This window comes from Saimiri boliviensis, chromosome 20 (genome assembly GCF_048565385.1).
Source record: "Saimiri boliviensis isolate mSaiBol1 chromosome 20, mSaiBol1.pri, whole genome shotgun sequence".
Lineage (NCBI taxonomy): Eukaryota > Metazoa > Chordata > Mammalia > Primates > Cebidae > Saimiri > Saimiri boliviensis.
In genome coordinates this window covers 8,470,777-8,614,955 of record NC_133468.1, presented here as the reverse complement: position 1 = coordinate 8,614,955, position 144,179 = coordinate 8,470,777, and the positions used below count along the sequence as shown (strand labels likewise).

At 42.4% G+C, this 144,179-nt stretch overlaps 2 protein-coding genes and 2 non-coding genes across 7 annotated transcripts; 1 reads left to right on the top strand and 3 right to left on the bottom strand.

The window, feature by feature from the left end:
- Positions 1–43,570: 43,570 nt before the first annotated feature.
- Positions 43,571–48,517, bottom strand: DRD1 (dopamine receptor D1). 2 transcript variants are annotated; one of them, XM_074390342.1, is made up of 3 exons: positions 48,396–48,517; positions 46,992–47,350; positions 43,571–46,895 (listed from the first exon to the last, which is right to left on the bottom strand). In XM_074390342.1, the coding sequence occupies exons 2-3, from the start codon at positions 47,000–47,002 to the stop codon at positions 45,509–45,511; spliced, it is 1,398 nt and encodes a 465-aa protein (XP_074246443.1). In that variant the 5' UTR covers positions 47,003–47,350; positions 48,396–48,517; the 3' UTR covers positions 43,571–45,508. The 2 variants fall into 2 exon arrangements, with proteins under 2 accessions (XP_074246443.1, XP_074246442.1); XM_074390341.1 differs by lacking the exon at positions 48,396–48,517 and adding an exon at positions 47,468–48,137.
- A 6,193-nt stretch (positions 48,518–54,710) lies between these two features.
- Positions 54,711–54,812, bottom strand: LOC120360449 (small nucleolar RNA U13). Its single transcript, XR_005576945.1, has one exon. It is a non-coding gene; the product is annotated as a small nucleolar RNA U13 (small nucleolar RNA).
- Positions 54,813–77,850: 23,038 nt separating this feature from the next.
- On the top strand, positions 77,851–121,757 carry SFXN1 (sideroflexin 1). Of its 3 annotated transcripts, none has more exons than XM_039460565.2 (11): positions 77,851–77,960; positions 86,527–86,699; positions 99,519–99,689; positions 100,563–100,661; positions 102,192–102,267; positions 102,853–102,938; positions 104,202–104,329; positions 107,383–107,432; positions 113,240–113,289; positions 114,023–114,070; positions 118,964–121,757. In XM_039460565.2, exons 2-11 carry the CDS (start codon positions 86,536–86,538, stop codon positions 119,058–119,060), a joined length of 969 nt encoding a protein of 322 aa, XP_039316499.1. In that variant the 5' UTR covers positions 77,851–77,960; positions 86,527–86,535; the 3' UTR covers positions 119,061–121,757. The 3 variants fall into 3 exon arrangements, with proteins under 3 accessions (XP_039316499.1, XP_074246639.1, XP_074246640.1); XM_074390538.1 differs by lacking the exon at positions 77,851–77,960 and adding an exon at positions 78,392–79,237; XM_074390539.1 differs by lacking the exon at positions 77,851–77,960 and having other exon boundaries at positions 86,606–86,699; positions 99,548–99,689.
- Positions 80,806–80,944, bottom strand: LOC120360472 (U4 spliceosomal RNA). The gene has a single exon (XR_005576961.1). It is a non-coding gene; the product is annotated as a U4 spliceosomal RNA (small nuclear RNA).
- Positions 121,758–144,179: the final 22,422 nt, after the last annotated feature.

The following is a 144,179-nucleotide window of genomic DNA, read 5'->3' as shown; positions in this document are numbered from 1 at the left end:
ACGGAACAGTGAGACCAAAGAGGACAGGGGACTCCTCAAGCTCACAGAGCAGGACTGACTAGCATCCTCACAGTCAGTTCAGGGCCGGAACTTTGCACTCCAGGATGACACATCTTCAGAAACATGCCTTTTTTAATCTTGAAAGCAGCATTTATAAGAAAACGGATCTAGCTATTAACTGTGGAGCTTTAATGTCTAATGGATTCTTCCTGTCTCTCAGTTATAAATAATCAGAGAATGAATATACTCCCCACACCTTTTTCTTAAGTCCCAGTTGCATGAAATTATTCTTATCTTTCAAACAGAAAGATTGGCTTTGGAGTTTAATTAGCTAATCCTTGATATCTTACATCAAAACTAGTTGTCATTCCAATGTAGCGGTATCATCATCCGAATGTTTACCAGGGAGTGTCTTTCATCCAGTTTTCAAGCCACTTTTCTCTTATTTTGAGTATTTGAAGTAGAAAGAGCTTCTTAATCCTTTTGCTGCTTCTTTTTTAGTCCCTGCTGAGGCTGGAGAAGGAAATAAAATTGACTGAGAACCTGGAATCTACTCTGTTGTGAGCATCTTATAGACATGATCTCATTTAATCCTCATTGCAGACCTTTGAGGATTTTATTTTTGTTTTACTGATTAAGAAATACTGGGAGGGATGAATTTGATTTTTTTCAAGGTCAAGGAAGAAAAATGAACACAGGATTTAGAACCAGATAGACTAAGTTCAAATTTCAGCCCCAGACCTGTCTAGCTACGTGACTCTGGGCACATCACTCAACTTCTCCAATCTCCAGACCAGTGCTGTCCAGCAGAACTTTCTGTGACGATGGACATGTGCTACCTCTGTGTGTCCTGTACGAAAGCCAAGAGCCACATATGCTGTGGAGCTCTTGGAATGTGGCTAATGCAACTGAGGAAGTGAATTGTAAATTTTATTTAATTTTAATTAATTTCAAGGCATATAGCTATGTGCAGTTAATGGTTACCATATTGATGAGTGCAGCTCCAAGTAGTACTCTCTTAGACTCTTGCAAGAGGAGCCCGTGCCTACCCTGGGCCCTGCACTTAAGAAGCCTATTTGGCTTTACTTTTGCCATGGTCCTCCCTATGGGGTAAGGAGGCCACATGCCTAGCTGACCACACCTCTTCTGTATTTCTACACCATGCCCTGCGTATCTAAAACCATAATCTGGAATTCCTGCACAAACAGCTTGAGTCAATTTCCAGGGCTTCCAGGGCCTCTTTCCTACTTCCATGCTTCCAAGTGGGATCTATACCTGTGGTATGCATACCCCTAGCACAAGGGATATCCAAGAAGTGGCCATTGATGGAAAGTGTAAACAGCATAGACATATTGGCTGGTTTATCCATGGAAGTGTGCAAAGCCCCTTGGGAGACTAGATGGGGCCATATGTGGGAAGAGAAGGGAGGAGAGCTCAGACTGGGTTCCAACTTTCCCTGAAATACCAACAGCCAGTGTTGGTGGAAAATCCCTAGGAGCCTCCCAGTACATTCCTTTTGGCCTAAGCTTTGGAGTATAATGGGCCAATCCTTGGTATCTCACACTGAAATCTGTTACCCCTCCATGGTAAGTGTATAATTATTGCTACACTTTGCAACCAAAGAATACTATTATACCACCCTTACCTCCCAGCCAAAGCTCCCAGCCCAGAAGATTCTTACGTGGGAAGTCATCGTGCCTCCTGCTTCTTAGTTTTCAGAAATCCTTGCATTCTGTCTGCTTCCAAGCCTTCTTCTCCAGCCTGCCATCACTGGTCTCTGGGGAATGGGTTCCACGGTCCTGTGAACAGCCTCATGCCCTCTCCAACACGCTATCATGTGAGACTGGAAGTCATCCTGGGCCCTCCTCCATTATCTGTCACTTGCGGTCATTCCCGGAGTTCTGTCCATCCATCCCTGTAACTGGATCTTGGATTGATCCTTTGTCTCTGGGGGAGATGTGGGTTTGGTTTTTGGCTCTGCCATTCCTGTGGTGGTGGCAGCTGCTATGTCATAGAAGAACAAGTGGTTCTTGCAATTGCTGCACACCCCAAACGCTGAACCTCAGTAAAAGCCACCTCCAAGACCCATGAATATTTTTTTCAGGACCAAAAAATGTCTTTTTCTATAGCAAGGTTACCATAAAAACTAAGTAGAAGTTAACTTGGAAAACCTATGTTACATTTTCCTAAAATGTTCCCTTCTGAAAGTTCATCAAATATTAGTTTAAGCACAGCCTTCTGCCTAAACTGTAATTGCTTGACCACCAGCTCCCAGGGAGAGAGATAAATAAAATTTTCGTTATAAATCATCCACCTTAGTAGTTTCTTTTCTATAAAATTCAAGGGCAAAGATCATTTTTGAATGAAATGGAACCCAGAAAGAAATCAAACAAGAACATAATTGCCTGGAGCACCTCTAAATATGTATTCTGTTGCCTAACCTGTGCCCTCCTGCTAGCAAGCACTTTCTCCCTTAGCTACTGACAAACTCCTCTTCATCCTTCAAAACCCTGCTCTAATGCCATGCCTGTGTGACGACCATTCACACACACACATCCACTGAGGCAGGTGCTCCTTTCTGTTACTTCCTGAAGCTTCTTATACAGACCTCTCTTACTGCACTTTGCATGGTACTTTGGAATTTATTCATTTACGTACACCAGACGGTGATTTCCTGCAGGGTAGAAGTGGGAGGAAGTGAGGGAAGGACACAGTTCTCATAGTCAGTTAAATAGTATTTAAGAAACAATTTCTCTGTCAGTTTTGCTGAGTCCCCCAGTGCTTGGGTCATGGGGAAGAGGAAGAAGAGAAGGAGGAGGGTGAGAATGAGATGGAAAGCAGGACCATCATGGAAGGAATTCACGACTGTAGCATTCAAAGCCAGGAGGAGGCAAGAGTAGGAGGGGCTAAAGCAGCTAGGGCTCTGGGGACCAGCAAGAGGCTCTTTGGTCACCTGAGCTGGGAACCAGGGGCATAGGAAGCAGCATCCAGGACCCAGAATGAGGACGCTGATGAGGATCAGGCCAAGCATCCAGGCCGTTTCTAAAAACTTTAGTAAGCATCACTCTGTTTCTGGTTTTGTGCCAGGCTTAGAGAAACAGAATGAGTCGGACATAGTCTTCCTCAAGATTGGAGTGACTCCTCCAAAACTGACCAGGCACATTAAAATGGCAGAGACAGTGAGGCGTGGTCAGTTTGCGAAGGTGGCGTGGACAAGACACAGCAAGAGCAGAACTCTCCCTCTTTGCAAAGGTGCAGATTAGCACTTCCATGGGGAAGCTGAGAAAGCAGCCAATTCCTACACGCCTGGTCCTTTCCCTCCCAGGACTCTGGGTTGTGCTTCTCAGAGGCAGCATCCTGAGGAAGGGCTGCACAGAAAAGTTGCGGTGGATAAAATCACAGGAGTTATCCATCCCCAGGGGCTGAGTGGAATGGCAGGATGGTGGACACATGTTCACTGAATAGGGATGAGGAAAGCCAATAAGAGCATGAAGTCCCCAAAATAAAAGAATTTTTTTTTTGACAGAGTCTCACTCTGTCATCTGGGCTGGAGTGCAATGACACAATCTTGGATCACTGCAACCTCTGCCTCCCAGGTTCAAGAAATTCTCCTGCCTCAGCCTCTTAAGCAGCTGGGATTACAGGCCCCCCGCCACCCGGATGATTTTTTGTATTTTTAGTACAGACAGGGTCTCGCCATGTTGGCCAGGCTGGTCTCAAACTGCTGACCTCAGGTGATCTACCTGCCTCAATCTCCCAAAGTGATAGAATTATAGGTGTGAGACACCGCACCCAGCCAGTCGTCCCATTTGGTACCCACATGAAGTGAGTTTATAGGTTTTGTATGTGTCCAAGACCACTTCATTCTGTCCCTCCTTCTAGGCATCCCATGTTCCTATCATCCTTCTTTGACAGCCCTGAGTACAATAGCTAATATTTGTTTGTGTGCATTAGTCTCCCTGACTAGCCTGGGGAACAGGGGCCTGTCTGTGTCATCTTTACATTCCCAATTCATGGCACAAGGTCTGGCACACAACAAAAAAAAACATGCAAACTTGTTGGGGGAGTGAGGGAATGACTGAAATGTAGCCACAGCTGTGCTCTGACTTGAAGAGATTTTGATTCATGTCTTCTCTGTGTCATAGGTTGACAGTTGGCTGCTTGCGTTTTAAGCTGCATTTAGAAGTTCCTTATCCTTCCCCTAAAGAAAAAAAAATCAGTTGCAAGAAATTAACATATTCAATTTACTTGCATGTCCCTTGAATAAAACCATTCATCCTCAACAGAAAATTCTGTTGAGTTGGTCAGATGATTTATTCCTGACTAGAGGGCAAAATGTTGAGAAAATCTACTCCATTGATTGATTGCCACTCTGGTCCTGGAGAAGGTCTGAACCACCATGACTTCTTTCCAGGTGATTATATGCTAGGCATTAATCCTTATAAGGATTACATTACATTATCACAAAACCAGTAATGTACATTAGCATGTAATGTAATCCTAATATGAAAAAAAGTTTTGCTCCAAGACTGAACTCAGGAGAAAATATTTGCAAACCCCTCATCTATCTGGTAAGGGGTTAATATCCAAAATAAATAAGAGTCTCCTACAACTCTGTAACACAAAAACAAATAGCCCAATTTAAAAATGGGCAAAGAACTTGAATAGACATTTCACCAAAGAAGACAAACAAACATCCACAGTTATATGAGAGTGCTCAATGTCACTAATTGTCAGTAAAATGAAGATCAAAACTACAATGAGATATCACCTCATATATGTTAGTATGGCTAGTATCCAAAATATTTAAAAATAAGTATTGGCAAGGATGTGGAAAAATTGGAACACTTGTGCCTCGTTGGTAGTAATGTAAAATTGTGCAGCTGCTATGAAACCCACTAAGGAAGTTCCCGAGAGTTAAAAATAGAACTATCATATGATCCAGTAATCCCACTTCTAAGTACGTACCTTAAAAAGTTGAGATCAGAATCTTGAAGAGATATCTGCACCTCCATATTTATTGTAGCATTATTTATAGTAGCTGAGATGTGGAAACAACCCAAATGTCCATCAGCAGATGAATGAATAAAAAATATGTAGCATGTATCTGCAATTGGGATACTATCTGGCCTTCAAAAGGAAGGAAATCCTACCATGTGCAACAACATGGATGAACCTAAAGGACACCATGCTAAGTGAAATAAGCCAAGCCAATAAGAAGGCAAGTGCTTCATAACTCTACTCATACGTAGCATCTGAAGCAGCCACACTCTCAAAGGGAGAAAATAAAATGGTGGTTGCCAGGAGCTGGGGAAAGGAGGGAGTGGCGAATAGTTACTCAATGGGTATAAAGTTTCAGTTTTGCAAGACAAAAAACTTCTAGAGATTTGCTGTACAGCATAGTACTGATAGTTAATACGATTTTGTGCACTTCAAAATATATTAAGAGAATAAATAGATTTCATGTTAAGTGTTCTTACCACAAAAAAATTCACCAAAAAAAAAAAAACACACACACACACACAAAGAAATTTTGGAGGTGATGGATATGCTTAGTGCCTTGATTGTGGTGAGAGTATAACATGGTACCATTCTTACGTTGCTGTAAGGCAATTCCTGAGGCCAGGTAATTTAAAAAGAAAAGAGGTGTAATTGGCACATGGTTCTGCAGACCTTACAGAAGCATGGCACCGGTATCTGCTTCTCATGAAGCCTCAGGAAGCTTCCACTCATGGCAGAAGGCAAAGCAAGAGTTGCATGGTGTGAGAGGGATCAAGAGGGAGAGAGGAGAGGTCCCAGGCTCTTTCAAACAACGAGATCTGATGTGAAATAACTGAGCAAGGACTCACTCATTACTACAAGGATGGCACTAAACCACTCAGGAGGGATCCACTCCCATGATGTAATGCCTTCCACTATACCCCACTTCCAACATTGGAGGTCACATTTCAACATGAGATTTGGAGGGGACAAATGATCAAACCATATCACATGGATATGTACATATATCCAAATCCATCAAAATGTATACATTAAGCATGTGTAACTGTTACACATCAATTGTATTTCAATAAAGCTTAAAAACAAATAATTTTTTTAAAAGACTGACTCCAGTAATGAAGATAAATTCTCTAATCACTCAATTTCTCACCCTGAGTGCAAAATTAAAGACATTCATTGCATCCCAAGACAGGGCTTCAAGATCAACTCTAAGAGGAGATAAAATGGTGTAAATATCTGACATTCATGTTGAGAAGATGTGGCCAAAAACTCAAGGAAATGTTTTTGGACAGGACAGCCCTAATCACTGCAGGCCGAAGAAGGCTGTCATTTAACTCTCTCGCTAAACAAAGCCCAATGCCCTTTTTATCCACTTTCAACAGCTCCTCACCCTTGAGGCCCGCCTTAAAACTTGTGTCTGATGACTACACCGTTCCTCCAAACAGGCTCACTTAGAGCCATTCCTTATTGTGCTGAGAATGTTTGCATCTGTTTCCCCCACAGGAGAGGAAATGGGGTCTTAGTCCTTTGGAAGCTTCCCCAGTACTTAGCATATATAAGTAATAATGACAACAGCAGCTTACAGTTGCCGTATCCTGCAGTACTCCAGGTACCTTTTCTATAGACGTTACAAGCACTCCATATCACGTCACTCCACGTCCATTACAAATGTTTATATCATCTAATCCTGAAAACAAACCCACAAGGGTCAAAGGAATTGTTTTCTGCTTTTCTCCCAATATTTTATTATAAAACTTTCAAACATACGAAAGTTGAAAGAATTGTACACTAAGCACTCATATGTCCCCTACCTAGATACTCCAATTAACATTTTTACTTACTTTATTATCTATCTCTCCGTCTGTTCTTCCCTTTTACATCTATCAATTCATCTTATTTGGGGATGCATTTTATTTTTTAATGCAAGAAGTTTTTTGTTTTTTGTTTGTTTGTTTGTTTCTTTGTTTGTTTTGAGACGGAGTTTCGCTCTTGTTACCCAGGCTGGAGTGCAATGGTGCGATCTCGGCTCACCGCAACCTCCGCCTCCTGGGTTCAGGCAATTCTCCTGCCTCAGCCTCCTGAGTAGCTGGGATTACAGGCACGTGCCACCATGCCCAGATAATGTTTTGTATCTTTAGTGGAGATGGACTTTCACCATGTTGACCAGGATGGTCTCGATCTCTTGACCTCGTGATCCGCCCGCCTTGGCCTCCCAAAGTGCTGGGATTACAGGCATGAGCCACCGCACCCGGCCCAATGCAAGAAGTTTTTAATTTTTAAATCCTTTTTTAAACTTAATCTCAGGGGTACATGTGAAAGTTTGTTGTATAGGTAAACATACATCACAGGAGTTTTTTGTACAGATTCTTTTGCTAGTTTGTTAAGTTTTTGTACAGATTATTTTGTTAATTTGTTAAGGATAATTACCTCCATCTCCATCCATGTTCCTGCAAAGAACATGATCTCATTCTTTTTATGGCTGCATAGTATTCCATGGTGAACCACATTTTCTTTGTCTAATCAACCATTTATGGGCATTTAGGTTAATTCCATGTATTTGTTTTTGTGAACAGTGCTGCAGTGAACATGCATGTGTTTCCATTGCAGAACAATTTATATTCCCCTGGGTATATACCAAGTACTGTAATGGGATTGCTGGGTCAGATAGTAATTCTGTTTTTAGTTTTTTGAGGAATGGCCACCTTGCTTGACACAGTGTTTGATGTAATTTACACTCTTACCAACAGTGTATAAGAATTCCCCTTTTTCTGCAACCTAACCAGCATCTGTTATTTTTTGACATTTTATTAATAGCCATTCTGACTAGTGTGAGATGGTATCTCATTGTGGTTTTGATTTGCATTTCTCTAACAATCGCTGATGTTGAGCTTTTTTTATATGCTTGTTGGCTACATGTATGTATTCTTTTGAAAAGTGTCTGTTCGTGTCCTTTGCCCACTTTTTAGTGGGGTTATTTTGTTTTTTTCTTGCAAATTTGTTTACCTTCCTTATAGATGCTGGATATTAGACCTTTCTAAGATGCATAGTATGCATAGTTTACAAATATTTTCTCCCATTCTGTAGGTTGTCTGTTTACTCTGTTGATAGTTTCTTGTGCTGTGCAGAAGCTCTTAAGTTTAATTAGATCCCAAATTGTCAGTTTTTGCTTTTGTTATGATTGCTTTTGGCATCTTTATCATGAAATCCTTGCCAGTTACTATGTCCCAAATGTTACTGCCTAGGTTGTCTTCCAGGGTTTTCATAGTTTTGGGTTTTACATTTAAGTCCTCAATCCATCTGGAATTTGTTTTTTTTATATGGTGTAGGGAAGGGGTCCAGTTCTAATCTTCTGCTTATCGCTAGTCGGTTATCCCAGCATTGGGATGTATTTTAAAGTAAGTGCAAGTGTGTATTTAATTCCTAATTACAGATTCACAGTTTCAGAAAGGTTAAACATTTTTGCAAAAGGTCATACAGCAAATAAGTGGTAGAGCCAGTATTTAACTCCCCATCTGTTTCCTGAAGAATCCATTTTCTTCCCGTTCTACTATTCTGCATCCAATTAACATTTGGTGAAAGAATAAAGAAGCAATGTCATTTGTGAACAGCATAGGTACAGAGATGTTAATTTATTGGCAAATGAAAAGCTGCATTCAAGTGTGTTATGTCCATATTTTGAAGAGGGTTTCATTCAGTAACTTAATAAACATTGTTTAAGGGGCTATGATTTATATTAGGCTTTACATTATTGTGGGAGAAACAAACACTGAAAATAAATTGAAAAAAAATGCATATAGTGATTGGCACGAAAGAAATAAAAAAGGATGAGAGTGTAGGAAGTGTCTGGGTCCCAGAGTTGATGCTGGCTGGGAAGTAAAGAGAGAGGAGCACCAAGGAAGGTAAAAGTCACTCTGGTGATGAATCCAAATGATGAAAAGAAATCAGTCCTGCAGAAGATGTAAAGAAAACATGTTGCTGGGCGCGGTGGCTCACGCCTGTAATCCCAGCACTTTGGGAGGCTGAAGCGGGTGGATCACGAGGTCAAGAGATCGAGACCATCCTGGTCAACATGGTGAAATCCCATCTCTACTAAAAATACAAAAAAAAAAAATAGCTGGGCATGGTGGCGAGTGCTTGTAATCTCAGCTACTCAGGAGGCTGAGGCAGGAGAGTTGCCTGAACCCAGGAGGCAGAGGTTGCAGTGAGCCAAGATTGCGCCATTGCACTCCAGCCTGGTTAACAAGAGTGAAACTCCGTCTCAAAAAAAAAAAAAGAAAGAAAGAAAGAAAGAAAAGAAAAGAAAACATGTTTCACCCAAAAGGAACAGCAGGTGCAAAGTCACTGATGTGGGAAAAATCTTGACACGTCTGTGGACTAGAAAGACAAGGAGGCTGAGCAAACAAGAAAAATCATAACAGATGAGGTTAGAGAGAGGTATAGGGGTGACCTCAAAGGGCAAGGTAGAAATCTTAACTGTAAACTGTAGGTGCAACGGGAAGCAATCAGAGGATTTTAAAAAGGCAGGAGTGACAAAATCTGATGCACCATATTTAAAGATATCTCTGACTAAATATGCAAACTAGACTTTAGGAGGCAAGATTGAAAGCAGTGAGACCAGTGTTATGGGCCAAATTGTGATATCCCAAAATTCATATGTTGAAGCTCTAACTGCCAATGCCACAGAATGTGGCAACGTTTGAAGATAGGGCCTTGAAACAGGCAGTTTTTAAAAATTTAAATAGCTTTAGGGATCAAGGTGGTTTTCAGGTATATGGATGAATTGTGTAGTGGTGAAGTCTGGGATTTTAGTGTACCCATCACCTGACTAGTGTACAGTGTACCTAGTAGGTAGTTTTCATTCCTCACTTCGCCTCCCATTCTCCCTCATTCTGAGTCTTCAGTGTCCCTCATACCACTCTGTATGCCTTTGCATACCTATCACTTAGTTCTCACGTGTAAGTGAGAACATGTGGTATTTGATTTTTCATTCCTGAGTTGCTCCACTTAAAATAACGGCCTTCAGTTCCATCTAAGTTGCTGCAAAAGACATTATTTCATTCTTTTTTATAGCTGAGTAGTATTCCACGGTGTTTATATAAAATGCACTTTCTTTATCCACTCAACAATTGGTGAGCACTTAGGTTGATTTTATGTCTTTGCAATAGTGAGTTAAACACTTAATTTAAACTATGGTCATTAGGGTGGGCCTTAATGCAATGTGACTGGTGTCCTTATAAGAAGAAAAAACTTAAACTCAGACACATGCAAGGGGAAGATTATGTGACGACTTAGGGAAAAGACAGCTATCTACAAGCCAACAAGAGAGGACTCAGGAGAAACCAACTCTGCCTGCACATCAATCTCAAATTTCCAGCTTCCAGAATTTGGCAAAATTAATTTCTGTTGTTTAAGCCACCCACTCTGTGGTATTTCGTAAAACAGCCTTAGCAAACAAATACAACCAGTTTAGAGACTGTCGCCATGGTCTGTTTGAAGGAAGTTGATGTCTTGAATAGAAGTGGCAACATTAGGATGTATTTTGAAAGTAAAGCCACCAGGATTTGCTGATGAATCGGATGCAAGAGAGAAAGAGAGCAAAGAGTCAAAGTCAGAAAGGACTCTAAGAACTGGGCTTGAGCTATTGGATGAATGGAGGTGAGGACAATCTGAAGAAGAACTCATTAGTGGTGGAAGTCTAGAGTTCTGTTTTGGACAAGCTAAGTTGAGCAATGAAGCAGCCAATGAAGTGTGAGCTATGTTGAGCCCACACAGTAACCATGGAAATATCTAATTCCACTGAGCATCTGATGTGTACCAAGCACCATGCTTGGCACTTTTGCAAAGAGATAGGAATAAAATTTAGATCTGAAAGAACTTATGATCCAAAAATTCATTAACTAATTTTAAAGCCTTCATGATCTATGTCCCATAAGACCATATGTCCCATAGCAGTCAAAATCGAAGACAAATTCTTGGACAGAACTGCAATGATGTAATAAATTTCTAGGGCATCTCTGGGGCCAGGTGCATGTGACATTTCAGTAAGAGTCAAGGATGTACAGCTGCCTACATAGTCGTGTTAAATGATCAAAAATTAACATAACCTGGTTTTGTGAAGACGATTTCATTTGTCTGGGAAGCTGCATTCTTAGAACAAAGAGAGTCAAGGACAGAAATGTATTATGAGATAAGTTCCACCTTCAGACTCAACCCACGCAAGTCAAAAAAAGTTAGATTAGCCTTGAGTTCATGAGTAAGCGCTGCTTGACATCCAAAGAAATGGCTGGAGTAGGTGATGTTGCCCTCTTTCTTATTTCTTTGGAACAGAGAAGCAGAAATCTATATTACTTCCCATCTGGCTCCATGTTTCAGAGACATGTCTACTTCCTGAAATGGAACAGGGAACCTGTCCCTAACCCAGTCTAACCGCTGATGGCAACACTGGAGCTTAGGTCCATTTTTTCCCTCTTGGTCCCCCATTCTAACATTTGGAAAACTTTCCCCAAATGTATCTTCTGGTGTCTTTTTTGTTAGGTCAGGCTGAATATAGAATTTTTACACTGACTTATTCAGCTAACACTGTGTTGTGAACATTCTTCAGGTTATTAAATATCATTTGACATTACGAGTCCATGGTCCTATGATATTCCATCATCTGGACACATATTCATCTAGGCAAGTCCTTTGAGTTAACATTCAGATGGTTATAAATAGTTTCCTTTCAGAGATAATGGTGCAATTAATGATTGCAATGCTAATTTGGATATTCTTCTGCTCTTCTAAAGATCACTATTTTTAAGACATAGCCGTATCTTTCGGTCCTGTGTATGAATTTCTGTTCACCATTGTTGGCTCTGCATATAAGTCTTCCCTCCTTTGACCCTCCCCCTGTGTCTGATAACCTCACTTGGACCACCCTGCAGATCCTCTTAAGCACTCGGGATCTACAACTGCCCTCACACCCCCCATACTTTAAAATATAAGTGCTAGTGTGGACCAGGCCTGAGGAGGCTTTGGAGGAAGTCTCTGAAGTTATAGAAGGGGAGATTTGAAACCTGGGGGAAACCTACTGCTCTAGGTAGAGAAGAAGAGAATTCAAACTTGCTAACAACCCAGAACCTTCGCTCAGAAGTGATTTTCCTGAAAGCTCAATTCAGAAGAGCAAACCCTGCAGGAAGGCACAGAAGCCCAGTAGGGGAGCTATGTCAGTGTCTGCAGTGAGGAGGATTGATCCAGAAGGCATCAGAGCCACTGTCAGCTGATGACTTCAATTAGAATGATAGTGGCCAGGCACAGTGGCTCAGGCCTGTAATCCCAGCACTTTGGGAGGCCAAGGCAGGTAGATCACCTGAAGTCAGGAGATTGAGACCAGCCTGGCCAACATGGTAAAACCCCGTCTCTATTGAAAATACAAAAATTAGCTGGTGTGCCTGTAATTCCAACTACTTGGGTGGCTGGGGTGGGAGAATTGCTTGAACCCTGGAGGCAGAGGTTGCAGTGAGCAAAGATTGCACCACTGCACTCAAGCCTGGGTGACAGAGAGAGACTGTCTCAAAAAAAAAATTAGAATGATAGTGGATGTATTTTTATAGATGTTTTTGCTCTGTGTTTTAAGCTGTGAATAAATTTTTGTTGAATTGTAGCAAATATCTTTTATTGTTTGTTCATTTTTACTTATTTTATTGAATGCCAAACACTAAAATAATTTTCTTTTAATTATTAATTAAATTAATAAAATGATATTATATGGCATTACATGAAATATAGAAATACTAGTGTTTTTATTTTATGACAGTATTAAGATGACTAGCTGCATTGAACATCTTGACATACAAATTTTTCCGCAAAATTACATGAAGTTCCATGTCCCAGTGTCAGGAGTCATGCCTAGAAAGCTATATGCACATTTTGCAAGCAGTCCTAATACTAAGGGACTGTGTTAACTTCTCTTCCCAAGTCCGCAAGGGTTGTGATTTCAAAGGCAGAAATTTCCCAGCGACCTGCCCCACCTGCCTTCATTCATGTCCCTATCTAGGAACTAGAGTTCTTTGTCTAACTTTCACGTACTCAAGCTTGGTAGAAAGTCCAGGTGAGCTACCTTTGTTTAAAAAGACCACCAAAAGCCTTGGAAGGAGGAGCTCTATTGCAAGCCAGGCAGCCAATCCAGCATCAGAGTCAAAGATCAATCACTCCAGAGAAAGTCTGGAAGAATTCCTCTCACTGGACGAGAGCTTGAATGGAGCAGGAGTAACTGTAGGTTTAAATTCCCCCTAATCCCTTACCTATACGAGTTTCCCTCTCTGGGATCCCCTCTGACAGCAGCATGGGAGCCTTTCTCTCTCTCTCTCTCTCTCTCTCTCTCTCTCTCTCTCTCTCTCTCTCTTGTTCTCACTCTCACTCTCTATCTACCTGTGCGGACTCCATCTCTGGATCCCCTCCCATGACAGCATGGGAGCTCTCTCTCTATTTCTTTCTCTCTCTCTCTCTCTCTCTCTCTCTCTCTCTCTCTGCCTAATAAATGACTTTTATGCAAAACTCTCTGAGTCTGATACTTACTTAAACAAGCTCCCCACACCACCAGAGCTCTCTCCCCATTCTTGGGTAAGTGAGGCCCAAGGACCTGGGAAAACATATCCGATTGGGGAACAGGGAGCATCTTTGGAACACCCCTGCAACCTGCTCCTGTCCCCAGCTTATAATACTATGCTTCAGAAGTAGCAGTGAAAACTTCACAGTAGTCAAATCAGCTATTGGACACTGAGTCACCCCCCACAGTCTTCACTCTTGCTGTCCTGTCTCCTGGTGACTGGTTCTTCCTATATCCTTCCGGTCTCTATGAAGTGGAAGCCAACATTGCTGGCTGGGGTCTGTCCTTCTCTCTTGCTCTTTTTTTGGGGATTTGGCATGTACACCACTTCATACATCTAAGAACCTCCCTCAATTCTTCCCCCATCCAACATGTCCTTATGTCCAAGCTTTTACCCATTCATAATCCTAAAACTTGTAACACACAACCCATCCCCCGACAAAGGAATCAAAACCCAAAACCCAAATCCCAAAAAACCGCAGCCTAGAAGAGAAGGGAAAATAGCCTCTCTGCAACTTTCCTGGACTTCTCCATCTGTTGTCCTCTTCTTTTAATCTTCCCACAGAAATCACGGGAAGTAAGAAAGAGAGGAAAACATCTCATCTGTCATGAAGTGACAAACAAAATCAACATATTATCTCCTTCTGTCCCAAAGTTTAGCCAACAGCACAGCAAAATGTAGTAGAAAGAGAGTAGGCAAACATATAACCCTGGCTTACAAGCAGGATGGACTGGGAAGTTACTTCATGGCATTCCCCTTTCTTGCACAATAAAATAGTGCAGTAATACCTATTGCATAGAAGTTTGTGCAGATTCAATATATATAAAGCACCTGGAGCATACTACACATTTAAGTAATGATAATTATTATTAACTCACACACCTTATTCATGGCTCCCATTTATACGGAGTTGCAGAAGTGACTTGGCTGTGCTAGACAAGAGAGCACTGTTTTCAGCCCCAGGAAAGCATGCTGAGCACTGCAAAGAAAAAACCTTTTGACACAGTGCCATTACCAGGACTAACAAACATTCACAGGAAATTCTCCTGGTGCCCATAAGCCATTACAAACCTACCACCCTTGAGTTTGTGTAAGCACATGTTGAAGCAATTTCTGTTTTCAGCTCATAAAACCTCTTGGGATAACAATTTCCACTGATTAGTCAGAGTCCGTAAATCACCTCTTCACTAACAAAACAGCATTCAGGGGAGGCAATGAGACTGGGGGGAAGAAGATGAGGTTCTGTTTTCAGATGTGGATTGAGTCTTCCTTTTTCTACTTGTGAGGTCTTGACTAAGTGGTTTACCTCTATGATCTTCAGGTTCCTCGCTATGAAGTAAGGAAAATGGTACCTAAGCCAAACCTTCTTCAACCTCATAGCCTTTGACACTATTTGCCCTCCCTGCTAGATTGCTCTCCCAAGCACATCCACATAGCTTGCATGCTCATTTTATTAGTCATTGCTCAAACTCACCTATAATAAATTTCACATGTCTGTACCATAAATACCTTTAAAAGGCAGGACAAAATGTTTAAAAAAAAAAAAAAAAAAAACTTTGGGAGGCTGAGAGGGCAGATCACAAGGTCAAGAAATCGAGACCATCCTGGCCAACATGGTTAAATCCTGACTCTACTAAAAATACAAAAATTAGCCAGGCGTGGTGATGCACCCTTGCAGTCCCAGTTACTTGAGAGGCTGATGCAGAAGAATCGCTTGAACCAGGGAGATGGAGGTTGCAGTGAGCCTAGGTCGTGCCACTGCACTCCAGCCTGGGTCACAAGAGTGAGACTCCATCTCAAAAGAAAAAAAAAATTATTTTCAGACATTGGACAATGGGAAAAGACTCTCACTTACCTTAGAGTAGAGAAGCAAATGAGATGAGTTTTATTAATGAATTAGTTTTACATCTGTAGTTAATATCTGCACATCAGCATAGAGAGAAGCCCAAACAGAGACTGAAAATCTTGTTGAGTTGAATACTAGAGGACGGAGATGACTGGAGTTTGTGGGAAAGAATACCAGAAAGGAGGGAGCTAAGCAGAGAAAATTCTCCAAAAATCTGTGTAAGTCTTCTCTACCTATCTTTGAATAAATGCTAATTTGCATGTGCATGACATAAAACTCTACAGGACTGTGCAAAGAACAACTGCTGGGGACCTACCAGCTGAACAAATCCCATTGCTTCCACATGGCTGGCAAACATTTGAGTACCTGCCAGCCAGACTGGAGAGAACATGGTAAAAACTGAGACCAGAAATGATACCCACCAACTGTAAAATAACCATTTTGGTCAAACCGTGTTAGAACAAATCTTAATAAATGTTAAAGGACTGAAAAAACATGGATATATTCTCTCACCACTATAGAACTAAATAGTAAATCAATAATAAGAGGACATCCAAAAAGCAATAAATGTTTATAAATTAAACAACATACATCTAAATAATCCATTGGTCAAATAAGAAAAAACAAAAAAATATAAAGTATTTTAAACTGAAGTAAAAACCAAGTGTAACAATTGGGTGCAGCTAAATCAGTACTTAGAGGAAAATGTATAGCTGTAAATACTTCAAGTTGTTTTAAAAAAGAATGACTAAAACCTGTTACCTTAGAGTTTACCTTTAAATGTTAAAACAGAAGAGAAAATTAAGCTCAAGTTAAAGAGTAAATAGAAAATAATAAAGATGAGTGCAGAAATTAATGAAATAGAAAATATCAAACAATAAAAAAGAGGAGAAAACTAAAATTCTTTTAGTTTTAATCTTACAGTTTCAGCATAGTAATTCATCAGACAAAGAACTATAATTTTTCTGTTCTAGTTGAAGAAACTGAAATAAAGAGAGGGAATGCCATTCCATTCCATTTCCTCATTAGTCACAACTAATAAATAGAAACCGAGTTTAACCTAGGTGGTGGGATTTATTGGTTCTGGTATTTGGAAATGCAGGGAGTATCTTAGCCTCAGGAATAGCTGGATCTAGGTATCTCTCTCCACTTCTCAGCTCTGTTTTCCTCTAGGCTGGCTTTATTCAGATTCAGGTTTTTGTTATTGATGCTTCTAGAAGCTCCAGTGGACAAAAGAGAAGTTTTCTAACAGCTGCAACAAAAGTCCCAGAACTAAGTCCTGTGGCTTTCTTAGGTCATGTCTCCATCCATGAACTACTCATTATAGACGGAGGCTGACCAGACAGGCCTGGACTTAGCCCTGGAGTTTCAGACAGCATCAGAGCCACCCAGACACCCTGGATAAGCACCAGAGAGCTACAGCTCTCCAAAAGCACACACCATGCTGTCACCAGAGCAGGCAACAGTGGCAGAGCAGCATGTGATCAAAGCAAAGTGGTGATAGAGCCAAGAGTGGAATTGATGGCTTTCTGTGAGCCAGAACTTGCAAAGCACTTGAGGTGGTGGAGGAGAGAGGCCAGGTTTCCAGCCTGAGGTTGGTCAGAAGCAGCAAGAATTGAAGGAAGAGAGAGAGTTGGAGGATGACCAGGAGGGACCTGGGAGAAACAGAGCAGTGGTCAGGCTATGAGCAGTAAGGAGGAAGGATAGAGGGGGAAGCAAACAAGATGGCCAATTGCCATAAAGACAGGACAGGTGGCGTGAAGAGCAGCTTTTGAGTGCGACTCTCATGCATGAGGCACTACCCTAAAAGCCAATTTGTTTCCTTCTTAGTTCATTAAAATCCTAGAATCACATCCCCTAGATTAAGGAACCTTCCTTATTCTCTTTGTTCATTCTAAAAGAGCCTGGTTTATAGAACCCATCTCCTAACAGCCAACTAGTTTTATTTTATTAATATGATTAATCTCCTCATTGAGTAGAAAGAACAGACAATTTGTGGTCCATCAGATCTTGTCAAATCCCTGCCCCACTACTTGGCAGTCATGTTAACCTGAGCAAATCACTTCCCTCTCAGCCTCAGAATTTTTGTAATGCATGTAAGTTGCTGTCCAGGAACCTGAATACAGAAAGTGCCTAACTCCTGTTAGGAGCTATGACTGCAATTTTTGGTGCTGTAAATTTTTATAGGTCTAACAAAGCACAATAATTAGTTCGTCATAGCAAAGTCATAATTAAATCAAGCCAGACAGGCCCCAGATGAGTGTGCAACACGTGGAATTTTTCATTATGAAGCAAACGCTTCCCCTTTCTGAGGCTCAGCGGTAAACCAGGGGTTTTATTTTCCTCACCACCATTCCTCACTTGACTGTGCTCAAGATTCCCAAAGGAGAGTAGCACTTAGAGAATTTATTTTTAATCATCTGAGCCACACAAGAAAGGATTCTGTCTTATTCGAAGAGGGCAGGAGCAGAAGGAAAGTAAATCCCCACTAATTCCAAAGGACTAAAATTATTCTGAGTATATTCTCTAACCACAGTGACATTAAGCTAGCTATCAACAACAACAAGAATTTTTACGAGAATGTTTGGACATTAAGCAACATGCTTTTAAAAAACCCATTGGTCAAGTAATAAATCAAAAAGAAACATTAGAAATTATCTTGGGCTGAATGGTAATGAAAATATTACATGATGATACTTAGAGTCACGGCTAAAACTGTGCTTACAGGGAAATGTGGAACTTTATATTAACTTTTATTTTAACTTCAGACATACACGTGCAGGTTTGATACATAGGTAAACTTGTGTCATGGGGATTTGTTCTACAAATTATTTCATCACCTAGTACCCATTAATTATTTTTCCTTATCCTTCCCTCCTCCCACCCTCCACCCTCCGATAGGCCCCAATATGTTGTTCCCATCTATGCGTCCATGTGTTCTCATCATTTAGCTCCCACTTATACGTGAGAACATGTGTTATTTGGTTTTCCGTTCCTGTGTTAGTTTGCTAAGGATGATGGCCTCCAGCTCCATCTATGTCCCTGAAAAGGACATTATCTCATTCTTTTTATGGCTGCATAGTATTCCATGTTGTATATGTACCACATTTTCTTTATCCAGTCTATCATTGATAGACATTTAGGTTGATTCCATGTCTTAGCTATTGTGAATAGCGTTGCAATGAACATACATGTGCATTTTAATACAATGATTTGGGATTGCTAAGTCAAATGGTATTTTTGTCTTCAGGTCCTTGAGAAATCACCACACTGTCTCCCACAGTGGTTGAACAATTTATACTCCCACCAACACTGTATCAGCGTTCCTTTTTCTCCACAACCTTGCCAGCATCTGTTACGTATGACTTTTTAGGAACAGCCATTTTGAATGGTGTGAGATGGTATCTCATCATTGTGGTTTTGACTTATATTTCTTTAATAAGCAATGATGTTGAGTTGTTTTTTGTTGTTGTTGCTTTTTGTTTTGTTTTGTTTTGTTTTTTGTTTTTTGATAGTCTCACTGTGTCACCCAGGCCAGAGCGCAGTGGAGTGATCTCAGCTGACTGCAACATTTGCCTCCTGGGTTGGAGGAATTCTCATGCCTCAGCCTTGCAAGTAACTGGAATTACAGGTGCACACCACCACGCCCAGCTAATTTTTTGTAGTGTTAGTAGAGATAGTGTTTTGCTATGTGAGCCAGGCTGGTCTCAAACTCTTGTTCTCAAGTGATCCACCTGCCTCAGGAGCTTTTTTTTTTTTTTTTTCTCATATTTGTTGGCTGCACATATGTCTTCTTTTGAAAAGTGTTTGATCATGTCCTTTGCCCACTTGTTTATGGAGTTGTTTTTCTTTCTTGTAAATTTGTTTAAGTTTATTATAGAAGCTGAATATTAGACCTTTGTCGGATTCAAAGTTTGCAGAAATTTTCTCCCATTCTATAGGCAATCTGTTTACTTCATTCATGGTTTCTTTTGCTGTGCTGCACTTTTTCTTTCTTTTTTTTTTTTTCTTTTGAGATGGAGTCTCACTCTGTCACCCAGCTGGAGTGAAGTGTCATGATCTTGGCTCACTGAAACTTCTGCCTCTCAGGTTCAAGCTATTCTCCTGCCTCAGCCTCCTGAGTAGCTGGGACTACAGGCACAGGCCACAATGCCTGGCTAATTTTTGTATTTTTAGTAGAGACGGGGTTTCAGCATGTTGGCCAGGCTGGTCTCAAACTCCTGACTTCAACTGATCCACCTGCCTTGGCCTCCCAAATTGCTGGGGTTACAGGCATGATTTTTAGAATTTTCTGTTGATATTCATAAGTGATAGTGGTCTGTACTTTTCTGTTCATCTCTATCTTTGTCAGGTTTTATTAAAGTTATTATTATATAAAAGAAATTGGAAAAATATGTTCCTTTTCTTTTGCTCCAGATAAATTTAAACAAAATTGGAATTATCAGTTGTTTATTACTTAACATTTTGTTTTGAGGAATTACAGATTTTCAGAAAAAAGATATTTTAAAAGCACAAAAATTGCTATATACTTAAATTCCCTGGAGGTATACATGTTTTTTTCTGAAGTGCTTGAGAGTAAATTGTAGATATATTTTTTAACCCTGAATTCATTAGTATGTATTTCCTAAAAACAAGGACATCACCTTATATAACCACAATACAATGATCAAAATCAGGAAATTAACAGATACAACACTACCATCTTATCCGTAGACCTTATCCAATTTTATTAGTTTTCCCAATAATATCTTTTCTAGAAAAATTTTTCTGGTTCAGAATCCAATACAGCATCACACATGCATTTAGTTGCCATGTTCCCCTAGTATCTTTTAATCTGGAGCAATTTATCTGTCTTTTTCTTTCTTAACCCTGATATTTTTGAAGCATGTAGGCTATTCATTTTGTGTAAAATCCCTCAATTGTATTTGGCCATGACTAGATTCAGACCATGTATTTTTGGTCAGAAATACCACAGAAGCAATGTTCTGTCCTTCTCAGTGCATTGTATCAGGAGGCACATGTGTTTGTCCCATTACAAGTGATGTTAACATTGATCATTTGATTGTGTTGTCTGCCAGGCTGTCCACTGTAAAGAATTTCTGTCCCTTAGTAGTTTGATAAAATTCCCCTAGAAACCTCATAGCATTTTTTCTAATGGATGGAATGATAGCTCTTTCAAAACTTCCATTACTCCCTGAACTTCCTTAAACTGTCCCTTTGTAGTCATTCCATTTTCCAATTCCTAACCCCTGACAATCACTGATCTATTCTCTGTTCCTACAGTTTTGCTTCTTCAGAATGCCATATAAATGGGAATAATAAATTATGTAGCATTTTGAGACTGGCTACTTTTACTCTGTCTAATGCCTTTGTGATTTGTCTATGTTGTTGCCTGAATCAATAGTCTGTCCCTTTTAATGGCAGAATAATATTCTATTTGATAGCTGTACCAAATTGTTTGTCTATTCACCTGTTAAAGATCATTTGGGTGGTTTCCAGTTTGAGGTGATTATGAGAGAGCTGCTATAAAGATCTGTGTAAAGAGTTTTGTGTGAACACAGTATTTATATCTAGGGTAAACACCCTGGGAGTGAATTGCTTGGTTTTATTGATAGTGTATGTTTTACTTTATAAGAAACTGACAAACTATTTTTCCGTGGCTGTACCATTTTATCCCACCAGGAAGTAGGAGAGTCCCAGTTACTCCACATACTTGCCAGTGTTTGGTATTGTCAGATTTTTTCTGTTTTTAACTTTAGTAATTCCAGTGGGCATGTCAGTGTATCTCATTACAGTTTTAATTTACATTTTCTTAATGGCTAATGATGTTGAACATCTTTTCATGTGCTTATTGCCATGTCTATATGTGTGTTAAAGAAGTGTGTGTTCAAATGTTTTGTCCATGTTTTTATTGGGTTATTTGTTTCCTTCCACTGAGTTTAGAATGTCCTTTGTATATCCTGGATACAAGTTGTTTGTCAAACATATGTCTTGAAAATGTTTTCCCAAGTCTATGGCTTATTTTCTCATTCTCATAACAGTGTATTTCAAAACATTTTAAATTTTGATTAAGATCAACTTATTATTTTGTTTCATAGATTATGCTTTTGATGTCATATCTAAAAGTTATTTGCTTGACCTAAGGTCATATAGATTTTCTCCTATGTTTTCTTTGAAAGTTGTTAGAGTTTTATATTTTACATTTATATCTGCAATTTATTTTGAGATAATTTGTGAATGAGGTATGAGGTTTAGATCAAGCTTCATTTTACTGCAAATGAATATTCAATGGTTCTGATGCCATTTGCTGAAAAACTATCCTCCATTGAATTGCTTTTGCATTTTTATCAAAAATTAATTGGTCATATTGATTGGCTTTTAAATCTCTATTCTGAACACTGTTTCTGAAATTTCTACTCTGTTCCATTTATCTATGCAAGTATGCTTTCACCAATACTATACTGTTTATTATAGTTTTATAGTTAATCTTAAAATGCAATTTCGTTCTTCTTTGTCAAAATTGTTCTGGCTATTCTAGATTCTTTTTCTTGCCATATACATTTTATAATAAGCATGTTTATATCTATTAAAAAAACCTGTTGCAATATTGATTAAACTAGCATTAAATTCACAGATCAATATACAGATCTGTCATGATTAACTCTATTAAAGGTTCCAATCCAGGAGCAGGAAATGTCTCTCCATTTTTTTTCTGTCTTTTTGAATTTTGCATTATCATTGCTCATTGCTAGTATATAAAAATATAAATGGTTTTGCACTGACTTTGAATCTACAAACTTGCTAAGTCACTTACATAGTTCCAGCAGGTTTTATTTCTTCCTTTCTAATCTATATGTTTTTATTTCTCTATCTTACTTTAATCCACTATTAAAGGAGAGAATGAGAATGGACATTCTTGCCTTATTCCTAATCTTAGAGGAAAGTATTCAGTCATTAAGTATGATGTTAGCTACCCCTTATCAGGAGAAGGAAGCTCCTTTCTATTCCTACCTCACTAAGAGTTTTTATCACAAACAATGCTGAATTTCGTCAAATGGTTTTTCTGCATTAATTGAATAATCATATGTTTTGTTGTTGTTGTTGTTGTTACTCAGTTGATATGGTGAATTACATTGATCGGGTTGAACTATTGACCCAGTCTTTCATCACAGCAATAAACCCCACTGACTCATGGTATATTATTCATCCTATATGTTGCTGAGTTCCATTTTTTACATTTTCTTGAGAACGTTTACATCAATGCTTATAAACTATATTGGCCCATAGTTTTCTTTTCCCCATATTATTTTTGTCTGGTTTTGGAATCTGGATGATGTAAAACTCATAAAGTGGGTTGGGAAGTGTTCCTTCCTCTTTTCTTTTCTGGAAGAAGTTACATAAAATTGGCATTATTTGTTTTGTTAATGCTTTGTAGGACTCACCAGTGAGATCATCTGGACCTGAAATTTTCTTTCTTGGAAGGATTTTAACTGCAAATTCAGTTCTTAAAATAGATGTAGGTCAATTCGGGTTATCTACTTTCTTCTTTGGTGACTTTTGGTAGTTTGTGTCTTTCAACAAATTTTTTATATAAATTGCCAAATGTATGTACATACAATTGTTCCTAGTATTCTCTTACTACCTTTTAATCTCTACGAAATCTATAGTAATATCTTACCCCCCCCACTTTTGCGATCTTAATTTTGCTCCATTTTCTTTTTTAAAAATTTCTGTTGTAACTTCTTAGGAGGATTGCTTCATTTGTGTTTAGCCCTTCTTACTTATTAACATGTCTTTTAAGCCATGAATTTCCCCCTTAACACCATTGATAAGTTCTGATATATAGAAATTATTTATCATTTCCTTCATATGATCTAATTTTGGTTGAAATTTTTTTCTTTGCCCTGACTTAAAAGAGTTTTGTTTGTTTGTTTACTTTGAAGATGTGAGGTTTTTTTCTGATTTTATCTTAAATTCCTAGTTTTACTACATTAAAATTAGGAAATTTTCCTGTACCATATCTACCTTTGGAAATGTATTGGGACTTTCTTTGTGGACTAATATGTGGTCAAATTTCGCACTTCTTTCATAGGTCCATGTTTTTAAAAGAACCCTATTCTTTATTTTCAAGGTAAAAAGTTTTCTTTATGCTAACTATATCTACATTAATAATTGATTATGTGTTTAGATCTACTTGTTTTGTAATTGACTAAGAAAGTTGAATTAAAGTTCTTAATATTACTATATATCTGTTATGTATCTTTTTTCTTTAGGTAATTCTTGTAGTTTTTACTTTAATCCGAGCTAATAACTTTATTTAGTTATTCAGTGAGAATTACACTCTGTCCATCTCATCTTACTGAATCCCTCAATTTCATACATGTGTCTTATAAGTATCATAATATTTGTTTTCATTGGTGATCCATCCTGAATTTATGCTGAATTTCATTCATAGGTAAGTGTATTAATGTTCTATTGCTTCTGTAAAAACTATCACAGATTTAATGGCTTAAAACAACATGTACTATCTTACTTTTCCAGAGTTCAGAAGTCTGAAATGTGTCTCACTAGGCTAAAACCAAAATGCTGACGTGGCTGTATTCCTTCTGGAGCTTCTAGGGCAGAATCTGTTTTCTTATTTTTTTCCAGCTTCCAGAGGCTGTCTACATTTTTTAACTTATAGTCCCTTTCTCCTTCTTCAAAGCCAGCAATGATGGGTTGAGACCTCCTCAGATTGCATCATTATGACCTCTTCTAGAGTCAAATCTTCCCTCTGCCTCTTTAAGAACTTTTGTGATGGTGTCAGGCCCACAGATAATCCAGGGTAACCTCCTATTTAAGATTGACAGATTAGCAACCTCAAGTCCATCTGCAACCCTCAGCCCGTAACATAACAAATTCACAGCTACCAGGGAACAATCCTCTATTTTCTTAGTCCTCTATGTTTTTACGTATTTATTATTTCTTTATTAGCAAATTTTCCTTAACATTATATTTTTTTTAAGAAATTTTTATAGTAATAAATACAGTGCTGCCATTTGCCATGGTCAGTTTTATATGTCACATTAATCAGTCAGAGTGTTCAGATATTTCATCAAACATTATCTCTGTGTTTCTGTAAGGGTGTTTTTGGATGAGATTAATATCTAAATTGATGGACTTTTTTTTTTAGTAAAGCACATTGCCTTCCTTAATGTGGGTGGGCCTCATTCAATCAGTTGAAGGTCTGAATAGAACAGAAAGCCAGCCACCTCTGAGCAAGAGATAACTCTTCAGTGGATTGCCTTCAGACTTCATCTATAACATTGGTTCTTCCTGTGTCTACAGCAGACAGCCTTCAGACTCAAACGTGAAAATCAGCTGTTCTAGATCTCCAGTCTGCTGCCCTGCAGATTTACATATTTTTTAAAAGTATTGCCCAAAATCTGTGTGCAATTTTTAGTTAAACTTGACTTGTTACTTAAGAATATAATCTGTTTATGAATTGTAATTTTCTAAACTCAATATTACACAATGACAGTTTTTTTTTCTTTTTTTTTTAATTGCATTTTAGGTTTTGGGGTACATGTGATGAACATGCAAGATTGTTGCATAGGTACACACATGGCAGTGTGGTTTGCTGCCTTCCGTCCCCTCACCTGTATCTGTCATTTCTCCCCATGCTATCTCTTCCCGAACATTATATTTTTTAATATTTATATTTGTACTTTAAATATACCATGGTAGGTTAGATTATTGTCTTAAATTCCTCACTTTAGAGTAATATATTATTTGCACACCATTGATGATGGGCTTAGACATGTGACTTGCTTCAACCAGTAGAATTTTTGCAGATGCAGCATGAGCAGAAGCGTGACATGTGCTTTACTGCTTGGCTTGTGGTGTGCTATGAGAAGATTCCCTCTGGGTATCTGCTGCTCTTTCACCTGGGTCCAGAGCTGATACAGGTGGATATCTAAACGCAGCCCATGGCCTGAAGCCAAGCCCAGATGGCCCGCAGCCTTAGGCAGGGCTTCCTGACAATATCATTTCTGATCAGCCCAAACTTCAATCGAAGGACAAGTCGACTATGATGTTGTGATGTTACTGTAAACCACTAACTTTCTGAGGTTGGTACCAACCTGGCTATGATCATTTGTATTGCTACTACTTAGTCAATTTTAAATATGTTTTTACTCTCACCCATTATGTGAAATCTTCAATATATTTTCTTCTCCATCTATTTCTTTATACCTTTTCTTCCCCCAGTTTGAGTAATGTCTGTCATTTCTATAATGTTTTACAATATATAACATTCACCTTCCATCCTGCCAATTGAATAATCACATTAATATTAGTCTTTGTTCTTCTATCAGATATGTATAATGCTCACTGCCAGTCCTTGTATACCATTTCTCGAAAAATGATTGGTTTTTTAAAGTTTGTCATTTTTGTTTTCCTCAAGGAGGGCTCATGGGAACACATTTTCTGAGCTCTTGTGTTTTTAAAACTGTATTTTTTTAGCCTTTCTATTTAAAGAACTTTGTGACTGGGTATAAAATCATTGATTCATGCTCTCTTTCCTAAATATTAAGTGTTGTTCTACTGTAATCTGGAGTTCAATGTTGTTCTGGAGAAATGTGAAGTCAGCTGGGGACAAAGGAAATAAAGTCCTATATAAGGTCTAATACTAGGAATCTTTATATTCGCAGTCCACTAATTTTTCTAGGAAATGTCTCAGCATTGACCATTCAGAGTCATCTTTCTTGGCACACAATGTGTCCTTGGCAATGTGTAGATTCAAGTGTTATTTTATTTTAGGAATGTTACCTTGATTTATACCTTTAATATTTGTTCTGTTTTGTGTTTTGTTTTCTTCTTTGGGAATGCATATATTTAATGTCCTTTGCCTGTGCCCTAAATCTATCACAATCTATTCCCCTTTAACTCTTTCTATTTACATTTTGTTTTGTTCATGCTTCTCATTTCTATTTTCTATGTCATTTATTATCTTTGGGTAGTGTTTATTAGCACTTATGCTCTTTTAAATTTTGTCTTGATTTTTATCATGGTTCTATTTTTTCTTCCCCTTCTTCTCTGAGTTTTGCCAGATCACATTTTATCTTCTACTGCTCTGCAATCTCATCTCTGAGGTATTGCATAACGGTTATTTTTAGGGATTATTTCTCTATTATGATGTTTAATTCATAGTAGAGTGTTTGTTGACAATTCTAATCTGTTCCAAGGCCATTTTACTACTGACTATTTTTATTCATAAATTTTGCTGTTCCCTTCCTCCTTTCTTTCATACTATCTTCTTTAAAATACACCACTAGTTTATTTTTTATCACTTATTGTTAAGTGCATTAGAATTTCACAAGCCATGTATTTGCTATAGATGGAGAGAGGCCAGGATGGAATTATAATCAAGTCAGGTTTCACAACTCAGAGGCTCTCTTCTCCTCACTTCTGAAGTTAGGCTGCTTCTCTTAAACATGGACTGTCTAACATGCTTCTACATGTAACCTAGTATGGAGGATTAAATTCCTATTCTCCCTTCTTTTCTCCCTGTAGTAACATCATATATCTACATCCTTGCCACCCCTTCTGGTGGATGGATTGTACTTGTCTATCCTTTGATTTTGGACTTGACCATGCAACTTGCTTTGGCTAATGAGCTATTAGTGAGTATTCCATGAACAAAGGCATGACAGTTGGCTAAGGAGCCATTAGGGAGTATGCCGTGATCAAAAGCATGAAATGTGTTCATGCATTTGAGTTTATCCTCTTGACTCTTGTCTTTCATTATGAGAAGAACATGCCTCAGGTAGCCATTGATTTAAGGAGGTTGAGATGCATATGGAAAAGACCAGCACTCAACCATCAAACTGGGGTCAAACCTAACTTAGAACAGCCTAGATACATTAGCCCCAGCCACCTTGAAGACACATGAGCAAGAACAAATGTTTGAGTTTGGGTGTGTTTGTTATATGGTGAAAGCTGACTGATACACCCAGCCTCCTCACTTCTCTGAACCTAATCACGTTCAGGGGGACTTCTTCCACCTCTCAGTGTACTCTACTTTTTCACTCTCTTTTTAAATTAAATCATATGGCTTTTTCTCTTCATAGTGGTTCCCTCAGCTTCAAGAAATTTTAATAATTATTTTAGTCCAATGCTTTACTGAGCTCTCTCCTCTGCTGTTGGCTCTTTTCTCTTGCACAGCTCCTGGGTGCTCTTGGCAGCTCTTCCCAAATTTTTTTCAGTCTGTCTCCCAGCTTCACTAAAAAAAGGAGTTTGAATTTTTGTTTTCTGTTTTCCTTATTGCTTTGGGTGATTTCCAGGAAGAAAAGAAGAAATTATGAAGTGTGGACATCCATTTCAAATGGAAGTCTGCCTTGCTTCTAGAATAAGAAGGTAGCATGGAGTCTTGGATCAAATGTGGGCTTTAGAATCAGACAGACCTGAATCAAATCCTAGATCTGCCATTAATTTCTGTGTGAATTTGAAAAACTTACACTGACCTCTCTGAGCTCCTGTTTGCTTCTTCAATCTATAAAGAGGATTTAGTAACACTTACCTCAGAGTTATTAAAATGAATATCTTCAGAGAATAAAAACTAAAATATGAACAGCATCTAGCAATGCAAATAGTAGGCACACCAAAAAATGAAAATAAAATTTTTTTGAGACAAGAGTCTCACTCTATCACCCAGGCTGGAGTGCAATGGTACAATCTTGGCTCATTACAACCTCCACCTCCCAGGTTCAAGTGATTCTCCTGCCTCAGCCTCCTGAATAGCTGCAATTACAGGCGTGTGCCACCACAACCAGTTAATTGTTTTGTATTTTTAGTAGAGACAGGGTTTTACCATGTTGGCCAGGCTGGTCTCAAACTCATGACCTCAGGTGATCCTTGCACCTCAGCCTCCCAAAGTGCTGGGATTACAAGTGTGAAACCCTGCATCCAGCTGAAAACATAATTATTATAATTCTTTCATTGGTGACTAGAGAATAAAAGATGTAAGAATGCAGTTTTTAAAACACCTAGATGAAAAGGCAATAAAAGTACAGCGACATGTCTTCCATTCTGTGAAATCTTCACATGAACAATGAGAGTTGCTTATTCTTCCAGAAACTCAGAAAATAGTTTAATTCCTTGCATCCTGTCCCTCCTCTCCACACTTGGGTTTTCTTTCCCCACCTCTACAGAACACATGTCTTGGTTCTGGGGATGGGGCCAATGGCTCAGGCCAAGCCAATTTGCATAACCTTATTCCCTGGCCATAATCCATTTGTGCATTGATGGTATGTGATTAGGTCAGAACCAATAAGATTGTAAAAGACGTTAGCCGATGGTTTTAGGAAAGCAAGTTTTTGCTCTTCTGAGGGAGTTTCTAGGAGCAACCTTGTCCCTCTCCCTTGTGATGGTCATCAAATCCCAGAAGTGTTGAACAGTGAGAACACATGGACACAGGGAGGGGAGCATCACACACTGGGGTCTGTTGAGTGGGGGTCAAGGGAGAGACAGCAGCGGGGTGCGGAGGTCAGGGAGGGATAACATGGGGAGAAATGCCAGATGTAGGTGAAGGGGTGATGGAGACAGCAAACCACATTGCCATGTGTGTACCTATGCAACAATCCTGCATGATCTGCATATGTACCCCAGATCCTAAAGTACAATTTAAAAAATGTATAAAAGAAAAGAAAAGAACTAGGATTAAAGCATCAAAAGAAAAGTCTTTGTTGAAGGACTTTGTGTGGCCGGCCAAGGGTGAATTCACCAGCTATCTCTCCAGTCTCCTATCAGCTCTGTCCACGGGGGACAGGCCACCATTGCCAGATCAGGGCAACGAAAGAACCTAGAGGAAAGGAACTGCCCCTTTACTGAAGGCCCACCACATGCCAGGGGCATACCATTTGGCAAGCACTCTATACAGTCAAGAGATGCATAGCTAAAGGGCTAAATTCACACACCCTGGAAACAGTCTGTCTGGGTTTGAAGCCCAGATCTGTGCTATTGACTGGAGGCCTTAGTCAACTCTTTTAACCTCTCCGTGCCTCAGTTTCTCCTCTGAACAATGAGGGCTGTAACAGTAGCTTCCTCATTGTTTTGTTGTGAATTGGGATATACAGAGAGCATAAACTAATTCCTGGTACACAGTAAGAGTCCTCTCTCTTTAAATATTAACCATAATTATTACTACAGTCTTTTTCAATTCTTACACCCACTCTTTGAGATAGTGGGTCTCATTCTCTTCTGGTAGATGAGGAAACTGCAGCTCAGAGCAACAAGGCAACAGTGGCTGGGAGAGTGACCGGAAGGGCTGAATTTAGCCCTGGTCAGGCAAAGTGCAGGCCTGTGGTCTATACTCCCTCACCTCCAGCTGGTAGGCACTATACCAATATTTTCAAGTTTCATAATCAGTAAGTAATACTCCAAAAGGATAAACCCACAAGGTAGAAGTGATACCAGCACAGGACAATATAAATAGGTTTCTGGCAACCAGACACACACAATAGTCTGGTTGCGTCTGGTTCTGCTACTTACACTCAGTTTCAGAAATTTTAATGACACTATCTTCTGTACATCTATCCTTTCATCTACCCAAACACCCACCCATCCATCCCTTCATCCACCCATCCATCTATCCATCTACCCTTCCATCCACCCACACACTCATCCAACCATCCTTCCATTCACCCATACATCCACCCATCCACCTCTTCATTCACCCACCCACCTATCCATCCATTCTTCCATACATTCACAAATCCATCACTTCATCCTTCCATTCCCCTACATACCCAACCTCCCATCCACATACCCTCACCCATCCATCCCTTCATCCACCTTCAAATCCACCCCTCCATCCTTCCATTTACCCACATATCCATCCTTCCATCCACCAACATGCCCATCCATTTCTCTACCTATACTCCCATTCATCCATGTATCATCAAATATTTAAAGAGATTATACTCCTTGTCCTTCCTGGAAAAAAAAACTGCCAAAAATCTTTAAAATAATTCCAAGTTGAACTGCTGACTAAATTATGTGTTAGGTGCTATAGCAACATAAAAAGACTGTCTGACGGGTCTCAACCACAAATGTACATCCTTCAACGCTGGCACCCAGAATATATTTAGCAATTACCTTCTGTGCCCACCACCACCCTCCAACAGGAAAAGAATTACTCATGAGACACTTCCTGATTTGCATCCAAGGCAAAGGGCCTGGTTATTTGGACAGCCGATATATCCAACTACGGTAGCTTAAGATACATATTTTTCTAAATATTCAAATGGAACAGTTTCAATATCCCATCTTGCCTGCTATGGTCTGAATATTTTGTCTTCTCCAAAAATTTGCATGTTTAAACCTAATCACCAATGTGATGGCATCAGGTGGTGGGATATTTGGGGTGATTAGATTATGAGAGCCCATGAGATTAGTGCCCTTATAAAAGAAGTTCCAGAGAGCTGCTTTCTCCTTCAGGCATGAGGACACAGCTGGGAGGAAACAGGGAGAAAATACCATCTATGAACCAGGAAATGTGCCCTCAACAGACATTGAGTCTGCTTGGCCTTGTGCTTCCTAGCCTCCAGAACTGTGAGAAATAAGTTTATACTGTTTAAGAGATACTCAATCTATGATATTTTATTGCAGCAGTCCAAACTGACTAAGACACTACCTATCAGGAGCAGGTCTGTCTTCCCATCTGTACTGGAGGTATAGGTAATCCCAAGTACCTGCTGGGTGTCTATTCTGTCTAAGGAAGCAGGTCTCATAGCCACGATCCAAAGATCAGAACACAAAGAGCGCTGCTTGGCTCAATTGTTGCTTAGGCAACTTGGGCTAATGAGTTTTTGTGACTGATAGGGACACACTACTGTATCTCTAAGGAGGCATAACATAAAGGCCATGTCTACCTGGGACATACATCCCCATGGCCAAATGATATAGGTACGATTTTCTCCAGATGCAGAAGGAAGAGGGCAAGGGGAATAGGGTACACACAATCTCCTCTTCACAAGTGTTTTGCTTAGCTGTAGTTGCTGCACCAAACCTCTACCTCTATAGTGAAGCTCTCCGGGGACTCAACGCTCTCAACACATGCCACACACACACATAGTTCTATGCATCATTTATAATCCAGGGAGTCTATACTAGAACAAACTTAGTTCTCACTAGTTTTGCCTAGAACTAGTCCTCCCTTACATTTTGGAGAGCTTATACAAAGAAGATTGGTCAGAGTATTGGGTCCAATGGTGCCTTACAGGCCAAGGAGATCATCCCACCATCAGAACCTCAGCGCGGCCCCCACACACTGCAGTCCAGTCAAGGGGAAGTCCTACCCTCCAGCATCCCAGGGCCCACTGACTCCCTGACCCATGATGATTGGCAGCTGAATGCCCATTCTCTTGCCTCGTGTTTCCCTAAAGACTGGTATCAGCAAGTTTCCCTCAGTTCAAAATCCTCAGTTACCATCCTATATTTCTTTCCAAATTTTCCACCATTTTGTTTTCTGGGATCCTCCTCTTTTTCCCTGAGAAGCATCACTACATTGTGGGCTGAGGATGGGAGGGAGAATCCATGAGCTGTGGGAACATTTTCATAGGCTTGCTCTGGGCATTAAATGAGGAAATGAATGCAAAAGTGCCCAGCACAGTGCCTGACACATAAAACCACCAGTAAACTTCAGCTGTCTTCTCCTTTCTTCAAACTACTTAATTTTCTCTGAAACTAACACTTCTTTTCTAATTGCCCTTGACTTCAAATTCTTTAGCCCATACTTCATTACTAATCCATTCTTGCCTTGTTCCTCCTACATTCCTATTGTTCATGTTAAAGATGACTTTTCTATTCACCTGTATAAGTCTTGCTGCCTCCTACGCTGATTAATTTAGCTAGATTGAAAAGGAGGACTAGCGCTTCCCCCATAAAACTCCAATTAATCAATCATTTCAGAACTTGAGGTACTTCTTGTAATGGTATTTGTGGAAAGAGCAGGAATGTTGCTGTCATGCCTGAGAGGTGGCATTTACTGGCAGAAAGACCTCAGACAAGTAATTTTACTCCCATAAGCCTGAATTTGTTGGTAGTACCCTAAGTCATAAGATTGGTGAGAAGTTTCCAAATAACCTAAGAGAAGTTTCCTGGGCAAAGCCTGATTTACAGGTGCAAGGTAACATGAAATTACTGCACTGAGACAGATTTGGTTCTGAGTATGTTTATGTCACTTAGCCTATTTTTGTGTATAAAATGTACAGAATACTTGATCAAACAAGAATATACATTCTTTTTAAGCTCATACAGTACATTCACCAAGATAGACCTCATTCTGGGCCATAGGATACACCTTAACACATTTAAACAGATAAAAGCATGCAAAGTATGTTCTCAGACCACAACAAAATTAAACTGAAAATCAGTAACAGAAAGATAACCCCAATTTGTAAGTTAAACAACACATTTCTGAATGTCACATGGGTCAAAGAAGACATCTCAAAGTTAACAAATGTTTCAAACTAAATAAAAATATGATTGTCAAAATATGTGTGATACAATAAAAACAGTTTTTCAATGGAAATTTATAACATTAAAATATATAAGAAAAAGATCCCAAATCAGTAAGCTAAGTGTCCACCTTAGGAAACTACAAAAGCAAGAGTAACTTAAGCCTAAAGCAAACAAAAGAAAAGTAATACTAATTTTAAAAACTAGAGTATAAATCAATGAAATTGAAAACAGAAAAAACAGTAAAATCAACAAGCTGGTTCTTTGAAAGGGTCAATAAAATTGATTGAAAAATTGACAAATTAAGAAAACAGGAGAGAAGACACAAATTAAAATATCAGAAGTGAGAGAGCAAAAGGACTTTACAACTGATTTCATGGACATTAAGAGGATAAGAAAAGAATACTGTTAGCAACTCTATGACCAAAAATTTGATAACTTAGATGAAATGAAAGGCAATTCTTAAAAAGATACAAACTACCAAACTCGCACAAAAAAAGATGACCTGAATATCCCTATATCTATTTAAAAATCAGATCAATAATGTTGCTGTCAACCTTCCAAAAAAAGAAAACAACAGGTTTAGAGAGTTTCACAGTGAATTCTACCAAACATTTAAGGATTTAGGGAAGAAATAATATCAACTCTCAATGGTCTCTTCTGGGAAATAGAAGCAGAGGGAACAATTTATAACTCATTCTATTAATATGTACCAAAGTCGAGTACCAAAACCAGATCAAGACATTACAAAAAAAGAAACACTGTAGACTAAAGTCTCTTATGAACACAAGCACAAGAATCCTCAACAAAATATTATCAAATCAAATCCAGCAGTGTTTAGAAAGAATTTCATATGATGACTATATTGGATTTATTCCAGATATGCAAGACCATTTCAACATTCAAATATCAATCAACAGTCTGAAGTCTTACATTTATATCTTTAATCCATCTTGAGTTACTTTTTGTATATGGTGAGAAATAGGATTTCAGTGTTATTCTTCTGCATATGATTAGCCAGTTTTCCCAGCACCGTTTATTGGTAGGGTGTCCTTTCTTCATTGTTTATTTTTCAAAGAGTTTATTATAAAGAGTCCAAGAGCAAATGCAGCACAATCAAAAGTTTAAACTAAAGAGCTTCTGTATAGTAAAAGAAACCCTCAACAGAGCAGACAGCCTACAGAATGGGAGAAAATTTTTGCAAATTATGCATTCAACAAAGAACTAATATTCAGAATCTATAAGGAACTTAAATGAATCAACAAGAAAATAACAAATAACCTTATTAAAAGTGGGCAAAGGACATGAACAGACACTTCTCAAAAGAAGACATACAAGCAGCCAACAAACATGAAAAAATGCTCAACGTCACTAATCATCAGAGATGCAAATCAAAACCTCAATGAGATACTCTCTCACACCAGTCAGAATGGCTGTTATAAAAATCCAAAAAATAACAGATGTTGGTGAGGTTGTGGAGAAATGAGAATACTCATACACTGTTGGGGGAAATGTAAATTAGCTCGGCCCCTGTGAAAAGCAGTTTGGAGATTTCTCAAAGAACTAAAAACAGAACTACTATTTGACCCAGAAATCTCATTACTGTGTATATAACCAAAGAAAAATAAGTAATTCTACTGAGAAGATAAGTCAATAAGTCATTCTAATGCACTCATACGTTCACTGCAGCACTGTTCAAAGCAGCAAAGGCATAGAATCAACCTAGATGCCTATCAGCAGTAAATTAGATGAAGAAAACATGGTACATATACACCATAGTTTAATAACTGTCAGGGAGAAAAACAAGAAAAATTGAGCTGACTGTTGATTCTTTACTGCTCATTCCTGTGAATGTAGAGGGAATATGAGCAGAGGTCTCATGACATGCAACCTAAGTCTTGCCAAAGCAGTCAGCCACTCATGAACTGATGCTCTAAAAAGAGATCCCCAAAGACCTTCTTCTATACAAACTTGTGTTTAAAATCACTTAACCTCATTTACCAGTCTCTGTCTACAACTGGCTACATCTTAGCAATGCTTCCTGATTACGTATCTCACCTCTGAAACCCCTCTGCATTTGGATAATACTTCTGATCTTTTACAGCGTATACAATCTGATGCTTCACACTTAAATTTCTTCCTCCTTTTAGAATAAAAGATTAGATGAGGGAGCCTGTCTTTTCCCTCAATACTGCCCTAAATGATTTTATCCTCAAACCTTGGATTTAGAACTTGAAGACTTCATTGCTCTTCTCTGGAAGCATCTATAATTAAGAGCCTGTGGGAACATTTAACATAAAAGTATCACTAAGCCGGGCGCGGTGGCTCAAGCCTGTAATCCCAGCACTTTGGGAGGCCGAGGCGGGTGGATCACAAGGTCGAGAGATCAAGACCAACCTGGTCAACATGGTGAAACCCCGTCTCTACTAAAAATACAAAAAATTAGCTGGGCATGGTGGTGCGTGCCTATAATCCCAGCTACTCAGGAGGCTGAGGCAAGAGAATTGCCTGAACCCAGGAGGCGGAGGTTGCGGTAAGCCGAGATCGTGCCATTGCACTCCAGCCTGGGTAACAAGAGTGAAACTCCGTCTCAAAAAAAAAAAAAAAAAAAAAAAAAAAAAAAAAAAAAAAAAAAAAAAGTATCACTAAAACATTTAATATCTATGACAATGATGAGAAAAATAGAATTTGAAAACCTCCCAAAAGGTTAAACCTAAGAACAAACACTGGAGTGTTTTCAACTTCAAAATAATCAGGAGTGGTTTATGTCACACTGTATACTGCTTTTTCTAAGAGGCTTTTATGCACTTGAGCAATCGTAATAGAACTAGAAAACAGAAAGAATTCAATAGGGGAAATGGCAATGGTCACTTCTGCTGTGCCCAACAGCACCTGACATCTTTGCTCTCGAAACTTGGAGAAAATTCTTGCTGTGATTTGTCCAGAGCCAGGGTACTAGAAGTCTCTAGGGCTCTGAGCTTTTACTATTAATAAAATATCCAAAACTGGCCTGAGGGGGGCAATGCATTGGCTCCGAAATGTGAAAAAATGACTGCAAAATGAAAATTAAGAACAATTTCGCAAAGGACTTTTTTCACCCAAAAAATCCATATACATAGGCTGCAAAAAAGGATTTGGGAGGTGGAAGCATTTTAATATATTTGATCTGATTTGCACTGGGACACCAGAAGTAAGCATAGGTAAGGTCTCTGAAAGTCTTAAAACAAGGCAGGCCCCTGAGAAGGGCCGCTTTGTGACAACTCTGAGGACTTCAGACCTGCTCTCACTGATGACCCCCAACCTGGAGTCCCCAATAACCCCCTTGTGGGTATGTTTCATCATTTCCCAAAAGCTGAAGAGAGAAAATGATTAAACCTATAAGAAGGCCACACAGTGAACTATTTTCTAAATGAGATGCATTTCATCAACAACATTATTCCAAATATGGGCTCTGAGGAAGCTCAGTAAAAGGGTCCCTTTGTGTAAGACTCTCACATAGTGGGAAAGTCCTGTCCAGCGGGAAAGGGGAAGGACTGGGAGCAGGACAGGCCCCGTGACCCTGTGATCTTCACTGGTCAGCTGAGCCTCGACAAGCCAGGCCCCGACCCAGCCAGACTCAGCCAAACCAGGTACTGATGATCAAGCCAGAGATGTGCACAGGTGAGCTCAGCAACACGTAAGGTGCTCAAGACCGTACCTTCCTTCAAGGTCATGCCTCAGCACCCATGTCCCAACCTCGCCAGCAAGGCAACCACAGCTGAAGCTCTTCCTGCCTAACACCCCGTCCAGCACACTTCTCCAATCATTTTATTTTAATTAAACCTATGATATGCATAAACACAAGAGTCTTGTAAAAAAGCAAGAAATATACAAAGTAAAATGTTAAGGCCTCGCCTCATTGGTTCTCCCCAATGCTCATTCTTCTCCCAGGAGGTATCACAGAGGTGCACAGTCACAGGGCGGAGCTTACACCTGAGGACTGGGACTTACCTACCTAAAGTATTTGGAATTCTTCTGCATGAGAGATCTGCCTATGCACCCACATTTGTTTATTTGTTTGTTTCAATTTTTCGGGTGGGTAGGCACTTTTATACATCCTTTTCTATGTAATTACATTAAGAAATATATACTTCTTACACTTTTTTAAATAAAAGGAACTTGCTGGGTGCAGTGGCTCGTGCCTATAATCCCAGCACTTTGGGAGACCAAGGTGGGTGGATCACCTGAGGCTGGGGGTTCAAGACCAGCCTGGCTAACATGGAGAAACCCTATCACACACACAAAAAAAGGAACTATATTGTTTGACAACTTGTTTTTTCACTTTGTAGTATGTTCTGAAAGTTCTTTCTTTTAAACTACCACGTACTAGGAACATTGTACATTTTAGCCATTTATTCCCCTCCTTCTGTACACTTCAGTTGTCTTGAGTTGGTTTTTACAAGCAAGGTTGCAGCATGCATCCTTTACACATACGTCCCTGAGCCCACAGGTAGGAGGCGTGTAAAACAGACTCATGGAAGTGGGATTGCTGGGTCAAGTTGTTTGCATGCTTTAAAACTTAGTTGTCCCAGCCAAATCCCCCTTCCACTTAGCCATATCCATTTATACTGCTATGAATGGGGCAGGAAATTGTCTGTTCCTTGTCCTAACCCAGAAGTTATGCTATCCAATGGAACCCCTTCCAAGTGTGACATTTTAAATGTCATGGCCCTACGAGCAAACAGTATTATTAGTTCCGATGAATGCTTTCTAAAAATGACATGCTAATCTGCTTTTGCCTTGAAGATATGATGACCAGGCTTTTGAAACAAACTAGAACCCTCACTTTATTGCCCCTGGACCAGATCCTCTTTAATCCTCTCCTTTGCCAGTCAGGAACATACTGTTTTGCAGCAAGTAAAAACCTACAGCTGTTTTGGCAGAATTAGCGTGGAGCACCCATCTCCCCTGCCCCCATTTAACAGTAAAACAGCAGTGTGCATTAAAGAAGCATCTTACAAATGGGACTGACCATTATCTTAATTACAGTCAACATGTTTATAATGCTAAATACATCTGTCCTAAAAACTCAATCTCAAAACAGTGTGCATGTGGCTAGATAAGCTGGGAGCACATTTGTGACATTTGGTTAACATTTCCTCTCTCTCCCGGGTAAAAGGGCTGATTGCTATCCAGGCACATCCACATGAGAGAGAGTCCTAGTTTGCCATTTAAATACTATTTCAATTATTTTTCCTGTGATTGTGTCAGTGATGGAGAAACCTAATTTAGCAGAAAAGATCAGCCCTTATAAACTGAGCAGAGTCAATCCCACAACAAAAATTAAGGTATGTGTATAAGCACCTACCCTAAACCTTCTATAACGTCATCAATTCACTTATTCATCTAACCAATTAAAATGTTAATTTGGGTGCCTCTTGCATGCCAGGCCATGCTGGGTGCCAGGAATACAGTGCTGAGAAGGACACACAGTCCTCCAAGGGCTGCCTCACTCACTGGAGAAAACGGAAACCAAACAGCACACAGGACAAGACGAATGTCCTACAGGGAGCTGCAGTCCGGAGGGAAGGATTCCAGCTCTGAGGTCCACACTTGAGATGAGTCTCAAACAGATAAGGATGACAGGGAGGAAGGGCATCCCAATTAGAAGAAAAGCAAAGAGGTGCTGCCAGCTTGCCTTTGAGAGCAGTGGGCAGGTAAGCACAGCTGGAGAGGGTGTGCAGAAGGAAAGGGCATGCTCACACTCAGGGGCAATCAGGAGATGATCTGGTTAATCATTCAGGTGAATGAGAAGAGGCTTCTGCAGAGGGTAGAGATCATCCCAAAGCTATTAATTTGGCAGCCTGTAAGTCCCCATTTGGACCAAACCTTCTAATTTAAATTCATCTCCACTTCACGGCTTATATCCAGAAAATTGATCTGACGCCCACTTCCCAGTCCCACATTTTCAGGCACTGGAGTTCCACCCCAGCTCTCCTCACTCCCTGTCTCCTTCCACCTGTCAAAGGTCTGTCCATCCTTCAAGCCCACCTCCAGTGCCACTTCCTTACCAGCCCTGTGCTCGGTTCCCAGGCTCTGCCAGCAACTGTCCCGCCTTCCCCATCCTGCCTTGTCCTCTCACGTCCCTCTCCCACAGCCCCAGGCAAGTGTAGGTAAATGTTTGCTGGAATAAATAAAGGTGCGTTGATTGAACTGATCTGCACACACAGGAAGGTTTCAGCCCTTGAGTAAGCATCTCCATATTGTGTTATCTTTGAACTCCACAGATCACGTTTTTTACATTTTAATGTCTTAAACGTTGTCTTACATTCTACCCAAAGACACAAACCTCCTGCTGTCATTGCTCACTTAACTCTTTCAAAGACCATCAACCTCAGTGTTGCTAATGTTTGGAGCTGGGTAATGGGATGAGTACACAGGAGTTTATAAAAACATTCTCTTCGCCTTTTGTATATCCTTGAAAAATGCCAATAAGAAGAATTTTTTTAATGCACAGTATTCGAGGTATTTGGAACCCTCTTAGGAAGCCCTTGTTTGGTTAGGGCTGTTTCCTGGTAAATGGAAGAGATTCTTGATTTTAAAAATAAGCTTTGAAGTCAGAGAGCCTAAATTCAAACCTGGACCCATCATTGACCAGCTATGTGACTTCGAATACGTTACAATATGCCCTCTCTCAATATTAATTACAATCTGTAAGAAAGCAGTGATGATAATTGTGCCCCCACCTGGTAGGAGGAGTATAAGAATAGAATGAGATAAAGAATGCATAGTGCTTGACACAATGCAGGGCATGTGGTTATCAAGGCTCAATAAAATTGATATCCTCCTCCTTACATCATACTTTCAAAACATTTTTCAGTGATGGTTTATTTGCGTATGTCTTTCTCCTCTAAGACTAGAATAGTGTCTAATCCATTTCTGTGTCCCTAGCATCCAGCACGGGGTCTGAATCATAAAAAGTGTTCCTAAAAGGATATTAACTTCAAATTTTATTGAATTATATATGTACCCATATACACACATATGTATGTGTATGCGTATATGTCTGTGTATGCATATATGCGTCTAAGTACATATGCGCACATATATATATATATATATATATATATATATATATATATATGTACAAGCAGTTACCTCTACACAACCAAGTCACTCTAGGAAATTTCAAGCCTCAGAAATCATTTGGAAGTTTTACCCGAAGACTTTAGAGAAAGCCTAGCAGACTCATACAAATACATCAAGCACCCAAAAATAAACTTCACTGAAATTGTGACTTCAGCATTTCTTATTTTGACTTGTTCATTCTTTCATTCATTTAACAAAGATTTAATAAGCAACTCCTATAAGCCATGTAGTGTGTCAGAGGCTAGGAATATACAAAGAGAGGAGAGAAAAAATAAAATAGCTTTTGCTCTCATATGTACATAATTCAGGGAAAACAATAAGGAAGTAAGATCACTTCATGACAGCCTGGTAAGCCTTGGGAATAAATAAGGGATTAGAGGTGGGAAGAAGGCATCAAGGGAGAACTCTGACAACGGTGCCTGACTGAGTATCAGTGGACAGACAGAGGCAACAGGGAAGGGTGCCCCAGGTCAGGGAACAGCATGCACAGAGGCATAAAAACAAGAAAGGACTCCACAAACTGGAGGAAGCTCACAATGCCTTCAGGGTGGGGCTGCTGCAGCCACAGCAATAGATGAGGCTGCAGAGGCCACCAGAGGCAGGATCATGAAAGGCTCTGAATGAAACTAATTTTTTCACTGAAAGTAACTGGGAGCCATCGAAGAATGTTAAGCAATGGCATACCTATCAAATTTGCATTTTATAAATATTCCTCTGTTAGCTTTCTGAAAGCAAAGAGAATGGGGACTTGAGAAACCCATCAGGGAGAACCTGCCAGAGTCGTCTTTTGCCTATAATGGATCTCATATCTCATGTTTCCAAGCCAGAAAATATCTTAGAGAGCATCTTATCTAACCCCCTTATTGTAGAGACCAACTCCACCCCACCTTATTTTCAAGGGATGTAAAGCAGCCTGTCCATTATTTATTTATTTATTTTTTTAATGAAATGAAACATCTTGCCCTACAATTCAGCCTTCCTAGGTCCCACTACCACTGCCATTTTGCTAGCATTTCTTCCAGTGGAAGTATGAGACGTGGTATCACTTCTGAGTACACAGCTCAGGACAGATCCTTTCCAATGGCTAAAAACATTTATCAATTTTGAAAGCTGGTAGAGTCTGTATTCTATGAGCATGAGAAAAACTCCAACTGGCTTTGTGTATTTTGTCATAGTGATTAGAAAGTTAAACCCTTTTAAATCAGAGATTATTCTTGAGCTTCTAATACTATTTAAATTACAACTCCCAAATCTTGAATGATGTAACAGACTAAAGTCCAAATGCTGCTTTTTAAATTCTGTGCATCAGACGGAAGTTACTTAACGTGACAGGAGGCAATGTAGATTGGCTGGGTAACAAAATCTTAGAGGTTTTGTCTGTGCTAGAATGCTCACCATCCTCTCAATCCTCCACAAAATAAACAGGTGGATTTGTCATCGTTTATATCCAGGGAGTCTCAAACATATCCATAGAGATGCATCTAATCTATATAGTACTCCAATCTCATAGCCCAGAGGCTCATTCCTTCTCGAGACCAAAGTAACCAAATCGTTCAAAGCAGTAGGTCCTAAATTTAACCTTTGACAGGCCATTAACTCATTTATTACTCCTGAAACAAATTCTATAAGATAAAGACATTTTAAGAATAAGATGCTATGGACAGGTTTATTCAATCAGTATCTGGCAGTAACTTAACGCAATTTTTTTAACTATGCAGATGTAAAAAGCCACTTGCTTTTGGAATACCAGATAACCACAGCAAAAGACAATACTGTCTGGGAAAATCCCAGACCACCTGTGCTCTGAAAGTCATTTCCATTTGCTTTAAGCAAACACGCAACAAGTCAAGTATATAGCAAATCCATTATTATTAATGCAACAAGTATTGTGATTAACCCCTTCGAAATAGAGATCTTGCCAAGAATTAATGAGCACAACATCTCAGTGCTCAGAGCTCTTACAGACATTAGCTTTGCTTGAACCCTCCCAAGAACCGGCATATTTACTTCCATTTCACAAATGGGCAAACAGGCTGAGAGACAAAGACAGAGGGCTATGGTCACACAGGTAGCTGCAATTCCTCTCTGAAATGTCAGCCCTTCTCTTGTCTGAAACAAAGCCTAGGCTTTTTTGTATTCCAGGCCGTCAACTGTGAGCTGGCTCTGGGGGAAAGAGTGGCTGAAATGCTGCTGGTGTAGGCTTAGAGATAAATCATGATGGAGCCGCCAGAGAATGGAGAGTTCAGAAAGTCAACGGAGGTAGACTATATATCAATTTTCTTTCGGGGGTAACACCCCCTCCGAAAAAGTTAATGCAAAAGTTTTGCTCCTCCCATTTAATGGATCAGGATAGCTAAGACTCAGAAAGCGCAATTTGCTTAGATGCCAAGAGAAACCAGTGGCTTTCCTGAATAAAGCCTACCTTCCCCATTGCAGCCCAGTGCTCAGTTCCCACTTCCACACATCTTCCTGCTGTGTCCGTTACCAATAGGAGCTGTGTATCTAGTTGATTAGAAAAGATGTCTTCTTGGACAGAGAGGAGAAAAAAAAGCACCTCTTTCATGTTGTCTTAATCTTAGTAAAGCGTTTCACATGTATTTAACGTTATTAAGGCTCACCAATACAACTAAAAATGAAATGAAAGTCATCTGGTAATTTCCCTTTTATCATTGTAAATCAAATTATCTGAAAGATTCTTTGAGTAAAATTAAATTTCCTAAGATGCCCTTTATCAATCTAATATGGCAGGAACCCAAATTACAGTCTCATTGAAGGGGTATTGAATTTTATACATTTAATAGAATTTCTCAGCATATCATTCAGTTTCACTCTTTTGCCAATGAGATAAATGGTAAAGGCTCATGTGTCATTGATTTGACAATTCTGCCTGAGCATTGTAGCTTGTGTTGCTGAGCTTCTAATTTAAGAACAAAATTAGACTTCAAAGAATAAAAGATATTCGTAAAGTTATGAAACAGAGAGAAAGGCATCCTGCTTTATGGGTGCTCATTCTAGATATGTTCATTACATGCCAGAGCCCAGAGAAGGCAAATGCGGAATTTAAAAAGACACCATCTGTTGTGTGATGTTTCAAATTATAAACTTAACCCTTAATTTTTGTATCACCTGCTGTTCAGCTGTTTTCTTTCCTCAGAACAGGAAAAAAAAAATTGCTTAGCACATTAACTAAGTAGATTTGGCAGGACCTATAGATGTGCCTCATAAGATATTTTGGTAAGCTCAGCATCGCAACCTGTATATTATCTCCAGAAAAAAAAAATTGTGATATTTTACTTTTAAAACAAACATCACACTTACAAAGGTTGCTATCAGCTGAGGGATTACAACAGTCCAATAGCAAGCCATGGTCTTTTCTGAAATTTTTATTTTATTTAAAATAGGCTTTTTGGAAGAGAAAGCAGAGATTTTAGAAAGTTTTAAAATCTGTGAAATGAAAAGTAAAATAATTCCTCAAGTAATTCCTCTTCTCCAAAAAAATTATTAAGACAGAAGAAAAAGAGTATATAGCCCAAATCAGAAAACGTTTTCACTTTAAATATTCAAAGGCAACACATGCCATACGCAATAGAAGAAAATTCCATTAAAGAAAAAAAGTAATATATACTTGAAAATGCATGTGTTTCCTTCCTTGTAGATCTGAAATGTTCTAGTTTTAAAAACACGTTTAGCAAATGCAACACAGCTCATTCAGGGTTGATTTGAGTTCACAAAATATGTTTATTATATGTAAGAAAGCATACAGCCAATAAAATTAAGAAAACATTCACAATACATAAATAACACAGACCTGATGCAGGAGATATTTTTCAGATTTTTTTTTCTTTTCACTGATTGCATCTAAATGTTAAGTTAATCGCTTATGAAGAAGAAAACTTTGTAAACATTTCAAAGAAACTCTGTTGAAATGCTCCACAAGTTAGCATCTGGCGAGGGAGGCTTACGATACTTTTTACAGTTCAGCTGATGACACAGGAGCTTGATTCCAAAGCACAGAGTAAGGACTAGCATTTGTCAAAAGAGATGCCGATGGCTTTGGGGGGCTCAACACACCCAAAGAAAGGGTCCTTCTGTTTCTCCCATCAACAGAAGTATCTGACTCAAGGATGAGAATGAGGCACTATTCGTTAGTTAGTATACCATTAACATTTAAAGACTTCTTTTAAAATCAGCTCTAAGTTCAGATTAAAGCACTACACAGAGTAGCCCCACTGAGTGGCTTGGTTTGACCTGGTAAGATGGAAATGCAGGGGTTGAGTTTTTGCCCACCGTTGGGACTGCTGTAACCCACTGTCTGCGCTACACATCTCTCTCCAGGAAAGCCATTTGTTTGGTTCAGAAAAACTACTTAACACATGAAATGAGAAAAGATGGAGAGGGCCAATTATTTTACATAAATACAAAGCAGCATATACTTTTCATTACACCTAAGATCATAAATTTAAGCCTGGGTTCTTCTTTAGCTGGCTTTTATTTAAGATATTTACAGAACTGGAAATTCCCCTGGGAAAGTCTTTCGTCATTTAAAATGTTTTTAACACAATAGTAGCTATACTTTTTTAAATTTTTCAAAATCTTTTCAGAAAAACAAAAAGCATTCATAGCATTTGTCAATTCTCACCTTGCGTTTATTTGTGTCCATGAACTTTAAGGAATCATTTCAACTTTATTCCTTTATCTAAGAAGTTTTTGCTGTGTTTCTAGAAGTTATATATGAACATTTAGAATCTCACCGAGTCTGTGTGTTTGTTTCATTGGCTTATAAAGTGCTAGTTCAATGGCCAGAAATGTGGTTGTAAGGTCTTGGATAAAACTCATTAATTTATCCTATTAAATATGATAAATATAGATTTACTATATAATAAATTTAAAATATCCATATAATACAATAAATAAATAGAACCAATATCAACAAAACATCTCTCAATTCTGGAAAGAAAAATTCTCATTCCTACTGTAAGCCTCAATTAATGTTTTAGAAATAATTTATGAAGGCATGCACCTACCTTTACAATCTGAAACCTTTGCTCGGAACAGTGTTAGCACCTGTTTGTACACAGCAAACTCAACCTATCTAATTTCCTTCCTGGAAAGATTTGATTTTTAAGTGAAGCTGTTCACTGTTGATTCTTTGCCCTATTTTGCAAGTCCTAAGATAAGAATAAATTTCTAAAAACTATTTTGAAGCCAAATATATGTCCCTTGTGGCTCCCCATGTTCATAGTGTCCCCGTTTGATTGACTATGAACAACACAGAAAAAAACACTGGAATGTATTTGAAAATATAGTTAGTTGTGTGTTGGAGAGCAGCAGAGGGCTCTCCTGACACTCCAGAGTCTCACCGTACCTTAGTTTCTTAACAGCAAGCCCCAGAGAAATCTCCTCTAGCTTTTGGGATGAGCATGTGTGGCAGGGTTCATCCCGGACTTCAGGTTGGGTGCTGTCCATTTTGTGTAATGGGTTGGATCTTCTCCAGAGATACATCAGTGTCATAGTCCAGTATGACCGATAGGGCTGGGGACAGCTTCTCCAAGGGTCTGGCTATTCCAGCTGCCTCCTCCTTTTTCAGGTCCTCAGAGGAGCCCACAGCATGTGGGATCAGGTAAACCAGATTGCACTCCTTGGAGATGGAGCCTCGTGGCTCGTGATGGCTGGAAAACATCGCGGCCCCATTGTTATTGATACTCACCGTCTCTACGGCATTACTCGTCGCAGGGCAAAGTCTGTAGCATCCTAAGAGGGTTGAAAATGCCTTCCGAAAATCAGCATTAAAGGCATAAATGATGGGGTTCAGGGATGAATTAGCCCACCCAAACCACACAAACACATCAAAGGTGATGGAATCAATGCAGAAGGGCTGCGTCTCCCCAGACCCACAGAAGGGCAAAATGCAGTTCAAGATGAAGAAAGGTAGCCAACAGCACACAAACACACCCATGATCACCGACAGAGTCTTCAGGACTTTAGTTTCTCTTTTGAAGGACATCTTAAAAGAACTTTCTGGTTGAGAACATTCGACAGGCTTTCCATTACCTGTGGTAGTCTGGCAATTCTTGGCATGGACTGCTGCCCTCTCCAAGGCCGCAATGCGCCGTATTTGTTTCTGGGCAATCCTGTAGATCCTGGTGTAGGTGACAATCATGATGGCCACGGGGATGTAAAAGCTTATTACAGAGGATGAGATGGCATATGTCCTGCTCAGGCTGGAATCACAGTTGTCTATGGTCTCACCCAGGGAAGTGGCATTCCCATCAGAGGGGCTTGTGGGTTTTGCCTTGTGCCAGCTGAGCTGCACTGGGATGAAGGAGATGAGTACAGACAAGGTCCATGCCACACTGATCAGGATGAAGGCTGCCTTGGGGGTCATCTTTCTCTCATACCGGAAAGGGCTGGAGATAGCCCAATACCTGTCCACGCTGATCACACAGAGATTGAGGATGGACGCGGTGGAGCACATGATGTCAAAGGCCACCCAGATGTTACAGAAGGACCCGAAGGGCCAGAAGCCAGCAATCTCAGCCACTGCTTTCCAGGGCATGACCAAGACAGCCACCAAGAGATCTGACACAGCCAAGGAGATGACAAAGAAGTTGGTCACCTTGGACCGCAGGTGTCGGAACCTGATCACGGCAGCACAGACCAGCGTGTTCCCCAGGAGCGTGGACAGGATGAGCAGCGACAGGAAACAGGCTGTGAGGATTCGAACAGAGAAGTCCCTCTCCACCACCAGCCCAGTCCCATCCATGGTGGAGGTGTTCAGGGTCCTCATCTTCCTGCGAGAAAGCACATCAGGGGCTCTGCCACCCCTTGAGTTCCTAAACAGGGAATAGGGCTCAGTCAGACTTCCAGGGGTCCTCCCCACCAGGCAGTCCCTTGCACACCCCGATTGCTTCCCGGGCAGAGGACCTCACCAACATTCCATCAGAGGGCCGCTTTGAGTGGCAATCCAAGTCAATCCCGTGGACGGTAACTCTTGATTTCTACATCTGCCTTCTGACTCCCTTGCTGTAGGTCAACTGTCTTGGGCACCTGCCACCCCGAAAACTCCCCAAAGAAAGCACTGGGGTGGTTTTTTTTTTTTTTTTAGCATATTCTTAAATCATCAATCCAGTGACTCCTGGGCCTCAGCTCTGCTAGTCAGTTGCAATCACATTTCGGTACTGTTGCTTCTCTGGTGGTGACAGGAAATTCTCCCCTTCTGAGACACAGCTGAAAATACATGTCTTCTCGCTCCTCCAAGCCCCTGGCTCCTCAGCAGCTCTCCAAACGCCTTAAAAAGCAAAGGAAAAACGCACGGTCTTTCTCCAAGACTTGAGCAGATCGCATCTTTACTCACGTCAAGCCCAACCTAATAATCCCCAGAGCAAGCCCGTCAGGGTCCACCTACCTTGCCTTGGTGTCGTCTCTGTCAAAGCCCCTGCAGCTTGGAATCTGGACTTCGCCTGGCGCAGCGGCTCCGAAGCGTTGAGGAGGCGCGCCTGAGCCCAACCAGCTACAAACAGCAGGGGTTCGGCTGCTGGTGCGCAAAAATCGCCAGGGTGGGTTTGGGGAAGAGGACCCCAGGCCAGGCCCCCAGAGAGGCGGCGCCGTCCCACTGCCTAGAACAGCTAGAGATTCTTCCAAGGGCACTGGACCCAGGCTAAGGGCTTCTGGGCGCTCGGAGCTTCCTTGGGAGAGAGCACTCCCAGGACTGGTCACCTGGGCACCTTCTTTTCTTGGCTTCTTTTCGGGAGCCCTGAGCCTGGGCGCCCCTCGGGCGGCCTCCAGCCCTACAGGGCAGGGCCCTGCGCCTGCCCGCAGGCACTGCCCGCGACTTCTCAGCAGCCTGTGGCAATGCGAGGCAGCGAGCCGAGCTGGCACCAGCGGGCGCATCGGCTGGCGGGGTTCCCGCGGGGCACAGCCCACTCCGCCCGCGCGTCCCCTCCCCGGCCCTGGGGGCGGTCCCCGCTTGACAGGCAGAGTCGCGGGCGACAGCCGCACGTGGTCCCCCTGGATGGTTCTGAGGGCGCGGTGGGCGGAGGACGCCCCGGTGAGTGCTTGCCCCCCGTGGTTACCCGCCAGTCTCCGCAGCCCCGTGCCCGCGAGACATATCCGTTGTCAGCTCAAGTAAGCTGGAGTCTCCCGAAAGCAAAGCTCGGCCCCGGCATCCAGCGCCTCTTGGGGTCAACCCCTAGCCCGACCCAAAGCCCTAAGCGAGGGGAGCCCTCCCACTCTCGGCACACCAACTCCTAGAACAGCCGGCCGACGTCCGACCTGCGCCGTCTCCAAGTGCCCCCTAACTAGGGTGAGAGGTGCCCACCGGCTCCTGTACTCACCGCTCGCGGGGCACCGCTGCGTCCCGAGGGCACTCACTCCTTCTCCGCCGGGGTGGCGGGCGCGTCCCGGCTGCGGTCAACGCCGGACTGCAGCCGGTGCCCCGCGCCCCCCGGGCGCCCAGCCCGAGCGCCGCGCTCTCCGTGAGCCCGGGGCGCCCTCTGTCGGCGACTGTGGCTTCCCGCGCGCCAGCTGCGTCCTCGCAGGTCAGAAGGGTTCCAGCCACCGCCGGGGACCCGCGCCCGGACTCGCTTTTCCCGGTCCTTGACTGACAGAATCTGAGAACTGGGAAGCGGAATCTTCTTCACTCAGGACTCCTCCGCTTGAAATACCCCGAAAAACGGACAAGGGTGAAAAATTGGACTTTGCTGGCCTGGCATTCGTGAACCAGCGTTTCCTCCTGTGCGCCCACTGCGTTCCGAACCTGGGGCGATAGAGCAGGCAGGACGCAAGCCTTACTCTCAACGAGAACGGCAGAGCGGGCACTGACCCAGCAGCAGCCGCGTTCCCGGAGCACGCCTTACATTGTTCCCCCCTTAAAACGATTCTCCCCCCCAGGCCGGCTCTTCCCGCTTCCCCCGGGGGGCAATGAGGCATAGAAAGGTGGTGGGGCCTGCTCGAAATCACGCAACTAACGCAGGAGTCGCGCTGCTGCCTGCCTGTTCTTTTAACTCACCACATATGGTACAGGAGCCCACAAACTGGAAAATTACCCACAGCGTTAAAATACAAGGAAGAATCAGATAGAGGCAGCGGGGCCTGGTGGAAAAGGAGCCCCCAGCCTCTCCCGGTTGCCCCAGCCAAGCTCACAAGTGAGACTTTGCACTAACTGTGCATAAATGGCGACATGTGGTGCCTTCCTGTACCTTCCGAAAGGTGGGAGGAGAATAAGCGTGGAGCCCCCAAGACACACTGCCTGACTTCCTGGTCCTGCCATGGCACTGTCGGCGGCATGTGCACCTCTCCTCTCTGAGCTCGGGTTCTTCCTCTGTGAAACGGTGATGACATAACAGGATTGTCGAAAGTATTAACTGAAACGGTGTTTGCAGAGGGCTTGGCAACAAACCTACGGCCCAGTCAGCCCTCCATGGGTAGGAACCCCTGGTATTCATTAAAAAAAACAATAGTCCAGTCTCCAAGAGAGCCATGCACCACGTCAGAAGCAAGAATTTTCTCTGTAAAACACCCTGAACCAAAGTAATAATTCCATCTAATTCGCCAGTACAAACTGCACCTTGGTTATTTATTTATTTAGAGACAGAGTCTCGCTCTGTCTGTCACCCAGGCTGGAGTGCAATGGCACCATCTCGGCTTACTGCAACCTCCACCTCCTGGGTTCAAGTGCTTCTCATGCCTCACCCTCCCAAGTAGCTGGGATTACAAGTGCCCACCACCATGCCCAGCTAATTTTTGTATTTTCAGTAGAGAATTTTTGTATTTTCCCCATGTTGCCCAGGCTGGTCTCAAACTCCTGACCTCAGGTGATCCACCTGCCTTGGCCTCCCAAAGTGCTGGGATTACCGGCGTGAGCCACCATGCCGGGGATTTGCACCTTGGCTTTAGATGAAAGGACCATATTGCTGGCACAGACCCTCCTGTGCCTGTGCTCACAGCTCTCTCCCACCCATAGCCTCACCGTCACACACAGGGTCCAACAGACTAGGGGTCCGAGACATACACATTCCCCAAGAACTGCATTTCTGAGGAGCCCTAAGTCACGCCTAATGTAACACTTTCCCCAGGGCAGTCATTCTCCAAGCTTCTTGACCTTGTTTCATTTTCTTTCTTTCTCTTTTACTAATAAACACGAATTAAAGGATATGTTTCTGGTTCAAGGCTGTCACTTAAGCCTGAGCACCTAACTCCTGACATTCTACCCTGGCACCTGCAATTTTCCACTGAAACTACCCAGAAATAAAATAGGTAGGGGAAATTCAGCATTAACCTTGGAAAGCAGGAAAGGGTGGGATCCTGATCTGCAGGATAAAGAGCCAGTGGGATTGAACTAGGGGAGGCAGGACTCTGGAGGTATATTCCATATGGTGAGAGAAAGTGCTTCTCCAGCACTGGAGGCAGTAACATCAAAAGAACATCAAAGATCGAGGTAGCAGACGCTGGAGGTGAGGATAAGACCAGTTTGAGCAGGAAATTTTCTGTCTAATGACTACCTTTCACAAATACCCCCAGCTGGGCAAGGTGGCTCACGCCTGTAATCCCAGCACTTTGGGAGGCCAGGGATCACAAGGTCAGGAATTCGAGACCAGCCTGGCCAACATGGTGAAACTCTGTCTCTACCAAAAATACAAAAAATTAGCTGGGCGTGGTGGCACACACCTGTAATCTCAGCTACTCGGGAGATTGAGGCAGGAGAATCACTTGGACCCAGGAGGCAGAGGTTGCAGTGAGCAGAGATTGAACCACTGCACTCCGTCTTAGGCAACAGAAATGAAACTCCATCTCAAAAAAAAAAAAAAATGTGCTCCCAATTCCCATGTCTTCCCAGAGCCAACAACAATGCCACCACTCTTGTAATTAAAACAAAACCCCTGGGCTTCAGATGGCATCACACTCAAGAAAACTGCAGTTTAACAATGGAAAGATATTGACATGACATTTAAATATTTTGAACAAAACTTTGTTCAAAGGAACATTCATAACATACTTCATATTCTCATTTCTCTCAAGCCTGCCAGCTGCTCAAAAGAACTCTCGCTAAATTCTTTCAACCTAGCCCATACTGACCTTTATCTTTTTCTCTCAACCCATTTATCTGACAACACCAGGTGATCAAATCAACATATATCACTTTGGTAGTAGTTGAGAGCTATTTCTTGACTACAAGCGAATTACTGTCATTTTCAATGTCAAACATTAAATCTCCTCCCTACCCATATGCTATGGTTCGAATGTCTCTGCCAAAACTCACATTGAAATTTAATTGCTATTGTGACAGGATTAAGTTGGGACCTTTAAGAGGTGATTAGGCCAAAGGTTTCTGCCCTCCTGAATGGACTAATGCCGTTATCTCATTATCTCTGGAGTGGGTTAGTTACCGCTGGCTCAAGCTCCTGATGAAAGGATAAATTCAGCCTCCATTCCCTCCCTGCCTCTTGTTTACTTACTTCTTCTGCCAAGTTATGATGTCACCCCAAAATCTGGGACTTCCCAGCCTCCAGGAACTCTGAGCCAAATAAACTTACGTTGTTTATAGTTTACCCAGTCGGTGGTATTCTGTTACAGTAGCAGAAAACAGACTAGACATCATAACATACCAAAAAAGGCACAGAAACCCAGCCAGCAAAGCAAAAACTGCTAAACAGGTAGAGCAGGAGAGAACCTGAGAATAACCAAGGGGTGATTTTGTTTCAGATCACCAGGAAAACCAGCGTGTTGGACCAGTTTATCATTCTATAACTCGATGCCTGAGATCCCTTCCTAACAGACGTAGGTCACTGGCTTTTGAACATCATTGCTGAGGAAACACGAAAGAGTAAAATGTAGCTTAAATCTCCGTGTTTCACTTTGCACGGAGTGTGATTTTCAAAGGAACTTACAGTTTTGCTTCATGTTTGGAGTTTTTCCTATTTTCTTAGTTGAAGCTAAGGTGAAACAAAGCCTTCCACTTTGTTCTATAAAAATCTCCCGCAAACATCAAGAACACAAAAATAAATGCAATCAGGTTTAGATCATGTTGAGAATGTAAACCTGAACACAAAAGCACCTTTGTTTCCCAAATTAGCATGTCATTTAAGCTCTGCTGTGTGTGATTTATGCAATGTGAAGAGGGGGAGGTCAAAATGATGCTTTTCAACACATTTTTATTTGGAGTATATAAAAGTCAGTGAATACAGAAGGCACACTATCAAAGGGGAGCTTCATCTCATAAAAGAATAAATAAAACAATTGAATTGTCAAGTATAACAAATGATGTAATTAAGAGTCTTTAAGATTGTTAAAGCTGTCTTTTTTTTTTTTTTTTTTTTTTTTTTGAGACAGAGTCTCATTCTGTCCCCAGGTTGGAATGCAGCGGCATGATGTCAGCTCACTTCAACCTCTGGCTCCCTGGTTCAAGCAATTCTCCTGCCTCAGCCTCCAGAGTAGCTGGAACTACAGGTGTGCACCACCACACCCAGCTAATTTTTGTATTTTTTTTAGTAGAGACAGGGTTTCACCATGTTGACCAGGATGATCTCCATCTCTTGACCTTTTGATCCACCCACCTTGGCCTCCCAAAGTGCTGAGATTACAGGTGTGAGCCATCGCACCTGGCCTAAAGCTGACTTTATACACAAAATGATTGCTTATGATGTTAGTGAAAAGAGAAAAAGTTTGGCTGACCTTGGCTAAGTAACTAGAATGTTTGTTTCAGACAATAAATGTAACTTCTCTGAAATTCCTAATCCCGTGTTATATTTTCCTCTCCTATAGTTATACAGTTCAAACATCAACACTTTAAAATATAAAAGGTAATGTAGTGTAACAGGCATAATGTGTTTTCTATTGTTGCAACTGCTCTTTCCTCCCTTTTTTCCCTCTTTTCTGACTTTTATAGGCTTAGCTGAGTAGTTGTTATAGTTCCATTTTATCTTTTTTATTAGCTAATTTTCTATTTTTTTGTTATTTTCATGGTTGCTTTAGAGTTTATGTCATCTCTCTTTGTGTATATATATATATGTATATATATATACGCACACACAAATATACACATATATTTTATAATATACAAATATAATATTTTTCAAAGCCTACATTCAATTGATTTATATCATTCTATGTATAGTTAAGAACATTACAGTAGTATTCTTCTATGTCTTCTTAAATGGTCAGTTATCTTTTAAAGAACTTTAAGTAATAAGAAATAAATACTGTATGTTTGCCAGGTACCATTTCTGATGTTCTTCCTTTTTTACGTAGATCCGTATTTCCATCTGGGATCATCTTTCTGCTAGAAGGACTACCTTTAACATTTCTTAAAGTGCAGGGCTGCTGGTGGTTGATTTTCTTCAGCTTTTATATCTCTAAAAAGTATCCATTTTGCTTTCATTCTTGAAAGACATTTTGGCTAGATATAGAATTCTAGATAGAATTTTCATTTTAATGGTTTCAGATGTTGATCTATCATTTTATTTATATTGTTTCTAACAAAATATCGGCTATCACCCTTCTATTTGTCCCTCTCTACATAACATGTCTTTCTTTCCTCTGGCTATTAAGATTTTTTTTTTTCTGTATCACTGGTTTTGAGTAATTTGATCAAGATCAACCTCAGAGTAGTTTTCTTCAAATCTTTAGCGCATTCGGGATTTGTTGAGTTTCTCCAGTCTGAAGGCTTATAGTTTTTGTCAAATTTGGAAAACTGTGGCCATTATTACTCAATTTTTTTTTCTTTTTTTTTGACAGAGTCTCACTCTGTCACCCAGGCTAGAGTGCAATGGCATGATCTCTGCTCACTACAACTTCAGCCTCCCGGGCTCAAGTGATTCTCCTGCCCCAGTCTCCTGACTAGCTGGGACTACAGGTGCCTGCCATCATGCCCAGCTAATTTTTGTATTTTTAGTAAAGATGGGGTTTCAGCATGTTGGCCAAGATGGTGTTGAACTCCTGACCTTAAGTGATCTGCCCACCTCGGCCTCCCAAATTGCTGGGATTACAGGCATAAGCCACCACACCTGCCCTAAATTTTTTTTAATCTTTCCCCTTTTCTTCTCTTCTTTGGGTTCTTTAAATGTATGGACTGCTTACAGCTGGCCTCCAAATCACTGATACAGGTGCTCTTTTCTTTACTCTTTTCCCTTTGTATTTCATTTTGGATACTTTCTATTGTTATATCTTTGAGTCAACTAAGATTTTTCTTCTGCAAGGTCTAATGTGTTGTCAAATCTCATTCTGTGTATTTTTTATCTCACATTTTGTAGTTTTCTTCTCTCAAAATTCATGTTGTGTCTTTTTTACATTTCCTGTGTATCTACTTAACTTTCTGAATATATGAAATACGGTAACTATTTTAATGTCATTCTTTGCTAATTCTAACCTCTGTGTCCATTCAATTGATTTTCCTCTTCCTTATGTGTCATATTTGTCTAATTCTTTTCATGCCTGCTAATGTTTTTGGATATCATACATAGTAAATTTTATCTAGTTGGTGCTAGCCTTTTTTATATTCTTTCAGATATTTTTGAGCTTTGCTCTAGAACATATTTAAGTTATTTGGAAACAGTGTGATCCTTCAGTTCTTGCTTTTTTTATTTTTCTTTTTTTCTTTTCTTCTTTTATTTCCTCTTTTTTCTTTTGTTCCTTTTTTCCCTTTTTTTCCCTCACATCAGATGAGTGATGTGCTGACACCATAACACAGTTTAAGGCAGCGTATCTCACGCTAGAGCACGAAAACCCAAGCATCCTGCTATGAACCACAAAAGGACTCAGGTCTTGCTCTTAAGATTTGCTAGGTCAAACCAGAGCAGCATTTAATCTGGGGTTATTTATTTTGTGTGGCCGAAGCAAGACTCTTTTTCAGTGTATCTGACTGATGGTGGCAAACACTGTTCATGGCCCTGCGTCAGTGCCAGGCACTGGCATACTATTCTTTATAATTTCCACACTTACACTTCTGCACACTCATATACCGGTTAGTCCTCTTCTGAACACTCAGACGGGACTCCCTGAAGATCTCTAGAGTCCTTTCTCTCTTTCTTTATCTCTCTCTAAAGGTCTCTCCTTCGTAATACTCTGGTCTGTGACCTCTGGCTGTCTTGATGTCCCTGGACTACTAGTTCTGTTCACTCAACTCAGGGAGTCTGCCAGACTCCACCTGTGTTCCCCTTCCCTGCACCACGGCTTGGAACATCTCTTGAGGCTGTAAGCTGGGTGACAGTAAGGCTCACTTCTTTTTTTCCCGTCTTTCAGAGATCGCTGTCTTTTGTTTCCGGTATCTGGAGAGACATTGTTCCACGTATTTTGTTCAATTTATTGGTTGTTTCTGGTGGGAGGACAAATCCAATCCCTGTTATTCCATCTTATCTGGAAACAGAGATCAAGAAAATCACAACTTTTAGACTTAGGTGTCAACTTTTTAGATTTTAAATCTAAGGAAGGCAAAGGAATCTAATCAGGCAGGAAAAATGAGGTTGGAAAGGGAGACTAATCCAGCAATACTTTGCTGTAGGATCAAATCTAGCCCTGGCTCCACCTGTCATTACGGCTCCAGCATTGTCACCTCCCCCCATCTAAATCATTCACTCTTAGGAGATCTAGAGGGTCCATTTGGCTCAGCCTGATCTTTTGGGAGCATGGGGAGTACAAATGCTTTGAGAAGGGTTGGAATGGTTATGAATACCACTGTGCCTTCCCAAGTATTTTTTGAGTGCCTATTATTGTCCATGTACTATGCTGGGATTATAGCAGTGGGCAAAACAAATCTCCCTGTCCTCAGAGATTTTATTCCCCAGTAATAAATGATAAATACCTTCAGCACAACACAATATAGAACTGCTATAAGCTTTGGGATTTTGCTGAAAAAGAAAAATGTGCTTGCTAGCAAGATCATAACCTAAGCTGAGATGAAAGACAGGCTAATCCACAAAAATTGTTTATCCTGTGTAAACACAGAATCTATTTAAGTCACCTTAGAGAGTCTTCTTTAGGCCATTTATAGAAAACATGAATGAAGCCCAGGGGAGAGTCTTTGCGGCAACAAAATGCTGAAGTAGGCTCTTGAGGCTGGAGATTAACGTTTTGTGAAAAAAACAAAAGCTGCTAATTTGTCTGCTGGCCCCATGAGATTATATATCATTGGAGGAGCCCAGAGAGTACCCTTCAGTTCACAAAAGGCTTTCCTCTCAGCCTGTCTCTGCATTGTTTAGTTACCTCCCCTCCCTAGAATATAAGCACTGGTCACTCTCATCCCCAGCTTCAGGTATCCCAATTCAGGATACCAGCTTGGGGCTGCAGTGGAAGGACACTGCGGGAGACAGACCCAGGTTTGAATTTTGGCTCTATTCCTATCAAGCTGTGGGGCCTTGGTCAGGTTTCTTCACCTAGATGCCCTCCTTTGTCCACCCCTGAAAATGTAGATACAGCTGTGAAGAAGTTTACATGAGGCTGAGCGTGGTGGCTCACGCCTGTAATCCCAACACTTTGGAAGGCCAAGGCAAGTGGATCATCTTAGGTAGGGAGTTTGAGACCAGCTTGGCCAACATGGAAAAACCCTGTCTCTACTGAAAACACAAAAATTAGCTGGGCATGGTGGCATGTGCCTATAATCCCAGCTGCTTAGGAGGCTGAGGCAGGAGAATCACTCAAACCTGAGAGGCAGAGGTTGCAGTGAGCCGAGATCACACCATTGCACTCCAGCCTGGGTGACAGAGCAAAACTCTATCTCAAAAAAAAAGGAAAGAAAGAAAGAAAGAAAGAAAAGAAAAAGAAAAAGCTTACATGAAATTCCTTCTGAAATATCAAGCAGGTAGGCACAGATCAGGAAATCTTTCCTTGCATTGCATTTTGTCTTGGCAAAGGCTGTATGTAAAGCGTACATTTCATTGGCTTTTGCCAGTCCAGCATCCATTTCACCTCTGAAAAAAAAAAAAAAAAAAAATCCCAGATTCTTTTGGGGGAATTATCTGTTCTTTACTGAATACATTCTAGTGGTCTGATAGGGCCTGCCCCTCCCTAGCTAAGGGAGTAGACACATGACCTGAAATAGGCTGACCAGATGCTTCCTCCATGAGATTTTTATCTTCAGCAGAAGGATAGAGAAACTAAATGCATGTGAACGAAATAGCATCAGCCTCATCTGCATCTCTCTGCCCAGAGTGCTTCTGCTGCGAGACTATTCTTGTGACTCGTACTTCCAGAAGCCCTGGGTGCTTTGTTCCCTGTCCTTTCCCAACCCTGGTGCTGCAGCCTCCCCTCCACTCAGCGTTACCTTTCCGGTGAATTTCCATTTGATTAGGTTAGCCATAGTACATTTCTGTGACTTACAATCAGAGAGCTCTATTTGATCAGCTGAAGAAGAGGAAGAAGAGGAGGAGGGAGAGGAGAAACAGAGAAGAGAGAAGAAGGAAAGAGGAGGAGGAAGAAAGGAGAGAAAGAATAGGGAAGAAAACATATTTTATGTCTTATTTGGATTTAACACAGCTTGAGCCAACATTTTTGCTTACCTGGCCAGCAAAGAGAAGAATTAAACACAAGGAGCCTCAGGCTTTTTCCTAATTCACAGATAACTGATGACCTACATAATCTATACAATGATGGATCTTCTCAATAATTTATTTCATGTACAAGCTTCATTCCCTATAATAAACATATTTAACAGGTTAAATAAATGACGTGTATTACCTGCTTTCAGTGGGCAATCCCCTGCTATCTCACCTGGAATCCTCAGAGCCAGCAGGCACCAAATATCCCAGTTTTGGACACTGAGATTTGTCCTGGTTCTCTGTACCTTCAGAGGTACAGCTAATGGAGGTGCCTATCCCAGCTTTGGGAGGGTGGACAGGAGGACCAAAAGAGACTTTACGGAGGATGCAACACCGAATCTGATCTTAAAGGAATATCTCAGTGGACATGCTTAGATGAAGAAGAAGGGATGTTTGCAGAAGGAACAATGTATGCAAACACAGAGATGGGGGTGCTGTGGGGAGGGGAGAAGAGCAGGGATAGGGAGAGATCTGGTTACAAGATTGGAAAATAAATATAAAGAGGGTCCTTTTAAAATCAAAGCCTTTTGAGGTCAATGTACTTTTATCCAGAGATTTATATAGGGTCTTAAGAATACCCAAGAGGCCCTGTTATATTCATGAGGTAAAGAAACTGGAAGAAGTCCACATATTTTAGTGGTTTTGTTACCAGAAAAGGGTCCCAATCTAGACCCCCAAGAAAGGGTTCCTGGATCTTGTGCAAGAAAGAATTCAGGGCAAGTCCACAGAGTAAAGTGAAAGCAAATGTATTAGGAAAGTAAAGGAATAGAGAATGGCTACTCCGTAGACAGAGCAGCTTGAGGGCTGCTGGTTGCCCATTTTTATGGTTATCTATTTATTATATGCTAAATAAGGTGTGGATTAATTATTCATGCCTCCCCTCTCTAGACCATATAAGGTAACTTCCTGCCATTTCCATGGCATTTGTAAACTGTCATGGCCGTGGATGGGAGTGCAGCAGTGAGGATGTCCAGAGGTCACTCTCATCACCATCTTGGTTTTGGTGGGTTTTGGCTGGCTTTTCTTTACTGCAACCTGTTTTATCAGCAAGGTCTTTATGACCTGTATTGTGTACCAACCTCCCATCTCATCCTGTGACTTAGAATGCCTTAACCATCTTGGAATGCAGCTCTGTAGGTCTCAACCTCATTTTACCCAGCTTCTATTAAAGACAGAGTTGCTCTGGTTCAATACCTCTGATAGCTTTAATTTAGAAAAGATGGAAAACTTTGAGGAGGGCCCAGAGAGCGGCCAACAACCTTACAGACAGAATCCTGGGCGCCTTTTCCTCTCCATACCACCCACAAGACACTGTGGGTCTTCAGCCCTCCACCTCCCTGGAATTTTTCTATTGTACCATCTGTCCACTCAACATCTCCCCTAGATTTTACTTGTGTTTTTTATCAAACTTACCATCTTCCTCCAAAACTCATGGCTCCCCTTTTAATTCCTCCTTTAGTGAAAAACAGTCTGTCTTCTCCGTACACAACAATGGAGGTATAAGCATTATGTAATGCTTCCCCTGCCTACACCACATTCAAAGTCATACACTCCTGCTCATTCTCCCAGGATTCAGGGAGACATCTGCTTCCTTCACCTGATTTTAACACCTAGTGTTCTAATCCAGGTCTCAATGTCTCTTACATGGATTGCCTCCCCATCATTATCTCAGCCTCCCCAAGGGCATACACCATGGACCTGAGTTGTTAGGTCATGGGCTATGTGTCTCTAGCTTTCTGAACTACTCTGTAAAATAAGATAAGCAGCACCTCTAATTGATCCTTCCGTGTTTCTCCTTGAGGCAACCGGATATGGTAACAAATATTATACACTATTTATCCCTTTCTTTAAAATCTATTGCTTCCAGCTGGGCACGGTGGCTCACGCCTGTAATCTCAGCACATTGAGAGGCTGAGGTGGGTGGATCATGAGGTCAGGAGCTCAAGACCAGCTTGTCCAAGATGGTGAAACCCCATCTCTACTAAAGACACACAAAAACCAGCAGAGCATGGTGACAGGCACCTGTAATTCCAGGTACTCGGGGGGCTGAGGCAGAGAATTGCTTGAACCCAGGAGACAGAGTTTACAGTGAGCCAAGATCATGCCACTGCACTCCAGCATGAGTGACAGAGCTAGATTCCATATATATATATATATATATATATATATACATATATATATGTATATATATATATATATATATATATATATATATACAGAGAGAGAGAGAAAGATTGAGAGCTTCCTAATATAACCTTTTACTAGGTCTTAGATTTCTTTAGGCCTTGCCATATTGGAAGAAATTCTATGTGCAGTCTTGCTGAAGAAGTCCTCCTAAATGTAGGTAAAGGAAGGAAAAAAGTTGGTGTGGCTGCACTTGGAGATGAAATCCTGAACAGTACAGCCTTTTAGGGAAAGAATGATAACATTGGAATAAAACTCCCAGGGTAAGTTTAGAAGGGGGCTGAGGTATACAAGACTATACACATTGAGTGCAGTGTACACTGCTGAGGTGATCGGTGCACCAAAATCTCAGAAATCACAGCTGAAGAATTTATCCATGTAACCAAACACCACCTGTTCCCCAAAAACTATTTAACTAAAAATGAAAAATAAAACTCCATTCCCTGATTAGAAACCACAAAAGGAGGCTTAAGAGGTTGTCTGTAAAGGTCTCTTTGGAGACACCTGGGCTCAGGACCTGCCCTGTGGAATGTACCTTTAATCTCTCAAGGTCTTTCATGCTGATTGACCATCACAGAGAATGGTACTCACATCAGCATCTATCATTTTTGGAAGGTTTATAAACTGACATTTTTCTTCGCCAGAAATAGGAGACTCAGGATCCAATCTTATTTGTCTCCTCTCTCGTGTTACAGAGGCAAATGAACTGACGAGCCTGGCGATTCCCCATCTTCAAACGATGCCTGTTCATGCTGACATTTTGTCTCCCTGGCTGCAAAGGGTACCTCTTTTTTTGTTCACCTGGCGTCTTCCTCTCCCAGACCACATGGCTCTGGCGGGCTGTCCATCAGAGGACTCAACTCCTCTGACCACGTGGGACAGGAACAGGTCCCACAATACTCTGTTCAGACTCTCTCTCAGGCATGAAATTCCCATGGAGACAGAGAGACAGAAGGAGGACAGGGCTGTCTTTTCAAAGAATGATGCTGGGCAAACTGGATATCCACTTGCCGAAGAATGAAGTCATACCTTCATCTCACACTATCTACACAAACTGGCTTAAATTAGACTAAAAAGCTAAATGGAAAAGTTAAAATTATAAACCATAAGGAGAAAGCTTCATGGCAATGGAATTGGCAGTGATTTCTTCATTATGACACTAAAAGCACAGGTGACAAAAGAAGAAGGAGGAAAATTGGACCTCAAAACGAAGAACTTTTGCACATCAAAGGGTACTGAAAACAGAGTAAAAAGACAACCTACAGAATGGGAGAAATGTTTGTAAATCAACTTCCTCATAAAAACATTAATATCCAGAGCATATAAAGAATTTCCATAACTCAACAACAACCGTTAAAAACTAAGCAAAGGATTTCAATAGACATTTCTCCAAAGAAGATATACAAATGGCCAATGAGCCACAGGAAGAGATGCTCAGCTTCACCAGCCGTTAGGGAAGTGGAATTCAAAACCACAGTGAGATCCCACCTCACACCCAGTAGGATGGCCACTGTCAAACAAGCAGAGAACGGCAAGTGTTGGTGAGGATGTAGAGATGGGAAGAAATTCCTGTGCGTTGCTGGTGGGAAGGTAAAATGGTGTAGCCACTGTGGAAAACAGCACTGGAAGTTCCCCAAAAACTTAAAAATAGAATGATCATATGACCCAGCAATTTTGTTTCCAGGTGCATAACCAAAGGAATTGAAAGCAGAAACTCAAAGAGTTACTTGAGTTTTACAAAATTACAAAACACCTATGTTTGGAACAGTGTTATTTACAATAGTGTGGAAAGATCATCGTGGGCATGTGAAAATTTTAAAGCGTTTATTTGAGCAGACAATGATTCATGAATCGGGTAGCACCAAACTGCAAGTCGTGTGGGCTCCACCAAGAGGATGTGAGAGGAAAATTGTCAAAAGGTGTTCATGAAAGCAAGGCCAAAAAAAAGTATTTGATTGCCTAAGGCAGGAAGTCTCCAGTTGGAGTTTAGTTGGAGATTTCTGCTTGGTAAAGTTTCTAGTGAGAGATTAGTCAGCAGTTTCTGAATGGTTAAAATGGAGTTTTCTTTTCCTAGGCTGTGGTCATTCACATTGAATGGGGCTTCAGTTTGCTTATGTAGAAACCCAAGGTGCTGGATTCTCAGCCAAATGGACTCCAAATTATTATTTTTTTAACAATAGCCAAAATGTTAAATCAACTCAAATGTCTGTCAATGGAATGAGTCCGTGAATTTGTTTACTCGTTGATGAATAAGTAAACAAAATGTGGTACATACATACAATAAAATATTATTCAGCCTTAAAAAGGAAGAAAATTCTGACCCCTGCTACGGTGTGGATGAACTTTGAAGACATTACGCCAAGTAAAATAAGCCAGTCCCAAAAACAACAAACTCTGTATGATTCCCCTCATATGGGGTCCGTAGAGTGGTCAAATTCATAGAAACAGAATCGTGGTTGCAGGGGCTGGGTAGAGGGATAGTCATTGTCTAATTCGGACTATAAAATTAAGCTTAGCCTAAAGTTGCCTGCTTACATATTTTAAGTTTAGCCTAAAGATCCCTCCATTCATGGTGAACTGTCCCCTAACTGGATGTATGAATGGACTGTAACCTACTCTGGTACCAGTCACTGAGTTTCTGCAAAGCAAAGGTGGCCAGACCCTGTTTAAATAAAGCAGTTTCTGCACCTCACTTCCGCTTTCTGTACATTACTTTCCTTTTTCTGTCCAGCAATCTTTGACCACAGTGCAGCAACAAGGTCTCTCCGAACCTATTTTGGCTTAGGAGACTGCCCAATTCACAAATCTTTCTTTGTTCATTTAAACTCTGTTAAATCTAATTTATCTGAAGTCTTTATTTTAACAATTGCAGAGTTTCCATTTTGCAAAATATAGAGTTCTGTGGATGGATGGTGGTGATGGTTTCACAACAATGTGATTGTACTTAATGGCACTGATCCACACCAGTGGATCAGTGAAAATGGTTAATTTTATATTATTTTATCACAATAAAAAGAAAAGGAGGTCGGGCACAGTGGCTCATGCCTGTAATCCCAGCACTTTGGGAGGCTGAGGTGGGCAGATCATGAGCTCAGGAGATCAAGACCATCCTGGCCAACATGGTGAAACCCCATCTCTACTAAAAATAAAAAAATTAGCTGGGCATGGTAGTGTGTGACTGTAGTCCCAGTTTCTAAGGGGACTGAGGCAGAAAAATTGTTTGAACCTGGGAGGCAGAGGTTGCAGTGAGATGAGATTGCGCCACTTCACTCCAGCCTGGCAACACAGCAAGACTCTGTCTCAAAAAAGAAAAAAGGAAGCCAGAGCTGAGCCATCAGGTGACAGCCCGGGTCGTGCTCTGCCCTTTTGTGCTGTTGAAGACCCCTGTGCTTCCCTAACCCCTCTATGGCAGGCCTGAAGGATCAGTGTTTTTTTTTAGCCTGTGAGTACCCTATTATGTTTACCATCAAGTCCTCTTTCGGACTAAGTCACCCACCAGAAGAACATTCACTGAAATGCCAGCATTCCACACAAAGTGGCTGCAACTATCTGCCTACCAGAAAGCATCCCCAAGTCGTTCTATGGAACAAAGAATGCCTGCCATTTGCCTGCCACCCCTTATGTACTCTGCTGCCAACTCTTCCCAGGGTCACCTGTCTGTCCAGGCTCTCCAGAATGAAGATTTATCTGGCAGAACATTCATGTTTTTCTTTTGGCTCCTCTCTGATATTCTTTCCTAGTTTCATTCCTATAGATGACATGTGCCACACATCATGGGCCAGTAAAAGCCAAAAGTCTTTGGCTTTGGGATTTGCCCAAAGTCTCAGAATGAATAAGATAACAAAGCCAGTGTCTTACCCAAGCCTGTCGAACTTCAAAGACCATAATCTCTATCCATTGGAGAAAGCGTGGCTGATGTTCTATATAGCGGAGTAGCTCTTGGATCAAATGCAAAAGGGCCAGAGATAACTCTCCAAATCACACGGATTGACTTGAGATGAAAACTCATTATTACTTAAAAAATAGATTTTTAAAACTGCTTATGGCCTGAAAAACAAATTCACAAATTGAAACAAGGCAGTCAATATATCAACGATGTCATTTTTTAAAGCCAAATTTAACACATTGGTTAGAGCTTAGGAGACTCAGTGGCAGAGCAAGAGATCATGAAATTAAATTAATTTACTTTAACTAATGTGTAAGTTTAAAATTTAGTTAATTGGGTTAAATTACTGCAAAATACAACCAATCTCAAATGGAGGGGTTTATGAATCAAAGCCAGTGAAAAAATGTTGTTCTAATGAGAACACATGGACACAGGGAAGGGAACATCACACACTGGGGCCTGCCAGGAGGTGGGGGCAAGGGGGTGGACAGCATTAGGACAAATACCTAATGCATGTGGGGCTTAAAACCTAGATGCTGAGTTGATAGGTGCAGCAAACCACCATGGCCCATGTATACCTATGTAACAAACCTGCAAGTTCAGCTCATGTATCTCAGAACTTAAAGTAAAATTTTTTTTTAATGTCATTGTATATTTGCTGCAACAAAATCAGTGTCATGTTATTACTCATATATGCTGCAGTGAACCACACACCCAAAAAATAACGATGACTACAAAAGCAACACAGGGAGAAAGAAACTAGTGTTTCGTTGCTGCCCCCTATGGGCCGACTCTGACGAAAGTTTCATCATCTTTGTTTTGAACATGAAGAAACGACAGCATAGAAATACTTGTTAACTAGCCTGAGGTCATATGCTCATAAGAGGCAAAGCTGAGATTCACGCTTGATTCTGTCTGATTCCAAAGCCTGGCCTTTTCCCATGATCTTTCAAGTTTACGTACTCATTCATCCAATGACGTATTTATACACACAACATACACACCGATCCTAAATAACCGTGGATTTATTAACAATTTTATTGTAATTTATTAAGAGAAAATACAGACTGGGTGTGACCTTTCTGGTAAATTGTTGTTCATAATATTTGCTGCCTTTCTTTGGGAGAATATTCTACTTGCCCAGCTCATTGACTTCAGGCTTAGTCATGGGACTTTACACATCTCTAAGGGACATATGCTTTATGCTTTCTATGGGAATATTATAGGTCCTCACCCTGGGGAACTTTGGAGTGTCCATGTGACTTGATTTGGCCAATGAAATGTGGCTAGAGAGATGTGTATTATTGTCAGACAGAAGCTTGGTTTTAAGCTTATGGCTCACATCTGTCTTTGTGCCCCCCCCCCTCCCCAAGTCCAGCAATGTCCCAGTGAAGGCTGTTCATCAGCCTGTGTCCCAGAGTGAAGCCTTTGTGAACAGGAGCTGCAGCTGGCCCTCAATAGAATCGTCATGGTTGGATCAGGCACAGTGGCTCATGCCTGTAATTCTAGCACTTTGGGAGGCCGAAGCGGGAGGATCACTTGAGGCCAGGAGTTTGACAGCAGCCTGGCCAAAATGGCAAAACCATGTCTCTACTAAAAACACAAAAATTAGCTGGGCATGGTGGCACATGACTGAATTACAGCTGTGTGGGAGGCTGGGGCATCAGAATCGCTTGAACCCAGGAGTGATCAAGATGGCACCTTTGCACTCCACCCTGGGCAATAGAGCAAGACTCTGCCTCAAAGACAGAATGAAACAAAACAAAACATAATTGTCATTGTTATAAGTCACTGAGATTAGAGGATCATTTGTTAGCACAGCATCGTTTGAACTATCCTGATAGATGAGCCTTCTTAACTTGGCAGGGGTCAGTGAAGATCCCTTGGAAGAAGTGACTTTTGAGCTGAGACCTGAATGAAGAAAGGGATTCTACCTGTGAGAGAGCCAGGAGGGGAGAGATTGCCAGACAGATCCAAACAGCCAGTGCAGGTGCCCCGGGGTGGGAAAGAACTCAGCACACTGGAGGAAAGGTGGCCTGAGTCCCTGAGCTGACATACATGGTGAGGGATGAAGCTAGAGACGTGTCCAAGCCTGAGCACAAGGATACCACAAGCCCCCTGAGGAGGCTGGGCTGTATTCCACGTGTGATAGGAGGACACGGAAGGAGCCAAGCAGTGGAAGGACGTGGTCAGATTCAAGTGTGTCAAAGATTGTTCTCAGTGCTATGTAGTAGAGGACGCAGGGAAACCAATTAAGAGGCTTTCTTTAGGCCTGTGCAGGGTCGAACGGTGTTCCCCAGTAAATCGCATGCTGAAGTACTAACCCCCCGTAGCTCAGAATGTGGCCTTCTATGGAAACAGGATGGTTGCATCTATAATTAATTAAGTTTAGATGACCTCGCACTGGAGGAAGGTGGGTCCTTAATCAGTAACTGGTGTCCTTATAAAAAAGAGGACGTTTGGGTGCACACAGACACACAGGGAGAATGGCATGTAATGAAGGCAGACACCGGGGTGCGGCCCATGCAAGCCACAGCATACCAGTGATTACCAGCAAGCCTCCAGCAGCAGGCCCACAACCATGAAACAGATCCTCTCTCACAGCCCCAGTGAAGAACCAATCTTGCCCACACTCGGAATGTGGACTTTTGGCCTCCAGGACTGTGAGAAGATACATTTCTGTTGCTTAATTCACTCAGTTTAGGGTACTTTGTTGTATCACCATAGCAAACTAACACAAAGCTGGAAACACTGGTGCCTTGGACTGAGGTCATAGCACTGGAGGTGATCAAACAAAAATCAGATAAAGTCAAGGTACCTTTTTTTTTTTTTTTTTTTTTTTTGAGACAGAGTTTTGCTCTGTTGCCCAGGCTGAAGAGCAGTGGCACTGTCTTGGCTCACTGCAACCTCCACCTCCCAAGTTCAAGAAATTCTCCTGCCTCAGCCTCCCAACTAGCTGGGATTACAGGCACATGCCACCATGCCTGGGTCATTTTTTGTATTCTTAATAGACATGGGGTTTCACCATATTGGCCAGGCTGGTCTCAAACTCCTGACCTCAAGTGATCTACCCACCTTGGCCTCCCAAAGTGCTGAGAGTACAGGCATGAGCCACCACGCTTGGCCTCAAGGTACATTGTTGAAGGTGGAAATAAGGGAAGTTTCTATTGGATTAGACACAGATTAAAATGGAAAGGGAGGAATTAAAGAGGAAATTCTCAAAATTGTGTATCATGCACTCTGTTCAATGCTTTCATGGATTATTGCCTCATTTCATCTTTACCAAAGCCCCACATATCAGTTGGGTCCCCTGGGTCGCAGACACTGAGACAGAGTTAGGAATACAAGAAGTTTATTGGGGTAATTAATGCCTGTGGATGATAAAAAGGAGGGTTGGGCAGGGAAAAGGCTGTGATGTAGATGTGACAGAAGATTCAGCCACCCCAACCCAAAGATTTCCCATCACAGGCATCCTCCATTGGCAGAAATAGGCTCTAGTGTTCCCACCATGCTTGGCCATAGACTGGCAGGAACTAGAAAACAGTGTGGCCTCAGCTCAGAAGTGAAGGTGCAACCTGCAGGCTCTGACAGCTAGTAGCTATCGGCTGAATTCACTACTAACAGTGAAACAGCAAGTTCTTATTTGAAAGGAGATCCAAGCCGCTCACCACACTCTGTAACGTACAATTTCTAACCATATTTCTCAAATTAGGAGACAGAGGTTCAAAAATCATACTGTGAAACATTGCTTTGAATGGGACAACATAGACTCTGGCTCTGCTCCTCTAACGCTGTGGTCTTTGCCAAATTACGGTGAGTACTTGTGGCGGAGACTGAAAGCTGGCTCCCTCAGCACCCATTCCCGTGCCCTCGAGGCTTGCTCCGCAGCGCGGTAGAGGACAAAGAGCTAAAGGCAAAGCCTCAGATTCCTTTGCGCTGTGGGTACCGGTGCATGACCTGGTTTTGGCCTGTCTGATGTGTCACTTGGACATGACCATGAGAAGTGGAAGGTAGGACTGTGGAAGATGAGAGGCCCGCCTGGACAGCTGTGTGGCTGAGTCCCTAGACCCACAGGTGCCGAGCGGCAGGTGGTAGTAGCAGCACTGTTTCTGCTAGAACAGCCCTTCACTGATTGAGTCTCCCAACTGTGTTGTGCCTGGTGCTTTAAACACTCTGGAGGTTTGCAAACTGTCCAATATCCCTTAACAAATTCCCTTCTGTTTACACTAGGAGGATGGACCTCTGCTGTCTGCAATAGAGAGCCTTGAGAGACAAGATACTGCCTAGAGTACCCTGAGCCATATGGACACAAACGCACTATTTAGCAGGGAAATTGAACTGAAATCCAAATGCATTTTTCAAGCTCTAGCGTACTTCACTGCAGCATTTCTCCTGCATGAATTGAATACATTCTGGCTTTAGCAGCATGCAAACATATCTAAAAAAATTAAGTACACACCTGGCAGGCAGTGTGTTAGTTAAAAAGGTCTCAGATCTGCTAGAAATTGCCTTGCAAGACCCAGCCTTTTTTTTTTCAGCTATATACAAATTAACTATCAGCACCTTTAAACAAAGCAAAAATACTAGCTGAAAAATGTGAATGCCTTAGCTACAACACAGAATAGGTGTTCACAGAGTTTTGTTTGATACAAGCCCCTCTTAAAAAGTCCCATGTTTATCTCTGGTGTAATTTGAAGAATGTGTATTTTTTTTCCTCCCTACCTGTCCACCAAAAGTAAATCAAAGGCCTTTTACTTTAAGGAAGTTTCCACACGATGCAACAGTCAAGCATGTCAAGAGCTGGTTTGCCGGCTGGGCTCAGGCACACTAGGAACTTCTTCCTGTGCAAGTGGGGCTGCTGCAGTGAGCTTAGTAGAGGGAGAGTTGTGCAGCTGGAAACAAAAACCTGGACCCTTCTCATAGCCCTGCAAAACCACGCTGAGTGAGCAAGCTGGCCCCTTCCCTGGACCTCCGTCCTCCTCTGCAACCCTGCCTCAAGCGGTCCTTTTCAGGATTGCACTGAAAATCTGACAAAGCAGGAAGCTGAGATGGTTTACAGAGGCACTGATTGAGGTAAACAGAAATTTCAGAGGCCACCTCTGCATGGAGAAGCCACGAGCAGAACCGCCCAGTGCACCACCACCTCGGACCACACCTCCCCAAGTCATGCGGTCCCCAAAGCCGCCTTTTTCTGTTGCTCTGTTTTTGCTTTAGAGACAGGATCTTGCTCTATTGCTCAGGCTGGAGTGCAGTGGCATGATTATGGCTCACGGCAGCCTTGAACTCCTGGGCTCAAACCATCTTCCCACTTCAGCTTCCTAAGTAGCTAAGGCACTCACCACCATACCTGGCTAATTTCTTTCTTTTTTTTTTTTTTTTTTTTTTCCCTTTTTTCTTTTTTCCATAGTGATGAGGTCTGGCTGTGTTGCTCAGGATGATCTCAAACCCCTGGCCTCAAGTGACCCTCCCACCTTGACTTCCCAAAGTGCTGGGATTACAGGCATGAGCCACCATGCCTGGCAAAGCCTCTTGACCAAAAGCCCCATTCCAGCGCCTTCCAAGAAGCTGGTCTCAAAAATCCTATCTGTTAAATGGATAAAAAGCTGCCACATCCTCATATAATGGAATACTACTTGGCAATGAAAAGGAATGATGCACTGATGCATGCAGCAGCGTGGAGGAATCTCATAGCTATCGTGCTGAGAGAAACAAGACAGACACAAAAGACCACATGCTATAGGGATTCAATGGAATGGCATCGGGCATGCCTCTTCACCTCCCTCTCTCCTACTTATCCTTTAAGCCAGGGGTCATCTATCACCTCTGCCAGGAAAGCTTCCCTGAAACATGCCCAGAATGGGGCAGCGGTCCTTCCTCTAGGCTATGTCTGTGATGAGGCTGCCTGGCCTCTGCCTGTGTCTTTCTGTACTCCTCACTGAACCCTTAGCATCTTGATGGCAGGGACTGTGTCCATCTCATCTCAGTGCCCTCAGCCCTCCTGCATCGGGCTCACTCGGCACAAATCTCCGAGAATACTACGAGTGAATAAACAAACAGGCCATCAGAGACAACAAGGAGATTTGGCTTGTTGTTAAATGAATCTATGTTTTGCCTACAAGCATTTTGTTGTTGTTGTTCTTAATCTTCCAAAGTAAGAATTATCAGACTGCAGATTTTGCAGAGTAAAGCGTTATGTGCACGGAGCAATTTAGTAAGCAGTGGCCTGAATTCAGCCCAGACACTGATTATCTTACCTCGTACTTTAAACAATAACTTAGTTAACACATTCAAACACTAAGAAATCTCCCAGGAGAAATGCATGTTTTGGGCTTCTCTTGAAACAAATTAGAAGTTGTCGGTACCCTTATTCCCACAGCAACAATTTGCTGGGGTGAGTGGACTCTGTCCCCTTTGGTGGGTGTGCCCTCTCCATTTGGGCTATTTTTCTTACAGTTCCCTGCTGACCCCTGAGCTGGAACCCCTGATTTCAATTAACCTCATGCATGTCAATTAGTATACACTCCACCCTGCACTGTGTTAGGAGCATTTGATCCAAGTCAGACAGACTTGCATCTGTGTGGTATTAGAAAGTCACTTCACAAACCGAGACTCCTTCTCTGCCTTGCAACAGACAAGAAAGGAAAACATGACAACCACTGAAATACAGGTAATAGGCATACCGCCATACCACCCTGCATGTGCCCGATCTCATCGGATCTCAGAAGCTAAGTAGGGTCGGGCCAGGTTAGTACTTGGATGGGGGAAATGGAATAATGGAGCAAGTGTTTCAAAACCATTAACACCAAAGCATGATGAACATCAATGTTAACACCAGAGTAGGCGCCCAGTGGAGGGTAAAATAAAGTGCTTGGCAAAGTTCAGATCAGGTTCCTAGGGGAGGTGTCTTTTGAACTAGCCTTTCAAGGATGTCTATCAGCTTGTTTGGGAATCAAAGCCCTCTAAGGAAAGACATTCCAGACAGTGTGTGCAAAAGCAGAGGAATAAAACAGCCCTGTGCATTCCAGAGAGAGTAAGCTGGTAGATGTGCCTGCATCAAAATGCAAGGCGAAAGTTGAAACAGAATAGAGGGTGAGGCCAGTATCGAAAAGCCTGGAGGACCAAACCAGGGAACGTGGTCTCCAGATAAATGAAGAGCCAGAACAGGCTTTTGGATGAGGCATGACCTGACCTTCAGATCTGGGAAAGGTTACTCTGCAGACAGAACTTATGGGTAAACACAAGCCACCATACATTGAGAACTGCATACAAAAAAAATAAAATAAAAAATAACTGCTTATCTATTGATTACAAGTTTGTGCCTGACTGTTCTTGGCCGCTTTATTCATAATGGCCCCAAACTGGAAATATTGTAAAGGTCCATCAGTTGAAAAATGGACACCGAAAAAAAAATGTGATATATAACAGAATCCTGTGCCACAGTGGGGAAAATCCAACACCATAGATAAATCTCAAAAACATGCTGAGTGAAAGAAACCAGACATACACATGCAAAGACATAACTGTATGATTCCATTTTTATGAATAAGAAATGTTTCAGAGCATGAATGGGTTCCAGAGCAAGCAAAAGTAACAGATTGATGAAAACGTACTTGTGTTTTTTGTCATTGAAAGTAACGACAAAAACCACAATTACTCTTGGCTACTCCAGACACATGGTTTGTGAAGGCACCTCTGAGGAAGTAAATAACTGAAAACTAGCATCATAAGTTGTAGAAAGCGGGTGATAGATAATAAGTGGGTGATATTGGGAGTGGGGGTGTCCTAACTGGGAAAGGGCAAGAGGGAACTTCTGTGTCTGAGTGGGAAGCAGGCGTCATTGTCATTGACCTCTATGGGAAAGGTCTGATGTTGTCTGGCATGTGACCTCAGCTCAGCCAATCAGACGTTCCTGCCCGGACAGCGGAGACTCCATTCTGGCAGTGGCTGCAGCAGACAGTTTCAGGAGAGGAGTGACTTTCGTCCAGCGTTCAGGGGTGAAGGCCACAGAGTCCTCACCACAATGGTTTCGTGGCATAATCTGGGCTGTGACAGTAACTACGGGCACTTTTCAAGGAGCTGAGAATATAGTGGGGAATAAAGCAGACAGAATTCCTGCCCTTATGGTAGCAAATTCTAGCTGAAAACAGAGAAAAAAAACAAATCAAAAATAAGTAAACAAGGTAATTTTTGTTTGGTTGGTATTTGTTTTTGTTTTGAGAAAGGATCTTGCTCTGTCGCCCAGGGTGAAGTATAGTAGAGTGATCTCAGCACACTGCAGCCTCAACCTCCCAGGCTTAAGCGATCTTCCCTCCTCAGCCTCCCAATTAGCTGGGACTATAGGTGTGCCCAGCTAATTTTTAATTTTGGGGGGAGACAGGGTTTTACTACATTGCCCAGGCTGGTCTTGAACTCCTGGGCTCAAGCGATTCTCCCACCTCAGCCTCCCAAAGTGCTGGGATTACAGACATAAGCTACCATTCCTGGCCTAAACAAAGTAATTCTGGACAGAGACAGTACGACCAAAGAAATAAACAAGGAATGAGCTCCAGTGTGGGTGAGAGGGGCTATTCCACACAGGTGGTCAGGAAAGGCACCTCTGAGGAAGTGACATTTGACCTCAGAGCATTCCAGTAAGAGGGAATAGCATATGCAAAGGCCCTGAGGTCGGTAACGTTGCCCTGTTGAGCCCGCATTACCGTGAGCATAGGGAGGGGTGGTATATGGTAAAACTGGAGAACTGGGACAGGACAGATCATGAGGGTCCATAGGCCATGGGAAGAGTTCACATTTTATCATAAGTATAACTGGAAGCTGTTGATGATTTAAAAGCAGAGGGCACATGATTTTATTCACCTTTCCAAGAGATCAAGGACTGAACAGTTAGAGGCAAGAGTAGAAATGGAGATGTAAAATCAGGGGTAGTGTGATGCCATAGTAGATGATGGCACACAGTTCTATGTGCCAAACAGGCTAGTCTGTAGAGCGAGTTAATGAAACACCGATCTAGATGTTGCTGTGAAGGAATTTTGTAGATGTGGTTGACATCTAAAGCAACCAATTGACTTTAAACAAAAGAGGTTATCCTCAATAATGGGGGTGGACCTCATTCCATTGGTTGAAGGCCCTAAGAGGAAAACCTTTCCCAGTGAAGCTCAGCCTCCAGACAACAGCATCTACTCTTGCCTGAGTTTCCAGCCTGCTGGCCTGCCCTAGAGATTTCAGACTTGCCACACACCACAATTATGTGAACCAATTTCTTAAACTAAATCATTCTAGACAGATAAACGGAGAGGGAGAGACAGACAGAGAGAGAGCGAGAGCAATTGATGGAGATATACTAGAGAGAGAGAGATAGAGATATGCATATATGGTCTATTGGTCCATTTCTCTGGAGAAGCCTGACTGATACAAGTAGCTAAATCTTCAGGGTTCCAGTGAAGACTGGAGAAGATGTTTGTGCAAGTGGTTAGGGCATATGTGCTGCCTGCCCAGCCCATCATGCCCAGCCCATCATGTACACTCAATTACTGGCATTCCTCTCCCTTCCTTCTGTAAGATTCTGCTGAGTTTCTGGACCCAGAATCTCCAGGTCTTCCTCCGACTTGAGAAAAAAACCCACCGAATCCAATGTGCCTGAGTGGGTAGTGCGAAAAGACTTTCCTCGTGAGGTCGGGTGGACTCTGACACAACTGGTCCATGAAACAAGAAAGGGCACCTTCCCCTCAGTCTTCCCTGACCCAGTGCCTGTCCCTCCACACCCCTTTCTTTGTTTATTTATAGCACTTACTACATTCTAACATGCTATATATTCTACTTATTCATCGTGCTTCTTGTCTGTCTTTATTTCCTAAACAATCAACTACGTGAGGGCAAGTGGTGACACGTGTTCCATTCACTGTAGACTCCTTAGCACTTGGGATAGCAACTCATGTAGAATCCGTCACTGTTCAATACGCATTTAGTGAATAAAAAGCATGAAAGAATGAATAATGAAGATTACGATGTGACCTGAGAACATGTTTATAAACTATAACTTTGAGTGAAGAAAGCAAAACATAAAATACATGCACCAGGATTCTCCCCACACATTTAAATAACTGCATTCGCTGGATGTCCTGCTAGACGCTGGGGATAGAAAGTTGAATGACACTGAGTTTCTTGTCTGAAAGAGTTCATGGTCTAGAGAGAAGACAGGACTGTAAAACAATGCAGAGAGAGTTTATGAAGTGCCGCAGGAGCCATGAAGCTGGAACTCTAAGAAAAAATGGCTCTCGATGAACAAAGCTCACCATTGCCAAGGCACCGTGCTCATCTCTGCACATATGTAATCTCAGGTAATGGTGGTGATCGCCCCAGGTAAATGTTAGACTTACCCCATTCAGACATAAGCCAAGGCACAGCAAGAGCAAGTGTAGGGTCTCATGCCTGATCCTGGCAGAGATGGAATCAGAACCCAGAGGAGCCCACCTGCAGAGCCTGCACACTTAGGCACTGCACCGCGTGCTTCTGGGCTTGTGCATACAGAGAGCTGAACCTCAAGCATGAGATGAACAAAGTTTGATGAGTCAGAAAAGGAAAGAAAATATCGGAAGGAAATACACGAAAAATGTAGCAGGGAGATTTCTGGGGAGTAGCATTGAATGTACCCTTGTACTTTTCTGTACTTTTCAAATTCATCTGATTATGTATTTCTTTTATCATCAAAAACAGCATGGCTAATATCATCCGGAATTTAAAGTTTTCATTGAAGAGTTTATTTAAAGAAACCAACAAAAAATATGTCTCATTGGATCACCTGTCCTGCCCGGATGAAAACTTCACCTTGTAGTACATTCAGCAAGCTCTTTCCTCAGCTCCCTGAACTTTTGCTGTGCTCAGAAATGCCCCCCGTCTTTGCTGATTTAAGGATTGTTTAGTTTTTGCTGTTCCCTGAATGATCAAAGTCCATATTAAAATGTAACTGTTTTGCAACTTTTGTTGATGCAAGCGTAGCAAGAATTCCCAAGCATTCCTTTGCTGTATCAAACAGAAATGACATTTTAGCTTTACGGAAGCTGTTTCTGAAAGGGCTTTATTTGAAACAATGATTGGAAATCATATAAGCCCTTGCTTTCTACTTTTAATTCCCTCTCACTTTTCTTCCTTCATCCATCTGCTTTTCCCGCTTTTTCAAATTCAGTCACACTAGCTCGGATGTCACCACCTCTGTGAACATCTCCTCTACTCAGTTAGTCAGGGATGGAAATCCTACTCACAAGAGCTTAAGATTTTAAAAAGAAAAAAGAGGCCGGGTGTGGTGGCTCACACCTGTAATGCAAGCACTTTGGAGGCCAAGGCGGGCGGATCACCTGAGGTCAGGAGTTCAAGACCAGCCTGACCAACACGGTGAAACCTCGGCTTAGAGAGAGAGAGAGAGAGAGAGAGAGAGAGAGAGAGAGAAAGGAAGAAAGGAAGGAAGGAAGAAAGAAAAGGAAGGGAAAAGAAAAGAGTTGTGGTAGTGGGTGGGAGTTACTGGCTCCCATAGCTGACAGCCCAGGGGGAGGTAGATCTAGCCTTGGGCTTGGCTGAGTCCAGGAACTGACATGATATCATCTGATCTCTGTCTCTCTTACATCTTTTGGCCTGGCTTCACTTCCACAGCTCTAGCAGCCCTTAATTCACATTCTCTTAGCTTAGCTGCCCCAATATATGTGTGTGGTAGGGAAGGAAGACGGGGAGGAGAGGCAACTTCTCTTCCCCAGTGCCTTCATATAAATGTGGGGCAGAATTCTGCTTGGCCCAGCTTGGGCTATGTACGCGTGACTGTGGCAGGCAGGCGGAGATCAAGTCCCGTACTGATAATCGGACAAAATCAAATGAAATTGGGGAGAGGAATTCCCCAAGAGAAACTGAGATGCTGGAAAGATGAAAACCACATGTAACAGAATTTTTGAAGAAAAAAGATCCACAATTCTCCACCAGTCTGTATGTCCACACCCGTTTACCATGTTACTTGGCAGCTCCTCTCATCAAAAGATAAAGTCCATTTCACCCTGAATAGGGACTGGCCTTGTCACCCACTTTGACCAATAGGATGCCTTGAAAATGAAAGTTTGCCAGTTTCAAGCCTTGGCCTCAAGAGACCTTGAGTGCATCTACCCTCTCCTTTCTCTGCCTTTGCCATGTGAGCATGTCCAGGCCAGCCTGCTGGAGGAATGAGACATGGAGCAGAGCCATCCTGACCCAGTTATCCTAGCTGAGACCCCAGGCACACATATGAGAGAGCACTGCCAAGATCAGCAATGCCATTGACAGCCCACAGGTGACCACAGACACATGAGCACGCTCTGCAGAGCCCAGCTCAGGTCAGCAGAACCTCCCAGCCAACCCACAGACTCAGGAACAAAAATGAATGTTTACTGTTGCATAGTCCCAATGTTTTGTGGCTGTCATACAGCATTACTGTGGCATCAGACAATTGATACATTTGTATCTACTAAACTTCTTCCACATGCCTGTTCTGCAGGCAATTACTAAATCCCTTCTCTTTGTTCTCATGGCACTTAGTTATACAGTATATTCCATATACTATTGTTGCAAGTTCTCTATTGAGATGTTACAATTTATCTTAAACAAGTATTTACATGTCTCTCTCCTTGCCCATAAGCTCTTTGGAGAAACTGGTTTTGGTTTTTTCCTTTGCAAATTTTAAAAATAATTACTAGTTTTCTTTTGTATGTGAGAAAGATAGGGTCTTACCCTGTCACCTAGGTCGGAGTGCAGTAGCACCATCTCAGCTCACTGCAACCTCCACCTCCCAGGCTCCAGCAATCCTCCTACCTCAGCCTCCTGCGTAGCTGGGACCACACACCATCATGCCCAGCTAATTTTTTGTATTTCTGGTACAGATGGGGTTTCACCATGTCACCCAGTCTGGTCTTAAAACTTCTGAGCTCAGGTCATCCACACCACTTCGGCCTCCCAAAGTGCTGAGATTGCAGGTGTGAACCACTGTGCCCAGCCAAGAAGAGACGATCTTTTTTATATCTTTTGAGCCCAACACTTGCACAGGGTATGATACAGAGAAAAAGCTAGTTAAACATTCATAGGAATCTGAAGGATAAGAAATATCACTTAAAATATCTGTGACATATTGCTAACGTTTCAGAATTTTTGTTCGTCCCACCTGGATCATTAATCCACCTGGAGTTGAGTTTCCTGTATTATACAAGGTTGGGATTCGGCTGTCCCAGTAATGTTTAATGAATATCTAACTTTTCTCTCCTGACCTGTGATGCCAACTCACAGCAGGTTTCTACATGTGCAGGTTTCTACACGGCTGGCAACTCTACTTGGCTGCATGAGGCTCTTTGCTGACCCCGGAGCAAACACACCCCCTTTCTTATTTACCATTGTTTTATCACAAGTTTTCTATCTGTCGACAAGTCACTCTGCCTTGCTCTTTTCTTCAAACCTTGCCTGGCTATTTCCGGCTCTTTATTTTTTCATAGACATTTTATAGCCCGGTTGTGCCGTTATAACACACACTCCACCATGCGTACCAGTGTCGTCAACATCTTTTTTTTGGAATTGTCACAGGTCATTTGGGGGAGAATTTACATCTTTAAAAGTGGAATCTTTCTATGTAATTTATTATGTAATTTACCGTTTATTAGATTTCATTAACCCTCTAAATATTCCCAGGTTCTCAACCTGGTCCAAAACACCACGATTCCTCTCCCGGATAACCACAGCAGCTGGCTAAACGGTCTCTCAGCCTCTCTGCCTGCCCGTCACCATCCACACAGCCTGGTCTCCATAAACGAGCCGAGTGATTTTTTTTAAAGACATAAATCAGGTCGTGGCACTTAAGTCCTAAAATCACCTTGTAGCGCCAGTCTTGCCAAGCTCCACGCTTTAAGTGGGTAAATACTGAGTGCATGCGTGGGTGCTGGCTACGCCAGGCCCGGGGAATAAGGAAATGATAAAGAAGCAGTCCCTTAAGAGAAGCCCGATGGAAAGCAGTGGCCTTGGCCCGCGCAGAGCCCCACATCCCCATGAGGTTGGGCTTGGGGTTCCCGGCGGAGCCAGAGCGCGGTCGCGAACCCAGAAGCGGGGGCGCGGGTGTGGGGCCGGGCCCGGACCGGGAGGGCGGGTCCCGGGGCCTCGTGGCTCCTGGGCCCGGGCGCGCGCTCACAGGCCGGCGCGAGGACGCGCACCGGGGACGCGCGGGGCCGCCGTGGCGGGAGAAGCGCTTCCGGTGGCGGCTGAGGCTGCGCTGAGCGGGACCTGCGAGCGGCGCGGGCGGCGGCCCGGGGGAAGCGGTGAGTCGCGGGCATCGGGCCCGGCCGGGTGGGTGCGAAACGCGCAGGGGGCCTGGCGCAGGCGCGCAGGCTCGGGCCGTGCATCCGCGGTCCGGCCGCGAGAGACCCTGGGCTCGGAGGTCGGAAGCCCCTTCCCGGGCCGGGGGTCCCTGCACCTGGGGATCCCTGCCGTCCTGCCGCCGGACAGCTCCTCGCTCCCAGCATCCCGAGGCCCAGCATCCCTGGGCCTCGTCCCCGGTGGGAAGGGCCCTCCGCCCCTCCCATGCGCGCCCAGCCGCGCTGTCCCCGGCGGCTGCGTGGCGAACCCGCCACGGGGACACCAAGATGGCTGCCTTGGGGACAGCGGCGGCCAGGTGGCCCAGTGTCTGGCCCGACTCTCCGCGCTCTCGATTTTAACCGCTGGTGCTGGAGGTCGGAGTGGAGGCCACCTGGTCCCTGCCCTAGAACTCGCAATCCAGTAGGGAGGCGACGTGCAAGGAAGTCGATTCTTGGAATAGTGGTTGGTCCCACGGGGACCTTGCATTTTAACGCTTTTCTCCTGAGCTTTGACATCTGTCACAGGCCTCTAACCTGCCCAGAATGACAATAAACAGTCTACTAAGTGCGTGCCAGCTGGCTTAGGTTCATAGACTTTTATACTCTTCCAGCCCTGCAAGGTATTGGGTGTTGGCTCTATAATCCAGATGAGGAAACTGGGGCTCAGAGAGGTTGAGTAACCTGCCCAAGGTCACATAGCTGGCCATCCATAGTACAAGGCCATCTAAGTCTCAGTCACAAATGCTGCGTTCTCAAAGATGCTTCTCCTTGGCTATGCTGTCTAAAATTGCACCCTCATCCCCACATACACCCTTTGTAACACAAACTCTGGGCTTTTTCTTTAGTGTCTTTTGTCACTAGTTGAAATTAAAGGTGTTTACTTGTTTTCTAGCCCTTGTGTGAACAGGGCCTATTTTGTCTTGCTCAGCCTGTCTATCCCCCGCACCTAACCATTGCCTGCACCAGGAAGGCCCTCCATGGATGTTTGTTGACTGCCTGAATGAAAAAGCCTAGATCTGCTTGACTCCAGAGCTTGGGCACTTAGCTACTCCATAGGCAAGTCTTTTCTGAACCCTCATAGCTTTTTACTTGTACATTTATCACAGTCCTAATCCATCTTCTGCCTTGACTTCTAGATTTTGAGTTGGGTGCCTCTGGATTCTCTCTTCTTTGTCCATTCCCCGTTTACTGAGCTGCTTCAATGTTCCAGGCGTTGTTATAGGTGCTCAGGGAGTGTGCAGGTAAATAAGGGGGCTTTGCAGCTCCTATAGCCTCAGACTTGATATAAAAGATGACAGGGAACTGTTTGGGAGGGTGAATGGGGTGGCTCCCAAGAAGTTCTGGGACCTCAAGCAGGTCCTTTGTCCCCTCAGCACCGAGCAGGTGTCTCACTTTCAAAACTGCAGTGTTTGGCAGGGCGGAGCTGTCAGCTCCCATCTCAGCTCAGTAGGTGTTCAGAGATTAGATTGAGTCTTTCGGACCACATGGATGTTCGGACAATGATATCTGTCGCTCCAGTTTTCAGAGAGGAACCTATATGGCAAAGGGTGTCATAATTCAGGATCAGTGACGTGTTTAGCATGTTCTTAATTTTCTGTAAAAGTTGTATGAAATCCCATGAGAATGGATACAGAAAGGTACCCACTAGCGGGGAATATCTCTTCCTGCTCCTCACTTCCTGCAAAGAAAGCTGAGAAGACAGGCAGGGCAGCAAAGGCTGTAAGAGCAGACCCATCGTCCAGCTTTGTTCTTGAAGCCTGGGTGTCTGTATCCTGTTGTGTAGCAGTGGTGAGCTGCATTCGGTTAGAGTGGAACCATGAGTGTGACCAGTTTTTCCTTTGTGGTTAAAGGTAAGAAATCAGATGTAGTGAATTCATTTTTTTTTTTTTTTTTTTTTTTTTGAGATGGAGTTTCGCTCTTGTTGCCCAGGCTGGAGTGCAATGGCACGATCTTGGCTCACTACAACCTCCGCCTCCTGGGCTCAGGCAATTCTCCTGCCTCAGCCTCCTGAGTAGCTGGGATTACAGGCACGTGCCACCACGCCCAGCTAGTTTTTTTGTATTTTTAGTAGAGACGGGGTTTCACCATGTTGACCAGGATGGTCTCGATCTTTCGACCTTGTGATCCACCTGCCTCGGCCTCCCAAAGTGCTGGGATTACAGGCTTGAGCCACCGCGCCCGGCCTGTGAATTCATTTTTTAAAAAGGGAAGAACAAAGGACTGTTGCCCAGAAAGTGAAAAATCATTAAGTTAGAAAATGTATCAAACCTGCACTTAATTACACAATCAGAGTTACTAAGTTTTTCTTTAGCGGCTGTTAATTTGTAAGATAGTTTTTTTTTTTGTTTGTTTCTTTTTGTTTTGTTTTGTTTTTGTTTTTGTTTTTGTTTTTTGAGATGGAATTTCGCTCTTGTTACCCAGGCTGGAGTGCAATGGCGCGATCTCGGCTCATCGCAACCTCCGCCTCCTGGGTTCAGGCAATTCTCCTGCCTCAGCCTCCTGAGTAGCTGGGATTACAGGCACGCGCCACCATGCCCAGCCAATTTTTTGTATTTTTAGTAGAGACGGGGTTTCACCATGTTGACCAGGATGGTCTCGATCTCTCGACCTAGTGATCCACCCGCCTCGGCCTCCCAAAGTGCTGGGATTACAGGCTTGAGCCACTGCGCCCGGACTATGTAAGATAGTTTTATAGACTTTGGTGTATATCATCGCTGAGTTGATTCTTAATAAGTGGGTGGTAAAACTTCATCCGAATGTGTCTAAAATATTAGTTTGTAGTGTTTGTCATTTTTTGCAGGCTGATACCACCATGCATAGAAATCAATAGAATGTTTTTTAACTGATAAGAACATCACCCAACCTAAGATACTGCTTCAGTTTTCAATTAGCAATAATTGCGCCTCGGATAAACTTTGTGGGCTACGATACTGCCACTGCACAAAGCTAAGATGTTGCTTAAGAAATCCACACTCATAGCTGATCTTGAGGACTGGAATATGACATGTTACATGGATGTTTTAAAGTTAACAAAATAGTGGGATCTGCATTGGAGGGAAGGACATAGCAGTGGGAAAGGCAGGAGGCACTGATTATCCATGTCTTCCTGATTCTAGGCAGGCCCCACGTCTCCATGCAGGGCTGTTCCTGGAATAGGGAAACATATGCAACACAAATCCATTGCTGAGTGGAAACACCCTTTGAATGAATCTAATGCTTTGCACAGAATTCAGCTTTCTGATCTATAATTTGATCTCCTGTATGGCCATACCCATAAGAAAGGTGTGCAGATGACCAGCCGAAACAGAAATCAGGAAATTTGCTTTTTAGGCTCCTTGAGTTAGTGTGATTGTCCTTTGCAGACACATCTCCTCTGGCCTCTGAGGGTTCAGGATTGAGTTTCAAAGTCAAATAGAAGAACTGTGAAGGCTGTGTCATCTTGGGCATGGTACTAAATTTCTCCAAGTGGTTCTATAAAATGGGAAAATATCTTGGAGTGCTGTCATAAGGATTTAGCAATCTAACAATGCATGGAAAGCCTAGTGTCTGGGTGCTCCATCATGTCCCCTGGACAGTGACAGCAGTGTCTGACAGGCTGTCTCATACCTGCCTGGCCCCAGCTAAACAAACTGGGCAATCAGACCCTTTCATAACTTTTTCAAAATACAGTAGTTTTAACCAACAGGTTTCTAGCTTAATAACGTAGTTATCATTGTTCATCTTTAGCCAAGATTAAAGGTCTTTGTAAGTAATTCCTGATAAAGCACATTCCCTACTAACTTGTTTTCTTTTTCTTTTTCTTTTTCTTTTTTTTTTTTTTTTTTTTTTTTTTGAGGCAGTCTCGCTCTTTCGCCAGACTGGAATGCAGTGGCGCGATCTAGGCTCACTGCAACCTCCGCCTCCCAGGTTCAAGTGATTCCCCTTCCTCAGCCTCCTGAGTAGCTGGGACTACAGGCACATGCCACCACGTCTGGATAGTTTTTTGTATTTTAGTAGAGACGGGGTTTCACCGTGTTAGCCAGGATGGTCTCGATCTCCTGACCTCATGATCCACCCGCCTCAGCCTCCCAAAGTGCTGGGATTACAGGCGTGAGCCACCGCGCCCAGCTTTGTTTTCTACAAAATTTTGGAAAATTATTTTTTTCCTCTGGTAGTTAAGCATGTTCTTAGCATGCAGCTAAAAGTTTGAAATAAAATTTATCTTGGAGATAAATTATTTTTCTTATCTGTTTCTGATCATCTTCAGGAAGCTCAGGCAGCCATTCCCAGCACCTGGAGCTGTATTTATGCATAGGACTATGGCCAGTGAGGACAAAACTTCAACTCATGGAAAACCAGCTTGTTAACAGTGATCCCACTTTTGTTTGGCACTTTAATAAAGGCCTCTAATATTCCTCAGTTTGCTAATCCTATCAACTCTATGAGCCAGCTCTTACCTCTGTTTTATAGATGACAAAATCGAAGCTCAGAGATGTAAAGCAATTCACCCAGTCACATGTCTAGAAAGGAAATGACACGATCAGGACTGAAATCTAGATGATACTTGCTTAGGTCCAGTTCTTATTCCATTGGTTATCAGGGTAGATGCTCTGGAGATTATGCCACAGGGCAGGGGACATCCATCAACAGGAACCAGCCAGAAAAAAACAGCTGTGTGTTGGGTCTTTGCAAACCCAGGACCAAGCCATTATTGAGTCCCTAAGAGGCCTTCAGTGGATACAGATGGTGTAAGTTAATTTTGTTTGTGGATGAATAAATAAAAAGACTTTGAGAAATATATTGGGATGAGATTCCATGAAACTATATTTACTCAAAACCTTAGTTAAGAGATTGAATTTAGGCAGTTTTTAATTTCTCTACACGATTATTTCTGTCCCTTTTTAGGGGTAAACTAATTTTTCAACATATATCATCTGTAAAAAATCTGTTCGTTTAAATGCAGTATAATGTTACAATTATTAACAGTTCCAGATAGCCAACAACATTGTGAGAATGTCTTTGTGTGATAAAACCTTAAAGTCACTTTTCTTCTTAGCATAAATGGCATCAGCCAACCACAGAATTTTAAGTCCCACTTTTTTCTCATACCCCACCAAAAGGTCTTAATACCTTTAAAATCCAAATATTTCTTTAAAACCATTGATGAAAAAGATTCTTAGAATTAACGCCTCAACTGGCCAAGTACCAGGAAGCCACATTACAGCTATTGAAATAGACAGAGACCACCTGTCACCAATCATTTCCTTCTAGTACGTCTGTTCTAGCCCCTTTCTCTTCCCTCTGTGCCCCATTCTACCATTTCTTCAGATCATGAAAACCGAGCTTGCTGGACCTGAGAAACCTGCCAGTGTGCCGCTGCATTAATCATAACGTTTTGCTGCTACCTTTCTGTGGTCCTGAAGCCGCAGCTAGTAACAGCTCAGCAAGTGCGTCTTCCACAGCTTCCCTGGGTCCCTCTGTGTCTGTGGTGGGCTGAGGCCTGCTCCCCTGTCTCCTGGCCTCTCTAAATGCCTGAAAGCACCGCCCCAGCACTCCCCAGAACTCTCAAAGCCTCAGGTAGACAGGGCAAAGAGAGCATCCTCCCCACTGACTGTCTTCTCACTCTCCCTGGCATTTCACTTGCTTCAGGTGCCGTGAAACTGATGCACCCACATGCTCTTAAATACATTTGGCGTCCTGTGCAGTCTGTCCCTCTGAGAGACGTTTTTCATTATCCTTGCCGCATCTGCAGTGGGAACACAGATATCTTGTTCTCCAAAACTTTCTTTCTGAAGCCTCTTTGGTTTCATGATTACTCACACTGTCCCCGGTGTCATCACAAGGCTGTGCAACATCATGACTTCCTCCAGTGCAGTCTGCAGAAATCCAGGGTTGAGACGCATCTGTCCAGCACTGTCCCTATCTTAGGTCATGAAAGACTGTGAGCAGTGCTCAAGACATTTCTCAAAAAAGATGTCTGATCTTTGCCCAATTTCAATTCTTGGGCAAGCCCAGGGGCCTTAATTTGCCAGATGGACGGCTGCATTAACCACACGGGAAAACCAAGGCTATTCCTGCACCATCACCCCCACCCCAGGACCTCGTTCCCTCCCCACAACGGTGCCCTTGGCAGTACTGCCTCATGACCCAGTCCTGCTGATCCATCAGTACCAGGTGTGCAGGGCAGATGCCCTCAGTGCAGCTCTGCCTTGCCCTGCCACAGGGCCAGCCAGTGCACGTTGGGATGCTTCGGACCAACCAAGTGGCCCAGTCAGCCCTCACCCTGGCAGGTGGAAGGGAGGCACGCCCTGGATCCCCACATAGCAGCCAAGGCCTAGGGATACCAGCATCTCGCTCCCTGAATAGACTCCCGGCACAAAGTGGGGCCAGCCCAGGGCGTGCCTAGGCACACCCTCCTCAGCCCAGGCCCCATGCATAAGGAGTGCTCCGTGTCAGCACGCTTGCTAGGCCCCACTGATTTTAGAGACCGGTTACTACGTTGACCCGTTTGGTCTCCAGTCTCCAAGTTTCGAGCAGTCCTTCCACCTGTGTCCCAAGTAGCTGGGATTAAAGGCACGTGCCACCACGCTCAGTGCTATTGATTTTAATATGAAATAGGAAATAAGTTTTGGTGTTTGATTTTTTTTAAGTGGGACTCCTGTTTTTTTAAAATAGATCAATTTACTTGGAGTGCAAGCTATTCCTGTGCTTGATGGTGGAAGTAAGCTCATGCGTGAAAGAAGGCTTACCTAATTGAAACATGGGATCATGGTTAATAATTAAAATGTTATCTGATTTGAGATCAGCTGTTTTTGTGAGAATGCTAATGTGGCATTCCTGGTTAGTCTGTATTTTCTATTTTTTTTTAATTCTGGGAACAGGAGAACACAGATTATCAAACCCAACTGATATTTCTTATGCCACTATAGTACAACTTGAAATCCTTAAATAGAGGAAACGTGTTGTATTCATTTCCTATTGCTGTTATAACAAATTCCTACATATTTAAGTAGCTTAAAACAACACAAATGAATTATCTTAGAGTTCTGGAGGTCAGAAGTCTAGAACAAATGGGCCTTCCTTCTGGAGGCTCTAGGGCAGAGCCCCTTTCCCTGCGAGGGGCTGCAGCTCACAGCCCAGCATCACTCCAACTTCTGCTTGTCCCCATGTCTATTTCTCTGGCTCTGCCTCTCCTGCCTCATTCCTTCTCTCTTCTTTTTTTTTTGGGGGGGTGGGGGGCAGAGTCTTGCTCTGTCACCCAGGCTGGAGTGCAGTGGCGCGATCTCGGCTCACTGCAATCTCCACCTCCCGGGTTCAGGTGATTCTCCTGCCTCAGCCCCCTGAGTAGCTGGGATTACAAGTGCCCACTACCACGCCCAGCTAATTTTTTGTATCTTTAGTAGAGACAGTAGTTTATGTACTAAAGAAGGCTAAATGAATTTGCATCTTTTTTAGTTGTGTAATTTTTAGCATGTAAACCTTTTCTTTATCATTTCATTCCTCCCAGTAGGAATAACAATTTTAGTGGGCTTTAAACAACTTTAGTAGTTTGACATTGGTTGTTTCACTCAAAAAAATGGGTTCAAACTTCAGATCCTGTTACTGTTTTTATTATTATTACTAATATTATATATTTTTTTTTGAGATGGAGTCACACTCTGTTGCTGGCTGGAGTGCAGTGGCATGATCTCAGCTCACTGAAATCTCCACCTCCTGGGTTCAAACCATTCTCCTGCCTCAGCCTCCTGAGTAGCTGGGATTACAGGCGCATGCCACCACACCCAGCTAATTTTTGTATTTTTAGTAGAGACAGGGTTTCACCATGTTGTCCAGGATGGTCTCGATCTCCTGACCTCATGATCCACCCACCTCAGCCTCCCAAACTGCTGGTGTTACAGGCGGGAGCCACCATGCTTAGCATTTATTATTTTTAAACTTTCTGTTTTTTAGAGACATGGTTTTACTTTGTCACCCAGGCTGGAGTACAGTGGCATGATCATAGCTCACTACAGCCTCCAACTCCTGGGCTCATGTGATCCCCACACCCCCCTGCCACCTCAGCCTCCTGAGTAGCTGGGACTATAGGCATATACCACCATGCCTGGATAATCTTTAAAAAATTTCTTTGTAGAGATGAGGTCTTGCTATATTGCCCAGCCTGGTCTTAAACTCCTGGGTTCATGGGCTCCTCCTTCCTTCACCTCCCAAAGTGCTGGGAATACAAGTGTGAGCCGCTGCACCCGTCCTAAAACTTTTCATACCTTTATTTTCTCCAGAGTAATTCTAGGTATCCAACAAGCAAATACTAAAATACTGTGTACTTATAAAGAGAATTATGTAGGAAATGATTGAAATTTAGTGAAGATCCATTGAGATTTATAGACAAAGTTAGCTGTGAATTTCGATGGCCTTTTTGCCATTTATAGCAGAATTATAAATAGGATTGTATGTAAATCTTTACTTGAAAATTTAGGGTGACTCTAAAGTTTCTAAATATGTAGTGACATTATAAACCTTGCACGAACGAACTTGCCTTTTTGACCCTTTGCAGTTCGGGACCATGTCTGGAGAACTGCCACCAAACATTAACATCCGGGAACCTCGATGGGATCAAAGCACTTTCGTTGGACGAGCCAACCATTTCTTCACCGTAACTGACCCCAGGAACATTCTGTTAACAAACGAACAACTAGAGAGTGCAAGAAAAACAGTACATGATTACAGGTAACATGAATGATCGCGTTTTTTTTAATTTAACATATAACTAGATCATCATGCTGGGCTGTTATCTTTAAACCTTCGCTTAGTGATTTTACAACTTCTTTTTTTTTGCATTGGAATTCTTTTGACCAAAAAAAAAAAAAAAAAAAAAAACAAAGGAAGAAAAGAGTAAGAGTAAGAAGACCTGCTGCACCCCCTGCTACTCACCCTTAACAAAGATGCCTAGGGTTGACAGTCACCTGACAATGAGAGTTATCCCTCTTGGTGGTAGGTACCAATCCCCTTTCCTGGCAGCTTGCCTCCTGTTCTCCAGTAGCACCACTCCCTCCACCCCGACATCCACAACCCCTCCATGCATTTTTCTGTCTCTGAACAGAAACAGCATTATGCAAAAACACATTGCCGAGAATCAGGGGTTAGTTGGTTCCTTCTGAGTTACAGGCCCAGTGAGTAAAACCCTGTAGGTAAGACCTGAGATAGGAAGCATGCTGGTGGTCGTGCCTGCAGGGATTGCAGATGTGGGATGCATGCCATCAGTTGAGAGAACCAAGCAGGAGGGAAGAGGAGATGCTCCCAGTGTAGAGATAGTCTAAAGCAGCAGTTGGCCGCTGTTTGTGTAAAAGATCATCTAGGAACTATTTCAGCCTTTGTGGGTCTCTGTCACATATTATTCTTAATTTTTTTTTTTTTTTTTTTTTTTTTGAGACAGAGTGTCGCTCTTGTTACCCAGGCTGGAGTGCAATAGCACGATCTCGGCTCACCGCAACCTCCGCCTCCTGGGTTCAAGCAATTCTCCTGCCTCAGCCTCCTGAGTAGCTGGGACTACAGGCACGCACCACCATGCCCAGCTAATTTTTTTTGTATTTTTAGTAGAGACAGGGTTTCACCATGTTGACCAGGATGGTCTCGATCTCTCGACCTCGTGATCCACCCGCCTCAGCCTCCCAAAGTGCTGGGATTACAGGCTTGAGCCACCGTGCCTGGCTATTCTTAATTTTTTATTTATTTATTTATTTTTATTCTTTTAAAAAATGTGAAAACCACTCTTAACCTAGCAGGGCACATAGGCCACGACCAGTAGTTTGCTAACACCTGGCACTAAGGGAAAGTCAGCCCAAAGCTGGGGATCGGATTGTTAGAAGCTGCGTCCCTAAACGTGCCCAGAAGTGATACATCGGGAGCAGGTCCTTGACCGTCGTCTAAGTAGAGAGGGAACCAATGACAGTCATTAAGCACTGAGTCTGGGCTGGGCATGTGGCTGACGCCTGTAATCCCAGCACTTTGGGAGGCCAAGGCAGGTGGATCATGAGGTCAGGAGATGAGATTATCATGGCCAATATGGTGAAACCTCATCTCTGCTAAGATATAAAAAATTAGCTGGGCACAGTGGTGCTTGCCTGTAATCCCAGCTACTTGGGAGGCTGAGGCAGGGGAATCACTTGAACCCAGGAGGCAGAGGTTGCAGTGAACCGAGATCACTCCACTGCACATCAGCCTGGGCAACAGACCGAGACTCCGTCTCAAAAAAAAAAAAAAAAGACTGAGTCTGGCCAAGTTCTGCCATGTGCCAGTGTGCATAAAGAGGGGGGATACACAAACACCAGGAGAACATCCTGGAGCCTCAGGAGAAAATAGTGAAGGACAGGCACAAGCCACAGAAAGCAGAGAGGCTGAGATGAGACGACCACTACGTGGCTGAAAAGAAGATGGCACAAGGAAGATTGCCAAGAACCTACAAATGTAATTGAAATCGAAAGGTTCACTGAAGACAGTGGTAAAGAACAGAAATCACACAGTAAGAAAAAGTGGAATTACAGATGGAGAGAATGAACCCGAGAAGCTTTCCAGGGGTGAAGACCGGAGGTCAACAAACTTTTTCTGTAAAGGAGCAGACAAGAAGTATTTTAGGCTTTACAGGTCATGCATCTTTTGTCACGTATTCTTGTTCATTTTTATAACCCTCTGAAAATGTAAAAGTCATTCTGAGCTCACAGGCATAGAGAAACAGGCCAGGCCACGGACTAGTGTTTGCCCATCCCTGGTATAGATGAAAAAGAAAGGTATGAGAAAGACTCTATAGGAGGAAAAGAGAATGGAGACAGAAGATAAAATTAATTGGTGCTCCTAAAGGAGAAACTAGAAAAATGCAAATAAGCAATATTGAATGTGTTGCATAGCAACAGAAAATCGGATGGAATTTTCCTCAGGTGAGAAAAATCATTTCTGTGATTAAAGAGACCTGCCCTATTTCAGCACAGACCCACATATGGCAATTTTTTTCCTTTTATTTTTTTCTATAAACTCTTAAAACTTCCCAAAGCAGCGATGAACAGGAAAAAAAAAAAAGCTACTAAAAAGGAACATATCAGAAAGGGCTCAATATTTTCATCTCTTTACTAAATGTCAGAAGACAGTAAGCAATGTACGCAAAGTTCTCAGGAAAAAGAGTAGTCTTCTGGGAATTTTAGTGGGGATCATCTTTATTTGCAACAGCAACAGAAAATACGAAAGTGCGGCCGGGCGCAATGGCTCATGCCTATAATCCCAGCACTTTGGGAGGCCGAGGTGGGTGGATTGCCTGAGTTCAGGAGTTTGAGACCAGCCTGGCCAACATGATAAAAGCCCATCTCTACTAAAAAAAAAAAAAAAAAGTACAAAACATTAGCTGGGTTTGGTGATGCATGCCTATAATCCCAGTACTCGGGTGGTTGAGGCAGGAGAATCACCAGAACCCAGGAGACAGAGGTTGCAGTGAGCCAAGATCATGCCACTGCGCTCCAGCCTGGGCAATAAGCACAAAACTCCGTCTCAAAAAGAAAAAAAAAAAAGAAAGAAAGCAAAGAAAGAAAAAGAAAATGTGTAAAATAAGCAAGTGCTTCAAACATAAACTCTTCATAAACCCTTCTTGGGTGGTCAAAAGGTGGTACAAAATTGAGTTCCCAAAATAAGCTGTAACATAAGGTGATTCCTCAAATAATTAAACATGAATCACCATGTGACCCAGCAGTTCCACTTCTGGGTATATAGAAATGAAAGCAGCAACCTGAACAGATACTTATACACCCATGTACATAGCAGCATTATTCACAGTAGCCTAAAGTTGGAAGCAACCCCAGTGTCCTTTAGCCGATGAGCAGATGAACAAATGTGGTTTCACTGTACAGTGGAATCCCATACAATGAAATATTATTCAGCCTTCAAAAGGAGGAGACTTCTGATGCATGCTACAACATGGTTGATCCTTGAAGACATTGAGTAAAGTAAGCTAGTCTCAAGAGGACAAATACTGTGTGATTTCATTTATATGAGGTACCTAGAGTAGTCAAATTCACAGAGACAGAAAGTAGAATCGTAGTTGCCAGAGGCTGGAGGATGAGGGAATGGGGAGTTAGTGTTTATTGGGTACAGAGTTTTAGATGCGGAAGTTGAAAATGTTCTAGACGTGGATAGTAGCGATGACCACACAATGATGTAAATGCACTTAATGTCACAGAACTATATACTTCAAAATGATTAAAATGTCTGGGCATGGTGGCTCACGCCAGTAATCCCAGCACTTTGGGAGGCCAAGACAGGTAGACCACCTGAGATCAAGAGTTCAAGACCAGCCTGGCCAACATGGTGAAACCCTGTCTGTACTAAAAATACAAAATGTTAGCCGGGCGTGGTGGCAGGCACTTATAATCTGAGCTATATGGGAGGCTGAGGCAGGAGAATCACTTGAACCCAGGAGGCAGAGGTTATAGTGAGCCAGGATCGTGCCACTGCACTCCAGCCCAGGTGACAAGAGCAAAACTCCATCTCAAAAAAAAAAAAAACCAATTATTATAGGAGGAAATTCTAACATACCTTTTATGGTCTTTGATAGATTATCTAATCACATTAGAATTTTTATGCTCTTTTAATTCTTTGATCAAAACAACAATCAAATTACAAAGTAAAAACAATGAGAAAATGAATGTGAAACCTTAAGGCATTGTACACAGGGAAAAGTTTATTAAAGCTTTACATATCTGTGATTAAACAATAAAAGCCAACAATGACTGAACTGAGAATTCAGCTTAAGAAATTAGAGAACAACAGACTAATAAAAAAGAAAATAGCTAATACTGCAAAGTACTTCCTGGATACTGCTTTAATCATTTTACATTTACTAATGTAAACCTCACAACCTTTCAACGTAGGTATTGTTATTTCCGTTTTGAGGCCGAGGCGGGTGGATCACGAGGTCAAGAGATCGAGACCATCCCGGTCAACATGGTGAAACCCCGTCTCTACTAAAAATACAAAAAAATTAGCTGGGCGTGGTGGCGCGTGCCTGTAATCCGAGCTACTCAGGAGGCTGAGGCAGGAGAATTGCCTGAACCCAGGAGGCGGAGGTTGCGGTGAGCCGAGATGGTGCCATTGCACTCCAGCCTGGGTAACAAGACCGAAACTCCGTCTCAAAAAAAAAAAAAAGAAACAGAGGCGTTAACGGAATCCTTACCACAGTAGGTGGTAGAGCCAGGATTGAAACCCAGACAGTCTGACCACAGAGTTCATGCTGTTAACTACCACATACACTACTTTTCAAAACACAGAGGACTTAATTTTAAAAAGTCATAAATTAACAGGATTAAAAAAATAAATGTAAGAAATTGTCCTTTGATAAATCCGGAAAAGGATAAGCCTCTGGTAAGTCTAACCAATCTAAAGGAAACAAAACTCAAAATATATAATGAAAGGAATAAGAAAGCTACCTGAAAGAGAAATCGAATATAAAAGTAAAGCCTACTATATAGCTTTTTTGCTAAAGATTTTTAAAATCTTAGTGGTATATAACATTCTATGAATACAGTAGATAGATTACCAAAACTGACTCAATCCTAAAGGAGGCAGGGAAAGGGAGGAAAAGGTATGAGGAGGAGATGTGACAAACAGAAAACAAATAGCAAGATAGTAATGAAAGAAAAGTCTTTCCCACAAAAATCTCAAAGGCCAGATGGCTTTACACAGGTAAAGAAAGAATTTTTCCACAAGAAGAACTCCTGCAGAAAGTAGAAGAGTCAGAAAACACTTCATCATTCATCTCATGAAGCTACAAATAACCCTGATGCAAAACCAGAAAAAGGGATTAAAAGGAAAAATGACTAATACCCCTCATAAACATAGACACAAAGTTCTTAGCAGAATTTAACAAGTTAAATCTACCCAGAAAGGGCAACACCCAAAATAAGCAGAACTCAAGTGGAGTTATGACAAGAATGCAAGATGGGTTTCGCGTTTAAAAATCACTGTTATCAGTAGACTAAAACAGAAAACGGTATTATCATATCAATAGATGCAGAAAAAGCAGACAAAACTCCAACATCCATTCATGATACAGCCGTCAGAAAACTAGAAATAGAAGGGGAAGGTACATCTACAAAAACCCTACAGCTAACATCAAACCTAACGGTGAAATTATGAACACATGCCTCCTGAGACGGTGGCGGGGGGGGGTTGGGGGGCAAGGCAAGGATTTCTGCTGTCACTGCTTTTCTTCAGTGTTGTGCTAGAGGTTCTAACTAGGGCAGAGAAACTTTAAACATTTTTTTCAAAAAAGACAAAGATAGGAAATGAAAAAGGTAAACTTTCCTTATTCACAGAAAACGTCATCATCTATATAGAAAGAATTTACCAGGCTGGTGGATCTCCTAAGGTCAGGAGTTTGAGACCAGCCTGGCCAACATGGTGACACCCTGTCTCTACTAAAAATACAAAATTAGCCAGGCATGGTGACACATGTCTGTAATACCAGCTACTTAGGAGGCTGAGGCAGGAGAATCACTTGAACCTGGGAGGTAGAGGTTGCAGTAAGCTGAGATGGTACCATTGTACTCCAGCCTGGGTGACAAAAGCAAAACTCTGTCTCAACAACAAAAACAAAAAGAATTTACCAAAAAATCAACTAGGATAAGTGAGTTTAGTAAGGTTACAAGATACAAGATCAATATACAAAAATTCAGTTTCATTTCTGTTGTAGTAGCAATTAACAATTTTGAAATTTTTTAAATAATGCCATTTTCAGTAGCAACAAAAATATTAAGTACTTGGAGATCACTTTAACAAAATATATAAAATGCCTGTACACCAAGACAGACACACACACACACACACACACACACACACACACACACACAAATTACAGAGAAAAAACAGCTTGGAGTCTTTTTTAAATGGAGAGATATACAGTGTTCCTGGATTGGAAGACTCAACATTGTTAAGATGTCATCTCTTCCCAAATTGATACAGGATTCATTGTAATCATCAAAACTCCAGCAGGCTCTTTTTAGACACTGGCCAGCGAGTTCTAACGTTTATATGGAAATACAGGGAGCTTAGAATATTGGAAACAATTTTGAAAAAGAATAAAGTTGAGAAACTTATACTACCTGGTCTTAAGACTGACTATAAAGCTCTCGTAGTAAAGACAGGTTAGCATTGGTGTAAGGAGACATATTTAGATCCACGTGACAGAAGAGTAACCTGAAATAGGCACAAACATCTGTAGTTAACGGACTTTATACAAAGGGGAGATAATTCAATAAGAAAAAGATATTCTGTTCAATGAATAGTTGTGAAAAAATTAGATTGTTATATAAAAAGTGGATCTTGATCCTTACCTCATCCTGTAAAAAAAATTTAACTTGAAATGGATAAGAGACCTAAGTATACCAGCTAACAATATTAAACTTCTAGGGTAAATGAGAGAAAATCTTTAGGACTTTGATATGGGCCAAAAAAAAATTTTTTTTTTTTTTTTTAGACAGTCTCTCTCAGTTGCCCGGGCTGGAGTGCAGTGGCACGATCTGGGCTTACTGCAGCCTCCACCTCCCTGGTTCAAGCAATTCTCCTGCCTCAGCCTCCTGAATAGCTGGGATTACAGGCATGCACCACCATGCCCAGCTAATTTTTTATATTTTTAGTAGAGACAGGGTTTCACTGTTAGCCAGGATGGTCTCGATCTCCTGAGCTCAGGTGATCCACCCACCTCAGCCTCCCAGAGTGCTAGAATTACAGGCGTGAGCCACTGAGCCCAGTGATATGTACAAAAATTTCTTAGATAAGACATAAGAATGACCAATGATCAATTGAAACAGAAAGAAAGGAAAATCACTGATAAATTGGACTTCATCAAAAGTAAAAAGTCTTTTTATGACCGAAGACACTGTTTAGAAAATAAAAATGCAATTCACAGACTGGAGAAAAATATTTGCAAAATGTGTATTTCATAAAGGATTTGTATCCAGAAGATATAAAGAACTTTATCAATATTGAATGGTATCAATTGAACTATATCACTCAGTAATTACCCAACTCATTTTTTTTAAATTGGCAAAAAAATTTGAGTAGACTGAGACACTTGGTCATAGAAAATACAGGAATAGAAAGTTAGCATATGGAAGGATGCTCAGCATCATTCGTTACTAGGGAAATGCAAATCCGCAAGGAGATGCGACTTCACACCTATTTCACCTACTAGACTTCGTAACCACCCACTGGGTTCACCTTGCCTCCTGCTAGACAGAACCAATTTATCAAGATAGGGGAATTGCAAGGGAGAAAGGGTGATTCACGCAGAGCCAGCTGTACAGGAGACAGGAGTTTTGTTATTACTCAAATCAGTCTCCCCGAGCATTCTGGGATCAGAGTTCTTAAAGATAATTTGGTGGGTAGGGGCTTGCGAAGTGGGGAGTGCTGATTGATCAGGTTGGAGATGGAATCAAAGGGGGTCAAAGTGAGGTTTTCTTAATGTCTTCTGTCACTGTATGAGTCCATTTGTATGACATTCTTGAAAAGGCAATATAGTGTTAGAAATTAGATCCATTGGTTGGCAGGAAATGAGGGAATAATTCCAGAGGGGCCCAAGGGAACTGCTGGGGACATGGAAATACCCTATACCACAATTCTGGGGTGGTTACACCACGGAGCACATTTTTTCAAAACTTGTCAAATTGGGCACTTAAAGTAGATGACTTTTATGGTATTTAAATTATACCTCATTAAAGCTGATTTAGTTTTTAAATATTATGAGATCATAGGGGGAAAAAGGAAATGCTTCCCAATTCATTGCAACCCTGATATAATAAATAATAAAAAATATATATACAAAAAGAAAATAATGGCCTGTCTTACAAATGGATAATACAAAAATCCAAAGTAAAACACCAACACATAACATCCACCCTTGTGTTAAAACATGAACTGGTAGAATTTATTCCAAGAATGAAAGGTGATTTATATTTAGGACATTTATTAATGTAATTTATTACATCAGTATGTCAGAGGAAAAAAGCCACATCTTGATAGATACCCAAAAGAAGGTAAAGGTATATATCTATTTCCCATAAAATAATTAATCAGCTAGGAATAATGTGTAGTACTTCTTTAATTATTAAGAATGCAGTTCGGGCGCGGTGGCTCAAGCCTGTAATCCCAGCACTTTGGGAGGCCGAGGTGGATGGATCACGAGGTCAAGAGATCGAGACCATCCTGGTCAACAAGGTGAAACCCCATCTCTACTAAAAATACAAAAAAAAAAAAAAAATTAGCTGGGCATGGTGGCGCGCACCTGTAGTCCCAGCTACTCGGGAGGCTGAGGCAGGAGAATTGCTTGAACCCAGGAGGCGGAGGCTGTGGTGAGCCGAGATCGCGCCGTTGCACTCCAGCCTGGGTGACAAGAGCGAAACTCCATCTCAAAATAAAAAAAAAAGAATGCATATCTCATATCAGTAGTGAGCACTGCATGAAATAATGGAACACTAGAGCTGAACTTCCCAGAAGGACCTCTAAAGGAAAGGAATGGAATACTCAGAGAAAGAAAAGAGGGAAGCAGGGGAAGGGAGAGAGGGATCAAGTGAGGGAGAGAGAAAGGAGGAGGCCTTTGGTAACCAAATTTGAGAAAGTTCACATTCCACTCGAGAGTGTCACATTCTATTAACTGTTCAAAGTTTCCAAAAAGTCCAGGAATAAAAATGAAGCTGCTTAATCATTTTTCCCAAACTCGAACATGAGCCCTTTCTTTTTTTTTTTTTTTTTTTTTTTTTTCATAATGTATGTAATATCTAAGAGAATACTCAGCCGGGCACAGTAGCTCTTGCCTGTAATCCCAGCAGTTTGGGAGGCCGAGGTGGGCAGATCACGTGAGGTTAGGAGTTTGACACCAGCCTGGCCAACTTGATGAAATCCCATCCCTACTAAAAATTAAAAAGCTAGCTGGGCGTGGTGGCACACACCTGTAATCCCAGCTACTCTGGAGGTCGAGGCAGGAGAATCGTTTAAACCTGGGAGGCGGAGGTTGCGGTGAGCCAAGATTGCACAACTGCTCTCCAGTCTGGGTGACAGTGCCATACTCCATCTCAAAAAAAAAAAGAGAGAGAGAGAGAGACCGTAATCAACTGAAAAACCAGAGAACAAATAAAAATACAATGAGACTACTTATAGTAGACACAAAACAACCGTAGTTCTTTCTGTATACCAGCAACAAGCAATTAGACAGTATTTTTTATTCTCTTCATAAGAACAGTTTTCAAAAATGTAAAGGACCTGGGAGGAAACGTACCCAGAAATTTGCATCAATAATGAAAACACTTGGAGTCATGATAAGTTTGGGTAAATGGAGAGATGTGCAGTAGGGTGGAAAGGCTGGAGATTGCAGAGGTATCAGTTTTCCCCAGATTAATACAGTTTCAGTCAAAATACAATTGTGATCACCTATAAAATGGGTAAAATCATTCTAAGGTTTATCTGGGAGAATAAATTAATATCTAATGCATTTTAGAAATAGCAAAAGAAGAAGAGAGTGTGGGACGATTGCTCTATCAAATATTAAAATTGACTATCAAATTAAAATGGTGGGTATTGGCAGCAGAATGTGTAGATAAGTGGAAACACAATAGAAAGTCTAGAAATCAAGGCTAGTATTCACAAACTCTTAACTGCTGCAGGCCAGCCAAAAGAGAAAGTTAAGCAAGTTTCACATTTTTTTTTTTTTTTTTTTTGAAATGGAGTTTCATTCCTGTTCCCCAGGCGGAAGTGCAGCAGCGCTGTCTTAGCTCACTGCAACCTCTGCCTCCCAGGTTCAAGCGATTGTCCTGCCTCAGCCTCCTAAGTAGCCAGGACTGCAGGATCCTACCACCACACCCAGCTAATTTTTATATTCTTTAGAAGAGATGGGGTTTCACCGTGTTGGCCAAGCTGGTGTCAGACTCCTGACCTCAGGTGATCCACCTGCCTCAACCTCCCAAAGTATTGGCTTTACAGGCATGAGCCACTAGGCTCAGTCCACATTTCATATTATGGGAATTCCAAATACATTAAAAACTTAAATGACGAAAAGAAACAACTGTTCTGAGAATGCTAGAAATATGAGTGAACATTTATGTAATTGTTCTTGATAGAAACTTTATTTGTTCCTACCTGATTACATAAAAATAATGATTTTCAGGACAGCAGATAACACAGCCAAAAAATAAAAATTGGGGTTATCTGCAGTGTATAAAGTATGCATGCAAATTACATAAATAACAATGATGCTGCTGTGGATGGTGATGTTTTTTAAAAAGACACAGTCAAGTAGAGAAAAAAGATAAAAGACATATCTAAAGTTTTAACGTTCTACGTAGCTTTTGTTCCAACAAATTTACTCATTTCTTTCAGAATAATTTTGTATGTGGGGATAGATTTATTTATGAGGGTTTAAAATTAGAAGCAATTAATACGCCCAACACTAGGAAATTGGTATATATTACAATATTTTATAATCATATAGTAGAATACTATGAAGCACTTTAAAAGATGGTGTATTCATTTCTTAAGGCTGCCGTGACAAATTGCCACCAACTTGAGCCTCACGTTATGAACGCTTGAGGTCTGATATCAACGTGTCAGCAGGGCCATGCTCCCTCTGAGAATCCTTCCTTGGGGCTATCAAGGTTCTAGAAGCTGTAGGAATTTTTTGGTGCTCCTTGGCTTGTGGGTACATCACTATCATCTCTGCCTCCTTCATCACTTGGCCTTCTGTGTGATTGCACATGGCCTCCCTATAAGGACACCATTCATGGAATTTAGGGACCACTCTAATCCAGTATGACTTCATCTTAACTAATTGCATCAGTAAAGACCCCATTTCCAAATAGGGTCGCATTCCGAGGTTGCAGATGGACATGAATTTGGAGGAGACACTGTTCAACCCAGTATAGATTATATAGAAGACTATCTTTGTTTGTTTGTAGAAAGTGATTTATTTAAAGAGAGAGAAACAGGAGGAGAGAAAAAGAAACAGGTAACTCTCACACTGAGTGAGAGAATCCAGAAAGATGGAAACAGGAGAGGAAAGCAGCTTCCACACTGAGTGGAAGGGAATAGAGAGAGGTGGAGTTTAGGAGGGGAAGACAGGCTTCCACGAGAGACTGTGGAAGGGGACTCCAGAGGGAAAATCCAGGATAGAGAAAAACAGCTTCCACGAAGGGAGTGTTCATGGAAGGAGATCCAAACGTGAAGTCCCAAGAAGACTATCTAAAGACACAGAGAAATGTTTACAGTATATTACTGAATAAAGAAGGTGGTTATAAAGCAGCAGGCCTGGTGTGAAGTCTTTAAGTAAACACATCATATTTAGATCCTAGAAGAGAGATTGAAAATATACTCATGAAAACATTACCAGTGGAGATGAGTAGGTAAAGGCTTGAGTGATTTTAATTGCTCTAATGGATTCCTGTATTTTCTAAATTTTTGATAATGAGTATGTGTTTGTTTGATAAAGGGAAGAAATCAAGAATGATGTACCTATCTTTTTTTTTTTTTTCATCAAGCGTCTTCCTGAGGCTGGACGTGGTGGCTTACGCCTGTAATCCAGCATTTTGGAGGCCCTGGCAGGCAGATTGCGTGAGCCCAAGAGTTCAAAACCAGCCCAGGCAACCAAGGAAACCCTGTGTCTACAAAAATGCAAAAAAAAAAAATTAGCCAGGCATGGTGATGCATGCCTATAGTCCCAGCTACTCAGGAAACTGAGGTGGGAGGATCACTTTAGCCTGGGAATTCAAGGCTGCGGTGAGCTGAGTTCACACCATTGCACTCCGGCCTGGGTGACAGAGTAAGACCCTGTCTTAACAAAAAAAAAACAACAACAAAAATTCTTTCTGAACTAGTTTTTCATTCTATAGGTATAAAAATGAATTAATATTCTTAATTGCCATAACTTTTGTCTAGTTGGTTAAAATATTTTAGAGTTTACAAATTCAAAATACATTATAAAATATGTCACTTAAAGAATATTTCAAAGTTGGAAGCTTCCCTATTCCCTATATACAATTTCTTTTCTGGCTTTTCAAAATTACAGATAATTTGAGATGAATGGGTTTGAATTTTTTTTTTTTTAAGAGAGGGTCTTGCTCTGTCCAGGCTGGAGTGCAGTGGTATGATCACTGCACACTGCAGCCTCAACCTGCCAGGCTCAAGTGATCCTCTTGCCTCAGCCTCCCAAGTAGCTGGGACCACAGACGTATATTGCTCAAGCTGGTTTTGAACTCCTGGGCTCAAGAAATCCTCTTGCTTCAGCCTCCCAAAGTGCTGGGATTACAGGCAGGAGCCACTGAACCTGGCCTGAAATGTTCATTTTAAGTGCTTATTGTCCTGTACATTTTGAAATTTTTACTGACCGTATGTAACAGATTTGTCACTCCATCCAAGCACAAGTGTTTCGGGTGAGCATAAACTTTTAAAACCTGTAGCCACCTGTCTCTAGGGCACTGGGGAGATACTTGAAATGAGCAATTGCCATATTATTTGTTGTTTTCTTAGGCAAGGAATTGTTCCTCCTGGTCTTACAGAAAATGAATTGTGGAGAGCAAAGTACATCTATGATTCAGCTTTTCATCCTGACACTGGTGAGAAGATGATTTTGATAGGAAGAATGTCAGCCCAGGTTCCAATGAACATGACCATCACAGGTTGTATGATGACCTTTTACAGGTAAGTTATGAATATGTAGCAACAGTTTGTTTAATACTACAGAAGCTCAAAGTACATTTTTATATGGAAATAATTTTGTTGAAATAAATGTTATTTGATAGTACATAAAGTGACAAACATGGTCATTAGCTTGATTGAGTCGTGCCAAAATGTATTTATGAATCAAAACATCACGTTGAAACTCCTTCAATACTGATGAAAAAAAAAAGTCATTTCACTTTTCATTCCGTTGTGTTTAAATGTTGCTACTCTGGGAGTCTTTTTTTTTTTTTTTTTTTTAAACCTTTCCCCTCTGCTAAATAGCATCTTCTTTGTTTTTCAGAAGGAGGTCAAATTTTTTTTTCTAAATCTTAGCCCCAAAAGAGAATGAGTTGGAGAAAGAAAATGAAGAGAGTCTGCAGGCAAATTCTGCTTTGATTCCATTCATACAGATATAGGTATAGATATAAGTGTATATATAGGCACACTAAAGGTCTATCTGTAGGCATAGATACAGAGCGTTGCACATGCTGTTAGAAGGGCCCAGGACTGCTTGGCTAAAAAGATACAAATTGTGTCTTTTTTTTTCCAAGAGAAGGGATCTGGCATTTGTTGAATGTCTATTCTGTGCCAGGCTCTCTATAAATTTTACCTTACTTCACCCTCATAGTAACCTTCTGAGCTTGGCATTATCTATATCCAAGGAACAAGGAAACTGATGACTCCAGATGATAAAAGCTTGCGTAGCACACGGGTCCTACGCCTGTGACCTTGTCCCAGCTTTCTCCCTTCCCCAGTACAGCTCCTGTCTGGTTACTGCTGTTCACGTTTTCTAGTCCATGCAGCGGCTAGGTCCCAGTGATGGTGGGTATGTGATGGGTGGCTCTGTTTTAGGACGACGCCGGCTGTGCTGTTCTGGCAGTGGATTAACCAGTCCTTCAATGCCGTTGTCAATTACACCAACAGAAGTGGAGATGCTCCCCTCACTGTCAAGTAAGGCTGTGAGATTTGACCGCTCTCTTCAGTTCTCCATCCTTCATTTTATTAAGTGATGATACTCTTCTATTTAAAAAAGCACATGCGTGCAAATTGTTTATATGGTTCCAAATATCACGTAGTATCTTTTTTGTAGCTTTTTAAGTGTTTCTTTTTCTCTTGCTCTATCAGGAAAACTGTCTTCTTCCAGCCTGTCTTCTCAGACATTATTCATTGCATTTAGAGGTGCCGGCAGGATGATACCTCCTGCCCACCCTGGAGCTCATGGCCCTGTAGGACACACAGCAGGCAACATTGGTCTGGCCTCTGATAAGTGACAGGCTGTTCCCCCATCTACACTGCCTGAGTCAACAGACACCAACTTGAAAAGCAGAGGAGACATAGTGTGGTCTCTGCAGAAATCAAGGGGAGACCATGGCAGTGTGACCTTTATGTCTGATTTGTTTTTAAAATAGCGCATCTGTGGAGCCCAAAGGAAAACAATGAGTTTAAATTTTTGTCACCTGTTTTTTAAAAAAATAGGCTAGGCCGGGCGCGGTGGCTCAAGCCTGTAATCCCAGCACTTTGGGAGGCCGAGGCGGGTGGATCACGAGGTCGAAAGCTCGAGACCATCCTGGTCAACATGGTGAAACCCCGCCTCTACTAAAAAAAAAATACAAAAAAACTAGCCGGGCGTGGTGGCGCGTGCCTGTAATCCCAGCTACTTAGGAGGCTGAGGCAGGAGAATTGCCTGAGCCCAGGAGGCAGAGGTTGCGGTGAGCCGAGATCGCGCCATTGCACTCCAGCCTGGGTAACAAGACTAAAACTCCGTCTCAAAAAAAATAAAAATAAAAAAATAAAAAAATTGGCTAACAAGGTTTTAGTTAACCAAAAATGTTAGTTAGCATAATTGTATTACACTTGAAAGAAAAGTGCTTTTTTATCACTTAAAATTGCTTTTGACAACCCATATTCTTCGGCTGTTATCATATGGAACAAAGGATCTTGAAATCTGCAGCCCAGTGGTGTTTATCACAATTCAAATTTCTTTTAAAAGAAGAATTGCTTGGGCATTACAGTTTTCAGATGATAAGACGGTATTTTTATGTAGTTAAGATACCATTTTTTAAATGGCGGCACTTCATTTTTGCTTTCAGTGTGTATATTAATATTTTGAGAAGTGTTTTTTAAGCAAATATGCTCCAGATATTTAGCCCAATATGCATTCCCCTGTATTCATAGCTTCCTGCATACAGCTCCCCTCCTTCCCACAAATGCAATATGGTTATTTATTTATTTTTTTAACCAACTAACTTTAAAGAATCCATGTCCACTTTTTTGGAGTTATCGTCAAGAGACGTGTGAAGAATGCCATTTTTTACTGTCTGCTTGCTTTTTCTCCAGATTCCTCTGTTTGTAGAGTGGTAACAAATACTGTTTTGTAGACTCCGCGTTCTGAATCGCGCTCCTTTGTTTCCCTTTTATTTCTCCAAATACTGTTGCCCCAGCGCCTCCTCGTCATCTACGTAATATCCTTTTCTCTTTCAGTGAGTTGGGAACAGCTTATGTTTCTGCAACAACCAGCGCTGTAGCAACAGCTCTAGGACTTAATGCACTGACCAAGGTACTCAGACTTGTATTTCCATAGTAAAGCTGCTTCATTTGTTATTACCTCTCTGGCTCTAAATCCCTCTATTGTTTCTTAAAATAGTTCAAGTTGTATGGCTGTCTTTTATACTCCTTATCTTCAGCTGCATATTGTAGTTATATCTTCCAGTAAGTTTGGGAAGAGTTGAAGAGCTGGTGAGCAACACCTGCCAGGACTGTGGTCTGCGCCTGGCTCTGTGTACAAAGTGCTGAATGTTCACACATTGTAACAGCCCCCCAGAGGCGTGGCAGTGGGCAGTGGGCTTCAGGCCACAGCTCTGAAGGGAGGCAAGAGCATCTCTCTCTCTCGGCACTCCAAAGCCCATGCATCCTCCTGCATCCACACTCAGCTAAAATGCCTTAGAAGCTTGCATGGTCCCAATACACCCATGTGGGAAATAGACAGGTACTCTACTAGGACAAGTTTTGAAAGTATTCTTGGCCTGAGTTTCTATGCAAATAGGACTCTGCCTTTTTCAGAGCGTTCAGGAAGAAATAAGTTATTTCCATTCACTAGCGCAGGAAAAATTAGATAAAGCTTTTGAAATTTTCTCCTCTGCAGCATGTCTCACCACTGATAGGACGTTTCGTTCCGTTTGCTGCCGTAGCTGCTGCTAATTGCATTAACATTCCATTAATGAGGCAAAGGTAAGACGAATATGCACTCTTAGTAGGGATGTGTGCTTGACAGGAGAGGCTCTTGTAATGATTAGTTTTGTTGAAACTTTCAAATATTTGTTTTAATATGTACAGGTGAAATTATATGAGATCTTGGATTTCCTTCAAAATAAACTGGAGTTGGGGGTGAGGATGGGCTCATTGATAAAACAAGCTTAGCCATGAGTTGCTAATTATTGAAGCAGGCTGAGTGCGGGGAAGGGGCCGTGCTGGAATAGTCTTTCTGTGTCTGTATAATAAAAAGTTTAAAGGATATATCTGAAGTTTACATTGAGTTGTGCTTGGGTTGGACAAAGACAGTCTAGCCAAAGAAAATTTATTCTCTAAAATAGATTCCCTTTTTTTCCTCCAGAATTTTCTTTTGTGGCTTAAAGTAAGATTATTCTGTATCTTTGGAAGTATTGTTTTAGAACTGGCAAAAATTAAAGGAGAAGAAAGAACAACAAAAGCATTTTGGAATGGATAACGAAAAAAGGGTAACGGTCGGAGTTAGAGTGTTAGTAACCGTAGTTAATAAATATACAGTAGGGCCATGTACGAGTGACTCTTTCCATGTCAGCATATTAAGCTAGTTGACTTAATAATGCTGTGTCTTATATCTATTTCTCATTTGGAAAGTTGCTCACATTTGCACATGAGCATAGAAATTAGCTTTTTCCTGAAGTTAGCATAGCCACTCTTTGAATTGTGTTGTTACTGAAAAAGATACACCCTGTTTTAAAAGTTTACTTGTTTCATTTCTATCTAAGGAGGATTAAACTTCCCATGGTATTTAAAAATAGATGTGTCAGATGGGCATAGTGGCTCACGCCCGTACACCCGTAATCCCAGCACTTTGGGAGGCCAAGGCAGGTGGATCACCTGAAGTCGGGAGTTCAAGACCAGCCTGGTCCACATGGCAAAACCCCGGCTCTACTAAAAATACAAACGTTAGCTGGGCACGCTGGCACAAGCCAATAATTCTAGTCACTCAGGAGGCTGAGGCAGGAGAATTGCTTGAACTCGGAAAGCGGAGGTTACAGTGAGCAGAGATCACACCACTGCACTCCAGCCTGGGTGACAGAGTGAGACTCCATCTCAAAAAAAAAAAAAAAAAGATGTGCTCAGTACCAAAAATGACACTTGAGTGGGTATTTGAATTAAGTATAGGTTTGATCTTTCCCAGTGTAGTACTATTTCAGGACATTTATTGAAGGCATTGGTAGAGCTCTCTGCATGTGTTTTGCTCTGCAGGGAACTCAAAGTTGGCATTCCCATCATGGATGAGAATGGGCACCGCTTGGGGGAGTCGGCAAACGCTGCGAAACAAGCCATCACGCAAGTCGTCGTGTCCAGGATTCTCATGGCAGCCCCTGGCATGGGTTAGCAGGACTCCGTCATGTATTCCATAGATACAGGTTGAACAAGTCTTCACAGATCCGTGAACCAGAAAACAAACACAAATATTGCACCTCTTAGTGGAAATTGCCTTCCAGTGGGGGTGGCATAAAATAAACAAGTAAATAAAGTACATAGTGTATGCAGAGGTGGTGAGGGCTAAGGGGGCAAGGTGGGTAAGGGCGTGTAGGGGTGGAGGTAGGGCAGCCGGGGAATAGCACTGGGTGGAGATGTGGGGGTGAGCCAAGCAGGTATCAGGGATGAGTACTCTGGCAGAGGGAGCTACACAGGCAGGAGTTTGCCGGGTGTGTTGGAGGCATCACAGGTGCAGCTGGGGCACAGTGGGAGGGCTGGGGAGCAGTAGGAAGCGAGTCAGGAGGCCACAGAAGGCAAAGGGTGGATGGCAGCCCCAGCGTTTCACCCTTGGCTTTTAGTCTGAGAGATCAGAAACCAGGCAGGATTTTGAATCACAGTCTGATTTAGGTTTTGTGTGTGTGTGACGCTGGGTGCTGGGTTGAGAATAATAGGCTGAAGGGGAACGGAAATGTTGAATGGAGGCTGTTTAGGAGGCTGTCTCGGTAATCCAGGCAAGAGCCAGTGACGGGCTGGACCAGGGCCAGACAGTGACAGTTTGACCAGAAGGAATCGATCTTTATAAACCTCGAAATGAAACTTCCAAAAGTCCTTGGGTAGAAGTAATTTCTACTGAAGATTTATTTGTATCAGTGGGAAATCCTTGGAACCTGAAGCAGATTGGAATGGTTGGAGCCGGTATTGATAAAACGTGTGCCAAGCCACTACTCAGTTTCCCCTATGGGGACTGGGGTCAGCATGACCAAAAGTAGAAAGTCTACATTGTGTTTAGTTATGCTGAGAATCTAGTCCACCCTAAGGCTGCTTAGAGCTACCTTCAGACCAGGGGCCTGAAGAAAGTTATCAGACTGAAAAATCAGAGGGCCTGGGAGTCAAAGTGCTCTTCACAGAAAGAAACAAATTAGTGTGTTTCATGTTCATCATCTAAACTGAATGCAAACAGCACTTGGCAATTAAAATGAAGTTCTCCAATGAAGTATGCTTCGTCAGCTGCTGTCAGGTTATCCATTAATGCTATTTTGCAGTTTTTAAATTCCTTTTGTCACTGCAACTACTCATTAGCAGGCAAGGAAGAGCAGGCAACAAAAGCTGAAGAAAAGTGCATGAAGGAAAACTTTGAGGAACATTATATTCACATTCCAGCAAATTGGGGGGAAACTGCTATTATCTGATTTAATACAGGAGTGCCCTGGTGCCCTGGCTGAGGCTAGTGTGTTCTGTAGGTATGGCAGCCCAGCCACAGTCCTGAAACCTGGGCAAAGCATCCCCTGAGTCCAGGACCAGCACGTTTGTCACTAACCTAAGAGGAGGTGATGGAGGCCACTCCGGCATGCCTACTGAGCCCTGATTTCCAGATTTGCTGAAATCAAGGTTGCAGCTCCAGCTTCTGCCCTGGATCTGTTTTGTTGTTGTTATTGTTGTTGAGACAGGGTATTTCGCTGTCCCCCCAGGCTGGAGTGCAGTGCTGTGATCATGGCTTACTGCAGCCTTAACTGTGACTACAGGCACACGCCACCACACCCAGCTAATTTATATATTTTTTATAGAAACAAGGTTTTGGCATGTTGCCCAACTGGCTTAGAACTCCTGGGATCAAATGATCCGCCCACCTCGGCCTCACAAAATGCTGGGTTTACAGTTGTGAGCCACCGTGTCCAGCCCTGGGTTTGCATTTGATTGTGGTCTTTTTTGTTTTGAATTCCCTTACTCCTCTTAAGAGTTCAGCAAGCCCAGCCCGCCACATCCATTCCTAGTGATTTCAAACACTATTTAGTCTCCAGAGATGAAATATAATCTTTCTGCCCTAGTGAAATGTATAAGAGTAATTGACACATTGAAGTAGTGGATATGACAGTTTAGTCTGATAAAAGTTGTGAGAAAATAAATGAATGCTGCATACCACACACCCAAAGTTTTACATGCATTATTGTATCTAATCATCAGGATCAGTTGAATACAATTTCCCTAGAAGAAGAAAACAGAAAACTGAGGCTCAGAGAAGTGAGGTAACTTTTCCAGGGTCACACAGCTAGCAAGTGATCTAGCCCAGTAATCCCAAATCTTTTTGGCACCGGGGACCCATTTCATGGAAGACAATTTTTCCATGGACCAGGGGTCAGGGGGATGGTTTCGAGATGATTCAAGCACATTAAATTTATTGTATACTTTAGTTCTGTTATTACATTGTAATAGATAATGAAGTAATTATACAGCTCACCATCATGTAGTGTCAGTGGGAGCCCTGAGTTTGTTCTCCTGTAGCTAGACGGTCCCATCTGGGGGTGATGGGAGACAGTGACAGATCATCAGCCACTAGAGTCTCATACAGAGGGCACAACTTAGATCCCTTGCTTGTGCAGTTCACAATGGGGTCAGGGGCCCTGTGAGAATGTAATGCAGTCGCTGATCTGACAGGAGGCAGAGCTCAGGCATAATGCGAGCAATGGGGAGCAGCTGTAAATAGAGATAAAGCTTCACTCACCTGCCCGCTGCTCACCTCTTGCTGTGCAGCCCAGTTCCTAATAGGCTATGGACTCGTACCAGTCCCTGGCCAGCCCAAGGGTTGGGGACCCCTGGTCTAGCCTGTACTGAAGCAGTTTCTGTCTGACCCCAGGCAGGATTCTTTACACCATCCTCCCTGCCTTGTGCACTTTATTTTATTTTTATTTTTGCCTATTGAAACTTAAACTTCCTTTCAAGATTATGAAATTTTTCTGACTGGCAGAGGATGCAATATTACTTTTCAAAAATTTTGAAAATGAGAACAGTTTTTAATTTAATGAATTCAAATGTAATAATTCAAAGAATTACTATAAATTGTTTTTACTGTGACCATGTGGAAATACCCTAAAAGTGACAGAAGCAGTCAAACGGTTGAAAAAACAATTTTAAGCTGAAAATTGACATTAAATAAAGACTTAAGTGACTCTGTCTTTATTTCCAGCCATCCCTCCATTCATCATGAACACTTTGGAAAAGAAAGCCTTTTTGAAGGTAAGCTGTGGTTCTTTTGTCGTTTTCTAAACCCTTTTTATTTCTTTTCAGTTTTCAAACTTTACAGGTTATTTCCAACCTTAAACAGTAAAGCAATTGAAGGTCAGTTTCTCCTGGGCACTTATGTAAATGAAAAGATGTTCTCAGGAACATTTTATTTCTAATCTCAGATATTTGAAAAAGCTTTTTGCAAATAAAGACTGCTTCTATTGAAAGGTTATAAATCAGTTATACACACAGTGATGTATCGGATGCCCGGCTGGGTAAAATGAAGAGATGATGTGAATTTGGAACGATACGTGTACAAGTCAGTAGTCATCCTCTCAGGAATGAAAAGGTAATTTGGAGTAGCAGCTTCATGGGGTCTCAGTTTGGGAACAGTTACCACGGTTCCTCTCATCCCTCAGTGACAGACACTGAACAGAAGACACAGTTGGGCATGTTGCATAAGTTTCTTGCTGTGACAGATGGAGATTTCTGTAGATATACCCTGGCATTTTCTCATGCGAAGGAGCTGGCAAATGATAAAAGCAGTTAGCCCCATCTTAGCCCACCATTGCTGCATTGTTCCAGGCTGTTACACAATGATAAGATGAATAACTATTGTGTTCTCCCCACTTTCATCTTAATTTGTGTGTTTTTAGCTTTGCTTGATACTGTACCCTTTGATTGTCATTTGGAAGTGTACCACCTCGCCTTCTCTTCCCACAGAAGCCCTCTACCTACCCCACTCCCCACATGCAAGGGCCCACTGGTTTCAGAACCCCTGTGTGCAAGGCCCAGATTGATGATCAGGACAGCTCATGGCTCAGCCCCGGCACCTCACTGGCTACTAGGGGGCTCAGTTGTAGCTGTACGCCTTCAGACCTCAATGAAAGATACTGCTCTGAAAATGTAATGGCTAAACACTGTTAAGGTACCCATACATACCTACCATTTCCAAGTTCACGGTTGCTGGTCTTTGTTGCCTTTCACCCATGTGTAGAGGACCATAGGACGGAAATGATAGGGTAGTCATTGCTAAAATATACACAGAGGCAGCGTACATTAAAATCCTTACTTTTCCATGTTCCAAACACTTTCGCATTCTATTGTGAAGGCGGGCTTGACCTTGCCCCTTCTACAAAGGCAGAAGAGGTCACTTTCTTGGCAGCTCGCCATGCCCATGTGGTGGTGTTCGCCATGGTTGGCCGTCCCCTTGTTCCCACTGCTCCAGGGCCAGGTGTGCCTCCTCTGCAAGGATGTGCTTATCTGGGCTCTTACCTTAGAAATGACCAGACTCCTCCGCAAACATGAAACTAATTGAACATTCTGAGCTTTTTTTAAGCGGTGATGTTTGGGGAGCATTCGGCATGACTCATCCATCCCCCCACGCCTTATCTCTCCCCAAGTGGAGAGCTGGAAAAAACAGCATCAGCTGTGGGCAGGTGACTCACGGAAATTTTTGCAGTGAATCAGAAAGTTCACTGCCTAAAATCTAGTGCTTGAACAGTTTTCTTGAAGAATAGTTCCTGTTATCTCTTTAAACTTGGGTCATTCTTGATGGCACTTTCATTGGGAGTGAAATTGATATGGTTTGGAGCCCGTCTAGTTCTTACTCCTTAAGTTCTAATTCTTTCGTATCCCCTTTTGTAAAAGTGGACTGCGGCATCTACTCAGTAGGCGTTCAGAACTGGTAATTGAATGGGAATTTAGCATTTACTTGTTCATTCATGTGTTTTCAGCAGCCCTTTGCTGAAATCTTGTTTATGCCAACCAGTGTGGTAGACGCTAGAGTCCCAGAAAAAGGATATGACCCCTGCTCTCAGGGAGCATGGAGCATGATATGGGGAAGAGGGACAAGACAAATTGTTAAAATGCACAGTGTTTGAAGTTTGGGACACAGAGGGAACACACAGGAGGTATCTTACCCAACGAGTGTAGTTGAGCCAGGACTTCTTTGAAGAGGACTGGCCAAGAGCCACATGCTCTACAGAAGCTGAGCAAGTACACAGAGCATGAACTGTTGGAGATTTATGGATGGTTAGGTTGGCTAGGATATAAGCAATGTGTAAGAAACTGACTACACTATATATAAAAATTAGCTCTCAGTGGTTCATCGAATCTAAATGTAAAAGTCTACAACTGTAAACTTCCAGAAGAAAGTACAATAGAACACTAGGGCTAGGCAAAGACTTATTAGACTCAACATGGAAAGCACAGTCCATAAAAGAAAAATTGATAAATTAGACTTTGTCAGAATTTTAAAATTCTGTTCTTCAACACTATACAGAAAATGAAGAGAAGAAACAGCATGGGAAAAACTGTTTACAAGGCATGTATGTGATAAAGGACTTGTGTCCGGAATACATGAAGGACCCATAGTACTTAAGCTGGGCAAAAGGTTTGAACAGACACTGTACCAAATACATACAGATATCAAATAAGTACCTAAACAATTCTCAGTATCTTTAGTCATTGGGAAATCTAAATTAAAACTACATGAGCTGCCACTAAACACCTATTAGAATGTCAAAAACTAAAAAGATTGACCATAGCAAATGTTGGTGAGGAAACAGAGGAACTGAAGCCCTCATCACTGCTGGTAAGAATCGATGTGGTACAGTCACGTGAGAAAACAGTTAGCTAGTTTCTTACAAAGTTAAACATATGCTGCCCTATGATCCAGCCATTTCCTTGCTAGTTATTTACCTAGGAAAAACAGAAGCACATGTTCGTAAAGGACCCATGTTTATAGCCGCTTTATTTGTAATACCCCAAAACTAGAAACAACTCAAATGCTCAACAACAGGAAAATGGATAAACACCTTGTGAATATCCATACAAGGGAATCTTAACTCCGCAATAAAAAGGAACCAACTAGGGCTGCATACAACACGAATGAGTCTCAAAGTAATTACATAAAAGAATAGATACTGTATATCGAATCCGAGAAAATGGAAACTGATATATAGTGACAGAAAGACGAGAGGTGGCCATTTAATGGGGTGCAGGGTTTACAGAAAAGGGAGGAACTGAAAGGGCTACAAGGAACAAAGAGACCATCCAGGGTGGTGAATATTTTCATTATTTTGATTGTGGTGATGGCTTCACAGCTACATACATATGTCAGAACTTATACACATTCAATATGTGCATTAAATAAATGTGTATCATTTAATGTGTATATATAACTTATGCACATTATAATTTGTATATACACATTTATAATTTCATTCACTTGCCCACTATGTATTATAATTACACATGTATATACACATTTATAATTTAATGTGTATAGAGAACTTATATGTGCATTAAGTAAATGTGTGTCATTTAATGTGTATGTCAATAAAGCTATTAGAGGCCAGGCATGGTGGCTCACGCCTGTAATCCCAGCACTTTAGGAGGCTGAGGCGGGCTGATCACGAGGTCAGGAGTTCAAGATCAGGCTGACCAACATGGTGAAACCCTGTCTCTATAAAAATACAAAAATTATCTGGGTGTGGTGGCAGGCTCCTATAGTCCCAGCTATTCAGGAGGCTGAAGCAGGAGAATCATTTGAACCCAGGAGGCGGAAGTTGCAGTGAGCCAAGATCCCACCATGGTACTCTAGCCTGGGTGATAGAGCAAGACTCCGTCTCAAAAAAAATAAATAAAATAAAAAATAAAGTAAAGCTATTAGAAAAACATAATTGGGGGAGAAATAATTTAGAGTAATTAACTTTTGAGCTCTTCATTGAATACATTTTTATGTATATTCATCTATATATGAATATATATTCATATTTATATATTATATATGACTTTTAAAGATATATATATATCTTTTAAACATATAATTAATCTCTTTAATTCATTTGGACTTTTCATCTAAACATCCTCTGCTTGCATAATTCTGTTAGGTAAGATATGGCCCTACCACAAGAAATTTTGCAAATATCTAGTGGAACACCAAACATCCTTAGCTGACTAATGTATCAGACTTTTTAACTGAGAGATAGGGATGAATAAGGCAGGTTGGGGTGCTGGGGTAGGAGCTGGAAGAAGAGAGAACATCAGGCTGCTTTTTGCCGGATACTAAAACTGTCTAGGAGCCTGTCTGTGCGAGGAGCCTTTCCATCCAAACCCTCTGCATGAGCCACAGTCAGTACGTAGTTTGCACATGCCCACCTCCAAGGTGGCACACAGCTGCTCACTTTTGGATACCAGTTTGGCCCAGTTTTCTGCAGCCCAGAGTCCATTTGAAATGAGCAGGCTGTTGGCTGGGTGCGGTGTCTCACACCTATAATCCCAGCACTTCGGGAGGCTGAGGCGGGTGGATCACCTGTGTCAGGAATTTGAGACCAGCCTGGCCAACATGGTGAAACCTCATTTCTACTAAAAATATTGAAAATTAGCTGGGCATGGTGGTGGGCACCTGTAATCCCAGCTACTTGGGAGGCTGAGGTAGGAGAATCGTTTGAACCTGGGAGGCAGAGGTTGCAGTGAGCTGAGATTGTGCCACTGCACTCCAGTCTGAGTGACATAGTGGACTCCATCTCAAAAAATAAAAAGAAAATTTTAAATGAGGCTGCTCTGACAGGGTCAGGTTTATCCACGCACCAGCTCTTGCTCAGTACTTCACTTGCCTTCTCATCACCAAGTCTGCCCGGCCCAGATGTCACCTGGCTAGGAAGTACCACGGGAGTCTTTAGCATCTCCTTATGATAATCCTTTGTCATCAAACAAAGACAATTACCCAAGATACAGTGATTTCCTTTCATCCTATCTTTTGTGGGGAGGGGCCCCTCTGTGTATCCTATGAGAATCAGTTTCCTTGATGATGCTTCTCCCTTCCTCTCTATTCCATCGCTTTCCACCCTTAACGCTGATCCTCCTGATGAACCTTTTCTCCAGAAGAGTCTCTTTGGGGCCCACGGTACGCCTCCCATGCACATTGTCTTCTAACAGCTTGTGTTGACTCTTAACTAAGCTGGCTGATTTTATTACAACCAGCTCACACCTTGGTAGGAGTGATTTGTGTGGCCTTATGTAACCATATATCTCATCACTCTTTATATTGTGTATTTAAGTACCACTCCTTTTTTAAAACTAAAAATCTAACAGCATTTATTCTCCAAAAGACCAACCAACTTGTTCATTTCCATTAAAAAAAAAAAAAGTGTGACTAGCAAAAATGTTTTATGCCAGAAATAGTTTTAACCACACTGACAGCAACTAAAACCAAGAAAGACGAGGTGCAAAGTGGGGTGAGAGATGGTAAGCATTTGTTGGGTTTCTGATATGTTCCAGGCACCATACTAGGTGCTTTATGAATGTGATCTGGCATATCTTCATCCACACACTTTTAGGAAGCTGTTAATGATGTTCATTTTGCACCATAACAAGGGAACGGAAGCTTGGAGAGGCTAGGCTCTGTCTGCGCTTCCCCACAATCAGGAACTAAGCAGGAGGGCAGACTTGAGTTCAGGTTCATTTGTCTTCAGACCTTGGCACCAGGCTATCCTACCTCCCCAGCCAGGGGATACATCACAATTAATTGACAGCTATTTCCCCACCTCCAGTACATACCCAAGCAGTGCTCAGATTAAATGTGAAATAGGGGAAGAAATAGAAGCCACTTGATCTTTGCATGTGTGTTGATTTACAGATCAAAGAAGGCTACAGGAAGTTCGAATAACACCCTTGTTGCAGCGTTTCCCCCAAATTTCGCCACATTCTATCTGAATTTTGTAATGTGATAAGGTTCCTTACAGTTAATCAGAAGAAATTGTCTCTAAGACTCTGTATAAAAAGCATTCAAAGTCTTTTATTTCTCAACACAGAGGTTCCCATGGATGAGCGCACCCATTCAAGTTGGGTTAGTTGGCTTCTGGTGAGTAGGAATTACTTTTTACATAATTAATTTCTTTTAAAAATATAAATACACAGTGTATGAAAAGTGAGTGGGTAATATAGGATACAAATTTTGAAACTGAGGCCATCTCAGAACATCTGGAATATATGGCCCCAAATAATTAAATAGAAGTTAACTGTCTTTAGAGAAACCTACAACATGGGCGGCTATTTGTGTGATTCTTTTTTTTTTTTTTTTTTTTTTTTTTTGAGACGGAGTTTCCCTCTTGTTACCCAGGCTGGAGTGCAATGGCGCGATCTGGGTTCACCACAACCTCCGCCTCCTGGGTTGAGGCAATTCTCCTGCCTCAGCCTCCCGAGTAGCTGATATTACAGGCACGTACCACCATGCCCAGCTAATTTTTTGTATTTTTAGTAGAGACGGGTTTTCACCATGTTGACCCAGATGGTCTCGATCTCTTGACCTCATGATCCACCCGCCTCGGCCTCCCAAAGTGCTGGGATTACAGGCGTGAGCCACCGTGCCCGGCCTGTGTGATTCTTTTTTAAATTATCTCTGTGACTTTTTTTTTTTCATTATTTTGGCAATCCTAGGTAATAAAACTTACACCAACAGGACATATTTTTGTTAGACAACACAAAACATAATACTCTGAGGAAAGAAGGGATTCTTATAAAAGTAAAATAGAAAAATAATCTGAAAAGCTGACAGTTTAAAATGGTCTGACTTTTTTTTTGTATTTTTTTTTAAGTTTGGTGTTTGCTACACCCCTGTGTTGTGCCCTGTTTCCTCAGAAAAGGTATGTATTTGTTATTCAGAATAATCATGAGTTTTAATCCTGAAAACCAGTTGAAGGCGCAGGTGCCATTATTCCATTTCACTAGCAGGAAAGTTGAGAGTCAAAAGATACTGAAGCCAGTGTCTCTAAAAGGAAGGGATAGAGGCAGAAATCAAACCCACATCTGTCTAATTTCAGATGTACCCTGTTCTTTTCTACCCCGTTCCATTAAATCTGAAAATGCTTGATTCTTCTGTAAGAATCAGACTAATTCTGGTACAAATTTGCTTTTATGAAAATTTAAAATATGATCCAATCCACTGGCAAATGCATCTGTAATACAGATATGATAGGTTGTAAATTCCACCTCCAGGGAGAGCAATTGTATGCCCTTAGCTTAGGTGGTTGATATATTTGCTTGCCTTCTTCCCACTTAATTTTTTGCCTTAAAAGCTTTCTTGTGCATGCCTTTCATCATAAGCTGCCCTCGAATCCTGCCTTTGATGTGAGAACAGGACTAACTGGCATTAAATCGGCATTTTCTACGTCTAGTTCTCTAGCCTGCTCTTGGTGTGATGCCAACACACAAGCAGTGGCATTTTGTTGTCTTTTGTTTTCTGTAAGTGTTACCAGGCCCCTTGCCTTGGTAATAGCCTTTCCTTTGTGGGCCAGTACGTCCCAAACATGTGATCTTTAATCCCCTAGCCTTGCGGAGTAGGTTTTGGATGAGGTGTTCTAGAGCTAATGCTGTCAGATCCCTCTGCCTGACACAGAACTCCACCTCGTATCTACTTTTCCACTCTATCTCTGACCGTGCTGTTCTTTAATAGAAATTTAAATCTCACGGACAGGAGTTCTTCATTACCTTGGGGCCTACTGAGGAGTCCCCCTCAAAGAGGGCAGGACCTTCAGAACTTGCCCTGGCAGCCTGATTCAGATGAATTTCCTCATCTCTAAAGTGGAATAATGATAACCTGTTTAATTGTACAAGCCCCAGAGTCTCAGGGCTCACCCTGAAAATGTTCATTTCTCTAGTATGTGGCTTATGAATACTGGCGGTCAGCAGCTGACCTTGACTCAGCGATTTAGACACCGAGCACATAAAATGCCGAGGGGCATGCCTGATACCAAGAAAACTCATAAGAAATGTAGCTGTAATTATTTTCAGATTAAAGGATTTTAGATTTGAAAACCCACCGAGAAACTTTCTACTTTGGCCTTGATTTTGTTGTAGTGCTGCAAGAAAAATATATAGTCTAACATTTATTTTTTATGATTCATTTAAACTCTAGGTGTAGAAAAGAAAAGCTTTCTGTAACTATTAGTGTCCTTAAGTCAAGGCCCTCAGAAAGTGTGTGGTTTTACCTTTGGGAAACCAATGATCTTGTTTTACTCTATTTTAAAATAGCTGTTTTGCTGTTTATACACTGTTTATATGTCTGGCTTCTTCAGGTCTCTTGCTCCTCGATTTCGTAGAGTAGGATTAATAATATTCCTTGGCAATATTATGCAGCCATCAAAAACGATGAGTTCACGTCCTTTATAGGACATGGATGAACCTGGAAACCATCATTCTCAGCAAACTGACACAAGAGCAGAAAATCAAACACCGTATATTCTCGCTCATAGGCGGGTGTTGAACAATGAGAACACATGGACACAGGGAGGGGAGCACTACACACTGGGGTCTGTTGGGGGGAAATGGGGGAGGGGCGGGGGGTGGGGAGGTGGGAAGAGATAGCATGGGGAGAAATGACAGATACAGGTGAGGGGACGGAAGGCAGCAAAGCACACTGCCATGTGTGTACCTATGCAACAATCTTGCATGTTCATCACATGTACCCCAAAACCTAAAATGCAATTAAAAAAAAAAGAAAAAAAAAAAAAATTCCTTGGCTCATAACACACTATCCTCATTGATCCAAGCATGACCCTGTTTTGCTTATTTTTATTTTATTTGTACTAATAATGTAATGAATATCCATGAATTCAGTGCCCAGTGAGGCAGGAGAATCACTTGAATCCAGGAGGTGGAGGTTGTGGTGAGCCGAGATCGCACCACTGCACTCTATACTGGGCAACAGAGCAAGACTGTCTCAAAGAAAAATAAAAACAGAAAAACAAAAATTATATATGTATATGTATGTATGTATATATATATATATATGACCAATAAGTTACAGCTTATAGGCTCCTCCCAACCTGTGTCCCTGCCTCCCCTGTAGATTTAACCATTATGCTGAATTTCATGCTCTTCATTTTATATATGTGTGTATGTATTTGGTTTGTCTTCTTTGGAACATTTTAGACAAGCGTGTCACCATGTCATAAGATATATAGTCTTCTAGTACTTATTCGTTTTATTCAGTATCAGAACTAAGATTCATCCACATGAGTGCATGCACCTGTAATCCATTCATTGTTACTGTTGTATGATAGTGCATTTTATGAATGCACCACAGTTGCCCATCTGCTATGTGAGCAAGTGATGATGAAAACATACTTTAGTAACATTTTTGAGAAGTAGCAAGTGTGTTGATTTGAGAGACAGTTATAGCTTTAAACGTTTATATTATGAAAAATAGCTGAAAATCAATATGCTAAATGTCCAACTTAAGTTTTAAAAAAAAGCACAAAAGGATAAACATCAGAAAAGAAGGAAGGAAGGAGATAAGATCAGAAATGAATAAAATAAATAGAAAGAGTAGAGGATCAACAAAGTGAAAACTTGGCTCTTTGAAATAGAAACAGACAATTGTCTGGTGAGATTAATTAAAACAAAAAGAAAAGCCGGGTGCGGTGGCTCACACCTGTTAATCCGAGCACTTTGGGAAGCCAAAGCAGGCGGATCACAAGGTCAAGAGATCCAGAGCATCCTGGCCAACATGGTGAAACCCCATCTCTGCTAAAAATGCGAAAATGAGCTGGGTGTGGTGGCACGCACCTGTAATCCCAGCTACTCGGGAGGCTGAGTCTGGAGAATCACCTGAACCCGGGAGGCAGAGATTGCAATGAGTCAAGATTGTGCCACTGCACTCCAGCCTGCCAACAAAGAAAGACTCTACCTAAAAAAAAAAAAAAAAAGAAAGAAAAGAAAGAAAGAAAGAAAGGCACAAATAATATGAATGAAAAAGTGATGTAACTATAGATTCAGCAGTGATTAAAAATCATATTATCAACATTATGTCAATAGATTTGAAAACAGACAGACAAATTTCTGGAAAAAAAATATTGGTAAAGCTGAAATATTAGAAAGAATAGGCAAGACAGTCATTACAGACGCTGAAGCAGCATTTAATCTTCCTCCTACAAAGCAAACACAAGAACCAGGTAGTTTTACAGGTGAGTTTTTCCCAACTGTCAAGAAACAGTAACAATGAATGGATTACAATTTCAAATAAACTCTCCTAGAAGATAAAAAAGAGAATACTCCCCATCATCCACTAAAGTTTGAATAACTTTAATTTCAACATCAGACTTGGACCTTTAACGTACGTTAATAGTAATTACAGATACTTAGAGGTCAATGGCAAAACAGAAGGACCAAGAGACAGCATAGCAGAGCTTTTGGATCAAGAAAGGTCTGACTTCAACACCTCAGTTGTACCTCAGGTTTGAGAGTTTTCATAAAGATTGAAATGCATCATGTCTGGCCCAGAAAATAAGCAGTAAGTCATAGCCATTATCATTGCCATCATTAATCTCATCATCATCATTTAAAATTACCAAAAGGCCCACTACATAAAAAATAGTCACTGTGGGATGCTTTTCCTACCCTTTTTCTATATTTGTAATTTTTTAAATTTGCTTTGCACATTTTTAATATAAACTTATATTCTGACTTTTTTAATCTTACAGTCTATCACATGTCAGCTATATTAAATACCAATATTTTAATCATTTTTTAGAGACAGGATCTCACTCTGTTGCTCAGGCTGGAGTGCAGTGGCACAGTCATAGCTCACTACAGCCTTGAACTCCTGGGCTCGAGCAGTCCTCCTGCCTCAGCCTCCCGAGTAGCAGGGGCCACAGGCATACACCACCATACCTGTCTTATTTTTTATTTTATAGAGAAAAAATTTGGGTCTCACTATGTTGCCCAAGCTGGTCTCAAACTCCTGGCTTCAGGAAATCCTCCTGCTTCAGCCACACAAAGCTCGGAGATGACAGGTGTGAGCCGCTGCACCCAGCCCCGAATAATTTTCTTAAAATTAATTACATATCAAAATATTAGCAGTTTTTCTGGTAGTGGGTATTCTGGACAGTTTCTCTTTATGCTTTTATTTAATGTGTATGCATTTCTCTTAAAGAATAAGCTTTAATATATATAAACCCATAATACCTTCAAATACATTTTTAAGTACTTAAAGACTAACAATAGTTATCTCTCAGTGGGACTATAAATGTTTCCTTTTGTTTTGTACATTTTAGTATTTTCTAAAAGTTTTTTAATAAGCATGTATTATACAGTAAACAAAAGCACGTTAATGCAGGCAAACTTTTATGTTATCCATTTCACTGATTCATCCCTTTTTTATCAATGGTGGGCATTGCAAATGATGGATACTGTTTTTCTTGGGAAGTGGCATGGCCACAAATGGTTTTCCTAACACCAGCAGAGTCTCAGAATGTCATCACCATACACTCTTGCCAGCAATAAGAGATTTCAGCTTTTAAAAATATGAGAGGTAAAAAGGGTTGGGTGTTGGGTTCTTAAGATGCGTTTCTTTCATGACGAGTGACAGTTTTCCGAAAGGAACATGATCTCATTTTCCAGCCGCATGAAGCATTCCTGGAACAAGACCCGCTATACCAGTCTTGGGCTCTCCACACCTGTGCCTTCTTCCTGCTCTTTCTGGGTTCTGATTCTCACCTCTGCCTATGTAATAACCTATCATTTCTCCCTTATCCCAGTTCCATGTCTGTGACAAGCTTGGAGGCCGAGTTGCAAGCTAAGATCCAAGAAAGCCATCCTGAATTGCGGCGTGTGTACTTTAATAAGGGACTGTAAAGGAGGGAAGGACATGTCTGCAGCTCACTCTGCCATTGCAAAGCTGGTGTAGCCATGCTGGTGAGAAAAATCCTGTTCAACCCGGGTTCTCCCAGTTACAAAAACCTTTCAAAGACCCACTTTAGCCTTTTAGAATAAAGCTGCTACTTTAACAGAGCACTTGGTGTGGGCCAAGCGTCTGACACCTCTTGACTCTCTTACATTGAATCATGTTAAGATTTATAGAAATACCTTCCTATAGCTTTTATAGTCATTGTTTTTCAAAGACAATATCCCAGCCCTCTCCCAGGGTTTTAAAAAAGCACTGGTAGACATGGAATAGGTGCTCAGTATATGGTCAGTAAATGTTCTGGTGATTATCAATCAGTGAAAACAGAATCTGTTTAAAATACTGAATTTTCATCTCACTTCCATTGCAAGTCAACGCGAGATCTCAGCAGTGAACTGGGAAAACACAAAAGCTCTGGGCTAACCTGTAAAAACTGGCCCTGAAATATTAAAGGCAGTTTGCTTCTAGTTTGGCGACTGTGCTGGCCCAATGTCGATGATGAAGTGTTTGGATTTGTAGGGCAAAAGCTCCTTCACACCCCTTCCAAAAGTCAGTTACGGACCAGTGCAACATGCCTCCCCTGCTGGATAATTACATACATTCAGATTGTGAGTAGATTTCCTTGGTAGACTTTAATTTATTGTTTTATATTCTTATACAGATATTAATCTTACCTTGCAGTTACTGACTTTGTATTCAGCTATTTACATCATATGACTGAAATGTACAAATGTCAAGTTTTGGAAGTATATTCAATACCAATGCTGTATGAGTGGGCTGAATGTAGTTTGTTGTTTTTTTTCCTATAAGAAGTGAGACCACAGTTCCAGCTACCTACCTGTCTTTTCTTCTCATTCTTATAGATCTCTTCGACTTTCAGAAAGATACAGTGATAATGTGTATGAATCAGTCACGGTGAATTTTACTTGAATATTGTATGTTACATTCCACCTCATTTAAAAATAATGAAACCATGTACCACTGTTTACATCATTTGTAGTGATTCCACAGATAATATATTTCATAGAGCAGATTATGTTTCAAGTCTGTAGGTGTTTAACGTCATATACGGTCAACCCTCTGTATCCGTGAGCTGCACCTCTGTGAATTCAACCAAGTTTGGATGGAAAATCTTTTTTAAAAAGGTACAAAATATATATAACAATGAAAAATAATACAAATTTAAAAACCAGTACAGTATAACAACTATTGACATAGTGCTGACATTGTATTAAGTGTTACAAGTAATCTAGAGATGATTTAAAGTATACAGGAGGATGTGCCTAGGTTATATGCAAATACTGCACCATTTCATATCAGGAACTTGAGCATCCGCAGATATTAGTATCGGAGAGCGGTCCTGGAACGACTCACCCACGGATACTGAGGGGCGACATTTCTTGAAGTGATGAAGCGTAGATCATTGTATTCAGAGATTGTAAGTGAAAAAAATATAAAAACTATTTAGTTTTGACAGATTTTTTTTCTGACAATGTGACCAGAATTGAATTTCCTCATAAAGAAAAAATGGCGTGCCTTGTGTCTTGTGTTTCTCTTTTCTCTGAAAGGATTAATAGATCTGAAGCTTTGGGCCACTCGGAGCCTTCCTCGATCCTGCCAGAATCTTCTCATTTAGATTTTCTGTCTTAAACCATTTAAAGCAAAATGGCTTCCCTGTGACATTCTGGCCTTGGACAGATTCTGTTGTCCTTGACGCGTCTCTTTAAAAAGTGGTAAAAGCCTGAAATTCAGGGCAGATCTCCATGAGAGGTTGAAGGGGCTCTTTTCATAAGAAGCTAAGGCACCTGCTGCCTGCCCGGCTGTCCCTCTCCTCTCAGAGTCCCCCCTGCCTGGTGATCTGTAGCTCCATTTCAGAACATTAACCTCCAGCGAAGAGCTAATGACTGATAAACTAACCAAACTTTTACACACTCCAGTTATGTGTGTTAAAGGTTATAAAAGGGATGGCCGGGCTTGGTGGCTCACGCCTGTAATTCCAGCACTTTGGGAGGCTGAGGCAGGTGAATCACCTGAGGTCGGGAGTTTGAGACCAGCCTCACCAACATGGAGAAACCCCATCTCTACTAAAAATACAAAAAATTAGCCAACCATGGTGGTGCATGCCTGTAATCTTAGCTACTCAGGAGACTGAGGCAGGAGAATTGCTTGAACCCGGGAGGCAGAGGTTGCAGTGAGCCGAGATCGCGCCATTGCACACCAGCCTGGGTGACGAGTGAAACTCTGTCTCAAAAAAAAAAAAAAGGTTTTAAAATAAAAGGGATGGTGGACATGGAGTTGCGTCTTTTTAAACATTGTTTTTTGATGCTTCAGACTCTTAATGCTTTTATATAAAGCTGTCAACTGTATATGTTGATCATGGTTTATAACAAAGAACAAATAAACCAAGATTGGCAAACATTGCCAGTCTTGTGGAAATACCTTTTCTGGAGGAAAAAATCCACATGAAATGCAATAAAGCTAAGTAGTTATTAATATTTCTATTAACATATAAAGGATTATGATTGTAAGTGTTTACTGACTGGCAGTTTGTATTTCAGTATTAGCACAGTGTCTTGCCAGCATTGGAGGCCATGTATTATTTCAGTTCAACTGGATGAAATGTTAAATAAACTCAGAATGAAAACAAATTCTCTCTTTCATTTGTACATAAAGGATAAAGCAGTTTGTATGTTACAGTTGATGGTGCTTTTCATTCAAACTTAATACCTACAGTACCATCAGTAACTCCTAATGAAAAGCTATTTTTGTATTACCCCTTTAACAGGAAATATATTTCTATTTTGGGCTACCAGTCTTTCACCTTTTTGAGCCTCATATACATAGAGGTACCCCCACTCCCCTAACTCTGCAACAGTGTGATTCCAGGAATATTAATTATGGGTGTGAGAGATGGATTTCAGCTTTAGACCCTGATAGCCAACACCACTGCACATGACAGTGATATAAAAGTGCTTTTATATTATTGATCTGATTCTAACCTGGAACTGGCATTTATCGTAGTTAACAGAGATAGTCTAAATTAACCTAAGACTGGGGAGTGCCTTAATAAAAGACTTACTACAGAACTGAGCATTTTCACTTCCTTGGCCATGTTTCTACATTTGTTTTACTACTGTAACTCTGATGTCACTAACATTATTTAAATAAGAGTGTGGGTCTAGAACTCAGACAGAGCCAGGTCCAATCTTCATTGCACCCATTTATAAAGGATATGCATTTGGGCCAATGACATTCTCTGTGACCTTCAGTTTCGTGTTTTTTGTTTTGACTGTTTGGAGAAATCGTTGAATCATAGAGTTGTTACAAAGATTAAATGAGCTAATCCCTGCACAGCAGTTGCCATATTGCCTGGCACTTAGTAAACATTCAATGAATGGTTGCCTCTTGTATATTTGCTCTAGAGACAGTGGGTGTGCATTCGAAATGCCAGTATATCATTGCTAAAGGTAAGATTTCAGAACCCTGTCAAGTTTGCCAGAGGTAGCCCACAACTTATCTAAAAATATCAGATTAAAATGGTCAAGTGGAGACTTTAAATTCATTCCTTCAAAATGTGCAACAAATGGCCGGGCACGGTGGCTTACACCTGTAATCCCAACACGTTGAGAGATTGAGGAGGCAGAACGCAAGGTCAAGAAATCGAGACCATCCTGGGCAACATAGTGAAACCCTATCTCTACTAAAAATACAAAAGTTAGCCGGGTGTGGTGGCATGCACCTGTAGTCCCAGCTACTCGGGAGGCTGAGGCAGGAGAATCACTTGAACCCGGGAGAAGGAGGTTGCAGTGAGCCAAGATTGCACCACTGCACTCCAGCCTGATGACAAAGCCAGGCTCCATCTCAGGAAAAAAAAAAAAAAAAAAAAAAAGTCAAACAATTAAGGTTTTACATAAATGAGACAGAATTCGGAAGAGTCTCCACTCACAAATGAAAAAATGGCTTGCATTAGTGAAGTGCATGTTCCATGCTGCTCCTGGTCACTTGAAAACCAGATCTGACACCCACACCTACAGCCTTGTCCAAAAATGTAGGCAACTGGAATATACTAATAAAATTAGGGTTTGTTTTTGTTTTTGTTTTTTTTTTCTGCGTATTCAGAGTTTTACTAAAAGCTGCAGGAAAGTAAGATTACATTTGGTGGGATGATAATAAGGCATCACTTAAACCTTAAATAATCAAAGTGTGGTCCTCAGACCAGAAATATCCAAGCTTGTTAGAAATGTAGATTCTTCAGCCAGACCCAGACCTGCTGAGCCAGGATCTGGCAATACCAAGAGCCCCAGTGATCCCGGTACACGTCACAGTGTGCGAAGTTCTGGCTAAAGCCACATGCCTGGTGTTCCCAGGGGTCAGTGAGCTTCACTGGGTCAATTTGAGGGCAACTTGTGATTTTCTATGAATTTGAGTATTTGCTCCTCACCAGATTCCAAGAAACCACGGGAAGGTGAAGGGGTCATCGTTGACATACTTGGGGGCACAGTAACAAGCTTATGAAGGCAAGGATTTGGATTCCTGTTTTGTTCACTGCCGTATCCCCAGCACCTAGAGCAATTGACACCAGCCCAGGGGCCATTCAGTCATTGCTTTCAACCTGGGCTACTTCTAGGAATCTACAAAGTGTCCGCACCTGCTACCCAAATGTGGAAAAGGGGCCATGTTATGTTACAAAGAGGTCGTCACCAGCATGTGGAAAGAACAGGGAGTAAGATTTTCTGAGGAGAGCTAGAGGGGAAACGACTGTGAGCAACCGCGTTGTAACTGTTGTTCTGAAATGAGCCCTTTCCTCACAGAGCACGGTGCCTCCAAGTTTCTGGAACATAAGGAAACCAGGGCTGATACACATAGGGCTTGTTTAATCCTCATGGAACCCATAATATTCCCATTTTTAAAGAGAAGAATTTGATACTCAGGGAAGTGGACTGACTTGCCCAGTGCCAAGCCATGGCAGAACCATGATCTTCTTTATTTATTTATTTATTTATTTAGAGACAGAGTTTTGCTCTTATCGCCCAGGCTTGTGTGCAGTGGTGCAATCTCAGCTTACTACAACCTCCTCCCGGGTTCAAGTGACTCTCCTACTTCAGTCTCCCTAGTAGCTGGGACTATAGGCGCATGCCATCACACCAGTTCATTTTCTGTATTTTTAGTAGAGATGGGGTTTCACCATGTTGGCCAGGATGGTCTCAGTCTCCTTACCTCATGATCCACCTGCCTCAACTTCCCAAAGTGCTGAGATTACAGGCATGAGCCACCACGCCCAGCCCGGAACCACGATCTTATTCTATACCTTCCAAATTCTCATAGCTTCTCCATCAACAGGAATAATTATAACCAGCTTTAGAACATTTCATGATCTTCAAAGTGTTCTTTGCATACAGTCTTTCTTATAATTCCCCCAAGGGTTCCTCTGGACATCATCTCCATTAAAAAGGTGGGGAAAGTCTTGAAGAAGTGAAATCATTGGCCACAAACCTTACCTGGGAAATTCAAAAGACTGTGAAAGGTTCTATTCACGTTTCATACACACATACAAGGTATGTAGAACATGTAGAGTTCCCAGCCAAGGTCAAATATCATTCCCAGGTGGGGCCTCATATTAGAGTCACAAGAGCAACGGTTCTCAAAGTGTGGTCCCTGGACCAGAGCATTAGCATCACTGGGACCTTAGAAATTCCCATTCTCAGGCTTATCTCACACTTAGCAAATCAGAAACTCAAGCTGGGACCCAGCCAACTTTTAACAAGCCTTCTGAATGATTCTGATGGACATTCAAACTTGAGAACCACTTGTTAAGAGGATGAATGTTTGGAGCTGGACCTCCCAGGCTTGGATGCAGCTCAGTTCTTCACATTGAAGTAGGCTAACATCTCTAAACCTCAGTTTTCTCATCTGTAAAGTGAAGATACTACTACTTCCCTCGCTGAGTTATCGTGAGGATGCAGTAGGTATTAGCAAATAGGCAGCACTTAACCTGGTACCTAGCACAGCGCACATCGCACATCCAGTACATATTAGCTAAACTTAAGACGGGTGTGTGATCCCTGGGACAAGGAGCTGGCAACATTTTGCTGGTGACCCTATTGGGAAAACAGGTACTCTCATGACAACTGATAAGAGTGCAAACTGCTACAGTATCTCTGCAAGACTTTGGCAGTATCTATCAAAAGGCATAAATGCATATACTCTCTTTGAAGCAATTTCACTCCTAAAACCTAATCCCACAGCTGTATACGCTCATATTCACAGAAGACCATGGCTACTCCTGTGGAAGCCACATGAATGGAGACTGTTGGGTGGATCTGGAGGAAGGGGAGGTTGAAGGATGTTTTCCGAAGATGGTGAGAAATTTTCAGGCAGAAAAAAATACTAAGCGTATACTACTATGGGGTAATCCAACATATAAAAACAAATATTTCTCTTGGGAATTTTTAAAAATTTCTGATTTGCATTCTTTCTAGTAGATACATAGATATACAGTGGTTGTCTCAGAAATATAAACTAAATTGGGGAGGAAGGCTATCTCTATGTGATGAAATCAAAAGTCATTTCTAAATTTTCTTCTTTATGCTTTTCTATTCAGATTTTTTTTCCTGCTTCTGAACTCAGAATATAGTAAATGCTATTTAAAAATTATATGTACATGATAATCTCAATTCTGTAATAATAAATACATTGACACACATAAAAGACATATAAGAATATACACCAAAATGGCTAACAGTTGGTGTCTCTGAGTTTGCAGGTAATCTTTATTTTATTTACACTTTTCTGATTCCTAAATTTTCTGGAATGCTCCTGCAGTCATATTATAATCAGAAAACCATCGCGTTCAGGCCTTTGAGTAATGTCATAGCTTGAAGTAACACCCAAATCTCCAGGACTCCTCACCGCTTGGGCGGTGATCGGGGCACAGGCTCCCATGCTGGCAGCCCTGGGGCCAACTCTCACCTCCCCGCGCTCGAAAGCCCTGGGGATACTGAGTCAGTCATGGACCCTCCCCTGGATTCCAGTTCCCTACTGGAAAAGATGGAAACGCGTTGGGCCCCAGGAGCCTTCTCAGGCCTACACCAGGCTCTGATTTCCGAGCCAGGAAAGCGCCGCAGCGCTGAGAAGCGACGCCAGGGCGCAGCATTGCCTGCAAGATCCCACGGCCGGGGCCGGGCGCTCCCCGCAGCTGCCGGCAGGTGGCCCAGGGCAACCGACTGCCGCCCGCGGACGTGCATCTCTGGATTTCCCAGGCGAAGTCAACAAAGAGGTGGAGGAAGCTACGAGAAAGACATGGTCTCTCCAGCTGCGGCAAGCTGGAAAGATGCCGTGGCTTGGCGTCCCGCAGATAGGAATGGATTCATCCATTCCGGATGCATTTCTTTGGGGTACACTGTACTGGACATCTGGTTGGGGGTGTGATCCGGGACACAAAGCCAGGGTGGACCAGCCCCCGTCCTTGCTCTCAGTGCCCTCAGCGCTGTGACACAGGTCAATAACACCAGGTGCTGCAGGAGCACGAGGCTGAGCCCTGGACCTTGGTGGTGGGAAGGGAGCAGGCAATGGGAAGGGCCTCAGAGGGTGAAACCTCAGCCACACCAGAGGGATGAGTAGGACTTCTTCACTGGGAGAAGAAAATGGCAGAAAGAAAACCAGGGCTTCTAGGTGAGGGAGACAGTGTGTATAAAGATCGGGAGACCAGGGAAGGTGTGGCTGAGTGTGGTGTGCAGGAAGATGCCACCAGGATGCCAAGTCAGGAGGGCCCAGCAATGCCCACAGAAGCAGCATGGATTTCATCCTGACAGCTGGGGCTCCTTCAGAAGGGTTTCGTGCAGGGAAGGAGCTCTGCCACTGACTCTTTCTGTGATATGAGACAATCCACTTGCCTTCTCTGGCCCTCGGTTTCCTCATCTGTACAATGGGTACAATAAAAGCCACCTTACAGTCTTTTTGTGAAGATTAAAAGGGGTAAACAGAGAACTCTGAGTCAATACCCAATACGTGTGACTTGCATTCCCTTGTCCTTTTATTTCTCTGCAGTAACATTCAGATGGAAAGGACAGATAAGCGGACCGTTTCCAGCATGGTCACAGTGTCAGCCTGGCAAAAATTAGTAGTCCAGGGGAGTCATCTCAGCTGGTTTCCAGGGGCCAGGAAATCATTTTCATTACGTTTGATTGCAATCAAGAACAAGTTCTGCCCTCTTATTCCCATTAATAATAAAAATGTCTCTTAAAATGCATCTTACTCTGATTATAAAAATACTATCTCCAGGAAAGATGGTAGCTGAGAGAACAATTTTTTAAAAATCATTAAAAATAGAGAAGCCGGGCGCGGTGGCTCAAGCCTGTAATCCCAGCACTTTGGGAGGCCGAGGCGGGTGGATCACGAGGTCGAGAGATCGAGACCATCCTGGTCAACATGGTGAAACCCCGTCTCTACTAAAAATACAAAAAACTAGCTGGGCGTGGTGGCGCGTGCCTGTAATCCCAGCTACTCAGGAGGCTGAGGCAGGAGAATTGCCTGAACCCAGGAGTCGGAGGTTGCGGTGAGCCGAGATCGTGCCATTGCACTCCAGCCTGGGTAACAAGAGTGAAACTCTGTCTCGAAAGAAAAAAAAAAAAAAAAAAATAGAGAAGAAAATGCCAACTCCATTGCATGCAAAAAGACTCAACCTTACGATACAAACTCTGAATAATAATTTCCATCCATAGTGTAGGATGGGGGATTCTGGAACCCATTTCCGGGGTGGAGCAGCATCAGGTGAGGGACAGAAGGGCTGAGCGCTGGGTAGGACACACGAGTGCAGGTGCAGACATGTGGGGAGGATGGGAACCAAAAAGAACGTTTTCCTTTAACCTTGTTCCCTCACTGAGAGGTGAGTCACCACGGGAAGTCTAGTGACGATCAAGATCCGATGAGGAGGAAGAGGATACTGTAACCAAGGGAGAAGTTGAGGCTGTATTCAGCTTTCCTGGGAACCTCAGCGACCTGCACTCCTTTGCAAGGCAAAGTCTGGGTCATGGGGAATTAACACAGGAATCTTGAGCAGCTAAGTTGAATGTCACAATAAAAAGCAGATAGAGTAAGAAGAGGGGGCAGATAGAGAGGGACCACAGCAACTGACAGTGGTGAGTGGGCAGGAGGCAGTTTTGGAGAGAGAGGGTGCAGAGAAAGGCAGCGATGGCAGGCGCCATCCTTAAAAGTTGGCTGAGCATGGACAGGACACGCCCATTTTGATGTAGAGCAAGGCTTCTCATCCCGGCTTTATTCCAAAATCGCCTGCCAAGCGTCTCAAAGTTCCTATTGCTCAGGGCCCATCCAAACCAATTGCAGCTCAATGCCCAGGGGAGGCCTGGGAATTGGAATTTTGAGCTTCTCAGGCCAGTCTGAGGCGCAGTCAGGATTGAGAGCTGCTATTCTACAGACAGAATTGTGCTTTGATGTTCTTTAATAACTTTGGGAGTGATGGGTTATGCTTTTAAATGCATTATACTGATGTGAATGTCCAGCACTGAGCTAAGAATATTGACATTGATTATCTCATTTAAATCCAGTAATCCCCAATTTACAGATAGTGGTGGCTAACATGGATTGAACAGTTATTTTGCCTCAGACATCACCTCATTTAATCTCACAGCAACCTGTGAAATATCTAGTTATCCCCCACTACACAAATGAAATGATGGTATAGAGCATTTAGGTAACTTGCCCAAAATCGGCCAGTTAATACACGGCAGAGACAGAACTGAAGCTGAGCATCAATACACCAACATCTGCCCAGGTATCCCCCTCAGCTTGCCTTTCACCAGAGGGAGGGACAGACCAGCCTCTGATCCCAAGGTAACCACAACCAAGACTCCATTCAGACTTGCCTGGGAGAAGGAACCTCAGTGAGGCTGAAAGCAAGCAGCAGATGTCCCCACACAGTAATTCATCTGCTACCGGAACATGGCTCAGCAAAGGCTCCAGTATGAATGGAGTCTGCAGTCTGAAAGATGATATGTCTGGAGCCCTGCAGCGTGATCTATTCCAGCGTGCGCCTGCCTCCTCCACTCATTCCCATCCCTGCTCCCATCCTAGCTCCACCTCAAACTCCTCTTCTTTCCCCTGCCCTCCTTCATACCTCAACCCCTCTGACCTAAAAAAAAAAAAAAAAAAAAAAAAAAAAAACTCTCTTTTTCTTTACTATAAAAATAATAGGCCACATGCAGTTGTTCACATCCTAACACTTTGGAAGGCTGAGGCAGGAGGATGGCTTAAGCATAGGAGTTCGAGATGGGGCATAGCAAGACCCTGTCTCTACAGAAAAATTAAAAGTTAGCCAGGCATGGTGGTATGCACCTATAGCCCCAGCTACTTGGGAGGCTGGGGCAGGAGGATAACCTGAGCCAAGGAGTTTGAGGCTATAGTGAACTATGATTGTGCCACTACACTCCAGCCTGGGTGATAGAGACAGACCCTGTCTCGAAAAAATATAAATAAAATAAAAATAATACATTATCGTAAGAATAAGATAACACAGAAGTATATCACAACCCTGCACGCCACCATCTCCAGCTAGGCACAATTTCTTGTGTGTTCACCCAGACCTAGTATAGGCTCATACAAACATTATGCTCATCTATAAGTGTTTTTGCTTTTGAATTAACTATAAAAATTAAATCCTGGTATACAAATTATACCATTTATTTTTTCACCTTAAAAAAGTCATAACATTTTTTCAAGATAAAAAGATATTAATCTTCCTCATTCTTAAGAGGTTCATAGAATTCCAATACACTAATTCCTATAATTTCTGTATCATTGATGAACAGTTATTTCCACAATTTCGCTACTACACAACACAAAATGCTGTTGTGAGTATCGTTGTGCATAGCTTTATACTCTCGTACTATTGTTTCTGTAAAAGAGGTTCCTAGAAGCGAGATTAGCTAGGTCATAGGATGTGAGCATGTACTTTTTTTTTTTTTTTTTTTTTGAGACGGAGTCTTGCTCCGTTGCCCAAGCTGGAGTGCAGTGGCACAATCTCAGCTCACTGCAACCTCTGCCTCCCGGGTTCAAGCAATTCTCCTGTCTCAGCCTCCCAAGTAGCTGGAACTACAGGCGCCTGCCACCATGCCCAGTTAATTTTCATATTTTTAGTAGATACAGGGTTTCATCTTGTTGGTCAGGCTGGTCTTGAACTCCTGACCTCAGGTGATCCACCCGCCCTGGCCTCCGAAAGTGCTGAGATTACAGGCATGAGCCACCGTGCCCTGCCTGAGCATGTACATTCTTAGTGATGATGATGATAGTCATCTTGCTAACTGTATTTAGCATTTACTTTGACGTGCCAGGCATTACAAGAACATTATATTCATTACCTTATTTAGTCCTTCCCACAACCCTGTAAGATGGATTTTTATTATCACCCTCATTTTCATGCAATAGCATAAGGCCTGGAGAGGTTGTCTTCTTGCTTCAAACAACACAGCTAGTAAATGAACTGTCTGCCAAAAACGTGGTACCAATCTTCATCCCAGCCACAGGGCCATTTTCCCAACAGGACAGCATTGTCTGAGAGAACCAAAATCTAAAGGCACCTCTTGTTTGGTTTGCTTTCTCACCCCTTGAGGTGAACATCTGTGGCTTCCATGATCACCACCCTGTTTCAGACCATTTTCTCTCCGTCTTGGACCAGAGCCTCCACAGGCTCCTGCTCCCACATTTCCCCCTTCCGGTCCATCCTCCGCACCACCGGAACACTCCCAGACGTCCCCCTTCCGGTCCATCCTCCGCACCACCGGAACACTCCCTGACATCCCGCTTCCGGTCCATCCTCCGCACCACCGGAACACTCCCAGACATCCCGCTTCCGGTCCATCCTCCGCACCACCGGAACACTCCCAGACATCCCGCTTCCGGTCCATCCTCCGCACCACCGGAACACTCCCAGATATCCCGCTTCCGGTCCATCCTCCGCACCACCGGAACACTCCCAGACTTCTGCTTCCAGTCCATCTTCCGCACCACTGGAACACTCACACTCTCTCCTCAAGCCCTTTGGTCTCTTGTTGCCCCCAAGGTAAACTCCTGGCTCTGGCTCCTTGATCTATGATTTGAGGTCCTCCATGACCACATCCCTGCCAGCCTGTCAAAGTCACTATCCTTACTCTGGCCCTTCTGTCCTTTTCCTGCCAGCTTTTCCAAACCATGGCCCTGCATGTTCACAACCCAGGGCCTGTGCACGTGCCATTTCTTCTTTCTGGAAGGCCTTTCCGTCTTTGATTTTCCTGGCAAACTCTTACCCATCTTTCAAAGCCCAGTTAAAATGGCCTCTGTTGAAGCCAGGATAAAACCAAAAAAAAACCACAATTTTAGTGACAGCAAGCTTGCAAGTGATATGTATTCTGCTTTGTATTTTTTGTGCCTTCTAAATTTTTTACAATGAGTAGTTACTTTCATAATGAGAAAAAATAAAAAACCTTTAATTTTCTAGCATCTTTTCCTCTGAAACTTCTTAGTCTGTGCTTTATGAAGCAGTACCTTATGTCCCTGACCTAGAGAATGCTAAATTACTCTCTGAGAGGAATTTTTGGTTGCCTCTTGGTTCATATTTGAGTCAAAGTAGGTATCATTTTCCTCTGAGAAAATATCCAGGAGCCAGGTGTGGGTGACTCACGCTTGTAGTCCCAGCACATTAGGAGACCGAGGCAGGTGGATTACATGAGGTTGGGAGTTTAAGACCAGCCTGCCCAACATAGTGAAATCCCATCTCTACTGAAAATACAAAAATTAGCCAGGCGTAGTGGCACATGCCTATAATCCCAGCTACTCGGGAGGCTGAGGCAGGAGAATGGCTTGAACCCAGGAGGCAGAGGTTGTGGTGAACCAAGATTGTGCCACTGCGCTCCAGCCTGGGCAATAGAGCAAGACTCCATTGAGAGAGAGAGAGAGAGCGAGAGCGAGAGCGAGAGAGAGAGAGAGAGAGAGAGAGAGAGAAAGAGAAAGAAAGAGAAAAGAAGAAAGAAAAAGAAAGAAAGGAGGGAGGGAGAGAAGAAAATATCCAGGATGTCTGGCATATAGCTGACCCTCAATAAGGGGTTACTGAATGCATTAATTAACGAAGAAATCAAGCACACACACAACTTGGCTAACTTCAAAGCATAAGCTCCTCATGCATCCAAAAGAAGATTTCTCCCTCATCTCCCCTTCCACAGGGACTAGGGATGGGCACGGCCCTGAAGCAAGTGCTTACATGTGATAATTCCAAAATCCTGCTAGTCTTTGGTAGCTGTCAGAGCATATGTTACACTTCTGGCTCCGTGATGGGCCTGTGTCTCATTCCCAAATGCTGCAAGTACCGCATGAGAGCAGAGGGGTGGAGAACAGGGACTCTGCTCTGCTCCTTGATGTGAAATTCTTACTCCTTTGACCTCTCTGTGGGAGAGGCAGCCACAAGCCTTCCCTAGCTGTCCCACAGGCCCCTGCTGTCCGAGGCTTTACCTTCACAGAGGAGGAACTGAGGACATGCATTACTAGAGGAATGGAAAGAAATGCTAGGGAAAGACCAGTCCCACCAGTAGGAAAAAAATTTTCCAAAAGTTGAATGAAAACCAGAAGAAAAACAATCTCTTTAAGGAGGTTGCAAACTGAACAAGGCCAAGAACTGGGTGTGCTTCGGAGGAGACTCCCGGTGACAGCCACGAAGTTGCATGCTCCAATCTCCCTTCAGGAAGACCTTTCAGTTCAGCTACAAGACATACAACTGGCTGCCAGACTCCTGCTGCTACAGCTTCCAGAGTCCACCTCTGCATGCGAGTTCTAACCAAGGCCATGCTCTTCTCGGGAAGCCACCTCAGCCCTTGACTGAGCGTGGTGGGGGTACTCAGGCTTGGCCATTTCTGTCAAATGTGGGATTCTTATTTTTTGGTTGTTTTTTAGTTTTGTTTGTTTTGTTTTGAGACAGAGTCTTGCTCTGTCGCCCAGGCTGGAGTGCAGTGGCATGATCTCAGCTCACTGCAAACTCTGCCTCCTAGGTTCAAGTGATTCTCTTGCCTCAGCCTCCCAAACAGCTGGGATTACAAGCATGTGCCACCACACCTGGCCAATTTTTGTATTTTTAGTAGAGACGAGGTTTTACCATGTTGGTCAGGCTGGTCTTGAACTCCTGACCTCAAGTGATCCCCTGCCTTGGCCCCCTAAAGTGCTGGGATTATAGGCGTGAGCCACCGCACACAGTCCAAATATGGGATTATTCTAAAAACCATCTTTGCTCTAGAACTTTGTGCTGCACTGGCAGAATGTCAGATCGGCATCACCGTCTGAAGGTTTTCCCTCTTTCCTCCCTCTTTTGCCTTTCATAGCTGCTCTCCCCAATGCGCCTCTTGCTTGGCTAACATTTACTGAGCATTTATTATGCATCAGGCACTGTGCTAAGGGATCTGTGTGCCTTGCCATTCAGTCTCTACAGCAATCCTATCAGATAGAAACCGATAGCACCCCATGTTATAGGTGAGGAAACTGAGGAACAGAAGGATGATGTCACTCACCTTGTGTGTGGGGAGAGGGGAAGCACAGCCAGAAGAGGTGGAACCAAGACTGGGTTTGGGGATTGGATCCACCCTCCGCAGGGAAAGAAAATGCTTCTCGGTGCTCTGTCCTTGCCCCTGGATGTTTTCCAGGCTCTAATTTCCTCTAGATTTGAACAATGAACTTTCCTTCTTAGAATTTGTCCAATTTTGGAATGAGGTTTCCTGGCCTAGTCACAAATTCATTAGCAAGAGCTAAACTTAAGGGCTTCCCCTCAGTATGACGTCCCCCAAAGTCCTGCCTTGGGGACTTGACTGATCAAGTAAAGGAAAGCACTCGATGTGCAGATAGCACCGGAAGAGCTGCTTTGGTTTCCCCAAGATCAGCTGGCCCTGAAAGGCCAAGACCCGGTTTTCGAAGATGCTGCAGGTTAAAGAAAGAGTGGGGCTTCTCTACCTTTCACATCAGAAATGTGCTTCCCGGCCGGGCACAGTGGCTCACACCTGTAATCCCAGCACTTTGGGAGGCCGAGGCAGGTGGATCACCTGACATCAGGAGTTTGAGACCAGCCTGGCTAACATGGTGAAACTAATAAAAATACAAAACATTAGCCGGGAGTGGTGATGCATGCCCATAATCCCAGCTACTCAGGAGGCCGAGGCAGGAGAATCGCTTGAATCCCGGAGGCTGAAGTTGCAGTGTGCTCAGATCACGCCATTACATTCCATCTTGGGCAGCAAGAGTGAAACTCCTCCTCAAAATTAAAAAAAAAAAAAGAAAGAAAAGAAAGAAAGAAAAAAGAAATATGCTTCCAAGAACAGCATGGGGAAGTTCCCAGCAGGGTGCCTGACTTGCCAAGTGACACAGAGTTAGTCACCCTTCTTGCCCCAGAGGCTCTGCTTAGCTCTTCTACCAGCCAGAATCTCTTTCATCTATACCTCTCAGCCACAGACGTTCAGCTGTAGACCTCCATGGTCTAGATATTCTCTGGTCCCCTGTCACCCCCGAAGAGCTGGTCTCCAAAGTCTCATCTGTATACAAGATTCAACAGATCCAATGAGTGAAATAGACCAGACCAGGAATTTGATTTTGAAATGAAATGAAAATAGAATCAACCAGCACAAACCTGGCTTCCAGCTCAGGAACCAGGCACCATGTCCTGGAAAATAACCTGTCACTGTATGAGCTTGGGCTAATTGCTTCTTACCTCTTTGGGCCTGTTTTCTCATCTGCAAGTCAGGACAGTAATAGTACCTGCCTAACAAGGATTTCCTGAGGATCACAGGCAGTATGCTCAACTCAGCACCTCACACACAGCCAGCTCTTAATATGTTAGTTACCATCTCATTTTGGGTCAAGGAGGACTACTTGAACCTGTTTCAAGGTTGCCTTATGAGGTAATCCCAGGAAGCACAGCTGGAAGAGTAAAAAGAGAAAAGCCACTAAAAGCTGTCATCCCATGGGCTGGGCGTGGTGGCTCATGCCTGTAATCCCAAAACTTTGGGAGGCCAAGGTGGGCGGATCATGAGGTCAGGAGTTCAAGATCAGCCTGGCCGACATGGTGAAACCCTGCCTCTACTAAAAATACAAAAATTAGCTGGGCATGATGGTGGGCGCCTATAATCCCAGCTACTCGGGAGACTGAGGCAGGAGAATCATTTGAACCTGGGAGGCAGAAGTTGCAGTGAGCTGAAATCGAGACCTTGCACTCCAGCTTGGGTGACAAAGCAAGACTCTGTCTCAAAAAAAAAAAAAAAATTGTCATCCTGAGTGGCTTCCTGCTGTGGGCCACCTAGGGCTCAGGACTTCTAAGGAACAGTGTGGAATATGCGTGAGAACTGCCAGGAAGCTAGAGCGCTTGTCCCTGGACTCCCAGCCCCCATATGTAAGAGATGCCCTGGGAAGCAGTGACAAGCCCCACAGCACATCTGCGTGCACCTGTGTGAAGAAGAAAACCCTCTGCCCAGTGAAGAGAGGCCAGTGTTCAAGGAGGAGCGTGGTCAGCTTGCAGGCCAACTCAGGAGGCCCAGGAGGGCGTGCGGGGCATTCCTTCTGCTCCAGTTCCCATTATTGTTACTGTAAAGACAAACACGGGTCACACGGTATGCTCACTTAAATATATAGACCACAACAAATGGCTTCATGGTTTACTGCAAAGGAAAGAAGGGGAATCACCGGTTATTCTACTGGGGGCTTTCATGGCCAGGGACTATGCTAAGCATGTAATCCTCATGCAACTCATGAACTTGGATATTAATATCACCATTCTGAGGCAAAGAGAGGTTATATATCTTGCTCAAGAGCCTACAGCCTGTAAGAGGCAGAAATGGGATGCAGATATACAAAATAAGACTCTGCTGTCAACATCTAAACCTTTGTGGAATTGAACTGAAAGTTGCATGATTTTACGACGTGGTTTGGAGGCCTGGTGAGTGGATGGGGCAGGCCAGCACTCGAAGTCAGGTGCCAAGAAGGCTGAGTTTGAAGGCTGGGTGAAGTGGCTCATGCCTGTAATCCCAGCACTTTGGGAGGCTGAGGCAGGTAGATCACCTGAAGTCAGGAGTTCGAGACCAACCTGACCAACATGGCAAAACCTCATCTCTACTAAAATACAAAAATTAGCCAGGCGTGGTGGCAGGAATCTGTAATCCCAGTTATTCGGGGGGCTGAGACATGCAAATAGCTTGAACCCGGGAGACAGAGGTTGCAGTGAGCCAAGATTGCGCCATTGCACTCCAGCCTGGGCTACAGAGCGAGACACTGTTTCAGAAAAAAAAAACAAAAGGAAGGCTGAATTTGTGACTTTATTAGACACTTCCCAAAGGCCTTCCTCTAGACCAGAAGGATGTCTCTTCTGTTCTTAGGGAAGCTTTGACATAACTAACTCCATCTTAGGAAAAGGCTCCACTTGATGATTCATAGGGCACTCTGCCAACAAGATGTTTTGTTTAATAAACAAATTTTAAAAATTAAGACTGCATCTAACCAGATAAGGACACAAACAAGCACTCTCTTCCACTATCAGTTCTCACCAGAGGTCTCTGTGACTATAAAAGATTAGGACTTCAGCAGCTCAAATGGTTGTCTTAACTGACACCATCTTGCTGTCACTCATGATAAGAACTTGGCGTCTGATGCCAAAGGCTCTGTCACCTCAAACTCTTCCTCACAAGACCAAGAGACAGCCCGGCCCAGACCAGGACCCCTTGTGTCTTCTTCACACCCTGCTTTATTAACCCTTTCTCCTATCTCTTTCTCCTCTTGATGTTAAATGCTACATTGTTTGTTGTGGAATGTTTATAACACTTATATATTGATCAAGTACATTATCATGCATGGTTGGGAGTATTGACTGACTTGTAGAGTGGCTTGTGCCGATGTGCCCGCAGCTCTTACTACCTAGTAAATGGGAAGTAATAAGGAGAACTGCTTCCTTGGGAACGCCACAGAACTCGTGGCTTTGTGGATTGAATCATGATCGATAAAAGCCTGACATTGTGGAAAGACAAGCATGTGTGGACCTGGCTATTTCTCTCTTTTTTTTTTTTTCTTTTTTTTTTTTTTTTTTTTTTTTTGAGACAGAGTCTTGCTGTGTCACCAGGAGCCAGACTGGAGTGCAGTGGCACGATCTTCGCTCACTGCAACCTCTGCCTCCCGGTTTCAAGCAATTCCCCTGCCTCAGCCTCCTGAGTAGTTGGGACTACAGGCACGCGCCATCACACCCAGCTTATTTTTGTATTTTTAGTAGATATGGGGTTTCACCATGTTGGCCAGGATGGTCTCCATCTCTTGACCTCATGACCAGATGCCTGCCTCAGCCTGGACCTGGCTATTTCCAACCTGGCACTGCTCATGACAGAAGCCAAAGTAATAATTTGCATCCTTAGAATGAGAACGGTCCTGCCTTCAGAGGGACTTCAACTCATTGCTAGTAGTGCTCCTTTTCACCCTCAACTATCCTGGTTTGGACAAGACATTGCATGTGTTAGATATAGTGAAACCCCCCACCCCCAGTTTCTCTTCAAAGAATCAGTGTGTCAGTTATGTTCAGCTCTCTTATTATTTAATTCTCCATTTCAAAGTTTAACTTCCTTGTAGTTTCAGTAAACAACCTTTTCCACCAGTTCTAATCAGCAGTTCACATCTGTTCTCCCTGTCCCCTGCCCCACGCTGACTCATTCTGGTCACCTGCTCTGGTCACCTGCTTTGACCTGCCTGTAACTGTCCGTCCCGCCAAACCTTCCCTTCCTCCCCACCGCGCCACTCCAGCTCATACCCTTGCTCCCTTTAAAATAATCAATTGGAATTAGACTAGACTGTGCAGTCTAACCCTACCCAATAGGGAATGACACAGCAGTAGGGGTGACCTCCATCAGGCATAAGTACCCCTTCCCCTCCCTTGTTCAGGTGTGTGCTCACCATTGTACCATCTGTGAGCTGCACCCTTTTATAGAAGTAAATTGCCATGCTGAGGAAATTTATATTCGAGTGCTACTTCTTTTGTGGCACCAAAAATTTATATGTAACACAGTCTTCCTATACAAAATGCTATTAACAAAGAGTTTCCACACAGGCTATTTTATTTTATTCTCCCTGAAACCTTAAGAGGGAGCTGTTTATGACACCATTTGATGGAAGAGCAAATCAAGACCCAGAGAGGCTGCCCTTCAAGGCCCTGGCCTGGCTGAGACTGGAACCAGACATCTCATTTGATTCCAAAGCCCAATGTCTTTCTGCGTGATCTTCATGCATTGTTCTTACATTGATTCGGTCATTTATTTATTCTTCTTTCACTCATTTGTTCCTTGTCTTTAGAGCATACTGTGCCAGTTCTTATGTTTCTGCTTCCAGAAGTTCAGGGTACAGAATGAAGCAAAAGCCAGGCTTGACAGCAGTGAACCATGTTCACACCACTGCACTCCAGCCTGGGTGACAGAGTGAGACCCTGTCTCAAAAAAGAAAAAGAAACTCAGTTGTCATGCATTTCCCTGGGGATTTTATCAGCCAGGAAAAATAAACTAAGAGGGCAGGAGAGGGGACTGGAGGTTGACACCAGCCCAGACAGATTATGACCTATTCTTCTAAGAGCTGCTCCAGACAACTTTTAAGACCTTTTATTGCATAACAGCAGGACAGCGTTTATCCCCATACATTTCCTCCCTCACCCTCCCATAACTAGTTTCTCCACTACCCTCCAGAAGCCCCAGGTCCCTATTCGGTTCTATAGCTCAGGATGCTATATAAGCTTTAATCATCTGACCATTCATCCAGTGTCATATTCTGTGGAACTCCCATGCATACCTATAGAATTAGTTTGTCTCCTGTTAGTCTATCCTATGTCAGTTTAATTCAGAGCCTAGCCAGTGAACCTAGAAGAGTGGAGAGAAGCCATTATTCCTCCCCTAAAACACAATATATATGTAGATGAAATTGTTAACAATGGCGAATCTGTATGGGTCTGCAGCCACCTCAATTCTTGCCTCCTCAGAAGAAAGAATTCAACTGAGGGACAGAAAGAGAAACAGAAGCAAGTTTTAGAGCAGAAGCAAAAGTTACTTTAAAAGTTTAGAGCAGGAATGAAAAGAAGTAGACTGGGCCAGACATGGTGGCTCACACCTGTAATCCCAGCACCTTGGGAGGGGGAGGCAGGTGGATCACTTGAACCAGGGAGGTTGCAGTGATCAGAGATCGTGCCATTACACTCCATCCTGGACAACGAGAAACTGTCTCAAAAAAAAAAAAAGAAAGAAAGAAGGAAAAGAAGTAGACTGAAAGAGGGCCAAGCAGGTGACTGGAGAGACTCAACTGTGCTGTTTGACCTTTGACTTGGGATTTTACATGCTGGCACGCTTCCAGGGTTGCATTACCTCTACCCTGATTCTTCCCTTGGGGTGGGCTGTCTGCAAGCACAGTGGCCTGCTAGCACTGGGAGGGGCTTCATGCTCAGTGTGTTTACTGGAGTTGCACACACGCTCGTTTGAGGAATTCTTCCATGACCAGTCAAGTGTTTAAACTCTGCCATTTTGCCTCTTACTGAGCATGCTTGAGCCCACTCACCCAACTTTTGCTATCTTATTGGGAAGCTGCTGATCGCCAATTTTAGATGTTTCTATCTGTTGGGAGACTGACTGCCTTTCCTGGCGCTGGCTGCAACCCATTATTATTTTAGCGAGACAATTAGCAACTGCCTGACCATCACCTGATGGTCACCTCCCATTCCTGGTGGGAGGGAAGGGGGCCCCTCTCCTACCCTGGTCATGTCTGCCTGATTACCTCTTGTAACAGAGCCTTGAATATATTCTGTCTTCATGTCTCAATGAAATATTTTAATATTAAAAGAAGAAAATCAGGCTTGAGCCCTTGTCTCAAAGCCCTTGGGATGCTGCACACACTACAGTGTGGCCCCAGCTCTTTGAACCTTTCTCTAGGTTTAAATCCTGTTTCTGGCACTAGCTAAGTGACTCTACCTGGGCAAATCTCGGATTCTACATCTGCAAATTAAGATAATCAGAGCAACTGCCCACCTCCTGAGCTGCTGGAAGGCTGATACTAGATAATGCATGGAGAGAGCTTGGCGCCATGCCCTGTACACAGGAAGCACTCAGCAAAATGCAAGCCAGTATTTCCTTTATCAGGCGGGAAACACACCCTACATCTAACCTAGGGGATGGAGTGAGCTTTAGGAAACCAGAGAATTGGGGTTTTGTTTCTTGTTTTTAGCTCTTAAGCAGGAACAATAATTGAAAACTTTATTTTCCCCCAGAGAACATGATCACGTTTTAAAGGAAACAATTGGGGGTGTGGGATGTACAGCCATTTGGCTTCCAAGGTAAAGGAACTTGGGAAATGTTGAGCCTTCAATTCTGCATCTATGCTCCATTTATCCTAAGAAAGTTCCCATTTAATCATACAAGGAAGGCAGAATCAAAGGGGGCACATTTGCATCATAAAAGTGGTAATTGAATTCAAATGTGTGGAGTCTTTACCTTTCAGAGTCCCCAATCCTTTTGTTCTCCCTCCTAGTCATTCCTGGCAGTTTCTGTAAAAGGCTAAAATATGGCACAGGAAGATATCAATACAGGAGGGAAAAGAAATATGGTCATAAAAGGGGTTAATTCGAATTGGGGGCAGAAAGCCTTTTTTCTTCTTTTTTCTCTTTTCCCATGTGGGGCCCAGACCTAGAGGGAGGGAGCTGTGACTGGCAGCCGCTGAAGAAAAAAGCAACTGAATTTCTGGTTTCCTTTTCTTTCCTCTCCACCCAGTGCGGAGGGGTGTGGGGCTATTTCTTCAAAGAGGAATTTTTAAACTTCCGTGCACGTCTGTTTTTAAAAACAAACAAAGCTATTCACTAAATGCAAGCAAAACACTTGAAAATCTTATGACCAATTAGAGAGGCAGAAAGGCACTGGCCGAGGGTTACACTTCATCTCCTCAAAATTGACGTGCTCATATTATTTCCATTTTACAGATGAGCAAACTGAGGTTGAGAGAGTTCAAGAAGGTCCTAGAAATTGAATGAGGGAGGCACTGAATTCCATTCTTTTTGCTAGAAAGAAATTTAGAAAAAGGCAAAAGGGGAAAGAAAAGGAAAGAGAGAAAAAGAATAAAGAAGGAAAGAAAGAAAGGGAGAGGGGAGGGGAGAGGAGAGGAGAGGCATCTTATTTGGTATTATGAAGGGAAAAATATAAGGAGATAGATTCTGAGACACGCCCTGAGCGAGAGCTGAGTATCAGAAATAGATGCAGAAAAATAAAGGCTGTGTGGAAATGTTATCCAGCAAATGGGCTCGCTGCCGGGTGCGCATGGAAGCCAATACCACGGCACCAGCGCTTGAGAAAAGAAAGGCTTTTACTGCAAAGCCAGCCAGCAAGGAGAGCAGGGGCCCAAACTATCTCCCCAGTTTGGGGACTGCGGCAACTTTTAGAGATCAGAGGGCAAGGGAAAGGACTTAGGAATGCTGGCTTGTCGGAGTCTGGCTGGAGGGTTTAAATCTGACCATTTTTGGTAAAGTATGCTGAGGTGGATGTGAGTCCTGGATCTTTCTAAGCAATGGACCCCTCGCTTCTGAAAGAGTTCCGGGGTGGAGTTCCGGTGGCGGAGTTCCGGTGGTGGAGTTCCGGGGGTCCGGTTCCGACCAAGTCCCAGGCTGCCTGGTCCTGGGGGGAGGGATCATTGGTTCCGGGCGTGGTTAAGGGCGAGCTTTATCCTACTGCCCATGCCCGCGCTGCGTGTCTTGCAGTTTTTGTCTCTGTTCTGCTTACAAGGTTTCAGGACGCTTTCTTCGCAGTGGGCTGTTTGGACTGGTCCTGCAGTCACAGAAATAAACCTCTTGTGGGTGCATGAGTAAGAAAGTGAAGCGCGGCTGGGTGCCGTAGCTCATACCTGAAATCCCAGCATTTTGGGAGGCCGAAGCAGAGGATTAGGGGTTGTGGGGGGTGGGGGGGAGAAATCGCTTGAGGTCAGGAGTTCGAGATCAGCCCAGGCAACATGGTGAAACCCTGTCTCTAATACAAGTGCAAAAATGAGCCAGGCTTGTTGGCATGTACCTGTGGTCCCAGCTACACAGGAGGCTGAGGCAGGAGGATCACCTGGGCCCTGGAGGTGGAGGTTGCAGTGAGCCAAGTTCGTGCCACTGCACTTCAGCCTGGGCCATATAGCCAGACTGTGTCTCAAAAAAAAAAAAAAGTTGAAGCCGCCTGGTAGGGACCCCGTAGATAGCATGTGTCCCTTCTAAAAGGTCAGGTTAAAGACAGTAAAGAGAGTGGCAATGTAGTTTTATCTCCCCCTCTGCTCTCACAAACACAGACAGAATAACGGATAGCAAAAGAAAAAAGCCTTGGGGGCAGATCATGAGGTCAGTACTCGTAACCAACGTGGTAAAACCCCTTTCTCTACTAAAAATACAAAAATTAGTTGGGCGTGGTGGCGTGGGCCTGTAATCCCAGCTACTTGGGAGGCTGAAGCAAGAGACTTGCTTGAAACTGGAAGGCAGAGGTTGTGGTGAGCCGAGATCGCACCACTGCACTCCAGCCTGGGGAACAAGAGCGAAACTCCGTCTCAAAAAAAAACGAAGGAAAGAAAGAAAGAAAAAAGCCTCAGACAACATATTTAACCCAGGTAATTGAGTATCCCAGAATACAGGAAGCTGGAGTGGAAGCACTGATGGTGGTGAGAGTCACCTGGAATGCAGCTCTGTGGGCTTTCTGGGCTCTCCAAAATGCAAAGCCACACAGAGGGGACACTGATAGGAACAGAACGCAAGATGACCAGGGCAGGACGTTTGCAGGTAAAGGTGGGAAAAGTTTGATAAATAAAATTTACAGGAGGCCATGGTTTTGGATTGGCTACAACTCCAACTAAAAGCAAAAACTGCTCTCTTGAAGTCCTATGAACAGAAGCTGGACAACCAGATAGAAACTTTAAAGGAGAAGTCTCAGGCCTGAGGCCTTATGTGTGGGCCACACAGTGTTCACCAAAATGCCCAAACCCATAACCAGTGACATTCACACTGCAAACTGGGGTGAGAGGCTGATAGCTTCACGCTGTGGATAGCTGTTCCCAAGACTTCAGAACAAAACTCCCGATCATAAAGAGACTCTTACCCTTCTTAATTTTTCTTTGCTTTTATGCCTACCTTTTTCACTTGGCAGGATGTTATAGTTGGAATTTCTGTGGTTAACTTGACAAAATACTGCATCTGTTATGCCTAACCCAAAGGATCTGTTAGTCCATCCAGTGAATAACTTCAGTAGCTTCCCTAATATAACTCTTGTCCACGTTGTGCTTTTATGGAGTCAAACTTCTAGCCCCGCTTGTTCTCACCCTCTGCTTTAATTTAACCCAGTCATGGGATACTGGTTAATAGACTCCCTACTAGCTGAACAGGGAGGAGTCTATGCAGATGCTGATGCTTCCTGTTACATATGGATAAATAAATTGGGTACTGTGGAGACTTGGTGAAAAAAATCAACAAACAGGCTACTTGGTTAAAATGCAGAGACTCCTCATCTGGCTCATCCTTTGACTATTTGGTTTTGATTTTCATTGCTCATTCTTTGATCCATTTGATTTTCATTGGTTTGGCTTGTAGAATATGCCCCTTGCTAAGGAGCATTCTCCATACTCTTGGTATTATCCTTCTGAGAGTCATTATGAGACTGCTATGATGATGGTAGTCTCCTTGGTGCATGGTATCCTCTCAAAAAGCCTTAAATGCCTCCGTGTAGCCATTTGCTGAACACTGACGGTCTCTGGTTGGAATGATGAAAATGTCAAGAAATTCATGATAACAAGGACAGTGTAACCTATGAATGACATGTTGACAACAGAAACCAAAGACGATGTTGACTGAGGGTAGAGTTGATGTTGACTGAGAGTGGAGTTAATGCTGTAAATTTTGGTCACACTCTCGTCTAGATGAATGCCTGGCCAAAAAGCGGGAATCGCTAAGTAAAGCAATTGGTTTGGTTGGCGCTCCTGAATTAGGCCCAACAGACCAAACTAGAAAGGAGTCACTCATGATAAAGTTTCACACTACCAAGCTGAAATGA

Bases quoted from the DNA above. Each gene is read 5' to 3' on its own strand.
- SFXN1 (XM_039460565.2), top strand. From the start codon at position 86,536: ATGTCTGGAGAACTGCCACCAAACATTAACATCCGGGAACCTCGATGG. The intron at 113,290-114,022 runs GTGAGTAGGAAT...TTTTTTTTTAAG, and splicing joins GTTGGGTTAGTTGGCTTCTG to TTTGGTGTTTGCTACACCCC. The intron at 114,071-118,963 runs GTATGTATTTGT...CCCTTATCCCAG, and splicing joins GCCCTGTTTCCTCAGAAAAG to TTCCATGTCTGTGACAAGCT.